The sequence below is a fragment of the Calypte anna genome, chromosome 20, assembly GCF_003957555.1.
Source record: "Calypte anna isolate BGI_N300 chromosome 20, bCalAnn1_v1.p, whole genome shotgun sequence".
NCBI classification, from domain to species: domain Eukaryota; kingdom Metazoa; phylum Chordata; class Aves; order Apodiformes; family Trochilidae; genus Calypte; species Calypte anna.
The window spans coordinates 525,804-666,657 of NC_044265.1; the positions used below are offsets into that span (position 1 = coordinate 525,804).

General features: G+C 50.9%; 2 protein-coding genes across 4 annotated transcripts in view; one reads left to right on the forward strand and one right to left on the reverse strand.

Annotated features, from left to right (window-relative positions):
- The first annotated feature begins 5,633 nt into the window (after window positions 1–5,633).
- Window positions 5,634–114,694, forward strand: RALY (RALY heterogeneous nuclear ribonucleoprotein). 3 transcript variants are annotated; one of them, XM_030463200.1, is made up of 10 exons: window positions 5,634–5,654; window positions 37,710–37,824; window positions 100,509–100,773; window positions 102,920–102,992; window positions 106,459–106,506; window positions 106,719–106,879; window positions 107,831–107,944; window positions 108,688–108,833; window positions 112,731–112,779; window positions 113,009–114,694. In XM_030463200.1, the coding sequence occupies exons 3-9, from the start codon at window positions 100,518–100,520 to the stop codon at window positions 112,773–112,775; spliced, it is 843 nt and encodes a 280-aa protein (XP_030319060.1). In that variant the 5' UTR covers window positions 5,634–5,654; window positions 37,710–37,824; window positions 100,509–100,517; the 3' UTR covers window positions 112,776–112,779; window positions 113,009–114,694. The 3 variants fall into 3 exon arrangements, with proteins under 3 accessions (XP_030319060.1, XP_030319059.1, XP_008499467.1); XM_030463199.1 differs by having other exon boundaries at window positions 112,731–112,775; window positions 112,997–114,694; XM_008501245.2 differs by having other exon boundaries at window positions 5,635–5,654; window positions 113,000–114,694.
- A 19,549-nt stretch (window positions 114,695–134,243) lies between these two features.
- EIF2S2 (eukaryotic translation initiation factor 2 subunit beta) overlaps window positions 134,244–140,854 on the reverse strand; it is a 12,215-nt gene continuing 5,604 nt past the window's right edge. The window contains exons 3-9 of the mRNA XM_030463064.1: window positions 139,988–140,091; window positions 138,869–139,004; window positions 138,478–138,578; window positions 137,676–137,824; window positions 136,838–136,894; window positions 135,794–135,879; window positions 134,244–134,717 (exon numbers count right to left, since the gene is read on the reverse strand). Of these exons, the coding sequence (XP_030318924.1) occupies window positions 134,542–134,717; window positions 135,794–135,879; window positions 136,838–136,894; window positions 137,676–137,824; window positions 138,478–138,578; window positions 138,869–139,004; window positions 139,988–140,091 (809 nt within the window). The 3' untranslated portion in view covers window positions 134,244–134,541. The remainder of the gene's footprint in view (window positions 134,718–135,793; window positions 135,880–136,837; window positions 136,895–137,675; window positions 137,825–138,477; window positions 138,579–138,868; window positions 139,005–139,987; window positions 140,092–140,854) is intronic.

The window sequence follows — 140,854 nt, forward strand, 5'->3', positions numbered from 1 at the left end:
GAGCAGTACCAAACCTGTGGTGATGTGAGAGTGATGACAGCAAGGAAGCTTTGGGCAGTGGTGGAAAATGGCCCTTAAATCCACTGAGTTGCTGTTTGAGAAAAGAAAACACCTGAGGAAGTTGGTGCCTTCTGCCCATGCTGGCCAGGTCTGTAGGTTAATAGGCTGCTGGTGAGCTGCTTGTGCCTGATTGCAGAGCACACCAACTTCTGCTTCTGGTTGTTTCTTAAATTCCCAGCTCAGAGCAAACAGTAAGTCTGGATTTTTTTTTTTTTTTTGTCCCCTGAAATTTGTCAGCTTTTTATTTCACCTGCAGAAGTTCACAGTCAAGAGCAAGGGGAATCTCTAGCAAGCAGGCTAAAGACTATCTGATGAAATAGATGTAAACAGATGAATTTGCTTTATTCTTGTTTCTTCTTTGAAGTTTCACAGTAAGAATACAGATGAGCAGGAAGTATTGATAAGGCTTCCCACCCTCTAGGGTCACCACCATCCTGGTTCTTGTCCCCTCCCTGGAAAAAAATGATCCCTTTTTTAACAAATATGAACAATATGGAGGACTTGCTAGTGAACCTTTGCTGTCTTTCCTTACAGTCCACTAGTGTCTGAAGCTCTGTGTGTCTGGCTAGTGAGAAGTGGTGGTGGCTCTGGAATTTATGCTCTAAATAGATAAGAGGTAGGCGGGCATGTGACTTGGGCTGACCTTGGGTGGTAGCAGAGCTGGGAATAAAGCCAGGTCTCCATGCTCCCAGTTTGCACCCTTTGACATTAGTCCTGCTGCTCTTGTCTCTCCTCCCCCAAAACTCACCTGCAGACATCTGCCTTGCAGCTGGTGTGCTGGAACCCAGCTCTCCCCATCCTGTCCTCCCTCCCCACCATCCCCTTTCCCATTATCCTGGCAGAGCTGATGCTCCCACAGAGAGGACAGGGCTCTGGAGATGCACAGCTCAGTGCAGGAGCACAGCACACATTTTTTGCAAGGCTTAAGGAAGAAACCCTATGCTCAGCACCATCCTTGCCAGGGGCTCAGCAGGTCTGGCTGGAGTGCCTTCATTTGGTTTGATATTGCTGCATTCACTTATTTTCCTATTTTTTTTAAATCTCAATCTTGAGTTCTGGGATTCTCTTAGGACAGCAGACACCTCGTGGACTTCAGATCTGGATGCTGCAGAGGTGTGCAGCTGGTTTAAAATAAAAAGGGTGTTTGCAGTGGTGCTGGAGGTGATGCAGCTCTTACCTCATTCAGCAGATCCAGCCCTGTTCCTGCCCTCCTCCCATTAACCATGGAGAACTGCCCAGGGCCCTGGGGAACTGGTACGGATCCTTCAGACTCCTGCCCAAAATTACCAGTGCTTGGGGTCTTGGTAACAAAAGGTAGAGCTTGAAAATGATCTGTTGGAAAGCATAATTAAAAACCAGATGGACACAGTGATGCCGGGTTGGAGGCTGCAGTCTGGTGCAGCACTGCTGTGTACAGCTGGGTTTGGTCCCTGCACCTTTCCAGGCAAAGCAGGTGGTGGGTTTGGGTTTTTTTTTCATTAAAAAAACCAAAGATAATCTATGGAGTGTTGTGTGAGGCCACCCACATCTGTGTGCTCTATGTAGGTCAGACGTGTGCTCACTTCTTTATGAAGACTGAACTTGACAGCGTTTCCTTTCTGCAACCAGGGAGGGAGAATCTCAGCATTCGTGTGCTGGCTCCATAAGGAATGTCCTGAAGGAAGGAGCCCAGAAGGGCTGCATGTGCAGGTGAAGTGTGTTGGCTTCACCCCCTGCTTCAGGTTTGTGACAATGAGCTTTATTGATGACAGATTTATCTAAGCTGCGTATCCAGGGCTGATGGAGTGTCATATCGGATTAGCCTTCCAGTTCAGCAGAGTTAATGCTCTGCACCATGCTTCCAGCAGATGCCTCTTGCTCTGCTCTGACGAAAAACCCTGCTTCCTAATCTCTGAAGCTTCTGTTTCTGTTGCTGTATTTCTTAAAATGCAAATCTCTGCCACCTCCTTCTTCCTCCACCCCGCCGATCGTGTTCTGGTTATTTCTTGGCCTGTTCTGACTTTGATTGTGGTGGAGGATAGAATGAGTTGGGAACAGACCTCCTGTTTTACCCAGAACCACGTCAGGAACCTGATCTGACACCCCTGGAAATGCTTGAGTCTCCCTTTGCTTGCTGGAGTGGCCTCAGATCCAGATGTGTTTGGTCTTGTGGATGAAGCTCTGCCTAGGGTGAAACTGGTGGGGATCAAAAATGCAGATTTGCTGATCTCTTTCAGTAGGGTCCTCTCATCTCCTCAGTTTGTCCCTGGTCCATGGAGTAAGGGACCTAAACCAATCTAGTTGGTTTCTAAATGTCAGGGAGTTTCTTTGTCTTCAGTCTTGAAGTTATGTGATGATGTGAGAACTTTGGTGCTCACAGAAGGAAGCTGCCTAGCTTTGTGGAGGAAAAACTTCACCCCATGGGGCCCTGAGATCCTGAGCATCCATTGAAACCAGATAACTAGAGGGTCTGGGGTTTGTGTTAAAGCTGCAGAGGGAACTGGCTCTGCTACCCCAATTATTTTTCTTCAGTTGAGATGACTTTGCAAGCAACCATGGCTGAAGCAGTTGCAGAGGAACATCAGAGCAGATGGATATATGGAGGTCTTTCTGCAGTCCAGTGTAGTGGGGAAGATATTTCTAGGATTGAAGCTGATCTTCCTGCTCTACAAGGCAATCAGGACACATTTGAAATGAAAGAAGGGCTGTGCTGTCACCTCCTCTTCAGGAAATGCCTGATGTCTGCAATGTTACCCATGGTGCTTCCTTCAGCAAATGGAGTAAGAACCTCTACCAACCTCCTGAGAGAGCCAAAAGTGGATGAGAAGTTCTGTACTCTGGAGCAGCTGATGAGCAGCCAGCACTGCAAGACCTGTCTGGGAGCAGATCCCAGTGACCTGAATGGGAAACTGCAGTAAGTGATCCACCCAAAGCTGACTTGGCTGGGATCTATGGATTTAGAAGCACCAATCAGTCTTGGAAGCTGGGGATGGATTGTAGCAGATTTGCAGCATGGGGAAGTGGACTCTGAACTTCATGGAATTACTGGAAGTTGCCTGAGAAAGAGCACTACTGGACTGCATGAAGGGAAATAGTAGAAGTTCTGTCCTATTCTGCAAGAACTCCAGCTGGAATCCTTCCTGTGAAGTATGTGAAGTGTATGAGGACATCTCAGGATCTCAGGACAGGTATCTGTGCTGGAGAGACCACCTTGCTGCCTGCTCTCTTGCTGTGTCCTGCAGGAGCTGAGGGATGGGATGTTCCCATGACTGCTCTTCCTCACCAAGATGAGTGGTGCCATGGGAGGGAACCTCCTGGGTGATCCAATCTCCAGGTCCCTGCTGGCTGGAACTGAGAGGAAACGAATGAAATCCCCATTGTCACAACACATTGGGGGTTTTGACCTTCAAAAGACAAATGTGCTGGTGAGGCAGCTGGGAAATGTGTTCAGCTGCTTGTGGGCAGGAGGGGAGCTGGGTGAGAGGTGGTGGGGACAGGGGTGCTTCGCAGTCAGCAAAGCTCAGAGGGTGCCCAGGGCTGCTGTGTCTTTAGGTTAAGCATCAGCACAGAAGTGGAGTCCCCAGAGCTATCCATGGCTCTCAGCTGTTGTGGTTAGGAAGCAAACAGAGAAGCTGAAGCATTATGCAGTTTTCTTCTGACTTGATTTTAAACCCAGGGTGTAAACTCTGTATTTTTAGAGAATAAAAAAGGGAGGGAAGAAGAATGCTGTTTCCTGCCCTGCTTTTGCATAAGAAATTAAATTACTGTTTTGGTCCAAACAAGTAAACTTTAAGTATTTTCCAACCACTGACAAAGTCTTTATTACTTGTACGTAAATTCGGAGTTAGATGGGAGATTATGGGACAAGGCTGAGTTCCTAAAGGTTCAGAGGAGAGGTGGTTGTTGGTAGGCTTGAGCATTCATTAGACCCTTGAGGAACAAGTAAGTGACCCTTCCCTTACCTGCTTTGTAAAGAATTGAGTCATTTTTCAAGTGTTGCAGCTGATTTTCTCCTGGCAAAGACCTTTGGCTTGAAGGTCTCGGCTGCCAGATGTACTCAAGCTCAGGTTTTGGGCAACACAGCCTTTGGTGTGCAGACACTTTGAAGCCATCTGTTGGCTCTGATCTGAATTCAGAGGAGGGCATCCCAGCCCCATGCTGCTCCCAGGCCTCTGCTGGGGGTGCACAAGGGCTGTGGTGACCTTGGGGCTAGGGACATCATCTCTCTCTGAGGAACCCAGTAACCAGAGAGCCTTTCCCAGCCCAGGTCTGGGCATGACTGGTGAAGCAGCCAGTTCTGCAGTGCCCTGGGGCAGGTAGCTCTGCATCAAGTGTTTTTGTAACTGCTGGGGGTCTGACCTTCAGGACCAGGCTGCTTCAGAAGCACCCCAATCTTTTGGCTCCCTGTAATGAGAAGGAAGTCACAGCCCTGCACTGGAGCTGGTGGAGTCATTTATCTGACAGCTGAGCATGACATCTCAGGGAGAGCAGCAAGAAGTCCTTGGACCATCCAAAGTCTGCCAAGCTCTGCTCCTGATCTTTGGGCTAACTCTGATGCCACCAGCCCTTCCCTGGGAGGAATTTATTAAACTTTGGCACTTGTTTTCTGCCTAGCTGTTCCTTGTCCAGAGCAGCCAAGGCAATGCAAGGCTGTGTAGGATTGGGGATGATATTGCCCCTGCCCTTGAGGCTGACCTTGGGACTGGGCTCAACACCCTGCCTGGGACTCTGCATCCATCACCTCTCTGCTGGAGCTGAACACATCCCTGTTGCTGATTCAGGAGCAGATGGTTATGGTCAGAGCTCAGGAGGCACTTTTGTGACTCCAGCCCTTCACTGAGGTTGTCCCCATTAGCTTCTGTGATTTAAAGCAAGCTGGAGTTGAAATCCAGTGCTGGGCTGGGGGTTCCTGCTGCCAGCCCTGTCCTGCTGCAGCACCAAGGGGTGGTGACCACACGTGTGCTTTGATTTGCCTCTGTGTGCACATGGCTTATTTTGATTTTAAATCACCTGGGAATGCTGCAAGAGCTGGGAATCCTGTGTCCCTGCTTGCTCCAGTTTATTAAAAGAACACATCCATAAGCAGCAGCTCTTCAAAGGACTTTGCTTCAGAAGCTGCAGTGCTGGATCATGTATAAAACATGACCCTGCAAAAACCAGCCTGGTTCTCTGTGGGCAGCTTGGAGTTTTGGCTGTCCTTCAAATCACGTTGAAACCCAAGTGTTCCCTGGCTGTTTAGCAGAGCCTGAGACTCCTTTAGGTAAGAGAATGACTCTGGGTGGTGTCAGTGAGATCTCATTTGTCCCGGGGAATGGGGCTGATTTCCTTTCTGATGTCGGTGGTGCCTCCTGTGCCACAGGACTGAGCTGCAGGTCAGCACCAGTGAGCTGCTGTAAAAGAAAGAAAACAAAATATGCCAGACCAAGCAATCTGACAAAACTCTTTTTGTCTGTGTTGCAGTATGAGCAAGGAGCTTGCCCAGCCTAGGCTGGAGCTTCATGTGTGCCACCCTGTCCTCCTTGGAAAGGGACTGAGGAGATGGGAGAAGTACCTGTTCATGTCTTGTAAAGGGGAAGAAATGCCGTTTCCCTGGGGTGGAGTTTCACACATTTAAGGTAACAATTGTGTACAGGCAGCTAAAAAGTGGAATCAAAAAACATTCTGCCTTCTTGTGTTATTCCCTGAGTGAAATATCTTTCATTAACCTTTTCTTCACTACAGACATATCTTAGGTTCTTGAGGATTTTGCTGCCCTTCTTGTGTTCTAAGAAAAATTCTTCCCAAATAAGAAGTGGTCTCATGATTTCAAGTTCTGTATTTTGTAATAAGTGTTGCACTTTTCTTTTTTCTCTACTTCTCACTACCCAAACTTCTCCAGGGACCTTTTTTTTTGCACGACTTATTCTTGCAGCCATTTTCTCAGGGTGCCTAGAGTAGACTTAGGGGAAAAAAAAAAAAAGTCCTCAGAATTGCACACCACAGGAGCCCTGAGTGTCACAATGCCAATAAACAGTGGCAAATCTCCAAACGTGGTGGGAGGTGGTGACCCTTGTGTTTGGAGACACTTGTGGTACACGTCAGGTCCCTGCTGAGGAGGTGCCTGCTGGTCTCCTTAAAATGCTGTGCTACACCTTTGGTATGAGGGAAGCAAGGGGGTTTAGAGTTCTTTTTCTGTTTTTTTTTTTTTTAAAAAGACCTCTGTTTTGGGCCCCAAAAGCTAGTGAAGTCCTTAAGGATTCTTATGGTTCCTCCATTCCCAGTGGATTTTGGTGTCTGTGTACTCACTGGCTGTTACACCAGTTGTAAAGCAGGTAACTGTGGGTTGGGGGTCACCTGCTGGCGAGCAGCTCTGAGGAAAAGGACCCTGGATTCCTCCTGGCCCTTGTGGCACCTTGGGATGCACTGAGCAGAGGGTGGGCAGGCTGAGGGAGGTTCTCCTCACCCTCTGCTCTGCTGTCCTGGTACAGCTGGAGATCTGCATCCACTTCTGGGCTCCCAGAACCTATTGGGAGAGTCCAGTGCAGAGCCAGGAAGGTGGCCTCTGTCTGAGGCATCTGTCACCCAAGGAAGGGCTGGGGGAGCTGGGTCTCTTCAGCCTGGAGGAGACTGAGGAGGGAATCTCACTGATGCTCACAGGTATCTAAGGTGCCAGGTGTCAGCAGGATGAGGCTGCCGGGCTCTTTCCAGTGGTGTCCAGTGACAGAACAAGGGGCAGTGGTCACAAACCAGGATAGAGGAGGTGTAGGACCAACGTGTGCCTGTGCTGAGGTATGAAGTGTCATTTCAGATTGCATGGGCACTCCTTCTGTCCCTGCATCTCATTCCCTTGGGCTTTGTGCTCTCTGTGAGAGAACTGATGACCTGTGCTGGAGCTCTGCCATGTTGTGAGGCTGAGATGGAGTCTGATGGTTCAGCTTCCCAGCTCCTCTGCTGCTGGGGTGCAAGGTTGCTCCTCCAGTGTGGTTTCCTGATTCCATGACCCTGCTGGTCTGGGTAGAACAGATGATTTCAGGAGAGTGACAAAATTGCTGTAGTCTTGATTGAAATGTGATGCAAACCTGAATCTGCTGTAGGCCTGAAAAAGGTGTGGGCTTCCCCCAGTGTCTTTATGTGGGGCTTCAGGTGACAGTGCAGGAGCATTGCAGGGGGAAATGGGTGTAGCTTGGCCTTCCAGACAGCTCCTAGGTCAGGAGGAGGTTTGCACAGAGCAGAGTGCTGGAGGACTCAGCCCCCCACTTGCTGTACCCACTCTGGTAACACAGTTCCCCATCTTCCCAGCAAGGTGGACGAGATGGCACACAGCAGAGGTGACTCTGCTTGGTGGCTTTATGGCTGTCACAAGGTCCCCTTTCAGGAAACGTGCCCATGAATGCAGTCTGATGTTCAACTTGCTCCACATTTTAGCTTGAGGGAGTTGGATGACTTTGAGGGGTTTTTGTACAGATGTGTGCTTTTGGCTGTGGTGGTACCTCCTGACCCACACCAGAGATCTGCAGGACTAGGGCCCTGTCCAATGGATGTCAGCACAAAAATGACAGAGAAAGTTTGAAGATGTTCAGAGTTGTTGCCTTTATCTCTGACAATCCAATTTGTCCTCAAAACCTGCCAAATTCTTGATCCTCATGGTGGCAGCCTGCTCTGGAAGATAGGTTTCCAGGTCAAACTGGTCACTGATCTCTCCCTGGCATGCTGGAAGGGGGTGGCATGCTGGGCAAGCCCTGTTAGGATTCCAGGAAGAATCTCAGCCTCCTCCATCACTGCTAGTGGGCAGGCTGTGATAATCTGTGCTGCTATTCCATTTGTCCTTGGAATGTGTTAGATGTCGGACATCTAACCAGGAGGCCCAGCACTTGTCCCCAGAGGACTGGGACCTGCAGGGGTGTCCAGGCTGGCCAAAATCCAGCTGGTTTCAGGCTACCTGCAACAGCCCCATTGAGGTGGGGAGCTGAGTGGATCATACGTAAAAAGATCCTTTTTTCATCAGGGAGGCTTTATTCATGGTGTAGCTTTCATGCCAAGAAACTTACACAGCTGAGGAGCCAGACTTAGCTCACTGATACTCTGGTATGAATTGGGAATAATTCTTCTGATTTCACTACAGCTTTGCAATATGATAATGTCATAGAGTGGATCTCTGTGATGAATAGGGCCTTGCAGTGGGACAAGAAGAGCAGCAGACACTAGATCTGGACCACATAGCTCAAAAGAAACTTTCAGTCCTCATGAGGCAGCCTTACTACTTAATTATTCTTGCAAAAAAATAGGGCATCTCCTATTCCTTTTTTCTCCAGAGTCTTTTCCAAAGGTTTCCTTACCCTTTGTTGTATGCAGGGTACACCTTGTATTTCAGGGGCTGGGAAAGCTGCAAGCTTTTGGGGTGCCCTGTGTGTTCCAGCTTTGTTTGTCACCTCCCTGAATTGGGAGAGGCTGATCTCAGCTTGGTAACAGGGTAAGTGAGCTCAAGGAGCTGGTCCAACAAGGTGGGCATCCAAACCTGGAGGGCAGGGCTCCTTCGCCAGGACTCCTGCATCCCAGCCCAGCAGGATCTGTGGCACTACAGGAGCTGTATTTGTTGTCCTGCTGCTTGCTCTCTGATCAGATGGACTCAACCTGCCTGATGTTGTACCAGCAAAGGCAATGGTGCTTTCAAGCCTTTATTTCCCAGTATTCCTTAATTCCTTGAATTGAGTGCTCTGAGAGTGTGTGAGTCTCTCTGATCCAAAGCTATTGAAGCCTTTGGAAAGTCTCTCACTGTTTTACTGGCTCTTGGATGTGATTCTAGCTCTACAATCTGAGAGTAGCTGCCAAGCTGGTGCAGGTTGGCCCCAGTCCCTATGTCCTCCCTTTCCTCTCCCCAGCATCCATGGAAAAGACAGGATGAATCAAACCCATGGGGTTGGAAATGTGCAGTGCTCTCCAGGTGCTTCCTCTTTCCTTTGGCATCTTGGATGCTTTCCGTGGCAAAGAGGCTCTGCCCTTAGTGCCAGCAGCTTTCTGGTGAGCAGAGTCTCTGGAATGTGAAATTCTAGCATTAAATCCCTTCACAGTCACAGAAGCTCCTGCTGTCCATCCAGGCCAGCTCTGCTCACAGCTGTGATGCTTCTGCTCTTCCTAATGTGTAATGCTGAAAATCCTCAGCTATTTTTTGCAGCTATAATTAATCAAGGAAGAAGACTCACTTATTTTCTTTTTTTTTAATACACTATTCACCCACGTCTTCAGGGAGGAGAAGGGTTAACGAAACTCTATTTCCCTGGATGCCTTTGTCCTGTGGTTGAGAATTATTTTTAAACTGCCCATGATGTTGTGAGTTGGGTTGTTGGAGGTTTGGGTTTTTGGGTTTTTTTTCTTTTTTCAGTTGTCAAAATGTCAGTTCTAATGAAAGTCTCCACAGGCATGCTGTACCTAAGTGATTTAAGCCTTTAGGCTAAGCAGGCTGCTGATAGCATTTTCAGATGAGTCAGAAAGGTTTGTGTGTGTCTTTTTTTTTAAAATATATTTGTGTTTTGTTTGAATGTCTTCATCAAAATTGATTGTTGAAGTGTTTTTTTTTTTTTCCTTTGCTAAGCTGCTGCCTGTCAGCTCACCAGAGAGCTGCTTGGAATTCAGCATCTCACCCAGCAGTTACATTGGGGGAAAAGGAAGTGCCTGTGTAATAACAATAATTGAAAATTAATAGTAGATTAAATTAATACATAATTAGAAAACACTAATGCTCCCTGTGAACAAAGGCTGATTCCTATAGGAGCTTTATGAATTGAAAAGTGTACGAGGCTTTCCCTGGGCCTTGTCTATTCCAGCCTGCAGATCATTAAAGCAATTATAATTTCACAGAGGTTTGATCTGGAATTGATTTCTTTGTGATAATTCAATTTAGAGGCTTGCTTCCTCCAGGGTAGAAAATGACAGAAGATGAAGTGTATAAATCCTTGGCAGTGTCTGCAGGCAGGAGTGAGGACTGGCACCCAGCCAGGCAGGATGTGCTCCCAGGAGCTGGGGATGTGTGCTGGGACCTCCTGATCCTTTCCTCATTAAACTCTGGGAGCTGCTTTGTGCCAAACCATGTTGGAACCAGAGCTGGGTTGAGGGGTGCAGGGGATGTACAGGGGATTTGGGTCATCTTGGCACTTCTTGCTTGGGGGTGTATGGGAAAAATCCTTGTTCCCCAGCCCTTAGTGAAACTTAGGCAGGTCATTCCTCAGGGTGTCCTGCCACTCAGCCAAACTTGGTGTTTCACAACTCAAGTTGTGAGCTGCTTTGGGCTCCTACTGATGAGCAGAAGCCAAAGCAAGCCTGTCTGGAGCTGAGAGGAGCCTGGAAACTGCCCTGATGATGCAGGGTGAGCTTCAGCCATGGATCTTCAGCTGCTCCAGAACCAGGACCCCTCCTTCAGCCTGGCTCTCTCCCTCTCCTCGGTGTGTTTTTGGGACTGGCAGTAGCTGTGTTCAGCTGTGCCCAGGCTGGGACAGGCAATGCTGTGCTGACCTCTCTGGAGCAGGGAGTCAGGGTAGCTCTGTGCCAGGACTTCTTGCTGGAGGCTGTGGCCAAAAGTCATTTTAGTTGTGCCCTTGGCTCTGAGGAGAGGCCGATGGTCTCCTGCTTCTTGGTGGCTCCATACCTGACTGCCAAGGTGCAGGCATCTTCAGGAGCAGGAGTCCTGTCTGTGAGCAGGTCTGCTCCAGGCCAGGCTGAGTGTCCCGAGCAGCTGGGGACAGGGATGGAACCAGAGGGGCCATGTATGCAGTGAGGCTGTGCTGTCCCTGCTGCCAGCTGTGTCACCTGCAGGCTGCTGTGCCTGGCGTGCAAGGCTGTTCAGATAAACACTGCCTGTGTCCTATGGCTTTGTCTTCATGTTTCCCTCTTTACCTCCACCATCTTAACCCTATGAAGTTCAACAAGACCAAGTTCAGTGACCTGCACATAGGATGAGGCAGCACTGAGCACAAATCCAGTCTGCTTGGAGAAAGGATTGAGAGCAGCCCTGAGGAGCAGGACTTGGGTTGTTGGGTGATGAGAAGCTCCCCATGAGCTGGCAATGGGTGCTGACAGCCCAGAAACCATCAGTGTCCTGGGCTGCATCCCCAGCAGGGAGGGGATTGTGCCCTTCTGATCCACTCATGGGAGACCCCCTGCAGTGCTGGGTCCAGTTCTGGGGCCCTCAACACCAGAAGGACACGGAGCTGTTGGAGTGAGGCCAGAGGAGGCCCTGGAGCTGCTGGGAGGGCTGGAGCAGCTCTGGAGCCAGGCTGAGAGTTAGGGGTGTTCAGCCTGGAGAAGAGAAGGCTGCAATGGGGAGACCTTAGAGCACCTTCCAGTGCCTGAAGGGGCTCCAGGAAAGCTGGGGAGGGTCTTGGGACAAGGGCAGGGAGGGATGGGATGAGGGGGAATAGTCTCAAGCTGAAGGAGGGGAGATTGAGATGAGATCTTAGGAAGCAATTGTTTGTTGTGAGGGTGCTGAGCCCCTGTCCCAGGGTGCCCAGAGAAGCTGTGGCTGCCCCATCCCTGGCAGTGTTCCAGCCCAGGTTGGATGGGGCTTGGAGCACCCTGGGCTGTGGGAGGTGTCCCTGAGCATGGCAGGGGTGGCACTGGGGGAGCTTTAAGGTCCCTCCAACCCAAACCAGTCTGGGGTTCTGTCATTCTTAAATCATCTGCTTTTGCTGTAGAACAAAGGCACGGGTAGGATGCCTCTCCCAACATGTGCCAAGTCAGCTGCTCTGTGTCTCTGTGTCCCAGCGGGGTGCAGCAGAGCTGGGTGCTGCCTCTGTCACCTCTGTGTCCCCTCCTGGTGACAGCCCTGCTGGGTGCAGCAGCACAGCCTGTGGCTGCCTTGCTTGGGGCAGAGTCATGGACTTGATGGGCTTGTGGAGGCTTTTGTTTGGTAGCCCCACCTGGGTGTTATCCTGGAACAAGCAGAGAGAAGAGGAAGGGAGGAAAGAAAATTAAGTAGAAGACAACAAAATACCACGAATCCAGTGCAGCAGAGCAGATAGGGACCTCGTGAAAAATAGTGATAAAAGTTTGCAAAGCAACTGCCGTGCAGCATCCCTCCCCTCCCAGCCAGGCTGCTGGGATGAAACACAGCCAGCTGAAACCAGGACAGGCAGAAAGAAATATCCCTTTGTTAATTTGTTTTATCCTTGGCCCAACACGATATTTAATTTTTTTTCTTTTGTAGCTGTGTACAAACAACCTGCCTTTCCCTGAGCTCGGGGGCTGCCTGCCTGGGAGTGCTGGGGGAGCAGCTGGTGAGGCTGGGCTTCTCTTCCTGAGGATCAAATTGGGTTTGTTCAAGGTGTGACTTCAGTCACTGTTCCTTTTCAGGGCTTTTTTTTTTAATTGTTATTTTTTAATTTCTAAACATAATGGAACTTGTTCAGAAGATGGACAAGACAAGGAGACTTTCAGCTGTAATTACATTTGTCAGGCTTGGTGGTGATGATAAGGGAATGTCAGGGAAAGGTGATTAACAAAATCCATTGTTTCAATCAGAGGTAGGCAAGAGGGACTCAGGGTTGGGGTGCATGAGGCCACTTCACAGTAGTGAGCATTTATTCACTGAGTGGGTCTGTTTGGAGCACTTTCATCTCTGTATTTAGTGAGGGGAAAAGGCCCTCTCAGCCCTGCAAGAGTTGTACCCTCCAGAGTTCTCCCAGGTGGGTTCTCCCCTTCTGGAGGGGTCCCCAGTGGTGGGTGCTGTAGGGAGCTGGGGGCTGCCCTGCTCTGCAGGAGGTTACCCCGGGGTGGTCTTCAGGAGGACCCCGTGATCAGAGGGTGTTGCTGACCATGGGCAGGTGAAGTGACACCCCCCATCATGTCACACCTCCTTGTCATGACCCAGCAACAAACAGGACTTGGGGCTGCTTTTTCCTGAGGTGGAGAAGTGCAGTGTATTTCAGTGCCTTTGTGTTTCAGACCTGTTCCCCTTTTTTCTGGATCCCTTTGAAGGAGTCTCCCTCCACGCCATAACCTGTAGCTGAGAGCTCTGAGGAGCAGCAGCCAGCACCCCACTCCCATCTGCAGCAGCTTTGGGAGATGGGAATGGGAATGTGTCTGTAAAGCTTCTGGTGAAGCACCTGACACAAGAACATCTGACACCCTGAAAGTCGTGGTCACAGAATAAAACCAGATTGGGAGAACGTGGTGTTTCCCACATGAGTGTTGGGTTTTGCAGCACCACTCTGAAATGTGTTGTTGGGAATGTCAGTAAAGTGACACATCGAAATGGGGCTATTTTGGTGTTTTGAAAGACTGGTTGACAGAAAATCAAACCTTTTATTTTTCCTTTCACATTTCTCATTGGGAAAAACATAACTGCACATTTTCTTTCAGGAAAATGGAAGCTGTTTTGTTGAGGATTCTTTAATGTTTGTGAAGACCCCACATGTTGGAGGCTGCTGCAGGCCTTGGGGTGTCACTTGCTCTTTCCCTGACCTGTGTCCCTCAGCTGCCATGGGGACTCCTTGCTGGCCAGAGCTGCAGCAGCACTCACTGAGTTCTGTGTCTGCTGCTCTATCCCAGGAAGGAGCTTTACTGTTTCTGCAGCTTCCTCCTCACCTGATAATATATATATATATATTGTTATTATTATTTCTGGGATCTGCTTAGTTCTGTAAGAGCTTCTTCCTTTTAAAGAGAAAAGGTTAGGATGCTGCAGATAACATCTGTACCTTACATGGCTGCATGAGTGGTGTGTTCCTGGTGACTGACATGAAATCTGTTGAGATCCAAAGGAGTGGGGTGAGGTGTGCTGCCCCTTGCTGGATGTGTTCCTCCCTTTCCGAGCAGTGATAATGCTTGGTAATGAGAAACTGTTTTGGCTTTACTGGAGTTTCTATATACTTTTGACCATAGCTTTTTGTCTTTCTCCTTCCTTCTGGTCTTTCAGTGGAAATGGACAGAGCTGGACCATTTCTTTCTGCAGGTGAAATGAGTCCAGAAAAGGAATTTTGGTCTTTTCCAGCTGCACTGCTGGCTTTAATGTGCTGTGACATCTGGGCTAACTTGCTTTAAAATCTGGGCAGTGGTGGCTTGGTGGCTGCCCCTGCTTGGGTCAGATCTGGGTGTGCAAAGGACATTATTAAACTCAGGCTGTGTCTTCACCAAGTTACACTTGGAGTAGGTGGGATAGAAGGAAGTGGTGACTGTCTGTAGATGTTTTTATCACCAAATAGTGGAGATGTGGAGGTTGTTCCTGGCTGGAGGATCTCCTGAGTCCAGACACAAGGCTGATTGTCACATCTGTGCATGTTGTCACCCACCTGAAGGATGTAAATACATCCCAAGGGGTGAGTGAGGCAGGCCTGGAAAAGCAGCTCTCAGGTCGTTTTTCACTCGGTGTCAAGATGAACGTGTGTGATAACAAGCTCCAATATGTAAGAAAAATGGTGCTTAAAGCATCTGGGTCACATGGAGCTAATTGTGTCTAAGCTCACTGATTCTATACCCCAATTAATCCCCTGTGCTCCGAGGAAGCTGCGGGAGGGCTGAGCTTTGCTGGTCCCTGGTGGAGGGCACAGCACAGCATTTGGTTGTAGAAAAGCAGCCAGATGTTCAGAAAAGATTTTGGGACCAATATGAGCGATGCCCTTATCTGAAAGCTGCCCAGGGCTGTGAAGCAGCAGCATCAAACATGCTGTTTCATGAAAAGCCACGTGTTGGTGGCTGTTTTTATATAAAATTCAGAGATGCTGTTTGCTCTGGGGGTTGGATCTTGGTGCTCTCATGGGAACTCAGGCTGGACCCTCCCTGTCTGGGGGTGGGAGAAGCACAGCACTGCTCCAAATATTTTTCTTGAGCTGTTCTAAATTTTTTCCCTTTTTTTTTTTTTTTTTTTTCCAAGTTGCTACAAAAAGCAGCTGTGGTTGTGCAGAGGGAGGGTTCAGCCTCTGCAGAGGGGTTGGTGCGTGTCAGGGCTGATGTGAGAAGTGGGAGTCCCCAGACTGCTCTTGAAAATTGAGGTGCTTGGGTGCAGCCCCTGGCTTTGGGGCACTTTGTGTGCTTTCAGTGGTGCAGCTGAGCCCCAGCTGAGCCCCATGCCCACAGATTTCCTGTGGCTCCCTCCCAGCCCTGTGCTTCACACCCCTCCTCCTGTGCCTGAGCAGGTTGGAATATGCCCAATATGCCCCTTGCTGTTTGTGTCCTGCTCAGTGTGCATTTGGGTGTCTGTGTTGGATCAAAACAAACCCTTCTGCTGCAGGAGACAAGGTCTGAATTTGATGCCTTTGCCTTTTGGTGAGGTTGGAGAGCAATGTGTTTAATGGGAGGTCTCCAGGTCAGTGGGGGTGGTGTTCCCACCTTTCCTCATGTGCTTGCCTTGCTTTCACCCCTTGCTAAGGCACAGGGTGGTGACATTTGAGTCATCTGAAGTGCTGAGATGCTTTTAAAAACTGTTTAAGGACCAGGAGAATTGAGATATTCGGCCCATTGGGATATGGGCTGAATCCTGCCTGTAGCTGGGTGTAAGGCAGCTGAGCTTATGGAGTTTGGGGTGGATTCAGGGCAGAAGCTCGAGGACCTCACAAAGATGCTCAGGTCTCTTCTTGTCAATGAGCTGGGAGAAGAGCAGGGTACAGCCTGTGGATTCAAGAGCTGAGTTCTCAGCTGCTGCCTGTGCTCTGGTGAGGGGAAAGTCTCAACCTCTTCCCTTCCACATGCAGATCCATCCTCTTGGGCCAGCCTGGATCCCTCAGATGAAATCTGCCATCACAATTCCCAGTGACCTGTAAGGTGGTTGTGTGGGGGGTTGCTGATCAAAGGGGCAGCTCCGTGGGGTGCTGCGTGGGCTCTGCCCCTGCAGGGCAAGGACCAGAGATGGCTGCAGGGGATGAGCACGAGGCTTGGCTGCTCCATCATCAATTCTGCCCACGCTGCTCCATCACCTCTGCCAGGCCTTTCTGTCCCCTGAAATCTCCTGTTCCTTTCACGTTCTCTTCTTCCTTTCCAGTGGGCATCTTTATGTTTGCAGCCAGGGCAGTGGCTTTGCCAGTCCCAGGGATCTCTGACTCAAAAGGTGGGTGTGAAGTCACCCATGGTTCAACAAAGCACTGCCCTGCCATCCTGCAGTGATCAGTCTGAGCCCCATCAAAGCCTTTTCCTGGTGTCACAGGGGACTTGCAGGATCCTGGTGGAAGGGAATTGCTCATCTGCACAACTGGATTTCTGACACGGTGGGAAAAGACACATTGGAGGCTGCTGAGCTAATAGACTGGAGTGAGGATGATACAGACATGTCTGGCATCACTGCAGCCTTTCTGCATCACTGATGAGAGAGGCTGAAGATCACAGGAAGGTTTGAATTAGATTGGCACGAAAATCCCCAGGAAGTTCTCTGCGCTGCTGCAGATTTTAAGGAGATGTTACAGCCACAGTCTGGGTGAAAAGAAAGCTTAGTATTGGCTTATCTTTAGGCCCTGAGTACATTCAGCAACATCTTCACTATTGCAGAGAGGCAAGGTGGAGAGCAGCTTTTCTGTGAAGGGGAAGAAGGAAAATAATTTCCAGGTGTAAGGTAAGGTCAGTGGGGACCTCTGGATTGCAGAGGAGACGTGGTGGAGCAGGCAGAGAGCATGTCCAGCCTTTGTCTGATCTGTCCTGCTTCTCTGAGCCCTGGACTTTTCCTGTCATCATCTTTGCTCTCTTTCCATATCTACACTTTCCAATATACACACCAGCCCAGCACAGAAGAGTATCTAATGCATTTTGATTTGTTGGTCAGATTTTAAACTGGCACCATAGTTTATGAAGATTAAAAGCTTTTTTTTTTTTTTTTTGAGAAAAAATCTTGAAGGTCCATGTGCAAGCCTGGATGCTGATGCTAAAGAACCATCACATTTTAAGCTGTATGACTTGACTAATGACTTAATGGGCTGCCCAGGGAAGTAGTGGATTCTCCATCCCTGGAGATATTTCAAAAGAGCCTGGATGTGGCACTCAGTGCCATGGTCTAGCAACCGCAACGGTGGTTCAAGGGTTGGACTCGATGATCTCTGAGGTCCCTTCCAACCCAGCCAATTCTATGATTCTATGATTGTCACCAATAACGTGGCATTTAAACCAGAAAGAGGGAAGCAGCTTTAGTGATCTTAAATATTCCCGTTGTCCCAGTGCTTCATCTTGAAACTAAATGAAACTTACACCCACATGCACTAGGAACACTGCAGGGTTTGTATTTTCTTTGGATTGGTTTTGCTAGACCAGGAAATACCTGGATGCCCATAATTATTCTTCCTCCTGCCCAAACAGCCAGGAAGGATCCAGCCTTGAGCTGCAGTGGTGGTTGGATGTAGGAGAGACTTTGTGCCTGGCAAACAGATGGGTTGACAACCTTGGCTTGAGCATAATGTCTCATGGAAACTTTTTCTCACTGGAAGAGGAAGCTGTTTCTCAGGGGGAGGTGCAGCAGGACACCAGGGGTGTGTGGGTGCTGTTGTGATGGCACCTCTGGTGTGACTGGGCAAGGTCAGTGCTGAACCGGTGTAGGGGTTGCTGAGGAGCAGCTGCTTCCTCCTCAGTCCAGATCTGACTCTGTGGGTGAGGAAAGGGCAGCACGTGTCAGGCTTGCAAAGTGTTTTGGGCTCCCTTGGGATGAGAGGGGGAATATGAAGGAAGTTTGCATTTAATATACCACTTGTAATGGCAGGACTTTCAGGGGAGCCCAGCTATCTTACTGACTTGCATCTTACTGAATTCCAAGGGTATTTGATCACCTGCCTGCCCTGGATGTTTTTGAAAAGCAGGAGGGAATGCACAGACTTAGCCATGTGGAGTGCCCCCAGTAAAGAGAGGTGCTGAGCCCTACAGGGAGAAATTTATTACACAAAGAGGAATGGCTCTGTCTCTCCTGTGATGTGCTCAGCAGTGTGTTTCTTATGATCTACCTTTAGTTACCAGCAAAATTTGTTTTAAATTGGATTCTTGGAGAAGAGGCAGCAAGACAAACGTAGCAAGAAGCTGCCCTTTGGTGAGCTGGGCTGTGCTGTCCTGGCTGGCAGCAGGAACCTTAGCTGATGCTTAAGAGGTCTGTGCTCTTGCCTTCCCAGGAGCAGAAATCCCAAGCTGATATTTCTCCCTCCACAAGACTTTTATGTTTTCTAAGTGGCATGGATCTGCTTAGCTATGTGAACAAAATACTTTTCCTTTCTGTTTTCCTTTTAGCTTAAGCCAATGATAATGAGAAATCAATGTAGGAGTTGTGCTGAGTCAGACCAGGGATGATGGTCTTTGAGATGAGGAAGATGCTTATTGAAACCAGGATGCTGAGGACTCTGGTAAAATGGCCAGGACTGGCATGTGCCAGGGGTCAGGACTGGGTGTTCTGGGGATGCTGCTTTGTGGGAGGGTGCTCTGGAGCTGCCACTGCTTGGGTGTGTTCATCCTCCTGTAGGCATCTCCAGCAGTATACAGGTGGCATCTGCTGTGTTTTTCTAGGTACAGCCATGCTCCCAAGCCAGACACAAGCTGGAATGGTTTCCAGGGCACTGAGCAAGAGCTAAGGAGCCCTTGGGACAGACTGCACATCCCTCCATGTCCCCTGCCTCTGCCTCTCACACAGACAAGGTTGCTCAAAGCCTCATCCAAGGCCTTGGAAACCTCTGGAGTGAGTCTCACCACCCTTGTACTGAAGAACTTCTTGTCTAATCCTCTTCTCCTTCAGTTTAAAACCATTTCCCCTTGTCCTGTCACTGGGCATTCTTATGAAAGGTTGGTTCCCTTCAGGTACTGGAAGGCAGCTCTGAGGTCCCCCTGGAGCCTTCTCCAGGCTGAACAATCCCAGATGTTCCAGCCCCTGGATCATCTTTGTGGCCCTTTCTGGGTTCTTGCTGAGGACTTTCCCATGCTTTGGGCTTCCCCCATAGGGCTGAGGGCTTCTGGTTCCCACATCTCCAGGGCATGCAGGGATGTAGAGAAGGGAGAGAGCTGTTGTGGTGGCACTGCCATCCTCTGTCTGATGGGATTGCTGTTGGGAATGTGCCCCAGAGGATGGAAAAAGCCATTCCCTGCTAGTGACCCTCTGCTTCTCACTTGTAGGTAAATCACTACCTACTCATCACTGGCAGGTAGTTTCATCCAGTTGGTCAAGAGGAGGTCCTGTATTAGGTCTTTTTTTGTAAGATAACTTTTTTTTTTTCATGAAATTTTAAGTGTCTGGGAAAATACAGATGTGCCAGGGAAAATGTTGAAGAGAAAGAGATGTTGCACTGAACAGTCTGTTTCAAAAACTCAACTTCTTCGTTTCAAATTCAACCTCTTCATCTGGAATTTCAGCTTGTAATGAAGTCTTTTTTTCTAATGTTTGTTTCTATTAATAGGACCTCATGGTAAATCCAAGCAATTTGTGGAAGTCACCCTTTATTGCAGTGCTGGTCAGATAAAACCCAGACTTTACAGCAAAGGAAAAGCAGAAGTTTAGCTGAGCACCAGGGAGTTTTGAAAGCTTGAGTGTTTGGATCTTCAGTATCCTGGGTGTAACAGATACGTATGTTCAGGTCTCTCAGCTGTGCAGATCAGATTTCTGCTGGGACCCATTACTCAGCAGGGGTTTGGGGTTTTTCCAGGCTCATTTCCCTTGTCCTCCTTTCAAACCCAGCCACCTCACCTTTGGTAGGACTGTTCTGATGAGTAGTTTTGGACTACAGCTGAAATATTTCTGCTTTTAAATGAAGGTCAACTTGTGTTGTGGGTCAGTTCACTCCACTCCTGTATTTCCTTCCTCACCTTATTTGTGTTGGGTGCCCCATTCCCTGGTCTCAGCACAGGGGTGTGAGGACTGTCCCGCTTGGAGGGGACATGTTCCTACTCACATCTGCAACTCAAGCTGCTGCTGCTCACCACCCAATCTCCAAAGTTTGCCACTCCCATCCTGTCCACCCAAGGAGATGGAGTCTTCTCCCAGAAGCTGGTACCAGGGAGGAGCTCTCTGTCCCAAGGGTATCTGGGGCACCTGGGGATGTAGAAACCAACATTTCCCATTGCCCACTGGGAGATTTGCTTTGTGAAATACCCCGACAGGATGTAGGCAGTGTTGTTTAGAAGAAGCCAAACTTTGTAGAATCCCAGACTGGTTTGGGTTGGAAGGGACCCTAAAGCTCATCCGTGGTCAGGGACACCTCCCACAGCCCAGGGTGCTCCAAGCCCCATCCAACCTGGGCTGGAACACTGCCAGGGATGGGGCAGCCACAGCTTCTCTGGGCACCCTGGGACAGGGGCTCAGCACCCTCACAACAAAGAATTGCTTCCCAATATCTCATCTCAATCTCCCCTCTTCCAGTTTAAAACCAATTCCTCTTGTCCTATCATTGTATGTTCTTGTCAAGTCCCTCCCCAGCTTTCCTGGAGCCCCTTCAGGCACTGGAAGGTGCTCTAAGGTCTCCCCATTGCTCCCTTCTCTTCTCCAGGCTGAACACCCCCAACTCTCAGCCTGGCTCCAGAGCTGCTCCAGCCCTCCCAGCAGCTCCAGGGCCTCCTCTGGACTCACTCCAACAGCTCCGTGTCCTTCTGCTGTTGGGGACCCCAGAGATTTGGAACAGCTCATCTGATGGATGGCTGCCTGGGTTCTTGGTACTGCCCTAAAGCAGAGTGAGCTCTGGTTTTCAGGAGGAGGCCAGGACAGACTGTGAGCAGCTGCCCCAGCTGTGGCTCCTGTGGGATGGGGCTTCCTCTGCTGCATCACCCACTGCTCCAGACACCAGGTTTCATCAAGTGGTTTTGATGAAGAGCTCTCAGAGTCGTTCAGCTTCAAAAAATGCTCGAAATTCACACTGTGCTGCTTATTAGTGATTGGCCTGAGAAGTTAGAGGGTTTCTAAGAGTGATTGCAATGAGGAAATGAGCACATCCAGCTTGCAGCTGGGAAGAGAAGTTTCATTCCCACCAACAGACTTGGAGAAATTTGAGTAGCAGGGGAATGTGTACCTAAGGGAAAGCTGTGGAAGAGGAAGAGAACAGGACTTTGCTGCTTAATTTGACTCTCATCTGGTTGTGCAAATAAATATTTTGTTTAAATTGGCCCCAGACATGACTGCAAACATCTATTACAGTTCCTTCAGATGTTTGTTAAGGATTTTCTTTAAAGTGCTCCTTAATCAAATGCTCTTATTTTATCATGACTGAGTTGTTTGTGTAATTGCTTCCTCCTTTTCCCACACACCAGCACTTGAGAAGCAGTTTACTGGAAAAACCCTTGAGGAGAAGGCTGTGATCTTAGGAGCTTCATCTTCTCCCTGGTGAGAGCTCTTCTCTCTCCCAGCTCTCTTCAGTGTCTGGAGCCAACCCCAAGTGGAGATGTTGCCTCTCAGAAGCTCTGGGCCATTTGGCCACCCAGAGCCAAACAAGAGAAGGCCCGGGCCACCCCATCACCAAGCAAACCCTCATCCCCTTGGCTGTGCTACCCTCTCCCTGCCCAAGTGGGAGAAGTTACTCAAGGTGCAAATACAGCTCTGAGTAGTAAGGCAGCCATGTGTAAGGGTGGCTCTTCTCCTGCCAATAGCTGCTCCATGGCTGGAGGCCATTTCTTGGCTCTGCTTCATTTCCCTAGCTGTAAAAATAACCTAATGGGCAAACCTCAGGCTCCAGTTTCACTGGGGAAAATTTTCTTGTTGCTTTCCCAAATGCTTTGTGCTCCTGGTGCCACTCAGCCCCTGGTGCAGTGATGTGCCAGGAACTGCCATGGAGGGAAGAGCTGAGGGAGTTTTTCTGCACCTCCATGTGGGGGGCAGTTCAGATCCTGCTGCCAGCTCTGCCACCAGATGCTTTTCTACCTTGAGATGAATTAAAATGAGTTTGGGTTTCAGTGTCCCCACGAGGCTGGAGTGCTCAAAGTGTCTGTGGAACAGTGTGTGGAAATGTCTCAGAGGACCTGAGAAAAAAGGACTTGGGTTGTGGCACTGGACCCAGAGGTGTCCCACCTGCTGGAGGTGCCAGGTTTGCAGGGGCAGGGCTGCCACCTGGACCACCTGGCATGTCCCAGTCGTGTCCCCTCTGTATGGACAAGGTGCATGCTCAGAACTGGGTATTCCCCACCTGCCTGGGGTGGAGGAGGTGACACTCAGGTGGGCAGAAGACCTGTGGCTCTTTTGGGATGAGCTCCTGGCTCAGAAATGTCACTGATTTCAGAGGTCAGGGAGTTGTGACAATGAAGGCAGACAGGGTCTGTGTGGACATGGGGTCAGACCCTTTCCAGACAGGTCTGGAGATGGATGAGGCTGCTGTTGGTCACTGCCGTACTGTTACATGATGCACTTTAAAATAAGGGAAAAAAATGATGAATTTATGTTTTCCTGGGTCTTCCAACTGTTGCTTTCCCTGCTGCTCCCTCCATTCTTTGCTCCTGGAGCTTGTGCAGTGTACCAGTGGTGCCCAGTGAAACCTGTCTGAGAGCTGATGGGGTGATTTTAGTGGGTGGGTGAAGGTGCAAAGGATGTGTCTGCCAGACACAGTTGCTCATCAGAGATGAAGGGGCTCAAGCAAAGCAGCTGCTGAGACCCCTTGGACTTCCCTCCCTTGGTTTAACCAAGCCCAGTGGATGCTTGCAGGGAAACACCATTTCTTTGGTGGCAGCAGACTGAGGCTCTGCATGGTCATTCCAAGGGTGATTTGTAGCATTACCCTGCAGGGACACTCCATCCACCTCTGGGTGTGAGAAGATGTGGAGGGAAAATATTCTGGAGTTAAGCAGCATTGCTGTGGGTACAAGGCTGTGTGAAGGCTACCAAATTGTTAAATACTCCTTCCAGAAAGAGGGGCTTAGGGAAAAGCTCTGTATTCTGATGTGTCCAAAGAAGCCCAATCAGATAGATAATGATATTATATGATATTCATTATGTTATAATGGGTTTATGCTAACAGTTTCTTTGGGGGGCAGGGGAGGCATCTTGGAATGAATAAACTCCTCTCCTACAAAGCGTGTGGTACCTGAGGATCCACGGGAGAAAGAGAGGAGGATACTGCTCTGGAGAAGGGGCTGTTTCTGAGAGGGTGAAGTGTAATAAGATGTTTCTGACAGGAGGCCACAAGGGAGCTCTGTGTGCATGTGTACACATGGGCTCCAGGATATATTTATATATATATAAAGAAATATAACTCTCCACTCTGGAGCTGGATCCTGAGCAAATGCCACAATTATTGGAAAAGATGTCCTCTTCCTTCCATCTTGGAGATAGGACTTGAAGGAAGTACAAAAGTGTTTATGTGCCAATGACCTTGGATAAATTTGTTCTTCTCTTTTCTGGTCATTATTTCCATAAGGAAATAACCCTCCCTCCCCAAATTCCTATATTTTTTCCATCTGTGTCAAACCTCTGGCTGGCAGAGGTAACTTACTTGTGTGTCAGTAGTAATGCCAGTGGCTGCTTGTTTTCAGCTTGATCCATTCCAGGACAGCTGGATGTTCCTCTCCCTCTCCTAAGGCCAAACCTAACGAAGTCAAACCTCAGGCCAGGTTGGATGGGGCTTGGAGCACCCTGGTCTGTTGGGAGATGTCCCTGACCATGCAGGGCTTTGGAACTGGATGATGTCAGGGTCCCCTCCAACCCAACCCATTCTCTGGTTCTGTGATGAAGGAAACTGGTGAGATAATTTCTTCTTATATGGCAGCCTCATGGCTGTTGCATCCCAACTTGATCATACCAAGTGTGTTGATGCTTCAGCTCCAAAAGGTGTTTCTTCCAGTTTGATGTTCCTCATGAGAGTCAGGAGGAGCCGGGAATCTCTGAAGAGCAAAGCAACAAACCAAGGCTGCACCAGCCCCTTGCACTGGTGTGTGCTGGACTCTGGCCTGAAGGGAGCACCCAGCTTGGGTGTTTCTGTCTCGTAACTGCTTATGAAAAACCCCAAATGTAACCAAAGGGGGTGTTTGGGATTTTTTCTTCTCTTATGCTCACCTTTGGGAGCAGAGCTGGGGAGCAGTGCAGCCCCTCTGTGCTGGCAGCTTGTGGCATTGCTCCCAGGGCTGGCTCTGCTGTGCCTCAGGTGATTTTCCACCTGGCCTGGTGCTTGTCCCTGTGGAAAGCAGCTGGATCATCTCTCAGCTTTTGTGTGATCATCTCTCAGCTTTCGTGTGCTAGGATAAACAAACCAAAACTGGGCAACCAGCTTCCCATGGATGCTTCCCATCTGGTGCAGCAGTGGAGCTGGAGCTGTGTGATTCTGCACCCCATCTGCCCATCTCATCATCTGCAAAAGCCTTCCAAGCCATTAGGCTTTCTCCAAATGTCTCCCTCTGCATTTGGTGTGTGAATATCCCATTCCTGTGTCCAAGCTGCAGGGGTGACTTGGGGACATTCCCTCCTCCTGGCCTGCTCTGTTGCAGTGAGCCCAGCTGGGGACTGGGGCTGGTGCCTCCCAAAGCACCAACCTCCTGCTCACCCTGACTGGGTGGGTGAGCATCTTAGCAGGAGAAAGTACCAGTAGGAAGGGACTGTGATATATTCCACTTGCTCTTGCCTGATTTCTACCTCTTAGCCAAGCAAAATGTGCCAGAATTGAGCATTATGCACACCTTGTCTGTGCATCAACATTGAATATGTCATTTGTTTCAGATTATTGTCAGCTCTGGGAGCCACAGACAAATGTGGCTGTCGATGTCTCCTATAACCCCAGCCAAGCAATATTTCCTCCCCTGTGTGAGATAACTTGGTGAATCTCTAATTACACAAATCTAATTAAAGGCTGCATGTAACGACTATGCCTAATCATACTGATACACCCATTTCATTAAAAAAAAAAGAAAGAAAAAAGAAAAAAAAAAGAGAATTTGCTTGTATACAACAAACCACCCAATTTAGTAGAGAATTAATGTCTGGCTCTGCCTGGAGCTGTGCAAGCACTGACACCTCTGGGCACCCCTGAGAGATCCCTCTGAGCATCCCTGGATGGTCCCTGAGTTAATCCCCCTGGGAGGTCCCTGAGGCCAAGCTCAGTGTCCTGTGGCTGTTAGAAGCAGTCTCTGTTGTTAGTAGGTTCTCAGGAGGTGTCTGAGTGAGATGGGGGTGAGAAAGGACCCTCCCAGGGCCCCAGGGATGGGCTGGGGTCTGTGCACCATGACCAAGCATCCAGGTGGCCACTGGGCTGGGGTTTGCTGGGGTTTGTGTCTGAAGCTCCGTGGTGGGGGGGCAGCAGAGGTTCCTTTGCTTCGTGGTCAGGTCAGCTCTGCTTGGGGCTCTGGTCAGCTCTCAGAGGACAAGTAGCACCAAGATTCTTTTTCCCACACTGGAGGTTTTTCCTCTTGTGACTTGTGCTCTGCTCCAAACCCAGGATGAATGGTTCCTGCCTGGCAAACTCCTGCTCTGTAAAACTGCCCAGATCGGCTTTCCCCCCATGTGCCTGTCCTCAGAAATGAGCTAAAAGCAGAAGCATTCCCAGCCCTGGGAGCTGGATCCTTACAGCATGGCACAGACCTTAATCCAAGCAATCCAGAGCAAGTGACAGAGGGGACAACAGCACATAAAGCTCTGGAGTTTTCTATGAATATTTTTGTAGTTTATTGCTGAAATCACTCTTGGAAAAGCAACTGAGGCTTAGTCATTTCCTTAGCATGGTGAAGGCAGGAGGAGGCTTTTCCTGCAGCCTGATGGCTGTACCCAAACATCTGTCAGGCCTGCAAGCACCCAGGGATCAGAGGGAGCCAAATGTGGGGCAGAGGGAATAATATCAGGGCAGCGAGGTTAAAGAGGTGGATAATTGATTTTTTTCAGTGCTGGTCTCGAGTGTAAATCCATTGAGGTTAATGAAGGAAAGCAAATTGAATAGAGGAGCCCTGGATGGAAAGCTCAGCCTGGCAGCCTGCCAGTCCCTGAGTCTCCTCTGGGAGCTCCCGATGGGATTTTAGTGGCAACATTTTGGTGTCAGCACTGTGCTCATTCACACTGCCTGGCAGAACCTGAGCTCTGACAGCCCCAGCTATTTTCACTTGCAACCAAGAAATAAACCTCCTGTCTTGTTTCTTTCCTTGGAGTGTGTGTTGGTTGGGTTTGTTTGTGCTCTGCCTGCAGTTATTCCATGGGGCTCTGGCCCCTGTGCTTGGGTGCTGCAGAACCCCAGGGGCTGGAGGCTGAGTCCTGAGCTTGCTGCATCTCAGCTCTGAGCCCTTCATCCCTGGTAGCTCTGTCTGGTGGGTGGGATGTCAGATATTTGTCACAGAAGCACTGGTGACACTTTGGCAAGTGTTAGCTGTGGAAGCTGCATTATATTATAGTCTGGAACTGTGGAGAGATGTTTGACTTCTCAGCCTGAGCAGGTGGGGTGTGGATGTGTCCCAGTGGACACAGCTCAAGTGGGACAGGAGAAGGGAGGCCTGGCAGCCTCTGGATGAAAGAGCCCACTGGGGTTTGGGCGGGGAGGGTGATGCACAGGGGGGTACAAGGTGGGTTTGCTAGAAATGCTTTTCCAGTAGAGGTGGCTCAAGATCAGATGTTGAGCTGATGTCTTCTCAGGTTGCTTCAGTGGTTTCTCTCCTGCTGGCACCAAAGCTGTGGGCAGAGACATGTGAGATGTGGGAAGGACACCACCTCTCTCTGCAGGAATGTGTCCAAGGGCTCAGGAAGCAGCAGCAGCAGGTTACCTGTCCTGAGCATCCCCTCTGCTTGGCTCCTGGGTAGCATGGGCACCTCCAGTCCCTGGCTGCTGATGCATTCCTCCATACAGCTAATTCAGCAGGACCTTTTGCTTCTCACAGCCAGACTTCTGAAAGCTTCTGGAGTCCACTTAGCTCCAGATTTGCTGTTGTAAGTGATGCTGACAGCCAGCAGGATGCCTCCTCCTCCCTGCTGCCCCCCAGCAGCTGCTTCCTGGCCCCTGCCGGGCTCTGCTTGCACTGTTTAACCTTGGTAGATGAAACTTTGCAGGTGTTAATTGGAGAAAAGGACTCTGCCAAGCAGCTCTCCCCTGGGCCTCGTCTGTACTTCTGCTCTTGATGTTCCCTGTGATTTCCCAGACTCCTGTAAGAGCCAGGTGGCAGCAAAATCAGGCTGAGTAAACCTTCATCCTATCACAGCCTTTTGCAAGGTTTGTCTCAAGCTTGGAGATCTCTGGGAAGAGAAGCTGAGAAGAAGGAAGCTTTACAGACCACAACTTCCATCCCAGTTAAGCTTCAAGTCAGGTCAGTCCTGGTACCCCTGATGTGCACTGGGACGTACTGGTGTACTGGTGTACAGTCACACATGCAGCAGAGGTGTTGGTTGGGACAGATGCTGTCCCAAATGCAGCAAAATATTCCTTCAGGCATGTTTGTATCTTCCTTCTCTTTTGTAGTGAAGGGCTTTTGGTGAAGACAGAATTCTCATGGTAAGGAAGGCATCTGCTCAGGGCAAGGCTCATGTCCAAATAGCCTGACTCTTCCCCTTGCCCAAATCTTCCCATCTGTGTGGCTGATGTTTGACACCCATGGCCATCTGCAGGCTGGTTGAGCTACCTGAGATGTGGCTACTTGAGAGCTGGCTCCAGGACAATCCCTGTCCCCTAGAGCTCCAGACTGGTTTGGGTTGGAAGGGACCCTAAAGCTCCCCCAGTGCCACCCCTGCCATGCTCAGGGACACCTCCCACAGCCCAGGCTGCTCCAAGCCCCATCCAACCTGGGCTGGAACACTGCCAGGGATGGGGCAGCCACAGCTTCTCTGGGCACCCTGGGACAGGGGCTCAGCACCCTCACAACTAAGAATTGCTTCCTAAGATCTCATCTCAATCTCCCCTCCTTCAGCTTGAGACTATTCCCCCTCATCCCATTCCTCCCTGCCCTTGTCCCAAGTCCCTCCCCAGCTTTCCTGGAGCCCCTTCAGGCACTGGAAGGTGCTCTAAGGTCTCCCCATTGCTCCCTTCTCTTCTCCAGGCTGAACACCCCCAACTCTCAGCCTGGCTCCAGAGCTGCTCCAGCCCTCGCAGCAGCTCCAGGGCCTCCTCTGGACTCACTCCAACAGCTCCGTGTCCTTCTGCTGTTGGGGACCCCAGAATATGACACTCCAGATGGGTCTCATGAGAGTGATGGGGTCTCAGAAGAGCCAGACTGGACCTAGGGCTGTCACATGCCAGCTCTGCCACCTTGCAATTGTATCCTGCTTCTTTTGCTCGAGGAACTTTTCCCAAGAGGATTCTTTTGAGCTGGTGAAGAACCAAACCCCAGGTGCAGCAGATGTCCAGGTCTGGTGCAGGGCAGGAGCCCTGAGGAAGGGGCAGTGGCAGCACTTTGGGCAGCCCAGAGCAGCCCAGTTCTGCAGCAGGCACAGCACTTCTCCCACCCAGCTCAGGTTGTTGGTGGAACCCTGGGGATTGGTTTTCATCTTGGGTTCCACAAACTCTGGTCAGGTCTGGGCATGATCCTGCTGAGGCCTGGATCCTGAGTCTCTTCCAGCAGAGTCTCTGCCATCCCTTGCTGTTTCCCTCTGCCCTGCATGTTGTGGCAGCTGAAAATAATGAAAAGAAAGAGGTGAGGCTGCAAGAGGGGCAGGAGAGAGGCAACCCCTGTGTCTGTGTGAGAAATTGGAGTCCTGCAGCTGGCAGGAGCCTGTCCATCAGGCAGGCAGCATCTGTGCAGGGGGTCAGTCTCTTGCTGGATGGGCTCTGGCTACATAAATAAACAGGTTCTGTTTTTGTCTTCAGTCACTCTATCAATGCCTCTTGTTAGCCTTAACTGTTTGGCTTGTCTCTGTATTTTTAGCTGCAGGACACCCTGTCCCCACACCCGGAGGGGACCTGAGTTTTCTCACACCTCTAGCATGTGAAGCCAGCTCTCACCCTTCTCCCTGCCCCCAGGTAGAGAAGGGCAGGGCAGCAGCACAGGTTCATCCCACTCGGAGTTGGTGTAGCTACGCTGAGCACCTGGGATGTGAGCAGCTCTTTGTGCCAGGGAGTTTTTTGGTGTTTGTGCTGACCTAGAGAGGATGAGGATGAGGAAGGCACCTCTGTGAGAGGCAGAGATGTTAGGGGAGAGGAGCCCCTGTGTGCAGATGGATCCATGGTTACAAGGCAGGGACCTAGGGGAAGGTGCAGCCTGCTCAGGGCTTCTGTACCAAGGCAGCTGCTGGCAGAACATCTCTGGGGGGCTGGACCCACACAGGGTGTGCATGTCCAGGGCTGCACCAGGAGGCCTCTGGCATGGGGGGAACTGGACTTATCTCGGTGAGCCTAGAACTGAGGGGGGGCAGTAGGATTTTCCTTTCTATCCATGATCTTGTTCATACCCAAAGTGGAGAAAAAACCCTCAGACTTGATTCCATCCAGCAAAATGCAGCTTTTCTTTGCATCGTACTGAGAGGAGGAAGAGTTTGGGTGTTTATTCCTGGCTACATAAAAGTACAAAATGATTCAGCACAATGCAAAATGGAATGTCACTTTGAATAAACAATCAAATGTTTTTCTGTTTGGCAGGTGCTGAAACAAGCACGTGTTTTGCCGTGTGGCACTTGGAGTTGTGCTCAATCCTCCTCCTTCTCAGCAGAATCCACCTCTCCAGCTCGATGGGCATTTCCCTGGTCCTGCTTTTTTCAGCTCAGCCTGCCCCATCCCTGCATCTCCACCCTGGTCCTTGTCACCAGCTCAGTCCTCTCCATCCCCTTTCTTCTGCTCTGAAGTCCCAACCCAGCTGCTCACTGAGGTCTGGGCTTCAGTTTCAGTGCCTGAATGGCTCCCTGGGTGGAATTAATGCTCTTTGTGTGCTGGGGGTGCAGGATGTGCTGAAGCACTTTGCTGGATGGAGGTCTAAAAGCACACAGGCTCCAGCAGAGCAGTAAAATGGGTTTTACAAGGCCCTGGTGGCTGCTGGTGTGAGCTGAGCTGGGGATGTGAGGGCTGTGTTGGTGCCAGGCTGACGTGTGTCCCTCTGAGGCTGTGTGACCACCTTGTCCCCCCCAGGAGAGCCCCTCAAGGTCCCAGGCAGCTGTACCCCTCATGTGCTGGGGAGATGCAGCCAGGAGAGGCTGGGGCAGCTCTGCTCTGAGCCAGGCTGAGGGACTTGGGGCTCTGCAGCAGGGAGAAGGGAAGGCTGCAAGGAGACTTGATTTTCAGTACTTCAAGGGGCCGTATGAGAAAGATGGGGATGGACTTCTTAGCAGGGCCTGTAGTGACAGTACAGGGAGTGATGGTTGTAAACTGAAAGAGGGGAGATTTACACTCAATAAAAGGAAGAAATCTTCTGCAGTGAGGGTAGTGAGACACTGGCCCAGGCTGCCCAGGGGGGTGGTAGATGCTCCATCCTGGAAACATTCCAGGTCAGGTTGGACAGGGCTCTGTCCCTGCTCACTGCAGGGGGCTTGGACTGGGTGACCTTTAAAGGTCCCTTCCAACCCAAACTATTCCATGATTCAGAGCTGCTTCAGTCCCAAGGTAGGAGGGGTGGGATTGCTGAGTCCCATCCACGGTGTCCCAGCACCCCCATGCCCACAGCAGAGGTGCCATGGGAGGGAGCAGCACACTGGGGTGCCAGGGGGGACTTCCTTGGTCAGAGAGATAAAAAGTGAGAGTGGGCAGATGCAGGTGTGGGTTTACCTGGGTGGGAGCAGGCTTAGACCGGGGAAGATGGATCAGCACCACCCTGTGCTTCACTTGGGGTGGATTTGGTGAGGATGGCTTGAGCTTGTCCTTGTCCTCTGCCAAGAGAGGGTGGTGTGGGATTCTGCTGCATCCCACTGCAACCCAGGCTGGGAGACAAGGTGCTGGACAAGGCTCAGGTGCTTTTCAGTGAGAGCAGGAACATGGAGGTCTCAGGGGCATCCACACAGTTCCCAACAAGAAGCTGCTGCTGGATTTGCATGGGCAATATCACCTCAGCCCCCCGTGCCAGCCCTGCTGCCCAAGCTAATGATTTCCTATCCAGCTGTCAATCTAAATGGCTGAGATACTTTGCATTTTTTAATGGCTCTCTACTGTGCCTGAATTAATGGAAAAAAAGAAGTGAAGCTCAGATGAGACTATCAAAGGGGGGGAATGACAAATTGGCTTTGGAGCAGGGCAGCAACAAGCACTGTCAGGGGTTCATGCACTGACCTTTAAGCAGAACTGTATGTAACAGATAAGAATATTTAACAATAAGTAATGTCACATCAGTGCAGAGCACAAAACGACAACATCAAACAGGCAAGAAATCCACTGCAAATTACTCAAAAGAGAAATGTCAGCCTCTTTGTACCCTCAGCCAGCCTTGTGCTGGTGTTGCTGGAGTTAGACAGGAGGGCACACGAGTGAAGAAGCTATTAAAAATGGTGTAGGGACTGGATAATATATACATAAATGAGTGAGAGAGGCAGAATCAAGCAGAACAAGGGCAGATCTGCTGGACCAGAGTTGTGTAAAATCAAACACTGAACTGAGATGATAGTGGAGTATGGGATTAAACCCCTTGTCTCCACGGCTGAAATTTTGGCAGGTGACTTTGGGCATCCCTGCCCTTCCCTTCCATCTCTGGGGGCCATGATTCCTCTTGCACTTGTAGCTGAGACCCTCTCTGTGGTTTAGAGATGGGAGAAACCATTGCTGGCTGGAGACACTGAGGTGTTTTTCATTCTGTTTCCAAGTTGAAGCAGTCCCAACTTCCCAGGAGCTGTTTGGAGAGTGGCTGAGGTGTGTGCTGTGGGGATGCCCAGGGGTTGGTGTGTGCCACAGGCACTGCCAGTGCTGGACAAGGGGTGAAAAGCTGAGTGGTTTGAGCTCTGAGGGGCTGCTGGGTCCACAGCCCAGGCTGGGGGGTAGCCTGTGAGCCCTCATTTAATTTTAGGATGAAGGTGGTTTGTGGTTATGAATTTTATCAGTCCAGGTGACAACAAAAGCTGAGTGAGGAGTTAACCCCCACCAGACCTGCTGCCTGCTGTGGAAACAAACCCTGCAGCATCAGCCCCAGGGTTGTTGGGTTGGTTTGAATCCCTCTGCCTTGGAGCAGTTAGCTCCTTGTGCAATAGTGCAAAGCCCACGGGGGCTTGGGAAATCAGAATCAGTCTGGTTGGAAAAGACCTTTGAGACCATCAAGTCTAGCCATTAACCTAACTCTACTGACTGTACCAAAATGCCTCTGCCTGGTGCTGTTCTCAGTCCAGACTTGTAGATGCAGAGTGCTGGCCTGAAGGCTTTTCATCAAGCAGTTTGGGTCAGATCCTGGCAGAATCCAGGAGAAGGGAGATGATGCTGGAGCTGTGTCTGGGGAACTCTCTTTGTCCCCAGTGCGAGCCCTGTGGACTCAGCCCTTCTGCCTGGAACATCTCCTTTTGGGGAGGGTGCTGGGCAGCTGCTATTCCTGTGAAATATTTAATGCCCCAAACTGGTAGGAGATGATGGGAGATGGTCCCAGAAGCAGGGAACTGGCACCTTGCTGCAGTTTTTGGGTTGTTGGGAGCAGGTGCTGAGCCCCATGGGGTGTGTGAGCTGTCTGGGACAGGTCATGATGCTGCCACCATCCCCTCCCATCCATTGACCCCTCCTGAAATGCACAACAAACACCTCTGTAATTCACTCACCTCAGACTTGGGAGGATTATTTTAGAAAGACCCAAATCTTGTAAAAAGCCCAGTCCTGGCCACTGCAGGTTACAGTCATTCTTGGTTCCATTCCCCAAAAGCCAGTGGAAAAAAAATATCTAATTTTATTCTCAAAGGGCCCTTGTGCCCATCCTAATAGTTTGTTTCCTTAGCAGAGATGAATTGATCCCCATGCCCATCTGTGGGAAATGTGATCAGCCTCAGTGAGGAGAGGTGAGGTGGAGGCACAGAGCTGGAGCCCAAGGTCAGGAAGGGAAAGAGCCAGGAACTTGCTGGTGAATCTCCTGAATTTCTGGCTGGTCCCTGAGGGCCCATCCTCTCTGTCATGCCTTGCCCCCCCTGGGGCCCTCCTGCCCTCTGATTAGTTTTGTTGTCAGCATTTTCCTGGTGGGAGGAGGCAGCAAAGTGTCCCCAGATGAGCAAGGTGGGGAAGCAGAGCTTCCAACTGGCTGCTGACCTTTGCCAGCAGGAGAGAATTTATAGGCAGAAGATAGAGATGTGAGTTAAAAGGAGAGATGATGGGGAGCTGCATCTTTGTCCCTTGATGTAAAACAGGAAAATAGACCTCTCCCTGACCCCACTGGGATGTTCCTGGGCTGGGACATAGTTTGGGGTTTCATTTCTCCATTACAAAAGATGCTCCAGGCTGCCTGCCCTGGGCTTCACAGAGGGGCTGTTCCCTCCCTGCCATTTCAGAAGGAATTTTTTCCTGAAAGGTTCGGAGGAACAAGGGAAGAAAGGAGTTTTCAAGTTGCAACATCTAATTCTCACTGCTGAGATGCTCACTGAGATGCTGCTGGTGTCAACGTTTTTATGAGCATCCAGAGCTGGTGCCATTTCACACCTGCTCCACACTTGTTTTCAAATGACACATAATTACAATAGGCAGTGTAAAGTTGGAGCTTCATCCCCAATTAAATTGCATTCTCTGTCATCTCATTTCCTGCCCCAGTTGAGGAGGAAACCCCTGGAGAGCCTGATCTTTACGTTTAATGAAGTAGGAGGGGCTTGCTAAATTAAAAAAAAAAATTAACTAAAAAAAAATTGTTCAAGTATAGATCTTATTTATATCAGAAGAAAATTGGTGTTGTTGTATAGCAGCTCCAAAAGATTGTCCTGCTGTGTGATGCTCTGGGGAGCATCTCAGGTTCCTGTAATGTCAGTGTAAGACTATCAGGTGGCATCCAGGGGGGTCCCTGCTGTGAGACATCCGTGCATCTCCCTGCTGCACCACCAGGATGCTCCCTCTGCCTTTCCTCTGGAGTCCCCCATGGATCCCGGTGTTGGACACTTGGCACATGGATCTGGAGAAGGGCACAGGTCCTGGGTGGGACAAAGTGTGTTGGAAGCTTCCAGAACAGAGTTTCTGCTGGCAGGTCTGGGCTGTCAGCAGCCAGGAGGGAATTGTGGCTTGAGGGAACAGTGTGAGTTTGTCCCCACAAAGATGTGGGGGTGAGCATGGTGCTGGGTGACTGTGTCACTATGTCACTGTGCTTGGGGCTCTGTGGGACTGTGGGCACCATGTCCTCACCCCAAAGCTTCAGTGGGAGAAGAACCTCTGTGGCTTCATCAGAATTCAGCCCATTGGGTGAGTCCCCAGCCCTGGGGATGAGTCTGGGGTTTTTAAGGGCCTGTGATATATCTTTGTCAGTATCTACACTATTTCATCCTTTCTTCCATCCCCCAACTTCCTCTGAATGCCTTCCAGACCCTGTGATTTATTACCCTTCAGTGCTTTTTGCTTTTTGTTAGAGAATTTATATTTAATTTTTATGCCTGTTGTCATTCAGGCAGGGAAGGAAAATGCTTTGGGAGTCCAGAGTGCAAACAAACCACACATTTTAGTGCAGTTACTTTGTCTGAAAAATGTTACTGTATTTTGGCAGGGTACTTACCTCCTTCTTCACTTTTGCATCAGGGGTTGAAGTGGTTCTAGAAATATCCCAGGACTGTTCACTGCATCCAGTGAATCCACCCTTGGAAGTGCTGGAGTCTGCTGCTCCTGCTGCCTGGATTTGTCAGGACTCACTGGGAGCTTGGTATGGAGAGGGGCAATTTGGTCTTTCATTTAGATGTTCATGAAGCCAGGAAGGCCACCAGGATCCTGTCTGGGATCATTGCTGGTGTGGGCAGAGGAGCAGGGCAGGGATTGTCCCCTGTGCTGGGCACTGCTGAGCTCACACCTCAAACCCTGGGCTCAGTTCTGGGCCCCTCAGGACAAGAAGGACATTGAGGGGATGGAGAGTGTCCAGAGGAGGGAAATGGAGCTGGGGAAGGGTCTGGAGCACAAAGTCTGCCCAGGAGGGGCTGAGGGCCCTGGGGGTGTTGATCCTGGAGCAGAGGAGGCTGAGGGGAGACCTTCTGGATCTCTGCAACCCCCTGAGAGGAGGTTGGAGCCAGGGGGGGGTCGGGCTCTACTCCCAAGGAACAAGGGATGGGATGAGAGGAACGGCCTCAAGTTGTGCCAAGGGAGATTTAGGTTGGATATTAGGAGAAACTTCTTCCCTAAAAGGGTTGTCAGGGCCTGGCCGAGGGTGCCCTGGGAGATGTTTGAGTCCCCATCCCGAGAAGAGTCTCAAAGCTGTGTGGATTTGGTGCTGGGGGATGTGCTTTAGCATCAGACTTGGTGGAGTTATGTTAATGGTTGGACCTGGTCTTAAAGGTCTTTCCAAACCAAAACAATTCTGTGATTTGTGGGTCTGGGAAATGAGAGATTATGCAGCAGCAGATGTGGACTTTCTTTACTTAGTTCCCTCGATCTTCCAAGTGGTGAGGTTTTTCTGTCACCTCCTGTCCAGCTTCCACTTGACATTGAAAGGGACACAGATGCAGTCACTCTGCCCTGGGTCTCAAAGAGGTGCTCAGTGGAGCCAAGAGCAGAGCTCAGAGGTTCTGATGGTCTCAGCTGCACTGTGTCCCTCTGCCCCTCCTGCTTTCCCTTCCTTTGCACACTTTGCATTGTTCTTAGCAGCAGGAGAAAGCTTTAGGAGCAAGATAAGCACTTGTGATTCAATCGGGGTGTCTTGGGGAGATTAGGAGGAGGATGGGAAAAGTATTCAGAACTTCTCAGGTGAAATCTCTGTTCTTCCTTCCCTTCAGGGATTTGTTTCTGTAATTGTCCAGCTGCCCTGTTCTGTCCCAGTGGAACAGGGACCTTCAGGGCTTGGGCAGGTGTATCAGAGCAGGCCATGAGCCATTTGCTTTTTATTTTCCACCTCTCCAGTGTCTCTGAGACTTTGGTGTTCAGGGCTCTGCTCAGACCTGGGCTGGCCTCAAGTTTCCTTTAATCTCTTCCCTCTTCTTCATCTCTCCTGCCCAAAGGCCCCTTCTGTGGTGCTGCACCCATCACTGAGTCTGACAACTGACATCTTTGTTTGAACTGCTGAGAGATGAGACCTCTGCAGAGGTTCAGTAAACTTGAGTGATGGGAACACTGAAAGGGGGGAGGAGCTGGTAAATGGGACTGGGGAGTTCATCAGCTTGAGTGCTTTGTTGGGACCCTGGATGATGGGAGGGGAAACATGGCCATGTGGCAGTGTCCCTGCTTTTGGCCTTTGTCACTGGTGGCTTTTTCATGCAGAACTTTGACCTCCTGTGCAGGAAGGATTATCCATCAGGGCACTGCTGGAGTGTACAGCCTTCTGCTGGGAAAGCCAGGCTGGCACCTCTGATCAGGTCTGGGTCACCTCGTTGTGGGATGAAGCCCAGAGCTTCATTTCTCTGCTCTTTAGAGAAAGAGACAGAGGTTTCTTTAGGGTTTCCTCTGCTTTAATGAAAAGCTTCATTCCAGTTTGACCTTGGACAGTGCTGTGGCACGACTGAGACTGCAGTGAGACTCTGAGCAGGGAGAGAGTCTCCTGGGAGGCTGGGTGGGTAACTACAACCACTCACCCCAAGGCTTAGGATGAGTGGAGGAGCCCTGAGAGCCCCTCCATGGGATCAGGCACCCTGTCTGCCTGAGTGTTTGCAAAGCAGGGTGGAAAAAGTGTTGTTCTTTCAGGAAGAGTCATGGTTACTCAGGAAACACTGCTTGGAAGGCAGGAGGTGGGAACCATCAGTGGTTTGAGGAGGGTAGAGAAAGCAGAGCAGGAATCCCAGAGTGATTTATTGCCCAAGAAGGGTGATGTGAAAGAAGGGGTTTAAATCACTGCATCTGGGTGATGGCTTGGGCTCTGGAGTGGGAGTGTGGAGCCTTGGATCCTGTTCCCATCAGCTCTGGCTGGTGCAGTCTGTGTGCTCAGAGGGACCATCCTTGTCCTGCAGCCCTGGGGAGCATGAAGCATGGAGAAGGTCTCACCACCTTGCCATGCATTCACCCACAGCTTCCAGTGTCTGGGGAAGGAGTCTGTGGCTTTGGCTGCAGGGGAGGGAGGATTTGGTGAGGCCAGGATGTCAGCTCTGGAGCAGTTAGCTTTTGGGATGAGCAGCCAAGCCCTGCAGCCTCCTCTGAGAGCAGCACTGCTGCCTAGGCTGTGCTGATGCTGCTGAGCCACCTGGGTCAGTGGGCATAAAAATGCCCTGAAAAGCTCATCAGCTCCCAGCTCCAAACAGTAATGTTCTGGCTGTGTTTCTGCCCAGCAGGGCTCTCTCTGTGTCAGTCCTGCCAGGCATCTCGGCCCACGGCAGGGAAGGGGAAGCTCCGTAATTTAAAGTCCCAGGAGGTGTCCTGAGAGCTCAGGGGATCCAGAGGAACTGATTTAATGCAGAACATTTCAATTCCATCAGCAAAATGTTTCAATTCAAGTTTGCCTGAGCCAAAGCAAAACCTCCAGTTTCAAAATACATTTTCAAAAGATGAAAAAAAGGCTCAATGAAACCATGAAAAAAATACTGCTTTCCTGTGGGATCTTTCAGTTTGAAGAGACTGTTTTCTCTGAACAAATCCCAGCCATCAGGACCAAAACTTCTTGCCTGCATCTCTCTGCCACTTCCCTCACTGGCATCACAACCATGCAGCAGTCCCAGGGGGGTTCCCCATGCCCCCCCCAACCACTCTGAGCCACCTCCCCAGCAGCTTCCCCAGTGCTCAGCTCTGGCTCTGAGCTCCTTGCTAAGCTGCTCAGAGTCTTAGCTGGGGCAGTCCTGGGGCTGATCCTTGCAGACACCCAGGCAGTGACTTGGCTTTCCCAGCCCAGCAAACCTGTCTCTGCTGAGGGTTAGAAAGTAGGGGATTATCTGCTCACCACAGCTGGCAACAAAACCCTCCCTGTCCTGATTCTTGCAGGGTGAAGCTGAGACCATAGAGGGGTGCTGCACCTACCTGCTCCCAGACCAGGGACCAGGACCAGGGACCAGGGACGGGAAGGAGCAACAAAGCCCAAGTGCCTGCGCCAGTCCCAGTAAGTAATTGGACCTTGAACCATAGAACCATAGAACCATAGCCTTGAGGTGGCTTTAGACTTGAGGAGTGATGGAGAGAGCCCTGCAGTTCCCAGCTGCAGCTCCTCTGCTGTGCCAGGAGGGGCTCAGCATGAGATTTGGGCAGCAAGGACACCTTGCTCGAGATGCTGAGCTCTGTGAGTGGCTTGGTTCTGGATTCAGGCTGAAGGTTTTCTCTCTCTGAGCCTGCTGAACATTTACACCTCTTGGCCTGGTGTAGGTGTGCAGGTAGTCAACATCCTGTTGATGGATGTGCTGGGAATCCTCTGCTATTGACTGTAGAATTGGGACTGTTGTGATCACACCTTGATGGGCAGGTTCTGATTGCTGTAGACACAGTGGGGCTCAGCCTGTTTTCATTTCTGATTCATTGCATAGATTTCTTCTGGAAGTTACATTTGCAGTTGGTTGGGAATACTGTTGGGATTTGGGGATGATGTGGCCTCTGCTCTAGATTGTCGTGGTGCCTACCCCAGAGCCAGGCACCTTGTGGAGCTCCTGGTGTGGTGGAGGGTGATGAAAACCCTAGGACAGCCTCTGTGCAGGGTGAGCAGAGCATCCTCTTGGAAATGGGCTGGGAGAAAGCATGCTCTTGGTTTGTCCTTGAACACCAGCAAACTGGGGCTGGGTTCCTTAGTGCTTTGCTCAGGACAGAGGAGTCCACCCAAGCCCATAAGGTCCAGCAGCATCCTCAGGCCATGGTTTAGGAAGATGAGCAACCCCAAAGTGCCACCAAGACATGGCATGAGCTTTACCATCCCCCAGAATGGTCTTGGTCTGGAGGGCTGGGCCTCCTCTTTGAAGGAAAGGTTCTGTGGAGGGATGGGAGAGGATTTAGGCATCAGGTCCAGTCACAGTCTGACCTAAATGCTGGGAACACTTCCTGGGCTTTCTGAGCAATGTGGTCAATGAAGACTTGAGCCAGGAGATCTGATCCTGGTTTTGGGGGAGTTTTGTTTTGGTAAGAACAGAGTAACAGGACTCCATGTGAATAAAACCTGGACTTCAGCAGAGGTTGGATGGAAATTTCAGGGCACAGCCACAGTATGCACAAATCAGGACATGAAGATGGAGCAGTGTCATGTTTTAAACTGGGGACTTTCCAGCTCCCAGACAGATGGATAAAAGCAGGTCCTCAGTTTCCAGTTCCTCAGGGTTTACAGTCATGGGGTAAAGTATTTGTTTTAGTGGGGATTGTGACTGGGTTTTCCTTCTGGGAACTCATGTAGGAGGGAGGAAAAAATCAATGTGACCTGGTAAAACTTCTCACCATAGGGGTAAAAGCTCTGCTTTTGCTAGGTGGACCCTGAGAGATACAACATAAAGTAAAGAAGGATCCAGGAGTTTTACACTTCTTAACCTCATGTGGAAATCCAATCCAGGAAACTCCAAATAACAGAGGGGTAAAGATTCACCTGAACTTTTTCAAACCATAATTGAGCAGTTGAAGGAAAAAGGGAATTGAGGTTTACTTATGATTTGTCTAAAACTGTTTTCTGCTTCTAGCTTAATATACCAGCCCCTGGTAGTCGTGACACTTAACACAAAGCAGGACTAAAACACTCAGACATACAGATACGTTAAATAAATGGGCTGGCTAAAAACCCTTTTCTGCATGAATAAGAGAACTGCTGTGCCCTTATTCCACAGACTGGGACTTAACTCAGCAAATAAGATCACAGGATTCAGCAGTGTTGAAAAAATAGCTTACTTTTTTAATATTCCAAACATTTTAAACCAGAACACTGCTACAAGTTTGTGAAAGTTTTGTTTTGGCTGGTGGGATATTAAACAGTGCTTTAAACTATGGAGCCTTCTTCTTGTACAGGGGATTTAGTGGGCATGGAGGAAAATGTCTTTTATCCTGTGTGTAGACTGCAGGGCTTGAACTGCAGCCCCAAAGTGCTTCATTTCCACAGGACCTCTGAACTCTTGGACACTGCTGGTTGGTTGTTTGGTTTTTCATTTTTCATTTTTCAGTTATTGGAAGGGTTCAGGACAAAGGGTGATTCCAGAGGGAGCTGTGAAACTGCCTATTTCTTGGGGGACTCAGAAAAGGCTGTGAAAATATCTGTCATTCAGGCAATCAGAGAATAGCACTGAGGGTAAGCAGAGGGCTGGGGAGGATGCTGAAAGTACCCAGGAGCAGGAAGGTCACAGAAATATCTATTACTGAGTCCACCCACGGAGGGTCGGATGTGTCCCCTAGGGAGGGGACACAGAGCATCCCGAGGGAGCTCAGGAAAAACTGAATGGATGAAATTTCCCATCTGTGTTCCCAGAAGCAGCAGGGGCTGGGAGGGAGCTGTCAGCCCTGTAATCACCTGCTCAGGTCCTTATCAGCCCTGGCAGTTCCTGTCCTCCCAGGATTAGGATGGCACTGGGTACCCCTTTAAGCTACGATCTGGTAGTGACCTTCTTAGTAGCCCGGGGGCCAAGGAAGGAAGGGATGTAACAAGTTTCTTAATTTAGAAAAGGCCATTTAGAAAAGGCCTCGTGGGTCAGGAGGAGATCACAGGTTGTGGTGCCTGGTACAGGCTCTGGTCTGGGGCTGCGGTGCCTGGGGTGGGGGAGGCTGTGGGACGTGGTCAGTGCATCCCCAGGGGTCATGGTCAGGTCTCAAAAAGCCGGATGGTGGGACAGAGTTACCCTCTGTGCCTAGAGACCTTTGTCAAGGGCATAAACGGGCATGGGATAGCTCAGCTGTGAATCACTGTGAAGATGTGACTGTTCCTAGAGGCTCTGCAGGGGTCAGGAACCATCAGGAAACAATCTCAGCCCTTGGCAAGGAGCAACAGTGTGTGAAGCAGGGAGATCAGGGTGATCTGGGAGATCAGGGGGAGGTGGGAGATCCGGGAGCTCCAGGACATCCTCCCGCCAGCTCCTGGCTCTGATGTTTGCAGCCCTGACTTTGCAGCTCCAGCATTTCAATAAGTCCTTGGTGCCTGGCACAGACTGGCTTTACCCTTTGCCTTTGGGGCTTGTTTTCTCTTTTTTTTTTTTTTTTTTTTTTTTTTTTTTTTTTTTTTTTCTTTTTAATAAGTGACCCCTCTGTATGCAGTTAGGCAGCAAGGTGTCTGCAGGGTGGATGCTGATGTGAGCAGGTGTCAGGTCTTTGTTTCTCTTCCTACTTCTGGAAGAATCCAGCATGAGCTGGATGGAGTGCAGTGATCCCCCCAGCAGCAGCATTCCTGCCCAGCACAGGGATTGCTGGGGAAGATGCAGTTCAGCAGCTCAGACCCTGTGAGCATCCCCAGGTGCTCCTGACCCCACACAGATTTGTGAAATGCCAACTTTTTCAGGAGTGCAGTAAAACTCAGTTGCCTTCAGTGGCTTCTGTGTTTTTGAAAACCCCAAAGAACAGGAGAAAAACCCCAAATAATTGGAGCTACCCTGACTTCCCAGTAGGTAGAACAAAGTATGTGGGTTTGTGTAATGAAAAAAGGAGGAAGAGGCTTCAGAGTCAGCACCAGTGCCTGCTGCAGAGCCTGGAGCCTGCGCTGAGCAGGTCGAGTGATGCCAGTGGCTGACCTGGAGGTCAAAGAATCACAGACTGGTTTGGGTTGGAAGGGGCCTTAAAGATCATGAAGAACTAAGCCCCTGCCATGGTCAGGGACACCTCCCACCAGCCCAGGGTGCTCCAAGCCTCATCCAACCTGGGCTGGAACACTGCCAGGGATGGGGCAGCCACAGCTTCTCTGGGCACCCTAGGCCAGCATCTCACCACTCTCAAATGAAAGAATTTCCTCCTCATCTCCAACCTCAATCTCCCCTCTTCAAGTTTTAACCCATTTCCCTTCTCCTCTCCCTACCCCCCCGTGTCCAAAGCCCTCCCCCAGCTTTCTTGTAGCCCCTTCAGATATTGGAATGTAGCCGGAAAGGAGTCTCTTGTCCGGAGTCGATGCGTTGATACGGTGATATAGACTCGGATGTGATCTGAATCTATTGCCCACAGTGCGGAACTAGCAAAGATGGTCTGCTGCTAAGGAAGCAACCAGTCACTCTCTCAGCTAGCTCTAGAATGAGCTGCCTCAGTGGGTGTGAGCCTCACTATTTATTGGCCCCATGGTCTTGCACATGCTCCAGAGGGGCCCTGCCCTGACTGGGCACAGGTGGGGTTGATAGCGGCTCACACCCACTTCCTGATGATCAGAGGCACCTGGTCGCTCTGTTCCACTACATTGGAAGGTTGCTCTGAGCTCACCTGGGAGCCTCCTCTTCTCCAGGCTGAACAACCCCAATCACTCAGCCTGGCTTCCCAGGGAGGAGCAGAATCATAGAATGGTTTGGGTTTCATTCAGTCAAAACTCTCCTGCTCAGGAAAGCTGTGGGTTAATGGTACCTTCCTGTGTGATTTCTAGAGCTGAGCTTGTTTGCTGCACTCAACTAAAATGTTTGATTCTTTAAACAGCTGAGCCAGTAATTCAGAATGAAGCCTGTATCTGAGGATGAAGTTTTCTGCAAATTTTGATCTTGTCAAAATAAAGTGAGAATTTAAATTGCTTGATTTGGGGATTTTGGTTGGGTTTTTTTCTTCCTTTATTTCTGGATTTGCTGTTTGAAATGATCTGTTTCTCAGAGCTTCTCAAGACTTGAAGGTTAATTCAGATTAAGGCAATGCATGAGTGGAATATGTAAAATCTTTTCCCAGATAACTGCTTGTGTAAGCATGGGCTGACATGATCACACAGGTCATTTCTTCTGCTATGGCTGAGGATAATGCCTGTGCTCAAACTTGAGGTGAAAACGTTTGCAGAACGAATACTTAAAAAGTTCTGAGTTGCTCCAGAGGGAAGGTTTAAGCCCCCCCAGGTGTTAGAGGTCTAGCACAGGCTCTGTGTTCATGGAATGGAAACTCAGCTGGAATGAGTCTGAAGAAGTCCAGGGAATGCCTACAGGCTTGGAGTGGGGTGTGTTGTATCTACTGACACCTGAAACCCTTAGAGAACCAAACTGGTAGCCAGAAGGACTGAGGATGGGTTCTGAATGACCAGGTCCTCACCACGTTCCCTGGGTGTCCCCAGCACCCACAAGTTGTTTTCTGCCCATCCTGCCCACAGCCCCCTTACCAGTCTGGTGCCTGCTGGAGGGAGAGGCCAGGAGAGGATTTAGTGCTGGCTGGGAATGGGTTTGAAGTCTCTGCCTCAGGGTTTGAGTTCTCCTCCAGAATTCTCCCAGGTTCCCTGGGAACTGGCTGGGATTCAGCCATCCAAGGTGTCTACAGTCAGCATGGAGGAGCTGGGCCTGAACTTCCCAGTTCTCAGCCTCCAAAAGGGAAAAGTCTGTCTGCTCCAGCTCCAGCTGGTGTGATGACCACGAGAGCTCCATGAGGTCCCAGACACTGGGGACAAGACACAATCTGAGGTACCCCAGTGCTCCTCATTCAGCTCTGTCTTCTAACCAGATGCACGTTTCTGGCTGCATTGCTGAGTACTGGAGCTGGAAAGGGAGTCAGAAAGCAGAAAGTCAAGGGATGCCTTAACATGAAAAGACAAAAATAGATCTCTCTTTGCACATCTTTTCTCAGCTTCCCTTTGCAAGGCTGCATCAGCGTGTGCTTGATGGGATGTGATGGCTCTAACCTTGTCAGATGCATCAAGAATGACATCTGAACAGAAGGACAGAAATAAGGGTTAGCAAGAAGTGTAGAAAAGGCAAAGAGACAGATGGCCACATTCCTTCATCAATAGAAATCCAGGCCTGAGATTTGCTTGCAGCTTGGTTGGAATTGGAGATTTCAGAAAAGGAGCCCAAAAGTTGCTTATTTTCCTGTCCCCCTTCTGTAGCATTTCATCATAACACGTGTTTCTTCCATGAGAGGACCTGACCTTTCACAGGACTAACCTGAGGGATCTGGTGCTGCCTGGAGAGGAGAGGCTGTGGTGTCCTTTCCCTGGGATGCTCAGACATCCAGAGGACACTGGGTGATGCCCCCCACCCTGTGTTTATGGTAAGATGGGTGGGGTAGACTGCTGAATTTTTTATTCTAAACCCTTTTTTTTTTGTTTTCTTCCCGAGGACAGAGGTTCAACTGAAAGTGCAGGGTCAGTGGATCAGTGAAATGTGACCTTGGGATGTGCTGGGGGACCCTGGAGGTCTGCTCTGGTTCCCCAGGTTTCCCCTGGTAGACAAGCTCTATAGAGAGATGCTCTTGGTCATGGGCTGTTCCTACCCCGTTCCCAGGAGAGGGACACACAGGGGTGATGGTCTCTTGAACATTCTCTCCTGTAGGCTACAGGAGGGCCTTACAATCAACTCTTGTTTCATCCCTCTGCATCTTTCTCTAAAAGCTTGGCTTTGCCATCTCTCTGGGAACCCCAACAAGGCACCAGCACCCTGCTCACCTCTCCTGGGTCATCTTCTGCTCTGCATTCCCCTCAAGCTTCTGCTTTGTTAGATCCTGTGGGCTGGGACTGCAGATGGGAGATGTGCCTGGGCTGCATCCAGCACAAAACCCAATGCAGGTTGACTCTGGGCTTCCCCAAGCCTCAGCAGAAGAGCTTGGAGCAAAGCTGACACGAGGGAATCTGTCTGGAAAAGGGAGAGCAGTGGCAGTGGGCTCTGCACCTCCCACTGCATCCCTGTCCATGGGGGATGTCTGCAATGTACTCCAATTTAATACAGAATCCCAGACTGGTTTGGGTCGGGAGGGACCTTAAAGCTCCCCCAGTGCCCCCCCTGCCATGCTCAGGGACACCTCCCACAGCCCAGGGTGCTCCAAGCCCCATCCAACCTGGGCTGGAACACTGCCAGGGATGGGGCAGCCACAGCTTCTCTGGGCACCCTGGGACAGGGGCTCAGCACCCTCACAACAAATGATTTCTTCCTAATATCTCATCGAGTCTCTTCCCATTTAAAGCCATTCCCCCTCATCCCATCCCTCCAGGCTCTTGTCCCAAGTCCCTCCCCAGCTTTCCTGGAGCCCCTTCAGGCACTGGAAGGTGCTCTAAGGTCTCCCCATTGCTCCCTTCTCTTCTCCAGGCTGAACACCCCCAACTCTCAGCCTGGCTCCAGAGCTGCTCCAGCCCTCCCAGCAGCTCCAGGGCCTCCTCTGGACTCACTCCAACAGCTCCGTGTCCTTCTGGTGTTGAGGGCCCCAGAACTGGACCCAGCACTGCAGGGGGTCTCACCTGAGTGGATCAGAAGGGGACAATCCCCTCCCTGGCACTGCTGGGGATGCAGCCCAGGACACTGATGGTTTCTGGGCTGTCAGCACCCATTGCCAGCTCATGGGGAGCTTCTCATCACCCAACAACCCAAGTCCTGCTCCTCAGGGCTGCTCTCAATCCTTTCTCCACCCAGACTGGATTTGTGCTTTCTTCTGACACATAAAACTAAGGAATACCAAATATTTTGTTTGAATCCTCTCGTGGGGCACTGTAAAGCCTCTCTCATACTGGGTGAGTTCAGGGTGTTGTCAAAGCCATACCCTTGTTAAATGACCCTTTGTTGTTAGAAGGGTTACTAGTGATAGGAATTAATGCTTTAAAGGGCAATAGCTTCAAATGGGGTTGTATTTGGGGACATAACTTGGGATGGGAGCATTGTCCTGCTCAGCAGATTGGGGAGAAACATGGAGAGCAGAGCCCACACACACAGGGTGAAGAGTCCATCAAGAAGGAGTTCCCAGTTACCTGGTGGGCTGCCCTGGGTGTCTGTGTGCCACCCCCAGCCCACCACCACTCTGGGTAATGCAGACCCCTGGGAAGCTGGTGGGTACCCAAGTGATGCCCTGGTGAGTGGGAACCATCACCTCCCAGTGCCCCAGGGGCTGCCCCTCACTTGTCCCTGTGTGTAGCTCAGGGCAGCTTTTGGTTCTGCTGTGCACCCAAGTTCCTGCTGAATCTCAGAAGCAACACTAACAGGAGAGCTACAGGAGGTGGGAGATGACTCCGTGGGCTGTGTTTGCAGACTGAATGTGTTCATGTTAAGAAATGCACACAAAATAAGGACAGGTGGTGAGGAGGTGGAGATGGTCTGGGGAGTGGGATGCTCTGCTCTGGATCCAGCACAGGCTCCCTGTGGGACCCAGCTCTGTGCCATGCTGAGCTCAGACTGGGCTTTGGTTGGACTGAGTCCTAATACCCTGTGTGTCTCTGCTCTGATCTGGTAAAAAGAAATGGAAATATTCCCTTTTTCTCCTGTATTTACATTGCAGCTTCCCTGGGACCTTCCCTGCTTCTTGTTTGGTACAGTGAGCTATCACTTAATGATCTAAGGTCTGGCTCAAACAGGAGCCAAAGAGAAAGTGGTTGGGGCAGAGAGAGGTCAGGGAGCCCATTTCCCTGATGTTGTTATTTATCCATCACTTTTTCTCCTGCTTCCCTTACAAACATTCAGTGCAGGCCTGCTCAGTGGGATCCAACACTGTGTGACAGCCTTGGGCTGTCCCCTGGCTGGGGGGGCTCAGTGGTGCTGGTGTCATGGCAGGGGTTGGGATTGGACCATCTGTAAGGGCCCCTCCAACCCACACCATCCTGGGATTCTATGACTGCCAGGCTCATTCTTTCTCCACCCACCCACCTCCATCTCTGGTTGTCCCAGTGTCTGTCATGGCTTTGTTCACAGTGGAACAGCTTTGGTGTGGAAGGGTGCAGGGGGTTACCCCAGGGCAGGAGGGTGCCCTCCTGTGCACTCTGAGATGTGGCATCCAAGTTCCCAATGGCAAATGGATCCACAGGGACTTGGGTGTAGGTCTGGGCTGGCCTCATAAATCCCCTTGAGGACCTTTAGCATCCTCTTGCCCATCACCCACAGTGTGCCTCTCCCTTGGGGCTGAGGAAGGAAACGTGGGGATCCACACCAGGCTGCAGGGGACTGCAGAGGCTGAGGATTTCCCCAGGAGCTGGGGGATCCCTTCAGGGGCAGCTGCAGGGGGCAAGTCCTGGAGGCAGCCAGCTTGGGTCAGAGCAGTTCACCCATTCCCTGTCTCAGCATTTGAGGTCCCCAGGTGAAGTGTCCCACACCAGTGCCCTCTCCCTGTGGAGGGGTTGATGCAAGGAGTGATTTGCAGGCAGCCAGGGGGTCACTACCCTGCAGCACGTTGGTGGCAAAAGCCAAGGAGTGGAGCTTGGTGTACCAGCACCTCCACACTGCCAGCACCACCTCCTCTTCTGGGATGCTTCCTTTCCTCTTCAATAGTTTTCTGCTTCTCATACTCTTGCAAATGCATCTGCACTGTTTATCTGACCCTCACACACTCTCACAGCCTTTGCAGCCTCTGCCTTGGCTCTTACTACAGCTCCCAAAGCCTCTTCATTGTCTGGGTCCTCTAATCTTTCTGGCAGCACCCATATTTTATGCCTTGGTTATGCCTCCCTTCCTTTAAATTAATTTTTCACACTACCTTGCTCGTCCCTGTTGCCCTCTTTTATTTAATTTATTGCTCAGTAGCCATCATAACCCCTGGGCAAGCCTTTAATTTATCTCTTCCTGCATCCCGTTGCCCCCCTCTGTCCTTTCCCTTTATTGATTTCTCCAGTTTGATTTCACCCTGTGCTTGCCAGCATCATCTCCTGCTCTTCCCTCCCCCTCTAAAATTGCTGGGATGAATTTCTTCCCCCGTTGCTGACCTTGCTGCCTTGTAATTCCTGGCCCAACAGGGCTGAGATTGCTGCTCCATGGGCTGTCCCCTTGTTTGGGCTTAGTTTCCACTCCAGCTTCCAAGTCTCTCAAAATTAATTCTGGGTCATTCCCATCCAAGTTGCCATGAGAAGGAAATAGCTCTCCAAGGAGTCTTCTCCAAACTGCAGAGGCTCAGTGGCCGTCACCTCCTGTGTGTGTCCCTCATGGAATTCCTGCAGGCAGGGTCATTCCCAGGGGCAGGAATGGGCTCCTTGGGTTGCACTCCATGAGGTTTCAGCACTGACCAATAAGTTTGTGCTTCAGCAGCTCTGGGTCCATCCCATTCTCCTGGAGATGGGAATGTGCAGCTGCACCAGCCCTGGAAAGACCTTGGCTGCTCCCACCCCTGCTCTCCTCCTGTGCTGAACCTTTTTCCTGGTCTACTCTTAAATTGTGAGGGTAATGTGGAAGGGGAGAGGAATAATGGCTTTTCTTTTGTCTTTTGACTGTCCCCTGCCTTTCCCAGCCCAGCTCACAGGAGCTGGGTGTCCACAGGCTTGGACAAAGGTGAAACCTTCAGCTTTGCTCTGTGATTATGAAGAACTGACTGGTCTTCTTTCCTACCCCCAAATAAACAGTCCATTTATTTACAGGCGAGTTCCTGCCATCATCACAATGGGTTTGGAATCCCCATTACTGCAGATACAGGGGTTATTTTGTCACCTTTATCAGTGTGATTTGCAAGTGAGCCCAAAAGTGGGAGAGGGTCAGAGGTGGGGACACAAAAGACAAGATCTGGAGCTGTTCCCTGCTTTCCTGTGGAACAGGGACAGGGCAGCAGCATGCTGTGGCTCAGTATTGTGGTTATCTCCGTAGTTCCCTGAGCTGTCCACAAGGAAAAAATATTGTGGTTAGATCTGTACTCATATCTGTGGTGTCTGTTTTCATGGGACATTGTGTAACTGAACTGGTGACATCTGAGGAAGGACTCAGTCTGTCTGTGTCCAGACAGACATCCCAGGCTGGATGGGGCTTGGAGCAACCTGGTCTGAAGGGCAGTGTCCCTGCTCATGGCAGGGAGAGTTGGGATTAGAGGAGCTGTAAGGTCCCTTCCAACCCAAACCAGCCTGAGATTCTGGGGGTTCTAGCACTGGAGATGTTTGGGTGTATCCCCTCCTGTCCTCCAGGCCATCATACTGGGTAAGCCCTTGAGTACATCAGTCATGGGGTACTGAGGAGAGGGGGAACCCCCCGGGCATTGCATGGCAGAGAGGCAGTGGAGGAGGTAGCCAAGCTCCAGGGCACAGCAGGAGTGGATCAGATGGGTCTGTCCTGCCTGGGAAGGTCCCAGAGGCCTGTCCCCAAGAAAATAATTGAACTTTGTTGGTTTGGTTACAAAGACTTGTGATTCTGCAGTGTATTGGTGTGGTTATATTTGGCTAGAAAATAAAAAATGGGATTTATCCCACTGAAACAGTGAGTGCTGCAGGTGGGGCTGGCTGCAGTGTTCAGTGGAGGTGGGTGGGATGGGCCCCAAAAAGTGGGGATTTCTCTCCAGCCTAAGGCAGAGTTTCCTCCCTCTGCTGTGGTCTCACGTTTAATGCCACAGCTCTTTGTTGAGATGGTTCATTCATAGAATCATAGAATTGGCTGGGTTGGAAGGACCTCAGAGATCATCAAGTCCAACCCTTGATCCACCGTTGTGGTTGCTAGACCATGGCACTGAGTGCCACATCCAGTCTCTTTTTAAATATCTCCAGACACGGAGAATCCACTACTTCCCTGGGCAGCCCATTCCAATGCCTGATCACCCTCTCCAGAAAGAAATTCTTTCTAATATCTAACCTAAATTTCCCCTGGCACAACTTAAGACCCTGCCCTCTTGTCTTGTTAAAAGTCGTCTGGCAAAAGAGACCAACGTCCACCCGGTTACAACCTCCTTTCAGGGAGTTGTAGACAGCGATGAGGTCTCCCCTGAGCCTCCTCTTCTCCAGGCTGAACACCCCCAGCTCTCCATTGCTTCCATCCTATTAATTCTTTTAGTTTTCTCTTTTCAGTTCTTCCTATTTTCCATTCTTCCATCTTCTGAGTTTGGCCTTGTACTGATCAATTATGCTATATCAGTGACATCTTTATAAAGCACAGATCCTGTAAACTCTTAGGGAAGATCATTTTCCTGATGCTTCCAGGGAAATTTGTAGGTGTCTGGGGGGCAAGTGCTGAGCCTTTTTCCAAATGAAAAATCTCTTCTTGTCCTTCTGTGATGATTTTTATTATTGCCCAGGAACAGCAGACCAGCTTCCTTCCACCTCTCCTGCTTTGTATCTACAGACACAGAAATAGCCTTTTTTATATCAGAAGAGCCCCCACCCTGCCCATAGAGCCCTCCACAGCAGTTTGGGCTGGGAGATTATTTTTTTTCCCACCTATAGAAGGCAACTTTAAAAGCTGATGAAGAGCATTTGGGTGATCAGTCAGTGATACAGCCATAGCCATTAGACAGGACTTGAGATTGAAACCTCAGTGTGCCCAGCTACCTAGGGAAATAGGAAGAGAGGCAGCTCCCTTTGTCATTGCAGCTTGGGCAGTGCTTAGAAACTGGAGGAGAGAGCTGTACATTATTGTTAGACTGAGATAAAAGGGGCCTTTGCTTGATTCTTTTTGCAGTTTGTATCAAGATAGTAACTGACAGCCAAGGATGTGTAAGTGTTTGGATGATTTATCTTCTATTGTGAGTTGTGGTTCTTTTGTGAAATCCCCCCAGAGCCCTCTGCCTGGTGATGGATTTGGTACATCTGCTTTCTGCCATGAGTGACATCCCTTCTCCTCTCCATGGGCTCCCTGTGGACCAGGAGCTATAAATAAGCAACAGTCCCTCTGTTTGCCAGGGGTGGGAAGCTGCACTGGGGCTTTTCCTTTGTACCTTGTAAACAAAAAAATTACAAGGAAGGGACACTGTAAGTTAAAGCCATACAGACATCAGGAGGGCACCCAGAGGCTGCTCTGTGGCACGTGGAGTGGAGTAAAAGCAAGTGGAGTTATTTTCTAGTTCAAGGAAAAAGCATAGGAGGGCACGGAGAGTTTGTGGTGAGGAACAGGCAAGAATTTCAGGGAGCTTTTTTCTTTCTCATGCCCCCAAGCAGTGATTCAGCATCCGTGGCCCTGGAGGTTGAAGCCTGGATGGGCTGACAGAAGGGATGCAGTAGGAGGGGTGAAGCCTCTGGCCTGGGGCTGGAGGAAGCTGCAGTTGCCTTTTCCAGCTCTGGAAGGTTTATTGATGCCCTTTGCACAGAGTCACAGAACTGTTGTGGTTGGAAAAGACCTTTAAGATCATCACATCCAACCATTAACCCAAATCTCCTGAGTCCAGTTCTACCCCATGTCCCTCAGCACCACATCTCCAGGGCTCTGAAACCCCTCCAGGAATGGGGACTCCATCACTTCCCTGGGCAGCCTGGGCCAGGGCCTGGCAACCTTTTTGGAGAATAGTTTTCTCCTAATATCCCATCTGAGCCTCCTCTGGTGCAACATTTCCTCTTGTGGAGAGACCTGGGGGTTGCTGTAGGGGGTTGGTTCTGGGAGCTGGAGGTGCAGCCTGGGCAGTGCCTCCTGTGTGGGGAGCACAGGGCTTGGGGGACAGGAAGGTTTTGTGTTATTAGCAGCTATATTAGCAGCAATTATAATGATGCTATTATTGGAGATGTTGGAAAGCTTGAGGAGCAGTGTAACATTCAGGTTCTTCTCTGATTTTTGGCTTTAGGGCTCTGTGCTGAGGGGGTTCCTGCAGACACCCCCATCCCGTGGGCTCAGTGCTTGGGCACCCTTGGCCCAGGCAGGTGGCTCAGTGTCTCCTGTCCCTGCTCTTCACGAAGGACATTGAGGCCACACTGGTGTGGCCACTCCCAATGTTTCCAAAAGGAATTCCTGACCAATGGGCTATGAAAAGCTCCTGATTTGGGCAAGAAGAATGTTTTAACATTTAACCCGGAGCTGTTCCTCTAGGATTTTCCAAGCCAGGCTCAGACAACATTACTGTCTCCTTGCAGTGACTAGGGGTGAGGGGTGCCAGTTACTCCTGGGGAGATCCTGGTTGGACACCAGAACAGAATTTTTCACTATCATTAGCAGTCAGACACTGCAATAATCTCCTGTCATGGTTTAACACTGGGCTGGCAGTTAAACTGAATGCCAGATGCTCTCTATTGATCCCCTCCCCTCCCTGATAAAGAAAGAGAGAATAAGGGAGAGAGACTGATGGGTTGGAAACTAAACTACACAGTTTAATGAAACAATAATGATAAAACTGTATATATTAAATCTATACAAATAGACAGGAAAATTGATCCCACCTTCCCCCCCCTTTTCCCCACTAACTCTCACACCAGCACCGAGGCTGCAGGGCAGCCCTGGGACAGCCCAGGTTGGAGTCCTGGGGTCAGCAGCAGCTGGAGGCAGAACACAGAGATCCAGGCTGGAATGGATCAGGAGCACAGGCAGAGGAAGGGATGGAATCCTCCCAGGATGCTGAAGCAAAGAGGGACAGGGGAAGAAGGGTGAAGGGAAGAGCAAAGGGTGAAGGTGAAGGGGTTTGACTCTTGTGATCCCTCAAATTTATACCAGGTATGATGTGTATGGGATGGAATCCTCTGTTTGGTCAATTCTGGTCATTTATCTTGTCTGTTCTTCTCTAAAGGAGGCTGCAGGCGTGACCTCTTTACTCCTTTTCTCTTTCTGGAGCACAAGATGTTCCTCAGAGCTGAGCAGTGTCCCTGGCTCTGCACACCAGTCTCCAGCAGTAGCTATAAACATGGAGTTATCAGTCCCAGGAGCAGACACTGACTGAGAAACTTCTGTTAATTTCAGCAAGTGCAGCTGCTTATGAGAGATTGAGCTGAAAGCAAAACCACAAGACAGAAAATTAGCTCTGTCCTGGCCCAAACCAGGACATCTCCCCAGAAGTGGTGAACTCCCCAGCACTGGGCACTGGAGAAGGTACTGGGCCATCACATCTCTGTGGTGTTTCTTCCTGGAAAGGTTGGAGCAGATGATCCTTGAGGTCCCTCCCAAGCTGACATTCTGTGATTCTGTGACCTGCTTGTCTTTCCAGCAGCTCTGCTCACTTTGCACCACAGTCACAGATGCTCACAGGATGCTTGTGGCAATGGATAAGTCGCTGGTAAATGTTTTAACCAGAGAGAGAGACTGCTCTTCTGTCCATCTCAGTATCTGCATGGGGGTTTTTAGTCAGGAGAGGATTAATTCAAAAGCTGAAGGTCAGAGGCATGCCTGGCTGTTCAAAAGGTCTTGGATTAATTCGTGGTACAAGTCCAAATACTGGGACCATCTGCCTAGTTGTACTGGACCACAGAAATTAAACCACACAGCAGTGTTTTCATTGCTTTGGAGAAGTAGCTGAGAGCAAGTGGTGGTGAAGGTGCTGTGAGCAGGGTCAGGACAGGGTTGGGACAGAAGCCTCACAACAAGTACAACAAAGTTTTCCTGCTCAGAACCAGCTGCCAAGTCCCCGACACTCAGCTGAGTCTTTCTGTGACTTTAGAGGGATGTTTTTTTAAAGGAAATGACCCCAGAAAACAGTTCCCTGAGCTTTTCCTTAAAGCAGTGGCATTTGTTCTTCATGAGCATTTTTCCCCAGAGGTGTCTCCTTGGTGAACTTTAATCCCTACATCAGAAGCTCCATCACTGAGCTGCATGTGGCACAGAAATCCTTCACCATCTCTCCTCAGCATCTCCTTCATCTGCCAGAGAAAAAGCCACAGGAGGGGCTCTGCTGGCCACTTGCTGCTGTCCTGCCTGTCCCTTGCCTGTCATTTCAGTCCTACCTGGTCATCCCCTAACCAGGGCATCCAGAGGGAGATGTCACACCTCTGGTGAGTGGCAAATCTGTGTACAGACTGGGGAGGTGTCTCCTGGAGACTCTGCTGCTTTGGAGCGCAGGACCTCAAAATGAGTGAATCTTGTGTTTGGTTTTGGGCCCCTCAGGACAAGAAGGACATTGAGGGGATGGAGAGTGTCCAGAGGAGGGAAGTGGAGCTGGGGAAGGGTCTGGAGCACAAAGTCTGCCCAGGAGGGGCTGAGGGCCCTGGGGGTGTTGATCCTGGAGCAGAGGAGGCTGAGGGGAGACCTTCTGGATCTCTGCAACCCCCTGAGAGGAGGTTGGAGCCAGGGGGGAGTTAGGGGGGCTGGAGGAGGATGTTCAACAATAGAAAATGGCCTCAAGTTGTGCCAGGGGAGCTTTACATTGGGCATTAGAAAAAATTTCTTTTCCCAAAGGGTTGTCAGGGTCTGGCCCAGGCTGCCCGGGGCAGGGCTGGAGTCCCCATCATCCCTGGAGGGGTTTCAGAGCCCTGGAGATGTGGTGCTGAGGGACATGGGGCAGGGGTGGCCTTGGAAATACTGGGTTAATGGTTGGACCTGATGATCTAAAGTTCTTTTCCCACATGTATGATTCAGTGATTGTGTGTATGGCCAGGGTCGTGGTGTCTGTGCTGAAAACCTTTCCTGAAGGTAAGGCAGGGAGCAGAGATGTAGCTCTCTGGCCCTTCCCATGAGCTGTAGGGAAGCAGGGAATGCCCTGATGGCTTGTCCCAAAGTCCCTCCACCCTCAAAGCCTCTGCTGCAAGTGATGCTGCAGCTCCCCCAGGATGGCAGAGGGGCTGAAGGAGTGCACCAGGTCCATGATGGGACCTGACATCAGGACTCTGCTGGGAGAGCAGGAGGCTTCTGACTCTACTGCAAAACTATGATCTTGCTGCTGAGACCTTCTCACCCTGCCTCTGCTCTTCAGTCCTTGTGGGCTGTCAAACCTCATTTCATTCACAGAAATAGTTCTGCAGCCTCCTCTGCAGAGTGTCCATCCCTAGAGCATGCCTTGGGCTTCTTTGCCTTCATCTTTGTAGCATCTTTGCCCATGACTGCAGTGCCAGAGCTGCCTGGCTGGTGCAGGGAAGCTCATTCTCAGGCAGTGGCACCACCAGGAACATCTGCCTGCATTCAGCTGAATTCTGCTTTCTTCTTAAGCCTTAGCATTGGTATCAAACCTGCAAAATTGCAAGGTGTTAGGTTTTTGTAGAGATGCTGCTCTTTGTGTGAGGAGACTTGATGGAAGTCTTAGTGCCTGCTGATCCAGCTCCAGCTGTATGGAATTAGGGCTCAGGCCTCAGGAATATCCCTTCAACCATGAGCTATGGGAAGCAGTGTGTCTCCTTTTCATCTAGGGATCTGTCTGCAGGCTGCTTTGTTGATGTCTTTCAGTTTGCAAAGAATTTATCCCCTGCTGCCAATTTGGGTGTTAGTGTGAAAAAAAGAACACCAAAAAGAATACCATGGCATTTCTAAAGATGTCAGGTTGCAAGACAGCCCCGGAGGCACGGGGAGGGGACACGGCCAAGGTGTCCCCTTTGGCTGTGTCTGTGGAATGGGGACACACAGTTACAAGCAGCCTCATCTGATCCAAGTGCTGACCTCTTGTTCCTCTTCCACTTCCTCTTCCATACTCATCTTCTCCCTTTCCTGGGTGTCCTGGTTGGAGAGGAGCAGGATAAACACCTGGTGGGGCAGTTCCACTGGGGAGCAGCTGTGCCTATGGGGAGGAGAGGATGGCTCAGGGGACCCAAAGGGATCAATCACAGTGCTCCTGCCCATGGTGCCCACTATAAAATGGCTCCCTAGAGTTTCCTCTTGTGGCTTCTCCAGCTGCTGTGCTGCCTGGGTTGGGCTCTGGTTGTTGGTTTGCTCCTGCTGCTCATTTCCTCACTGGAGAAGAACTTCATCCATTGAGCCAGGTCACCTCCTGCCTTCCCAGGTAGGACCTTGGCTGCTCTGAGCCTGTTGGGGACTCTCAGTGGGACCCTGCCTGGTCCTGTATTTCCACAGTTTATTTACATTTGTGATTCACCAGCAGTGTTACAGCTTCAGTGAACCCACCTGAGCTTTTCTTCCATCCTTTAAGTCTCTCTCCCTTACTCCCTTCTTCATCTTCTCCTGGGAGGGAAGTGGGGGAACTGCAGAATCTGTGCCCTGGTCACTGGCCAAAGCTGTGACACTAAGGTGTGACACAAGACCCTGAGCAGATTTGGCCACAGTCACTCTGGAGTCCAGAGCCACCCCCAGCTTGGGGGCCCTGCCTGTATCCAGCCCCTCTTCCAGGGGGGCAGTGGGAAGGTGTGTGGATGTCTGGAATGATCCCTTTCTTTGTACCAAGAACCTGCTTTCTGCTGGGCCACTTCTATTTTTCAGTTCTAAAAATACCCTAGAACAGTGGGTAGCAAACAAAATGTATGACTGCAGCTGTTCACTTTATAAACACTTACAGCAAATTATTTTCTTCTTTTCTCACTCAAATTCTCCATAGTCACCAGGCTGGGTTTTTCCCATCTTGTTCCAATCAGCAAACCCAGCTTAGTGCAAGGTCAGTCTTGCTCAGCCTTCTGTGATTGCTCATTCCTTCACCCTGTACCAGTCCATCACTGGTTTCAGTGCTGGAAACCAGGAGCAGGGCTGGGATGAGGGGCTGGGGAGGGAGAGATGGCTCTGAAAATCCATCAGTGGTGATGGAACAGGCAGGCCAATGGGTAAATATGCAATGCCTTATATGAACAGCTTGATGATTCTCAATGAATGCCCTAATTTAAAAAAAATTATTGACTCTGAAATTACTGAATTGAGTAGCAAATGCTACAGAAGAGAAGAACTGAAGGACTTCTTTTTGACATCTTGGAATTGCAAATAGTTTGTTGTGAAGAAATGTAATTAGTTGTAGGATGCACTTATGTAAGAAAAATCCAGCTGTCTGGGGGACTGTTAAAGCTCCCTTGCCTTTGTGTCAGCAAAGTTCCAGCCTGGGAAGGAAACATCTCTGTTCTGTAAAACCAACAAATACTCAGTCCAGGGGATTGCTCTTGGCATAGAGAGGGATGCACTGAGTCGGGTGGGTGAGTGGTGGGATGGACAGAGGGAGGAAGGTGGAGCTTTTGGGGGAAAAGCAGAGTATAGAATCACAGAATCTGCTGAGCTGGAAGGGACCCATCAGGGTCATCAAGTCCAACTCCTGTCCCTGTGTAGGGCACCCCCAGAATCGCTCCATGTGCCTGAGAGCATCATCCAAACACTTCTTGAACCCAGGCAGGTTTGGTGCTGTCACCGCTGTCACCAGTATCTCCCAGCTAGGATGGAGCTTTCCTGGGATTGTCTTCTGAACCCCACATGGGGTGGGCCCTGGCCTCAGGAGGCACTTGTAGCTGCAAAGAGTAATTTGGGTTTCCTCTCTCCTGAAAAATAGATGAGGGCTGAAGGTTCTGGAGGAAGAGGAAGGCTCTGGAGCAGAGCTGCCCCAGCACCATGGAGCAAACAGGGCTGTGTCTCAGCAGAGAGCAGGGGCTCTGCTCTCCAAAAGAGCTTCCCCAGCCAGGTAAGCAGTGCAGGTGTCTTTCTGATGATGCTAGTGCATTAACACCTCAGCTAGAAGGGAAGCTTCTGCTCTGGGAAGAAGAAGCCTCTGGAGAGGCTTCAGCATTGAGATGAAGAAGAGGCTCTGCTCTTCCTCACTTAATGAACCACAGTATTTGGCCCAGGTTTTGTTGGAGGAGAAGGAATCCGGGGCTGTCTGGTGTCACTGTTGTCTGTTGGAGAGGAGGAGGAAGGAGATGCTGAAGGGGTGGGTGTAGGAGCAGGGCAGTGAAATGGGGGTGGGGAAGTGAGCAGGAGGAGTCCAGGAAAGAAACTGGGTCTGGGGACTGCATCCCCTGTGCAGGAGGTGGCCTCCTTGTGTCACCATTCGAGTGTCCCCATGTGCTGGGTACAGCCAGGTCCTGCCTGCATCTCCTGCCTGTGCTGCCATGGGGCTGGTTTCTCCTGAAGTGATGCCTGTGGTCTGCTGAATGTCCAGTGTCTGCCAGCTCCACTTTGTCACCAGGCCACCCCCTGTCCTGGTGCAGATCAAGGTGATGCTGAGCTAGAAGGCTCATCTTCAGCTGGGGTCAGATGCTGTAGGTCTTGGAGTGTGAGCAAGACTGATCCACCCAGCTCTCCTGGGGTCTGTGGGGTGGTATCACTTGGTCTCTAAGTCTCCTGCAGTTTTAAGGGCTTCTAATTGCAAAATGAATGGTAAGGTTGGAGGAAGACAGGGAAGGTCAAAGACACATCCCATGGGCAGGCTGTACAGGACCATTCCATGGGCAGTGCTGGGAGAGGCCCCTGGGGATGGAGCAGGTGATGGAGGGGGGATGCTCCAGGATGCTGTTCCCTGCCATCCTTTTGCTGAGTGCCTGGCTTTGTGAGCTGGCAGAGCAGATTCCCCTCTTGGGGCTGCATTTCCATGTTCCTCCTGCAGTGGCTGGATGCTGGGCAGAGCATCACCTGTCTGCCACTGCACCCAACCCAGGTTCCCCAGAAATACTTAACCTCCTTCCCCCTGCAGTCACAGAGGGCTTTGCCACTGATGTCAGAGCTGCTGAATCACAAGAGAACTTAAATCTTTACCATCCCACTGCAGCTGCCTTTGAAACGATGGAATTAACAGCAAAATCTCTTGCCCCAGGCTGAGATTTCATTGAGGAGCAATTGTTAGTTCCTCCTGTGGCTTTTTTTTCCCCTTTCTTATTTGTTTTAACCAGATCTAATCAATGCTGGGCAGGGTGAAGCAGCAGCAGTATTTATGTACTGGGGGAGCAGCAAGCACACAGTCTGTCACTTGGCACTTTGCTGACCAACACTACAGATAATCAGTGTTTTTCACTCCCTTTGCAGGGAAGTCCTGTGGAGTGTGGCACATCAATAGTGCAGTGATCATGGGGTTTGATGGGAAATCCACCTTCCATAGATTCCTTGGCTCTCCGTAGTGGTCACACTGAGGTTTTTGTTCTACAGAGTGAAAATTTAAAGGGTCTAGCTTTAATTTTTGAAGTTAAAAATTACTTCTTCCATGCAGATTGTCATAGGAAGTACTTTGGTTCGATGCTGTAGTGGTTTAAATGAGGAGAATGAAGGAAGCAGTGGTAACTGAGGAGCAGTGAGGTGAAGTCTGGGGTTTTAATCTACAAAACAGGACACGACGGGTGTATTTTTCTACAAGCTTTGTGATTTCATTCCACATATTTCATGGAAAACCCTTTCCTTTTCCTGACCACCCACTCTCAGGCCCTGTAAGCTGGGGCTGGGAGGTCTCCTTTGCAGGGCCATAGGTCCCGAGCAGCTGTCCCACTCCCTGCAGAGGGCTGCAGCCTCCCCTCCTGCAGCTCCTGGGGAAGGATTTCTCTTCCCAGCCCCTGCTGACTTCTCAAGGTCAATATTTGACTTCCAAGCCCTGCCCAAGGAGTGTGGGCTGCTGCAGAGTTACAAACTGGCAAGCAAGGAGTAAGCTTGGGTCCTTGTAGACTGTAGCCATGCCCAACCTTTCCCCAGCTGAGACACCAGTGGGGCAAAGAGCTTTTCCAGGTGGGAGCTGAGATGCCCCATGCTGAGCAGGAAGGACTCCTTTGCCCCTTCCTCCTCCTGCATCCTACCTCACACACAAAGATTTGACTTTGCTCACCCTGCATCATAGCTTGGGAGAGAAACTTATCCACCGAGCTGCTGGGAGGGCTGGAGCAGCTCTGGAGCCAGGCTGAGAGTTGGGGGTGTTCAGCCTGGAGAAGAGAAGGGAGCAATGGGGAGACCTTAGAGCACCTTCCAGTGCCTGAAGGGGCTCCAGGAAAGCTGGGGAGGGACTTGGGACAAGGGCCTGGAGGGATGGGATGAGGGGGAATAGTCTCAAGATGAAAGAGGGGAGATTGAGATGAGATACTAGGGAGAAATTCTTTGTTGTGAGGGTGCTGAGCCCCTGTCCCAGGGTGCCCAGAGAAGCTGTGGCTGCCCCATCCCTGGCAGTGTTCCAGCCCAGGTTGGATGGGGCTTGGAGCACCCTGGGCTGTGGGAGGTGTCCCTGACCATGGCAGGGGTGGCACTGGGGAAGCTTTAAGGTCCCTCCAAACCCAGACCTCTCTGGGGGTCTATGATCAAATGCCCTCCTTAGGATACTGAAAATATTTCCCTTGTTCCCCTGACAAGATGCTTCACCCCATTCCCCCTATACTCCTGTGTCCCCACAGCCCTTCTCCTTAACCAGTCCTCTGGCTCCAAGCATGGTTTTTCCTGCCCCCACGGTGCCACCAGGACCCAGGTGTGGGGCAGTTTGTGATGACCAAATCCTGCGTCTCTGGCAGCTCCCAGTGACAGGGATGGGTGGAAGTGGGCAGGAGTTCTCCTGCCTGCTGGGAAAGGGAATGGATCCAGGTACTGCCAGCATTGTGCAGGGCTGGGAACAAGAGCCTTCAGTGGAGCCCTCTCCAAAACCTGTCACCTCCTGGCTCCAGCAGCCAAAAGGAGCCTTGCCCAGAGGTTTCATGGGTTGTCCCTACAGGAAGATTTATTCAATGTGTTGTCACTTTGAGCTGGGCTTTTCCAGAAGGGAGTTATCTGCAGCTGCTTGTGTCCTGTGCTCAGGGCTGGTGTTGGGAAAATCCCAGCATCCAAGACCAACCCTGGATCCCCTCAAGGGGTACCCTGAAGTGTCCCCAGGCATGTCCTCCCTGTCAGCCCTGTGGGAATATTGACCTTCACTGGGGCTCTACTGTTCAGGAGCAGCCTCAGACTTTCATCTACTTATTGATCCATCTCCTGATGATGTTGTTCATGGTTATGGGACAGTTGGGGTGTAACACACAAATATTTGCTCATCAGGCTGTGGGTAAATATTATCAGAGCTCTGAGCAGCAGTGATGCCATTAATGGAGTCCTGGAGATCCAAGTGCATCCTCTGCTAGCAGAGAGCATCCTGTGGGGAGGTCAGGATCCCAGCTCTGCCATGGAGCCACACGTGGTCACCTGAGGGACTGGAGGATATCCTAGAATCATGGACTGGCTTGGGTTGGGAGGAACCTTAAAGCTCCCCCAGTGCCACCCCTGCCATGGTCAGGGACACCTCCCACAGCCCAGGGTGCTCCAAGCCCCATCCAACCTGGGCTGAGACACTGCCAGGGATGGGGCAGCCACAGCTTCTCTGGGCACCCTGGGACAGGGGCTCAGCACCCTCACAACAAAGAATTGCTTCCTCAGGTCTCACCTGAATCTCTTTCTCCCAGTTACAAGCCATTGCCCCTTGTCTGGTTACACAGGCCCTTGTCCCAGGTCCCTCCCCATCTTTCCATAACACTTCTGTATTGCCTCTCCAGCCCTTCCTGGGCCTGCATTGCTGCAAGAGGCCGTGCAGAGGAGACAGCCCCAGAAACAGATACCCCGTGGATTTCAGGTGGGACTCCCAGAGTTTTCCCATGGGACAGAGGGTGGCAGTGTCTGCAGCAGCTTGTCCAGGGCTGGGTGTTGGATGTGCCTGCAGAGAGCTCCTGGCTGGGCAGGACCAGGGGGCTGGGGGTGGTGAAAGAAGTGACAGGGGAAGATCTTGCACACAGGATGCTCTGGAGCAGTCTTCTCAAAGCTTGGGTTGTGGTGAGCAGGTTGCAGGCAGATCAGTGATGTGATGTGCAACAGCTGCTGTTGGTAAAGTGTCTGAGCATCATGAGCATTGGCTTCTGAATGCTGCTGGGTGGCATTGTTCACTGTGCTTCAAAACCAGCACCAGGAGAAATTGCCAGAATGCATCCTTGGGTGTGAAGTGCTGGAAACACTGGAGCTGAGTGGTCGGTGTTAGTGTGTAGAGCAGTGTAAGGAAAGCAGGGCTGTGGTTTAAGAAGGAGGTGAAAACACTTCACCTGGTGCTGCAGTTTTCCACAGCCAGCCCAGTGCCTATGGCTGCTCCTGCAAGATGTGGGGCAGAGCTCTGCAGCAGAGGGGTTGGTCTCTGTCTGGGATGGGGTTCCCAGATCTGGCATCCCAGCTGCATCTCACAGCTCCCACCCTGCAGCCTCTGAGCAATGGGAAGAGGCCTCTCGGGATGGATTTCCTTAGGAAGAATCCTGGAAGGGTGTTGCCCTCAGCCTGCTACCTCCCCATTGCTTCCCTCTCCTGGTGCTCAGCCATGACCTAACCCAGATGTGACCCGGGTTGAGCCTGGGAAGCTGTGTGTGATTATTGCTTGCAGAAAATGTAGTTGAGATGTCAACAGTCACAAAGTCCCCTGCCCTCTTGGTCACTTGTGCCAGTGGTTAATCATCTCCCTGTTAAAATTTGTGCCCTTTATGTCATTTGAATTGGTCAGCTTTTAATTTGCAGCCATTTTTTTTCTGTTCTGTCTTTACCCTTTTGATTAAAGAGCCTTTTTGTGTCTGGTATTGCCTGCAGATGGAAGTTCTTGCACAACATCTTCAATTTTCTCTTTGTTGTATGTTTTCTTAAACCGTTCAGTCATCACCATAGCTGTATTCTGCACTTTCTCCCCTGTTCTTTTAATCTGTAAAGTTTGGATGTTAAATTCAGTGCTCTGAGTTTTTCAGTCAGAAGTGTTTAAGTCCTGCTGAGCCTCAAGCCTGGAGCATGGAGACTCCTCCATCCTGTGGGCTGGATCTGCCCCACGCAGCCCCTGCCCCTGAGTCCCCCAGGATGCTTGTGGGGCAGGAAGCCCCTGAATGCCTGGGAGGTGGTGGGATCCCAAGGGCTGAACCCAGCACAGATCTGAGCCAGGTCCACACCTTCCAACCAGCCTGGCTGGCAGCTCCCCCCAAGTTCAGGGTGTTTGCACTGCACCACCAAACCCATCCTCTTGCTGGGAATCCAGGACACTGAGGAGATCTGGCTGTGGCTTTGCCAGGTGGGCATTCAAATCCCTGCTGCTTTCCAGTCCCCCAGGGAGCAAAGAGAATCCCTGGTCCATCTCTAGAGCCCCAGCAAGCATCATTGAGGCCCATGGTGCTGTCTGTCTGGCTGACATCAGTGTCTGGTGTACTCTGTTATTATCACACCATCACACCCTTTGGTGTGACTTTTGGATCAGGAGTGTGAGACACTGCAGGGATGGAGCAGTTCCTCACCACAAGCAGTCCAAGTCTGGACCAGCAGCTCAGCACTGACTCAGCTCAAGCCATCTACAAATTCCTATTGGTGTTCCTCCTGGTGAAGATGCAGAATGAATTTCAGTTTAAATTAATGTCAACCCTTTTATTTTGTAACTGAGCCTCTGGAGAAGAGTGTGGCTCAGTTTGGGCAATAACAGTTTTGAGATGAGCTCTTAAGCTGAATCAGTGGGAGTTACTCACCAGTTGATGTAAGGTCTCTTCTAATATATCAAAGCCAGGACATCTTTCCCATCAAGCTCCCAAACCATGGCTCTTTAGCCCCTCTTGGAAAGCCCAGGACAAGATCAGGCTGAATGCAAGTGCACACAGGCATTATATTGATCTGAAGTTCATTTCTCCTAAACTTGCTCCCTGGTGCTTTTGTGTCATTACTTCTGTTCCTTCCTTGTCCTGGGGACCTGCTGTGCTCAGATAGGAGATGCTCACCCAAACCCGCAGTATCCATCCCGTAACCATCTCTGGAGGGATTTAAAAGCTGTGGTGCTGAGGGACATGGTTTAGTGGTGAACTTGCCAGTGCTGGATTAACAGTTGAACTTGGTCTTAAAGGTCTTTTCCTACCCAAATAATTCTGTGATTCTGTCAGGCTGGAACCACCAGATTTGGAGCAGAGTGATGCACCCAAGGCCAGCCTCACTGGGGACCTCTCCTTGGGCATTGTGCTGTCTGCTCCTTCCTGCAGAATGTGCAGAGGGGAAAATGTGAGACCCAAAGTGACCCAAGCTTTTCTGAAATTTTCTGGAACTGATTGGTCACTTTGTCTCTTCCAGCCTGGCTCACCCAGGAGGAACCTTTCCTGCTGCTGGAATGGGGCAGGTGAAGCACAGGAGGCAGCTCTGGTGCTGATGGAAGCTGGGGGGGTCCTCTTGAAACCAAAGCAGCTGGGGGGACCCTGCAGCCCCTTGCTACCTGCTCCCATCACCAGCTCACAGCCTCCCCATACTGGTGCCTCCTCAGTTCCTCTCAGCAAACCTTACAGAGGGCCATATGAGGGTTATATTTGTGTAACCTTCACCTTTTTTTTTTTTTTAACACCCTCTCCTGCCTGTTTGCAAGCTGAGCTATCTGGAGCTCTTAGCTCTGTGTTGAGTGGCTCATTAAATTGCAGAACCTTGCTTCCCCTGACTTTGTTAATTAGGCACTTGATTGAAAGTCTGAATCTGAAGGCTTGGGTATTGACTACAGCTTTGCTAACCTAAGGTGATCTGCTCAGTGTAGTTTAATCTTGCCCAGCCAATTTCTTTTCTTAATGTCCTTCACCCTGCTATTAAACAGGAATCACAGATTGCTGGAAAACCCTTGTGTTTCCTCTGTGTTGGCTGGAGAGAGCCTCAGATTTATTTTAGCTCTTGAGCTCCATTGTCACTCGAGTTTTCTGCTGTGGTTCTGGTTATTAAAGACTGCCAGTCTGTTTAGCAGGCAGCAATTAATGACCCAGAATTTTTGTCTTTGTTTAAGTAGCCTTTTGGCTTTTGATTGGTTTTATTTGTGTGGTTTTTTGGTTTGGTTTTTTCTTTTATAGCAATGTAGAGCATTTCATGCATCTTCCTAACAAACAAGGAGCCTGCTGCCAGGCACTGATGTGCTGTTCAGATCTGCAGTTCAGGCTTCAGTATTTTCATCTGGTTGATTTGGAGCTGTTTGGAGCTGTTTTGTCTCCCCAAGGACACACAGGTTCCTAGTTGGGAGTCAGGAATGGTGTGATGACCTGTGGATCCCCCAGGGAACTCACACCAAGCTGCTCCAAGGGGTTGTTGGCCCAGATGAGCCTTCCTTGGTGTGTCCCTTTTATCCTGACAAAGGTGGCAGACAAGGTAGACTGTCATTTAATTGAATTTTCTTCTGAAGCTTTAAGTGGGATAATCCTAAAGCTTAGCCTTGCCTCTGAGTGACAGCTATTGGCCTTGGTCACCTGGAGAAGAGGGGATTTTTATTTCTTGGTCTAATCAGCATCTCTCATTCTTTACTGTCTTTGCTCCTGATAAGTATTTCTGACCTGGTTGTCAGAAAAACAGTATTGCTGGGGATACACAGCTCCCTCCCTGAGCAGCCCTGTGTGTAGGCAGAAAGACCCAAAAAATGGCTTTGGAGGTGAAAAAAGTTACTGCCCCTTGCAAATAAAGCATTTTTCATTTCCTGAGGGCAGCACACATTTCTGTTCCAGATATTAAAGCACATTAAAAGGGACAGCAAGGTGTTGATAGTGCAAGACTGCACAGAATGAGATCCAAAGGGAACAAAAAATGGATAAAAAATCAAGCAGCTCTCAATTAGGGTTTGCTGTTCACTTCGTGACCTTTGTAAAAATCTTCTCAGGGTGGATCCCATCTGCCCACCCAGGGTTGGCAGTGCTGGGCAGTCACAAACAGCTCATGGATTGGCAGTGGGAATGTGAGAGGTGCCATTTATAGATGGGAATGGAGGCCCAGGAAAGGTTAAGTGGCTGCCTGGGGCTGCACATGAGTGAGGAGCTGAGCAGAGATCCCTGTGCTCTCCTCTTACTGTCCCTGAGGGTCTGAGCTGCTGCCAGCCCAGCCTGTGGGCAGCAGGGAGGAGAATCACAGAGCCAGAGAAATGTCAGGGCTTGGAAGGGACCTCTGGACATCATCCAGTCCAACCCCTGCCAGGGCACCTTCACCTGACAGCCTGCACAGGATGGTGCCCAGGCTGTCCTGTCACTGGACACCACTGAGAAGAGTCGCAGGGTCTGGTCCTCTCCTCCTGACCCCTGGCCCTTTGGATATTTGGAAGCATGGATGAGATTCCCCCTCAGCCTCCTCTTCTCCAGGATGAACCCTCAGCCTCTCCTCGTAGGGGCCCCTCTGTCCTGCAGCATCCCAGGGACACTCTCCAGTCCCTTGGGAAGAGACCTGGTGCCTGGAGGTGAAATGATGCAGAAAGTGGCTTGGGATGAATGAGGAGCTGGGAGACATGGATGAGGAGCAGCAGGATGTGGTGAGAGGTGGTGGTGTCCATGAGCAGAGCTTGGCTTCCCATCTAGTGCTGCCCATTCCCAGGGTGTTCCAAGCAGGTGGCAGCACAAACCTCCTGACAAAAACAACCTGTGAAAGAGACACAGGAGGGAGTTGCCATCTTGTGGAGGCTGAAGCTCTGGGAGTTTCCATCCCATCCCTGGAGCCATCAGCCCTGTGCTGGAAGCCCACCACCACCTTGGCTGGCATTTCAGGTGCCTTGGCCTCTACTGCTTTGGGGTGGTTTTGAGTACTGATGCACAGCATGATCTTTGGTTTGGTTCTGACATGGGATTGGTGGTGCTCTCAGTTTCAGGGCTGTGTTACCAGGTTGCTGCCGTAGCTGGAACCTTTGGTACTCTGCAGGCTGAGGAAAGATCAATCATCATTTTGGTCATGACAAGGATGCAGCTGGAAAGGAGGTTGGGTCTGTCTATCCAAGGTTTTAGGGTGTTGATTCACATGGGGAGCTGGGGAGTTGCTGCTCAATTGAGGTCATTCCCCTTGGCATCCTGGCAGATCCCACACCTCCAAACCTTGCAGAAGCCCCATCTTTACACCTGCAGCATCTTTCTCACACGCTTTGCAGAGCTTCAGGTGGGGTTGGAGGCAGATCTGGAGGTGGTTTAGCTCAGTGGGCTGCAGGGACTGCTCCTGGGAGGCAGCAGGTCAAGGAGCAGCTGGCTGCGGGTCCCTCAGGGCAGCCCAAATCCACAGGAAAGCCTCAGCCACACAATCTGGTCCCTCCCTGGAGGAGGCACAATCCTTCACGTTTTTTCTTTTTGACTGCAAAGATGAAACAAGGTTTATTCCTCCTTACACTTGATGTCAAGGAGGTGTGATGTGCAGAGGGACACGGTGGGCAATGCAGAATCTCCTTGTTTAGGTAGGGCTGTAAAATATAGTATATTAAATATTTAAACTTACGTATATAATTTTTGGAACATAAATTGTAAAAAGAAGGCATTAAATAAAGGCTGCATTTGTCCCTCTCTCCTTCTCCATCTGAAGAATTCAATCAAAATCCCTCTGTATTCTGCACAGAACCCCTGGCTTTATGCTTTCCATCAGGCAGCCTGTCCAGCAAAACACTTAAGCTGGAGGGGTGTCCTGTTGCATGTAATTAGGCTGCTTGTGTGTGGATTGCAGCAAGTAATCAATGATTCCCTGGATCAGCACCAGGGCACTGAGCACTTCACAAAGTTCCCCTCTGTGCAGTGGAGCCCAGGGATTGCATTGGACCTCTGCATACAAGAAGAAGGCACCTCTGGCAGAAGGTGATGGCTCCTTCCCTGGTGAACACCCTTTTAAAAGCCTTAATCCAGAAGAAATCAGAATATGTAGATGTGCATTAACTCTACTGTGTGATTAGTGACCAAAATCACCAGAAACAGAGCAGATGCTCAGCCCTGGGTGTGCAAGAGCACCATGGCCTCTGACTGCTGGTTTGCTTTCTGCAGCCCTGCTTGCTCAAGGAGGAGAATGAACTGAGGAGGTAGTAGTCATATTCAGAAGACATGTTTAAATGTTTTCCTTTGCTCAGCCAGCTCCCTTCTCAGTCCTTGCTGTTGGGCTGCAAAATTCAGTCTCAGAGAACCCAGCACCACCCTGCAATGGGAGGTGCCCAGGGCTTGGGTCTCCCTGGAGTGCATGGGCAGGGACCTGTGTCAAGTGAATGCCACCCATGCAATAAAACTGTGCATGGGTGGTCATCTCTGGTTATAAAACAGTTTGTTAATTTACCTTTGGGGCTTGAGATTTTCTTCTTTTAGAAGGCAGGCAAAGTGCAGTCCATGGAGCCTCTCTTGGTTTTAGTGGAGACTTTATGGAAATGTTTTCCAAAAAGCCTGCCCTGTGTGCAGTCAGCCAGGTGAACAGAGTGTTTCCTGAGTTCAGAGCCCTGGAGAAAATCTGCTAGTCTGAGAAATTATATATGAAGTGAGGATGTGTGGGGCACAGGGGAGCTTTGGAAGGGGCTGCTGAGGGGCGTGGATACGAGGCACATCATCTGTCAGGATTTGGAAGGACCACAAGGATTATCCTGTGGGTAGCAGGGGTCAAGTCATAGCCAAGACCTAGAGCTGAGATCCCATTCTGTGTCCCCTGGAGGAGCCAAGGGGAGTAGCAGTTTCTGGAGCTGGGAAGATGCTTAATCACAGAATCTTTTGAGACCAGAATTCAGATGCAGTGTGAGCTGGTGGCAGTACCCAGCCTGCTGCCCCAAAGGCTGTGGAAGTGGATGGCAATTTAATGGGATACTCCAGGCTGGAGCAGGAGCTGGGAAGGTGTTGGCCACTTTTTTCCTCCACTGTGGAGATTTCAGCCTTCAGACAGAAGGCAGAGCCCTGGTGGAGTGGGAAGAAGATAAAGCTGCCCTAGGTGGAAAATGGGAAATCTGGGAATTCACTCCCTCAAGGAGAGGCTTGGGCTGAGCAGTGCTGAGCCCACATCTTAGTTACTGCTGAGTTTTGCTGCTGTGTTTTATTGCAGAAGTTGCAGAACCTGACATGCTAGGAACTTTTTGAAGAATGGATGTCCTTTTTTTTTTTTAATGGATCCTACTGAGCAAGGAATAGATCAGCAGCAGTGATGCTGTGTTGTTTTGGATCTCCTGGGAGTGCCAGAAGGACACCTGGACCTGCAAGATGGCTAAATCAGAGACAAAGTCCATGGTCTAGAGACTGAGCAGTCTGATGTCCCTCAGAATCCTTAGTGCCATCAGGTTTCCCTGCCTCTGAGGTGACAGTCTCAGCTGTGCTCCAGAACAGCAGAGAGCTCAGAACCTGTGTGAGACAGTGGTAGATGAGATGGTGGTAGATAAAGTGTCAAGAAACTTTGCTGCTGCTGAGGACAGGAGGGAGGCTGGAGTCCTGCCCAGGAGGGAACAGTGCAATAGTTCTGCTTTCCCAGGAGCTTCTCAGGGAATGGGAGTGTTATTGCCATGCCAGGGCTGAGCTGGCTACTGCTGTGCCCAGGACTGAAGGGATGAACTAATGGGATTTCAGCTGACTGGGGCCCTGCTGCTGTGGGACCTGGCAGCCATGGGCCAGGGCAGCCCAGGCACAGGAGGGGGGGTAGGGGTTGATTTCTTACTAAATCAATGCAGATACTCAGAGTTCCCCTGCACCTCTGGAGAGGCAGGTTGGATGGATCTCGGATGGTTGGACCTGGTCCTGCAGTTTGGATGCTGCTGTGGATGTTGGCAGGATGTCCCATGTTTCTGGAAGTGGTTCTGAGGGTGGCTGAAGACTTTCTGCTGGGACTTTGTTGAACTGAAGTCTATCTGACAGCCCAGAGCAGCTTTGAGTTCCCATTGTAACCCAATGAGATGGAGGGACACATGGATCTTGTCACTGGTGCCACCTTCTCTGCTCATCCTTCCTCTGAATATGTGGTTTAGGGACTGTGTCTGGGACTAAAACCTGGACGTGCTTTCTTCATGCAGTGCCACACCAAAAGGCACATTCTGTGACCTGCACTGGTCCTGGTAGGTATTTTTCTGTAGGTATTCCAGCAAAAATCCCATATTTTCATTCTCTGAGGCATGAATTCTCTTTTTACTCCCACCACACTGAATGTGTCTGTCTACAGAACGTGCCTGCAGAAATCCCTGCAGAGCTCTGGAAATTGGTAGGAAGCCTTCATTGGGCATTGCAGGTAATCACACCACAATATGGATTAGAAACCAAGGAAAGAAAGCTGCTCCCCAGAGCTTCTTGCTGGGACACTCAGCATCTTCTCTGAGTAAGTGAAATTGCAGCTGAGCAAACAGGGACGGGTCAGGCAGCATCCAGAGCAGCTGGGACCTGCAGAACAAAAACCTCCCCTGCACTCCCAGTAAATTGGTCCCGTAGGAATTTTGCTTTGAAATTATAATTGACCCAGGGAAGAAAATTATTTCATGGACTTTGAACTCATTAAAAAACTCCATCGTTCATCTTACGGTTTATTGGTGACACTTAATCAAAAGGAATGTAATGATCTTTCTAACGAATGTAATTCAGTGGTGCTGGGGATGTATCTGCTCCAAAGGATGTGGCACTGGCTGTAGGAGTGGAAGGTGTTTGTTGGCTTCTTGTGGCTGCTTAGCACCTCACAGGAGTTTCACAAGTTTCCACATTTAGGAACGAGCATTTTGGCATCTTCTTTTAATCACAGATTTTTGTGAATTTGTGGAATTCTGCCCATTGTGCTATTTCATGTCTTTAAACCCTTATTCTATACCAATGAGACCTAACAGCACAGCAGATTAAGAAATATTTGGAAGACACTTTTAAAATCAAACTTGGAGTGACACTTTTAAATCAGACTTTGAGTGCCCATGCTTTAAATTCCGGGATGTCCACAGCACAGCAGGATTTGCCTGCAGCCAACAACCCCTCCAGTGTGGCCTTGGGGTAGGAATGTTTCCCTAGTCAAGCCATCCCAGAGGGAGTGATGAGTTTTTCTTAAAGGAATTCTGCAGTTTCAGTGACTTCAAGTCATGAATCTGTAGTGTCCTGCCCCCTCCAAGTCTGTTTCTCACTGAATTTTCCTGGTGTTTAGCTCAAGACATTTCAGTATGAGAGAAGATGCTTTCACTCAGCAGGATTGTCAAGGAGATACAATTTGGGAGGGGAAAAAAATCCCACTTCCTACTCAAACTTGAAAGACTTACAAGACCTTGTTTGTAAATGCTTTCTGGCTTCCTGAAGTAGTGATGTGAGACTCAGTCTGTGTCAGCCAGGATGTTTGCTGAGTGCTGAGATATCCTGGACTTTGGAGAACTGTTTTTTTGCCTCTTTAGTTTATCTGTACATCACAAGGTGGAATGTTTCACCCAAAATCATGTGTAGTGAGACAGGACCAGGTGCCCTGAGTTATTGATGAGTGGGTGTGGGTTCACCTGTGTCTGGCCTCCCTCCTGCACATGCTCAGGAGGTGAACCCACACCCACTCATCAATAACTCAGGGCACCTGGTCCTGTCTCACTACAATCATGCCCCTGAGGTTACAGGGTACTTCAGAGAAGTTGGCTCTAATACTTACCTGCTCTTTTCCCTTATCCAGACAATAGAAAGGCTTTTAAATCCTTTGGAAATACTTCTCTTAACCTTTTTTTTTTTTTTTTTTACTTGAGCATTGTCACCTGGCAGTGTTTTCCAGAGGGTGAATAACCTCAGAGAAAGTCATCCTGGTGTTTTGTTAGGGACTGACCCTGCTCCACTGAAGGGACTGGAATGGTTACTTGAGTTCTCTGAGTGCATGGCAGGACCTGGAGCTTCATGAGCCACTGAGGCTCCTGCAGAGCAGCTTTTGGATTCAGTTCATGGACTTTTTGACTTAATTGTGCCAAGGTTTCAGCCTGAGGTGAGTTCTCCCCAGGTGCTGGTGGTTCTGGATGAGTATGAAAGCTCCAACAGGAGGAAGAGATTCAGACCCAGACACTGCCAGGCACCAGAGATTGTGCAGGAGATGTCTGACAAGATGTGGATTTTCTCATGTGCAATAAGCTCAGTCTGAAAGGTTTCCTTTAACTGGTTTATTACCTCCCACTTCTCCCTGTAACTTCTCTGATGTCTAAAAAAGGTTGTGCTCGTGTTAGTGTCTTGGAGATCTTGGAGATCTTCTCTTCCCAGCCACTGATTTTTTTTAATGAAACTTGTAGGAATTTATATCTAAAATGCAGCAGCATGAGCAGCTGTCAGGTTAGCCAGAAGCAGGTTCAGAATACACAAACTGTCCTAGATTTCATCCTTGATGTGAAGTTTCTCCCCATGTCCATCCTCAAGCCATGGTCCTGGGAACCACATGCTACATACAGTAGAGATGAGGAGACAAGAAGTGGTCCAGGGACCTCCACCCATGGCCTGGCCTTGCTCCAGCACAGGGTGTGTTAATGCCCAGATCTCCCTGGGCACAGCTCTGTGTCACCCCAGGGGTCCCCAGCCTCCCATGTCCCCCCCTGTGATGCTTCAGTCCATCCATTGGGTTCCTGTGTGGCTGCTCCTGGTGCCCTGTCCTGTAGGATGCCACCAGCACCTTCATGTGTCACCATGATGGGTCTGGTCCCAGAGACCCTGACAGACTCTGTTTCACTGCTTTACTCCTGATACCTTTAAAATAAACTATAATTCACACTGCCTGCTTGCTGTTAATCCTCAAGCTGGGAGCCTGTGAGTCCACGTGCAGATGTGAGGCTGGAAACCAGGGCAATAAATAGAAAATTACACTTTTAAAAGAAAAATATATATAAATGCATAAATTTCTTAAAGTTTCCTGCCCCTGCCTGTAAATCCTGCCTGCACTGGGAAGCAGCAGGGCTCCCCTTCTATTTCTAAGCTTCTCAAAATAGCAAAAATCCTTCAGTGGCCAGTCCTAAAATTACAGGGGCGAGGGGAGTGCCTGTGGCTGATGGGATCCATGTTGTGTGCAGAGTCAGGAGGCACAGGGGATTTATTCTGTCTGGTGAGGGGAACAGTAGATAGCTGGACATACCTGCTCTGAGCTGAGAAGAAAATTCAGTAGCCAGTGTTTGCCTTAATGCCCATCACCCAAAATGTCCTGCAGGTCCCCAAGCCCAGAGGAGCACTGCTGGGGACAGGAGATGCCTTGTGGGCTACTTGTGGGCTACTTGTTCTGCTGGGCTGGTTTGCCACAAGGCCTAAGGCTCCATCCCCTGCCCCTGCTGCCACAGGAGGGTTGGCAGATGCTGTGTTAAGGTTTAAACCTGAATATCACAGCATGGAGATGGACACTGGTGTGTGGGGAAGGGCAGAGCCTCTCCTGGGCCATCCCAGAATGAAGAAGATATTTCTTCCTGAACATGGATGAGATAGGACTGACCTGAGGAATGTTTCTGGGGGAGTCATTTGCCCTGCCTTGGAGCAGTGGTTTTGATTTTGGTCTGTTTTCTTGTCTGGGTGTCTTTACCCAGACAAGTTTTGGTTTTGTGAGAGTGTGACTGATGGATCAGAGCACAGCTGAGCATCAGCTGAGGGTCAGGCTGGGGGGCAGTGCCTGGTACCCCTCTGGGCTCTTCCAGCCTGTTTCACTGCAGTGAGATTCTCCCCAGACACTCAGCCTGGACCCCCTCACAAATCCCTTCATCCTGGGGAAACCCCAACCCACTTATCTTTTCTCTGAACAGAGGGGTTTGTCATCCACACTCATCCCACATTATCTACCCCCACCTTCTGCACAAACCCCTCAGACCTGTTTTGAACATCTCAGGGTTTTTCCAAGAGTAAACCATACCATAGTTGTGAAGTGTTTGCAGACTTTTCCTTCCCACTTGCTAACCTCCAGGGAGCAAGCAGAAAATACTCAGTGCATTCAAATATTAATGAGATGTTGTATTTTGAAAGAATAGAAAAGAAAAAAAGCACCAAAAACCCCCCCCCGAATAATGCTGTCCCTTTGTTCTGCCATCTCTGGTCACTTTGTTCTCTTTATCTTGTTGAGGACCTTGTCCTTTTGCCATGTGTTAGTGTTTGTGCTGCTGGATGGAGTATCTGAATTGCTTTAATCAGAAGGTGATAAATTTACTCTGGTCTTTGCAGGGCACTCAGTCCCAGTGGGTCAGGGAAACTTTCTCACTCCCTGCAACTCCCTGAGATGGGGTTGGAACCAGGGGGTCTCTTCTCTCAAGGAAGAAGTTATGGGATAAGATGAAAGGTTATGCCTGGGGAGGTTTGAATTTGGATATTGAGAACTATTTCTTCCCTGAAAGTGTTGTCAAGCCCTGGCCCAGGCTGCCCAGGGTGTTTATGGAGTCCCCATCATCCCTGGAGGGGTTTAGAAGCTCTGGAGATGTGGTGCTGAGGGAGATGGGGTGATGGTGGTCGTGGCAGTGCTGGGGGAATGGTTGGATTTGGTGTTCTTAAAGGTCTTTTCCAACTAAAATGATTGTGTTGTTCTGTGGAGATGCCTGAGTGAGGGGTGGCACAGGGTAAGGTCTGTGTTGGACTGGGGAGCACTCAGCCCTCTGAGACAGGACCTGCCTTCTGCTCCTCCATTGTTTGCCCTCACATCCCTTATTCTGGCTCCCCAGAGCAAATGCACCATAAACAATAACCAACAACAGGCTGGAATGTGGCCTTTTTAATTTAGAAATTAAAACCCCAGCAGCACAGGATGCATCCATCTGCCTCCTCATGTTTGAGGAGGAAAGAAATTGGTGTTCCCATAACCAGACTTACACCTGCTCCTGTTCTCTGATGAGAGAGAGTCCCTTCTGCCACAGTCTGTACTGGAAAAAATTTTTGCTTTTGCTTTTTCCTGATGTATTTTCCCTGCTGGGTTTGGGGTCAGAACAATGGTCCCATCCTGCCCGTCCTGCTGGAAGGAGGCAGCATCCTGAGCCCTGGGAGGTACCTGCAGCCCCCACCTCTGGGAGATGTGGGCTGGGACCTCTTCTGTCTTTGTGAAATCCAGGCAGGCTCCTGGTGGCACTGGAGCACATCCTGACCTCTTCTGGCCCAGGCTGTTGCTGTGGTTTCAGCACTAAAGCCATCAGCTCTGGGAGGTAAAGAAACCCCTATGAGAGCTAAACCAGGGCTGCTTTGGGAAAGGATTATTAAATATTATTTTGTTGTTATTAGTGCTGCAATTCTGTGTGTCTGCAGGGCTGGTAACTCATAGCAGCCCCAGGCATGTTGGGGAAGAGAGGGGAGTTAAGAGAGAGACTTTTGGTTAATTGCCAGCCCATCATTAAACCCTGACACCCCGGTAACCTCTCATGGGGAGAGCATAGGACTGGCTGATAACAGTGCCAAAATCCCAGCCACAACCCCACTCCTGTCCAGCTGCCTGAGGTGGATGTCTCTGGGGATGTTCTCAGGTCTTCAGCCCATTGCACTGGTGGGAAAACCAGAGCATGGAGCTGCAGAGGGACTCACTGGAGTCCCAGGGGGACAGGAGAGCAGAAGTCAGCTCCTGTGAGTCTGGAGCCAGGGCTGTGTTGAGGTTTGGTTTGGTTTGGTTTGGTTTGGTTTGGTTTGGTTTGGTTTGGTTTGGTTTGGTTTGGTTTTGAATGTCTGGTTGGAAGGGACCTCAAGGATCCTCTGGTCCAACCCTTCTAATATTGTTTACATGAGATGTCTCAGCACCCCCTTGAGCTGAGACTTCAAACTTTCCAAAGTGGGAGAATCCACCCTTCTCCTGGGAAACCATTCCCATGTCTGACTGTCCTCATGGGGGAAAATTTTTCCACTTGTGTTCACATGGAATCTCCCAAGAGCAACTTGTGCCCATTGCCCCTTGTCTTGTCCATGGGACTCCTTGTACACAGGAAATCTCCACCTGCTTTGTAGCTGTCTTTTAGGTACTGGAGCATGGGCATAAGGTCTCCTCTAAGCCTTGCCTTCTCTTTTCACTCTTCTCTTTTCTTCCCTCTCCCTCTCCCCTCCTTTCCATGTGTTCATTTCATCCAACTCTCTCCTGGGCCAGCTGCTGCCCTTGGTGGCACTCAAAGCTTCAGGCTATCTTGGCCTTGGAAAAGTCTTGTCCCAGATGATTGCATCTTCTGTCCTTGGCTGGGATCTCGGGCTGATCTGGGCTGGTGTTTCAGGCTGCATCCCAGCTGTGAGGAGCACACCCGCTCCCTGCTTATTTACCACTGAGTGCACTTAGGAAAGAAAAATAAATGCTAAGAAATTACTTCCCTAATGAATAGAGCTGTGTGTGCATGGGTGTAGAGCAGCATCTTACAAGTCCATGGAGGTAGTTTTTAGGTCGGGGAATGAAAGTTATAATGAGTAAAATATTGATTTCCCATAAAAGGGTTTTAATCAAATGCCCTGACACCCCTAGGGGGACAGATCTCTGCTACAGCACCAAATTGCACTTCATACACCATCTATTTTTTCAAGAAGTGTATAAATGAGCCTGCCCACTGGATGGATGGGAATTCCCAGATCTTCATCCCCAGGAGAGCTGTGCCCAGAGGGAGCCCAAGCCTGGGCTGGGGCTGGGACCAGGGCTCCTCATTCCCTTCAGCCCAAACACAGGTCTGGCACTGAGGTGTTCCTGGAAAGCCCTGGTGGCCATGGTTCTCCTGCAGGCTTGTGCTGTGCAGGGAGCTCCCTGGGGGCCTGGGTGCTGGGACAGCTGAAGTTCAAGGGGCTTCAAACAGGGATAAATTTCAGCATTTGGTCTCATTTAGGCTCAGGTGGTGCCTGGGTCTTTCTTGTATGATCTGAATGGAGATCTGGATCTCTAGTTAGTCATTTCTTGATATTGGATCTTCTCTGAACCTCTTTCCCCAGTCAAGTTTTTACCAGGGGCTATAACTGGTATTCAAGCTACAGATGACTGCCCAGCTCAGTCTCTCCTTCTACCACAAGATGTAAACCCCTCCAGGTCTGGGGTTTGATCTCTGCCAACACAGTGGCAGAAAGGAGCTTGTTGCTGCTTAGGAGTCAGCTGAGAGGAGCATCAAGGTGATGCTGGTCACATTTCCCTTGAGCCAAATTGTGTTTTGGTGACCCAGGGAAAGACTTTGCCTTCGGGAGCCATTTCAAGCATTTTTGGGAGCCAGACCTTCCAGTGACTTGTGTTAGTACCTTTTTGTTTTCATTGCTTCCATATTTCCTCCTCACCCTCTTCTTCTGTCTCACCTCACCCAGCCTTTGGCAAATTCTCGTTTATTTGTTATGCTTTGGCTTAAATCAAACCTCCCTGGCTTTGTAGCAGGGAGCCAGAAATTACTAGCCCTGGGGAATCAGTGTTCTGGAGGTGCATTGCTTGGGTTTGAGTCCTTATTTATCCACAGGGAGGAGATGAGGGTGAGCAGTGCTTGGGGCTCCTTGTCCTGCCAGGAGCATCCTCCTGGCCCAGCATCACCTTCCCAATGGAGTGGGCAGGATCCTGCCTGGAGTTCTCTGAGCTGCTGTTGGTTTGATCAGAGCAGTTTGTCCTTCCCTGTCACACATCAGTTCTGTGGCATTGGCTCATTTTTCTTGGCTGTGAGTGGGACTGCAGCAAACAGATAACTTGTCCTGCTCTTCCCTGCTGATGAATTACACAGCTTCCCTCCTGCTCTCTCCAGGTTCCCTTTCTCCTCTGCTCCCCAATAAATTCTGCCACTGCCCCGTGCTCTCTAAATCTCACCCCAAACACACAAAGTTTTCCAAGCACTCCATCAGGTGACATTGCTGTCCCTGTCAGAGCCAGGGGGAAGGGTGCCCCAAGCAGGAGAATTTCTCTGCTGGGGCTGGACTGGGGACAAGCAGGGTCCATGCACACTCCAAGGGGACACGGAGAATGGGAGAGACACAGGGGACACCTCTGGGATCCCACTGGGGAGAAGGGGTTCCTCTGTGCTCTGATAGTGGTGGCCAGGGCCACCTGGAACTTGGAATATGTTGGAGTGAGTCCAGAGGAGGCCCTGGAGCTGCTGGGAGGGCTGGAGCAGCTCTGGAGCCAGGCTGAGAGTTGGGGGTGTTCAGCAATGGGGAGACCTTAGAGCACCTTCCAGTGCCTGAAGGGGCTCCAGGAAAGCTGGGGAGGGACTTGGGACAAGGGCCTGGAGGGATGGGATGAGGGGGAATAGTCTCAAGATGAAAGAGGGGAGATTGAGATGAGATACTAGGGAGAAATTCTTTGTTGTGAGGGTGCTGAGCCCCTGTCCCAGGGTGCCCAGAGAAGCTGTGGCTGCCCCATCCCTGGCAGTGTTCCAGCCCAGGTTGGATGGGGCTTGGAGCACCCTGGGCTGTGGGAGGTGTCCCTGAGCATGGCAGGGGTGGCACTGGGGGAGCTTTAAGGTCCCTCCCAACCCAAACCTGTCTCTGATCTCATGATGAAGGAGGAGGGTACTGCTCCTCTGACCCCATAGTGCCCATCTCCTTGTGGGGACACCACTGCCCTCACACCCCTGATCTCTCCAGGAGCCACCAGCAAGTCCCCTGTGGCAGCCAGAGGCTGTTTGGAGATGGATGATCACCACCCTAGAAATAAATCAGGAGCAAGTGACAGAGAGCAGCAAGGTTTCCCCACCTCCAAAACAAGGATAACAAGAGCCAGAGCAGGAGGACTGCAGGGGCTGGTGATGGGGGTGGTGGATTTTTCTTCAGGACACAACCACAGCCCAGATTAGCAAACAGCCCTTGTCTGCAAGGCACAGTGCAGGTACATCTGGGGACAGTCTGACTCCAGAGACCTTATGCCCATGGTCAGACTGCTGAGGACTGCAGGCAGACCCCAGGGGAGCAGCATCCCTGCTGCCCAGCTTCAGGCTTTACTGCTGGGATTTTGTCATTTAACCAAACACCTGAAAGCTCTGAATTCCATTAACAGTCCTAATCTGTCTTAATTTCTCTTAACTTCGCATAGGGTGTTTTTTTTGCAGTATAAGTAGATTAAGAGGTTTAATACTGCAGTTCATACCCTCTGGCATGGCCCTGTTTCCAGGATGGTTTATGACACAGCAGGGGAGGCTGAGCTACATAAAAAATGTGTCACAATTTGTACCTCCCTGCACCCCTGTAGCTGCTTCAAAACAAGATGGAAATGAGCTGTTTGCAGTGGGTTGGTTGTGCTGGCATAGCATGGCCCTTGGGTGCAGCAGGGTGGGCACCAGCACCCACTGGGTGCTCCTGGGTGGGTGCACGTGCCCCCCAGCTGTGAGTGGCATCAGGAAGAGCTTTCACCCAGCCATGGAAGTGGCTGATCCCACAGAAGGGGAGATCAGCTCAACCAGGCTGAGGAGGTAGAGTTTGGCTGGTGAGCGTCTGCATGAAAGCAAAACTCCTGAATCAATGTGAAACCTCTCCCATGCCCCTCACAGGCTGGCAGCAGTTCAGAAGTGTCACAAGGTTAATTAGAGACAGACAAATCCTTCTCATTTGCTGCTTCCCTTCTGATGTCACCTTTAGTGCTTACTCTGCACCCAAGTATCTGGACTTTGGGTGGATTTTAGCAGAAGTAAGGTGTGACTCCAGTTCTGCTCTGCTAGGCAAGGGGTAAGTTGGTGCTAGATGCATCAAAGTTCATTTCAGAAGGATTTTTTGCTGGCACACACTGCCTCTCCTCCTCCTGATCCAGCCCTTGGAGAACTCAGAGGAGCTCCAGGGCTTGTAGATGATCTCCCTTCCACCACAGCCCCCATCTGCCCATGACACAGACACCAGCATGGACCAGATTCAGTTGCATCAATGTTCTGTGGCTCAGGGAAATGCCTTCACCAGCCAAGCCTGGTTTCCATCTTATCCACCTTGCATCTCACAGGGGTGGACTCTGTGATGTACATCAGCATCATGCAGCTGCTCTGCCTGGAGAGGGGCAGCAATGAGGCAGCTGCAGGAAAGTCCCTTTAGCCCTGTGTGGATGCAGCTCCCTCTTACCCTCCTGGGTACCTGAGTGCTCCTTGGTGGTGGGCACACAAACTCAGAGCACCTCTGCTGCACCAGGGGCTGCATCCTCTGGCCCCCAGGCCCCAGGTACCTGCAGGGGTTGGGGCCTTTTCAGACAGTGGTGCTGAGGGGTCTTCTGTGAGTTCCTTTTGGTGTTGGGCTCTGAAGGTCTGGGGGTGTTTCTGGGAGTGCTGTAGCTGTACACAGGCTTGGTGGGTGTTTGGAGACAGCCCCTACAAACCCATGTGAGGAGGCTGGAGGCACACAGTGCTTCCCTGGTGTTACCTGGGGTGCAAAAGCCAAGAGGGACCGAGGATGAAGGAAACCATGCCTGAAAGCACCAGCATGGAAAGACACCTGCACTGGGAATCGCTTCTTCACCTGTGGGAGCTGCATTCAGAGCCAAAGAGAAACCTGCAGGAGCAGAAGAGGAGATCTTCTGGGAACCTGTACCCAAGGCAGGATCCTCCAGCTGTGCCCTTGCCCTTTCAGCTGAATCTCTGCCTGGGGAGAATGGAGAAGGAAGAATGTATTCTTGACTTGTAAATCCTGCTCTGGAAAACCTTCAAGAGCTCTTTCCACCCCTGCTTTCCACAGGCTCAGTTTGGTTTTGGTTTAACCAGGGTTGGATACTAAACCTTCCTAAGCAACCAGTTAGCATGAGAAATGGCACAGCCCTCCCAGGACAGGGGGGGTTAAAAAAGGAGAGAGCTGAGCAGGGTGATGCTGCTGCTGAACCAAAACACTGCCCCTGTGTCTGTGGACAATAAGGGATCTGCACTTCCATCCTTCTGCAAGTGCTCCAGTGGGAATTCTGTGTGTTTGGGGAGTAGTGTTCAGCCTAACCTAAAATATAATTCTTAGTCAATGAACTAATTATCTGGAAACCTGCTTCCCAGCCTTGCTCTGGCAGGGCTTTATTCACCCTGTTCATAAACCCATCGTGTTCTCCACCATCCTCTAGCCCCATCCAGTCTCCTCACTTAATCTGCAGAGGATCAGATGAGAGCAGCTTCTGGCTCTGCACCATGTAAAATATACATGAGTAGTTCCACACAGGATGAGCCAGCCATTTTACTGCTCAAATAACCTTGCTTCAGAATAATTTTTCCCACTTTCCTGTGGGACAGAATCCTCCCTCCATTCATTTTTAAACGTCCCTTGTAAATTAAGACCTTGGTGTTTCTAAAGCCCTTCACTTCCCTGCCTCATCATTTGTAAGCTTTAAATCCCCTTAATCTTTCTAGTCAGGAGAGAGCCAGGCAGCAGGGAGCTTTGTAAAGGTGTGGGGAACCTCACCCAGCTCCTGCCTGATGCCCTCCTGCTCCCTGCTGTGGTAGCTCTGCTGTGACACCTCTGCTGGAGGCAGAATTAGGAAGGGCAAGACCAAATGGTTTCAGGAGTCAAAAGCCAGAAGAAAGAGATCTCTTTCTAAACCCCCTGTAAGTCCCTTTCCTCTCCCAGCTTCTTGGAGTTGTACCCGTCAGACTCTGACTACTCAGTCAGAGCAGGTTCCAGATGGACCATCCTGGACCATCCATCTCCTTGCAGTGTGGAGCAGCAGCAGGGGACAGGGACAGGAGCTCTGTGCTGCCCTTTGTAGGCAGCAAATGCCATGGGATGAGCTCAAGTCACAGTCCATGCAGAGTGTCAGGGTGGCAAAATGGGAGCTCAGCTGTAATTTTGACATCTGTACCCATCTGATGGTTCTGTTTGCCCAGCTCCTCCTCATTCAGCTGCTCTGTGTTTCCCAGAGGCTTACACTGGAGGATTAAATCAAGTGAATCGTGGAATTTGCAGAGGCTTTTGTTGCTCAGATGAACAATGAACTCAAAAGGGTTGACTTGAAACGTGGGGAGGGCAGGAATTGCCTAGTCCATGCTTTACTCCTGTAGCTTCTCCAGAAGCCCACCCAGCCCTTTGGTTTGGCAACAGTAGATTTTTGTTTTAGCACAACTCAGTCCCAAATTCTGGGGGATTTTTTCTGAACAAAAATGACAGATTTGGCAGCCCCAATTTTCCAGCAGCACTGTCAAGAGTTTGGCAGTCAGGTTGGCTGTGCCTGGCAGGTACACATGGCACACCAACAAAGCAAAAGTGTGACAGGGAAGCACAAGGATGACCCTGGAGGCAGTGGCTGCCTGGATGGGGACATTGCCATCTCTCAGCAACCTGTGGGCAGCTCACAAACTCCCACCTGCCTTTCCTGTCTCCTTCAGCTGGGAGCCAGACTCTGTGTCCTGTCAGCTCTGAGGTCCCATTATCCCGTAGGAGCTTTCCTAACATCTCATCTACATCTCCCCCTTCCAGATAAAAGCCATTCCCCCTTTTCCTGTCATTCCAGGCCCTTCTCCCAAGTCTCTCCCCAGCTTTCCTGGAGTCCCTTCAAGCACTGGAGGGGGCTCTGAGGTCTCCCTGGAGCCTTCTCCAGGCTGAACACCCCCAACTCTCAGCCTGGATCTTGTTCCCAGAGCATAAGGAAAGGAGCAGTTCAGAGCTCCCATCCTCAGCTGCCAGCCTGGAGTATCAGCTAACAGGGTTTTCCTGACACGGAGTGAGAACTGGGCTGAACAGAACACCCAAGTGCCTCTTCCTGCAGACTTTGAGTTTGAGTGATGCCAACAGCATCACTGGTGCTGGGCTGAAATCAGGGTTCACCTGGTAACAGTGACTGACAAAAAATGAAAGAAAATGTGGATTTAACTTCAAAAAGAGCTGAAAGGAGAACCTGAACATCCTTTAAATGGGGGAACTTTAACAGCCAAGGGCACATTCTTACAGATTTTAAAGGTCTAGATTAAGTATTACAACTAACACTAGCTTTAGCAAGGGAACCAGATCCCCTCCTGCTTCCAACACTGTGTCCTGGTGGAGGTGAAGGGAGGAGAGCTCCTCTGGCAGTGAAACTGGAGCAAAACAAATGCAGTATGTGCATGAGCAGTCATGTGGATGATAAGGTGCTGAATAAATTTATTAAGTCAAATTACCCTTAATCTGACCACCTTTATAAATCAGGCTGTGGGATTGCCTGAATTCTGTACCAGCCTAGCATGGGAATGGTGCAGGGGTTTTAGGAAATGCTTTAAAAGCCACAGAGAATCTGTCAAAACAAGCAGTGTCTCTGGTGATTACCCACTGAGCTGAGCACTGGTACCTTGCTCAGAACCTGAGTTTGTCTGGCTTGACCTTCCTGTTACTGGAGCTGCCATGGCTTGGTCCAGCAGATGGATAAATTCTCTTTTCTGTTTGCACTTGGAGGCCCTGGACAAGTCATTGGGTAACTTCTTTGTCAACCAAGATTTTGTAAAAAAGTTATGCTTGCTGATCCTTGAATAGTTCTTACAACTGAGTTGTCTCCAAACTGTCTCTGTTTTCCTTGGGGTGTGACCAGATATAGTTCTGCCAGATCCAAAGGCAGGATTGTTAATGCTTCTTCAAGCTGTTACCTGCTCGGATCCCCCCAGGATTCAGAAGCCTTCTCTCCCTGTTCCATCCCAGGCTGCGTGGGGCTTGGAGTGACCCTGGTGTAGTGGGAAGTGTCCCTGCAGGGATCACTTTAAAGTGATCTTTAAAGTCCCTTCCGACCCAAACCTTCCCAGGATTCTATGATTTTGGGTCCAGTTAGTTTTCCACAGTCAGCTCAAGGACTTTCCAGAGTTTCTTCTTCCCAAAAGTGGGTTGGTTCCTGGCCTGGTGCTCTGCTCCAGCACCCTGCCTTTGGTACCAGGTACCCTGCTCCCCCCCTGCCTCCTGCAGACAGCACAGGGATGGGTGAAGCCTTTTCCCCAGGACATGGGTGAAGGCAGAAATCAGGGTGGGTGCAAGCATCTGATGTTGTGGGGCCCTGGGACCCACCATGGGTTTTCCAGGTCTTAATCCAAGTGGCTGTTTCACTGCTCAGATTTCTTAGTTAAAACCTGTGCTCCAGACATCAGAGTTTATTGATACTCTTATTGCCTCCATAAACCCAGCGTAGGATCATACTGTAAAGTGCTCTGGCTTCCCTCTGACAGGTTGCATATTCCATCTGTGTGAGTTGATTGGCATTTATGATCTTAGAGACATTATATACAGCAGCTGTCATCAGTTCACTTAGGGGCTGCTTTTCATCAAGGTGACTTCCAGCCATGAACCAACCCTCACCACTTTATACTGAACCCCAAATCCCCCCTTTTTTCTGACATGGCACATGTTGTGGGCTTCAAGGGGTGAGGGTTTCACCCCCTGACACGAGGGATGATCAGCAGAGCCCTGAAATTAAGTAACTTTGGAGGAAGTAAATGGTATTTACTCCTCTCTGCTCAGGAGTTGAGGGGTCAGCAGGCCAGGCAGAGCTGTGGAAAAATGCCTCTATAATGCCAGAAAGAGAAACACAACTGCTTATTTCTGCCTTTGTAAAAAGGAAAAAAAAGTTTTAAATACCATGAAGTGATAAAAACTGACTTGATGCCTATCATGGTTTGACCCAGCAGACAGCAAAATAACACAGAGTAAAATAACATCATTCACTGCCCCCCACCCCTGAGGGAATGGGGCAGAGAATCAGAAAGGGGGTTGGGGGTTAAGATAAAAATCATTTAACAACTGAAATACAATATAATCATCGTGGTTGTCATAATCACAGATTCATGGATGGGTTTGGGTTGGAAGGGACCTTAAAGTTCCACTCCAGCCATGGTCAGGGACACCTCCCACAGCCCAGGGTGCTCCAAGCCCCATCCAACCTGGGCTGGAACACTGCCAGGGATGGGGCAGCCACAGCTTCTCTGGGCACCCTGGGACAGGGGCTCAGCACCCTCACAACAAAGAATTGCTTCCCTAAATCTTCCCTTTTCCACTTTGAAACCATCCCCCTCATCCCATCCCTCCAGGCCCTTGTCCCAAGTCCCTCCCCAGCTTTCCTGGAGCCCCTTCAGGCACTGGAAGGTGCTCTAAGGTCTCCCCATTGCTCCCTTCTCTTCTCCAGGCTGAACACCCCCAACTCTCAGCCTGGCTCCAGAGCTGCTCCAGCCCTCCCAGCAGCTCCAGGGCCTCCAGTGGATTTCATTTCAATAACAGCAGTGCTCACAGTGACAACAGAACACACAAAGAAAGGGTGCACAGAGCCACTGCTCTCCACCCGATGAGCTGATCATGGAATTGTTGTGGTTGGAAACAACCAAGCCCAACTGCTAATCCAGCAATGCCAAGGCCACCATTAACTATCCCTGAGCATCACATCCACACACCTTTAAACCCCTCCAGGGCAGTGACCCCGTTTTGGGCCGTTGCTGTCTCAGCAGTTTGGCTTTCCCCTCCCTCACCCTCTTCCCTAAGTTGGTTTAAACCAATGATATTTTTTACAGCAAACACTCTTTCCTCTCTTGCTGCCAAAGTGTGTAGGGTACTTGCTGCTCTTTTCCACTGCAAAGGTGAGGTGGGAGTTGTGTTTTGCAAAATCAAAGCAGGTTTCATGTTATCACCTGGTGCCAGGAGAAAATGCTGCTTACTGGTGGGTTCCCAGCAGAGTTATTAAATGTGAATGCCAAGTGCTGCCCCTTTGGCATTTTCTCCTCCTCCTGCAAAGAATAAAACCACTGTCACTTTGACCTAACAAAATTAAAGTCTTGTGGATGGACAGGGGCTAGGAAAATACTTGAAAATATAATTTTCTTGATTTCTCTGCCTCTCGTGTCAGTGTTGAGCAGTAATGAGTTCCTAAGCAATAACTGTATGTTGGGAAAGGTGTTGGTGTGGTTCAGGCTCCTCTATAAAACATGAATGCATAACATGATCCAACCTCCTCCTCACCTTTTCCAGAATCAGACTCTGACAAGACAATTAAAAGTGTTTAGTCTGGAGAAAAGGAGGCTGAGGGGAGACCTTGCTTTCAAAGAGAAGGTGTAGTCAGATGGGGGTTGGTGTCTTCTCCTAAGTTACAAGCAATAGGACAAGTGGAAATGCCCTCAAGTTGTGCTTGGGGAGGTTTGGATTGCAGATTAGGAGAAATTTTTTACCTAGAAGGGTTTTTCAGGGCCTGGCCCAGGCTGCCCAGGGCAGGGCTGGAGTCCCCATCATCCCTGGAGGGATTTAGAAGCCCTGGAGATGTGGTGCTGAGGGACATGGGGCAGTGGTGGCCTTGGAAATCCTGGGTTAATGGTTGGATTCAATGATCTTAAAGGTCTTTTCCAATCAAACCCATTCAGTGATTTGGTGTATGTCAGGGGTTTATCAGTGTCATCGCTCTGGGTCCATCACCAGCACCCTTGGGTAGTGGAAGCTGAGGGAATGGTGAAATGCCACCAGAGCAAACCATGAAGATTTCACAAACCAGACTGAATTCCCCATTGAACTTCTTCAGCTTCAGTTCATCAAAGAGCCAGGGCTCAGCCCTGGGCTGCCAGCACAGCAGTGCCATCAATTCCCTCCTTAGTTATTAGGAGGTGCCTGGTGGAACAGAGCAGCACAATTTGCACCCAGCTCATTTAGCAGATGAGCACTAACAAGAGGCAGCCTGTGAGGGTTGGTTGCTCAGGGTTTATCTTTTCAGGTCAATAGAGGGTTCCCTGGGGAGTTCATCATCCAGCAGATTGGAACAAGCCCTGGGCATCCGAGAGCTGAGCCCAGGGCTCCAGGATGTGTGTGCTGCAGCAGGAGCAGTGTGGTGTCTGAGTTCCTGGGGATGAAAAGGATGCAGACAAACTCATCCAGGCAGGACAGGAGGAACTCAAGGTTATGAAAATTAAATCATTCTTCTTCTTTTGCTTTTCCAGTGACTGCTACTGTTAAAATGAGTAATTGTGGAGTAGCCGTGTCCAGACTGCTCCGTTGCTGCTCACGGTTCTTGGTGATTGTCAAAGATGCTCTGTGCAGCAAGGAAAGCAAGCAGCAGCTGGAAGTCATGCTGGCTGGGGGGGTCTCCAAAGACCTGTGGGTCAGTGGTGGTCGTCACAGTCCCAAGCAGCCATTTTTGTTGAGAAAAGCTGAGATTTGATAGGGTAAAACAGGATAAAATCGGGTTAAGAGGAGGAACTCCTGCCTGCTTCTCTGCAGGGAAGATGAAGGAGAGCTTGGCAGGTTTGGTAGGGGGGGTGGCAGCCAGGGCACCCCGAGGCAGGGCTTGTCACCCAGAAGGCACCTTGTTCCTGTCTGCTGGGGTTGCAGGCAGTGGTTGGGTGTTGGCAGTGACATGGGGCACAGTGTTCTGCTCCGTGGTGACAGCCCCACTGCTGCAGTGCCTCATCCCTGCTCTGCTGTGGCTCCTCCAGGACACCCCCAGTGGGCTCTGAGGGAGAAAAGCCTGGGCAGAGGCTCCTTCTGCAGATTTTTAGTGGTAGATTCTGGTGCCTGGGAAAGCAAGGTTTGCCACTGTGCATGCTCCCTGCACCATGCCCCAGGAATAAAGCCAAGCAGCAGTAACTTCCACGAGCCATTACCCACCTCACAGAGGAGGTTAAGTTGCCATTTAATGGGATCTAATTGATTTTATAAGCTGTTTGTTGTGTTAACAAGAAGCTCTGCAGTGTTCCCCAGACAGGTTGGTGACATCTGGTGCCTGCCCTTCCCCAGGGGTGAGCAGGCACTGGAGTTACCTTTGGGCTGATCCTGAGGATGAGGAAGGATGCTGCAGAGACCTGGAAAGCTTCTGCCACCCTGCCACGACCCAGGGGCCAGCAGCTTGGTCCTGACTTTTCCTGGAGTGTCTGGAAGAATGGGAGGGGGGTGGGATTCATGCAGGAGTATCCATCTGGTGCATGGAAGCTGTTCAGCATCCCATGGGAAGGGCAGAGGTGGTGAGGGGCTGCAGGGTCCCCAGGGAGTACTTGGTGCCAGTTCTGTCCCCTGCCCTGACAGGAAGACTTGACATTAACTGGATGCCTCCATCAGGGTGATCGTGGGGAACGACCTCCCCAATCCCAAAGCAGAGACACTGGGGCCATGCCAGGTTCTGCTGGCTGGGATGAGAGGTGTCCCAGTGTCCTGCACATCTCTGGTACTATGCACAGCTCTGGTTGCTCTCCCAGAAGCACAGGTTCTTTCTCCATGGTTCATGTTTCTCCTCCCAGTGCCATGAGGATGAGCTGTCCTGAGCAGAGATGAGGTGCAGGGAGTGAGCCAGGTTCTGATCCCTGAGTTCTTCTGTGCCTTCAGGGCTTTGTGGCTGCCTCAGTCTCCATTGGAAGAGGCAGACAAGGCAGCACAATGCTTGGCACTAACTGCATCCTTCACCACTGTGCTGCAAGCAAGAAAAATGCTCAAGCTGGTTCTTTTCTTTGAGTTTTTGACGAGGCTACAGAGATGTCCTGGCCCTGACGTGCCACCCTACTCCAGTCACATCCTGGTGGCCCCAACCTCAGCTCCTGCATCCCTGAGCCCTGTGTCCTGCTGGGGAAGCCAGGAGCTGTGCCACCTCCCCAGAGGGGGGTCTGAGGTGTAACCAGCCCTGGGGAAGGCTCAGGGGGTGGCAGCAGTGGCCTTCACACCTCCATGGGATCGTTCAGCCCAGCTCCTGCCCAGCTCAGCTCTGAGTGATGGTCCCACAGCTGTGTGGGACATCTGAGCTGCTTTTTGTCTGCAGATTCAGTGGGTTCCTGGTAATTGGAACATGGCAGCTCCCAACACATAACAGATGATAACAGCAGCGGAGGGAATTTGTCATTGCTTCACACTCCTACGGCAAGAAGGGCTCATAAGTCACAGCTGACAAATCTTTTAATGACTTTTAAACTTCATTTATGGAAAAGAATGGCCGTAATCAACAAACAATGATGGGTTACTAATCTTCCTGTATTATTAAAAAAGGCATCTCTGTCTTTAGCCTCCTCTGTGGGAGCGTGGCAGTGCCAAGGGAAGGGTGATGCTGGAGCAGGGCTGGCAGGAAACAGGGATGGAAACAGCATCTAGGGACAGCCCCATGAGTCCACGTGGTCCTGAGGCATCACTCAGCATCATGGTGTGCAAGGTGCCATGGCCATACTGATGGAGGGGGAGAGCAGCAAAGGTGCTTTCATCTGTGGCTTTGGTCCAAAGCCCCATGGGGTCAGTGGAAGGGTCACCAAACTATCAGTCACCTTGGGGGTTCAGGCAAGCCAGTGCTGGGCTCAGCTGCTTTTCAGGTCTCCCCCTCTCTGAGATCCTCTCCTTGGGCTGAGGGTATCTGCCCAGGCTCTGGGGAGCCCCAGAGGTGCCATTTAGTCACCCAAACCTCAGAAAATCCCACTGCAAGTCAGGGCCCACATCCCAGCGACTTTACAGACATTCATCTGAATAATTTATAGCATTTATAGCGCAGAGGAGAGGAGAGGAGAGGAGAGGAGAGGAGAGGAGAGGAGAGGAGAGGAGAGGAGAGGAGAGGACCTGGCTTCAGTGACACCCATGAAATTGAGTCCCATAGCAGGTGGGGGGACACTCAGGTGGTTTTCTCTGCAGGAAAACAAAGAGAAGCATTTAGGAGGAAGAGTCTGGTCTGGGTCCCAGAGGGATTCCTTTGATCTGCAGGTGGTGGCTGCTCCCAAAGTGTCCTCCTCAGCTCTGGATTTGGCCAAGTCTCCTGGGGGCTGAGGCTTTGCTAAAATCCCAGCAGCAGGAAGCACAGGGTGATGTGGAAATATCAAAGCACATCCGTAGCCCTCAAGGCTTGGAAGAGGCAGGGACAGCCCCAGAAACACATCTCTGGTTTGCTGGGAACAGAGCAGGATTTGTGTGTGGGGCAGGTGGCAGTGAGGTGGACATTGGGCTCTTCTCCCTTGGAAAAAGAGATGGAACAAGAGGAAGTGGCCCCAAGTTGTACCAGGGGAGGTTTAGATTGGATCTGAGGAACAATTTATTCCCCAGAAGGGTTGTCAGGGCCTGGGCCATGGTGGTGGTGGAGTCCCCATCATCCCTGGAGGGATTTCAGAGCTGTGGAGATGGTGCTGGGGGACATGGGGCAGTGGTGGCCTGGGCAGTGCTGGGGTAATGGTTGGATTTGATCTTAAAGCCTTTTCCAACCAAAACAATTCTGTGATTATGCTTAAAAGACACCAGACAAGCTAAATAACAAGGATTGCCTCAGTGAAGCTCCATCTGCAGCAGCTCCTCCTTGGGACCTGCTTGGCCCTGGCTGAGGTGTCCCTTGGTGAGCTGGCAGCATGAGATGAGGTCCCTCCTGGAACCCAGGTTTTCCATCAATGCAGTCACCATACAGAAAGGGGTCCACGTGTCCTTCTCCCAGGAACCTGCATCTTGCCCTAGGTAGGATGGGACATGGCCCAACACTGGAGCTTGGGATTGGTCCCAGGCCACACATGGGACATGGGGTTTGTAGGGGGTGAGCAGACTGGCCTGGGAACCCCCATCTTCCACCACCCCAGTTCCTCTCTGCCACGTGTAGGAGATGCAGACAGCGGCAGCAAAGATGCCAGTTCATTAAGAGCTAAGAAAGTTCTAGGAAAGTTCACTTGCTTTTCCTCAGAAATAAATCATTTGCTGTTAAAACAACATTTGGGCTGGTGGGGGGGTGTTCATTAAGGAACATCAAGTCCATAGGCAGCTGATGAGAACCTGTCTGAGTGGGAGAGTGGGGGATGGAAACATTGTGTTTTCCTATTAGGCTGTGAATGATAAAGAATTAAAGAATAATTCTCAAGAAATTAGTCATGGCCAACCATTAATGAGCATCTCGGTAACACACTAATGAGCTGGCTTCATATGCCTGTAAAAAAGGACTTTAATTAGATTAATACATGTAGCATTGTCCATAGCCCAGTAGGCAATCATCAGGTTTTGCACCAGTGGGATTACTGATGACATTCTATTTAATTGCTCTCTCCCTTTCATTTTCTTCTCCCTTTTTTTTTTTTTCTTCTTTTAAATATTCTTTCCTCCAAAGAGTTTTGTTTCTGTTCTCAAACATAACCTAAATGTTATCCATGGAATTCTGCATCTGAAAGTGCTGCCAGACCAGGCTTATCTGATTCAATTGACCTTTAAAATTTATTTTGCTGCTGTCAAAAAGAATGTTGGTCTGTTCACCAGAGATTTCCGGGATGATTAGAAGCAGAGACTCCTGAGGGGTCAACTTGTTGCACATTCTGCAATCAAAGGTTGATCCTGGGTTTTTGGGGGTTTTTTTTGGGGGGGGGTTTGGTTGGGTTTTGTTGGTTTGGGTTTTTTTTAAGAAAAATGCCTTAATTAAAAAAATATTTTCATGGAAAAGCAGAGTCCAGAAAAGTTCCACGTTGACATAGGCAGCCAAAGAACTGCTGAGGAGCTCCTTCTCCTGGGGTGAAACCCAGGGAGCTGCTCTGTGCCCTAATTCTTGCTTCCAGCACAGTGCTGGTGGTGGGATTGGGTTTTTGGCCCTTTGTGCTGTCAGGACTCTGATGTTTAAGTGCAATGTTGTCAGCATGGGAGTGGGAACCCAGATTGGACTCAGAGAGGCTGACACCTGCCTGGAAATCCTGGTCAGTGCCTGACAGACATCCCTGTTGTCACAGGCTCCTGGGGTGGGATGGAGGTCAGGGTGCTCCTTGCTGCTGGGACACCTTTGGTCTCTCTTGGCACAGGGAGGGACTTGGGCTGGATCAAGCAGGTGGGAGAAAACAGACTCCAAAGCTGGTGTAGGATCAGCAGCTTGGGTGTAAAGGTAGAGCATGGCCCCATGGTGGGCATGATGACCCCATGGTGAGGATCATGACCCCATAGTGAGGATCATGACCCTGTGGTGAGGATCATGACCCCATGGTGAGGACCATGACCCTGTGGTGAGGATCATGACCCCATGGTGAGGACCATGACCCTACAGTGGGGATCATGACCCTATGGTAAGGATCATGACCCCATGGTGGGGATCATGACCCTGTGGTGGGGATGATGATCCCATGGTGAGGATCCTGACCCTATAGTGGGGATGATGACCCTGTAGTGGGGATGATGACCCTATGGTGAGGATTATGACCCTATGGTGAGGATCATGACCCCATGGTGGGGATCACTCATCCATACCTTGGGTGCCTGCCCTGTGCTGCCCCACAGGGAGCCCTGGGGGGGTCTCCAGTGATCCCTGGGGGTCAGCCACACCTTGGGGGGCAGGCAGGGTGAGGAGCAGTGCTGGGGCAGCTTCAGTGTCCCCACCTGTCCAACCAGAGGTCATCCCCTTCTCGCACTCGCTAGGGAGGATTTAAGGCTCTAATAAATGGATTTTTAAGCTTTCTACAGGCAGGAGTAATATGTAGGATTGATGGTTGTGAGCTGCAGCTGTGAGCTATGTGCTGACCTGGCAGACTTGTAACCACTGTGCCTTTAACAACTGATCAAACAGTTATTGAAACAGTTATTGATTATTTATTGCTCCTTGATGAAGGATTTACCAGTTGTGCTGAGATTTAAATCAGAGCCAGGTTTGCCAAGGCCTGGCAGGGATGCTGCAGTTCAAGGGGACTTGTTGTTTTAATGAAAAATTTAAAAAAGGAGGCAGTTTGCATGGCAAGATGGATAAGTGCAGGAAGATGGTGAGGGAGGCAGTTCTGTTCAGGCTGCTCAGCATCCACGTGTCTGGGCAGCAGCACCCTCTGTCAGACAGGAGTGAGTCCCAGATTTGGGGAGACAGCACCCAAAAGCAGAGGGGTTAAGGAAGCTCCTCCTGCACCAGCATCCCCAGGCTTGCAGGTCCCAGTGCTTCATCAGGAGGTGACAAAAGCCATCATGTGGGGGACAGCAGGGCTGCAGCTGCACCCAGCAGCTCGGGGAGAGGATGCACCAGGGTGAAACCCAGCAGGGTGTCAGAGGTGTCCTGGGGTGAGATGGATGGAGGGTTGGCAGGAAGCCCCTCCTGACAGAGCCCTGTGGGACACAGCACGTGGCATCTGCCACAAGCTCCTGGTGTCAGCCAGGATTATTTGCTCACATCCTGCAGCAAATGTCCCTTCATGAGCCAGCCCAGGCTGGCAGTTTTGTTCCCTCCCTCTTTGCTCCTTCCTCACTTCATCCCTGGTGTGCAGGATCATCAACATCTCAACAGAGGGAAGGAGACCAGGACTGGGCAGCAGCTCCCCTGGCTTCCCCAACCCCATAGATCAAGCCCTGGATGTTTGGTGGGGAGCAGGCAGCAGGGTCAGGGTGTCCATAGAGCTCCCCAAGATTCCCAGCATCTTGGCCAAGGCAGCTCTGGGTGGGTGCTGAGCTCTCCATCCAGGTCTTAACACCTTTCCTTTCTTCCAAGGAAAAGATGACGTGCAGGGTAGAAACTGGACTGAAACTGGGCTCATCACCAAAGTGGGCTCATCACCCAAACCCTGCATGCTTGAGAGGTGGGAAATGTCCCCCCTAGCAGCAAGCAGAGTCCTGGGGGACTGCAATGAGCTGGGGACAGCATCAGTGTCTCCTCCATCAACACAACCCTGGGGGATGGCCCTGGGTATGGAGAGGGGTTAGGGGTGGGGGACAGGGAATGTCTGGGCTGGGGTTGGTGCTGATGTGAACAAGAAATGAGCACCTGAGAGGTGGCCAGAAGCCAGGTTAGTGGTTGCCACCCACAAAGCCTGAGCCTGGGTTGCTCTGGGCTAATCCATGGGAGCCAGGAGGAGCAGGGCAGGGATTGTCCCCTGTGCTGGGCACTGCTGAGCTCACACCTCAAACCCTGGGCTCAGTTCTGGGCCCCTCAGGACAAGAAGGACATTGAGGGGATGGAGAGTGTCCAGAGGAGGGAAATGGAGCTGGGGAAGGGTCTGGAGCACAAAGTCTGCCCAGGAGGGGCTGAGGGCCCTGGGGGTGTTGATCCTGGAGCAGAGGAGGCTGAGGGGAGACCTTCTGGATCTCTGCAACCTCCTGAGAGGAGGTTGGAGCCAGGGGGGTTTGGGCTCTGCTCCCAAGGAACAAGGGATGGGACAAGAGGAACTTTTGGCCTCAAGTTGTGCCAGGGGAGGTTTAGATTGGATATTAGGAGAAATTTCTTTTCCCAAAGGGTTGTCAGGGCCTGGCCCAGGCTGCCCAGGGCAGAGTTGAATCCCCATCATCCCTGGAGAGGTTTCCAGTCCCTGGAGATGTGGTGCTGAGGGACAGGGTTGAAGCCGTGGATGTGGTAGAGTTGGGTTTCTGGTTGGACTTGATGATCTTAAAGGTCTTTTCCAAGCAGAACAATTCTGTGGTCCTGTCTGCAAGGTGGAGTCCCAGAAAGTGAACAGAATTTTCCTTCCCTGTAGAAGGAGCCCCTTGCTCCGTGGGAGATGTGGCACTGCAGAGACCCAAGGAGCTGCTGTCTCTGCAGCAGAAGCCTCTCCTCCCTGGATCCTTACAGGGGTAAAGGATTTTCCAAGGAATCTGGAGCTCCACAGCCAGCTGGCTCCTGCTGAGCTGGGATCCAGCTCCTGCCCCTTCCAGCTCAGCAGGGTGGAGATTCCCCCAGGAGAATCACTGCTCCTGTAGGACAACTCTGATAATGGTGACAGCTTTATCTTTAGTAACTTTCCATCCCTTAACCATCACGTTTGGTTCCCCCAGAAGACCTGAGGCCTGGGTCTGGTTCCTTTCCAGTTCTTCAACCACACAGAGGGATGGGGGCTCTGTGCTCCAGGGGGGGTCTGCAGGGGACTTGGTGGGGACTCAGAAGTTATTAAAAATGATTGCAGGGTTTGTGCTGGTTATTAAATCAATGCTTTGGAGCTGGGCTCTGCTGTCTGGGGACTCGCTAGCAAATTACTTGCAGCTCTCAGGGGGACAATGATTGGCACAGGGGTGGTGGGGACTTGGCCTCCAGATGCATTTCTGGGCTGCTGCTGGTGCTGTGGCATTGCAGTTTCTGGGGTCCCTCTGCCTTGTAGCTGGTCCAGTTTTGTTTGGATTTTTTGGTTGGTTGTTATTGTTTTGGTTTTTTTGTGTGTGGGGGGGTTTGTTGTTGTTTTGTTTTGTTTTGTTTTGTTTGGGGTTTTTGGTTTTTTGGTTGGTTGGTTTTGGATTTTTGGTTGGGCTGGTTTTGTTTGGGTTTTATTGTGTTTTTTTTGTTGTGTTTGGTTTTTTTATATAAAGAAACTGCTTTTCTTGGCTAAAAGGACTGTTGTTGGGGTCAGGAAGGCCTCAGAGCCCAGTGTCAGGGCTGCTCTCTGCCCAGGGCACTCACTCACTCTGTGCCACCCATCCCTATCTCCTTCTGCCAAGGCATGGCAGCTGCTCCCCTGCCTCCTGAAAAAACAAGAAAGATGTGCAGATGTTAAAGGTTTGGGTTGGAAGCAGAGGAGCAGCCTCCAGCAAGCAGTGAGGTGGTGCAGAGTGGGGTTTTCTCCATGGCTGATGGAAGACACAGGTTTGCTGGGGCTTTTCTCAGCCAAATGCCAATTTTTCCCCAGTCTTGGCAGGATTTGTCCCTTTGCCCTGCACCAGAGCTTCCTGCATGAGGTCTTCAGCTGGCATTCAGCAGACTTCAGGAGGAAATGCTTTGTTGTGAGGGTGCCCCCAGAAGCTGTGGCTGCCCCATCCCTGGCAGTGTTCCAGCCCAGGTTGGATGGGGCTTGGAGCACCCTGGGCTGTGGGAGGTGTCCCTGAGCATGGCAGGGGTGGCACTGGGGAAGCTTTAAGGTCCCTCCCAACCCAAACCAGTCTGGGGTTCTTGGATCTGGATCCCAGTGGAAAGCCACCAATTAGGAAAACTTGTTACTGGGCTGAGATGGGGGACAGGATGAAAAACATCTTCCCTTTGGTGAGCAAGGATGAGAGAAGGACAAGAAGAGCCCAGCTGTGTGTTGCTGTCAGGCTGAAATAAGGAGTTGTCTGCAGGAGAGAGTGCTGGGGCTCAGTGGTTTTTCTTTGCCATCTTCTTTGTCAATTCACCCCTGAGCTTGAGCCCCCGGGGTGTTCAGGCACCTGGCTCTCAATTAAACACCTGATCTGTGAAGTAAGGCACTTAAAGCAGGGAGGAAAAACAGCTTATCAAGGAAAGCAGCTCTGGCCTTGGGCTGTTACTGGATTGCCTATCAGTATTTTGAAGGGGTTCCTGGGTGGCAGCAGGGACTGTGATGTTGTTTCCATCTGTGCTGTCCTAGGGAGAGAGGAGAAGAGATGGTGGGGAGAGGACTCTGTTGTTGGGTGTCCAGGCAGACAGGAGCTCTGTGGGACCTCCTCCCCACCTCTGGGAAATGGCACGGGGCATCCTTGGCTTTCTGGGGGATAAAGGTTGGTTAAGTGTTGTGTTTCCTTCTCTGCCTGGTGGCAGCAGGAATGTTTCCTTGTGCCATGCATGGTGGGGTGGTCAGTCTGTGGAGAGCAGTGGTACTGGGACCTGGGGTAGGGTCAGGTTGCAGGGATGATGGTGAAAGGATAACTGAAGAGCCTCGGGGTGCAGGTGATGTTTTTCTGGGGTCACCATGGTGTGACTCAACTCCTGTCCCCTGCAGAGCTTGTGAGGTCCCTGCCCAGGTAGTGGGAGATAGGAAGGAACTCATGAGCATCCCATCCTTGAGTCTCCAGAAATCTCCTTTGTCTTTGGGGGTGCTTGGGAGTGGGAGGTGTCATTATGACCTTTGGTGAGGCTGGTGGCACACACCCCTCCACCTCCTACCTCTCTTGTTTGGGCCTCAGTTTCCCTTGCAGAAACCAGTGACATTCAAACTAATCTGTCCTTGGTGTTCTCTGGGGCCCTGCAGGTGAAGGTTATTTCTCTGTGCCCAGGGATCACTACTAGCTGCATTTTGTCTCGTTCCCATTTCCAACTCAAGTCTGTCTTGTTGCTGTTGTGGGAGCTGAAAGGTAAAATAATAGCTGTGAAAATGCATCTGCTGAAGGCAGTGATATTTATTAATCTGTAACCAGTAATTGGTGTCTCTGCTGTGTCTGTTTTTCTAAGCAGAGTCTCTCCAAGATAACTCTGCTCTGACTCATGCCCACTGTTTGTCACCTGGTGTTTCCAAGGGATGGTGGCTGGAGAAGTCCCTGTGCTTCCCAGGTTTCATCTGGAAGGGCCACCAAGCTGATGCTGTGCTGGATTTCATCTGGGCACAACACAGAGTGTTCTGCTGGAATGCAGTGAGGCAGAGCATGAAATAGGAATATGAGGTGATTCAGATGTCCTCTTCCAGCTGTTACAATAAGGGGGCTGATAAGTGATGTGAAATGTGTAAGAAACACTGAATGGATGGGACAGAGAGGCCCAGGGGGCTGTTTTCTCCAGGGGCTGCAGCAGAGGAACTCTTTGTACAGAGGTTTTGAGCACTCAGTGCCAAATGTTTTATAAGCTGCAGAATGAGCTGTGCATGTTGCCTGTTAAATGGAGGCATCACTGATGGTGCCCAAACCCCAGAGCAAAGCTGTGTGAGGGTCTCAGCTCAGTCCTGGACACTCCCTGCTGGGGCAGGGACAGCTGTCAGGGGGCAGATGGCACTTGGAGAGCATCCCATCTGCAGACCTTGGGTCCTCCTTGGCTTCCTCCCAGGTCTTTCCCAATGGCCTGCACATCACCTTGCCTGACCCTGGGTTTGCCATCTGGTGGCTCTGTCTCATCTCTCATTAGCACAGCTCCCACACAGACCTGGGATGTCCTGAGATGGCCCTGAAGCCACCAGGACTTCCACCCAGGAGCCAAGAGAAAGGTTTTATGGAGGGAGGTGGATGCTGAGCTCCCCATTCCACACCAGTCCCCACAATGGGTGGGGAATGGGACTTCTCCCATCTCCACCTTCTACAGCCACAGGATTTATTGGACCCCCCAGTCCAACAAGCCAGCATCCCAGGTGGGGTGGAGAGGGGAGCACAGGGGACAAGCAGATGCTGGTCCAAGCATGGGGGAAGGTCCCAGGAACCAGACAAGAAGAGTGCAAAGTGGAGAGGGGTGAGCAGGGACCTGGGAGAGGCCCTCCCTTCCTCCACCTCCATGGCAGCTAAGGTCATGTCTTAAGAGATGCCTTAGGAGGTGCCCTTCTCCAAGTGAAGTTCCTTCTGGCACCTTAGTGTCCACTTGAGAAACTCCTCACCTTCATCCACCTTTTATTTTTAAAGCACAGCCACAGAGTGGAAGGTCCATTGGCAGCAGCAGAGCTGGCTCATGTTGCACCTGCAGCCCACTAGATTTGGGGGAAAACACATGGTTTATGCCCCTTTATCCCCCCATCCCACCCAAATCCTCCAGCCATTTTTTTTCTTCTCCCCTGCCCAGCTGAACCCCCATCCCTTCTGCATGGGCTTAGGGAGCTCAGCACCCTGATGGCACTGCTGGGCTGGGCAGAGATCCAGGCTGGGGAAATTCCAGGAGAGTGAGGCTTTGGGAAGATTCTTCTTCCATGGGGTATGAAACCAGAGTTGTGCTTCATTTGGGTGCTGGGTTTTATTTTGAGGAGGAGAGCATTCCTCCTGCCTGCCTGCACCTGGGCTGGACCTGGAAATGGCACATCCAGAGGTGCCACCTCCTCATTGCTGTGGCAAAGTGTGTGGCCAAGCACATGACATGGGTGATGTCCACCTTGACTTCAGGAAGGCTTTGGGCAGGGTCTCCTGCAGCATCCTGGCATCCAGACTGGGACATGGCAGTCCAGAGCAGGTCAGGCTGGGTGGGGAGGTCCCAGGGCTCATCCTCTGCCCAGTGACAAGAGGAGGGACTGGGGCTGGGGCAGAAGAGGTCCATGGGCAGGTAGTGAAATGGTTTGGAGACTCGGATAAACTCTGGCAGATAAGCAAGGCTGGAAAAGTGGGAGTGGAAAGGGCCAGGGATGTGCATGTGACAGCTTAATGTGTGTGGAAGAGGTGCCAGGGCAGATTTGCTCTTAAGCAAAACACAAGGGCCTCAGGACTGGCAACTCCAGGAGTCACCAAGTGCAAGGCCACATCCTGAGCTCCCTATCCTGCAACACCCCAGGCAGGGAGAGCCACGGGTGACAACAGGTTGGACATGTCCTTGGGCAGCAAGACCATCCAAGGCCACCTGGCTACAGATACCCAACAGGAGACCTCTCTGAAGGTCCCACACAGCTGATCCCAGTGGGTTTAGGATGGAGATTCCTGGGGATTTGCCATCCAGGAGCAGCCTCCAGGCTTTGTGCAGATACTTAGGGTTTCTTCTAAAGGAGTCCTTGAGGCTCAAGCTTGGTACCCTAAGTGACCAAAGAGGTAAAACCAGCCTTGGCTCTTCCTCCATTTCATCACTTCTCCACTAGGAATGGGGACAGTTTCCCTTCTGAACCCCTTCCAGGCTGCATAACAAAAACATATTAAAATAAAAGTCATTAAACAAGTGTTACTGTGGAGACTGGAACCTGGAGCAACCTAAAGAGGTTTGGGACCCCTTGCCAAAGATGTGAGAATTTAATTCACTTAGATGCCTTTACAAGTCCTGTCCTTTGGTTATTTTTTTCCAGTGTTTTTAGGAAGACTGTGTCTGCCACAAATTGTTTTTAAAGTAATAAAACCAAAATTTGTGGCTCTTTTAATCTGTAAAGGTGAAAGGGAAAATACAACAAGCCAGACTCAGACAAAGCCCAACTATTTCTGGATTGGATTTAGCAGGGAGATCATTTCCAGCCTCAGGGGTAGGTTATTAGAGTCACAGGGTTAGAGCCAGATGAGATTTCGTGTGCCATTGCCTCCTCCCCCTGCTCCCCCAGCCCTGCCAGGTATCCCCAAGAGTGATGAAAGGAATTGAGTGCCCAGACCTTACCCCCATGCTGGGCTGAAGTTTCAAGTCCTGGTGATGCAGAGCCAGTGGCAGCAAGGGGTGGGAGAAGCCTCAGACTGGATGGGAGTGTGGGCAGGGTGACAGCTCTGTCACCCCAGGAGCCAAAATGGGGCTCAGCAGGCAGAGGGAGGGGGGGTAATGCAGTTGTTCCCCAAACAGGGTTAAGAGGAGATGGAAGCAGCCAGAGATTTGATGTCCCATGAGGAAGCTCTGGAAGAAGGAGGATTTTGGCATCTTGAAAGCTTGGGTGCAGCCCCAAAAAGCCCACCAGGAAATGTTGTGGCTTTTTTCCCAAGCTGTGCCAGCCTGGGGAGGGCTGTCAGGAAGATTGCCAGGGTGATGTGGGGCTGGTGTCAGTGCCTGGGCTGTGGGCACAGAGCCTGCCAGGTCCTGGGGACCAGGGTGACCACAGGAGGGGCACCCATCAGCCAGGCAGCTGCCACTGTCCCCACCTTGCACCAAACTGCTCAGACCAGCCTGGGCTTTGAGCCCACAGAGGCAAAGTCCCCAAGCCTGGCAGTGCTTTAGCTTTGCCCCATGCCTGGGTGCTGGGGACTGCTGGAGAGGGGACACCATGGCCCTGTGGTAGCAGTGTGTCCCCTGTTGCAGGCTGCCTGGGGTTGTGGACACCCTGGTGGCATAGCCCTGGCTGCTGGAATACCTGTGGGTGCTGCTGGAATACCCATGGGTGCTGCTGGAAGGGGATGGGGAGGAGCGGCACCTCAAGATGCATCTTGAAACACCTACCCCAGCCCTGAGCTGCCTTCCCAAGGTTAAAAACCACTCAGCAGTGAGCCCAGAGCATCTTCCCCCCCTTGTTTCTGGGAGGTGAAAATCAAACTGATGTCTTTGGACAGCTGTGATTGTTGCTGCAGAAACCTGAGCAGGCAGCTTGACTTTAATGTCACCATTTCCAGCCCCATCTCTTGCTCCTCTTTGCCGTCCTGTGCCTGTTCCCAGGGACTGCCCATGGGATAACCCAGGCAAGAAAGTTGGAGCATCCTGCCTTGCAGGCCTGGGAACTGATGTGGCTGTTCTCAGTGATTCCCAAGCAGACAGTGACCCCTCCTGTCTGCAGGAGATTCAGCTCCAAACCCAGCTGGGAAATGCACAAGTGGGCAGCGGGGCGCAGGGACCAGATAGGAGCCCAGGGGCTGCTTCACCTCCTTGGGCTCTCCCTTTGCATCCAGAAATCTCACATCCCCTCCCAGCTGGATGTGGGGGTCAGGGGGGTGATGCTGCCCAGGAGTCTTGTGGGAGCTGGTCCAGGCCAGGAGCTGCTCAGAGGGGGAAATCCCAGGAAGGTGGGAATGAGCTGAATGCAAACTGCTTTGGGAAGAGCAGTCCTTTGACCTGTAATGCTGTGTGGGGAGGTTAAAACTTGGGGCCCATCATGACAAGAAAGAAATTAAGGGGCTGGAGCATGTTCAGAGAAGGGCAACAGAGCTGGGGAGGGGCTGAGAGCCCTGGGGTTGTTGATCCTGGAGCAGAGGAGGCTGGGGGGAGACCTTCTGGATCTCTGCAACCCCCTGAGAGGAGGTTGGAGTGAATGAGGAGAGGTTTTATTCTCCCAAGTAAAAGTGATGGGACAAGGGGAGATGGCCTCAAGTTGCACCAGGGGAGATTTAGCTTGGATATTAGGAGAAATTTCTTCCCCAAAAGGGTTGTCAGGGCCTGGCCCCGGGGTGCCCAGGGCAGGGTTGAATCCCCATCCCTGGAGTCATTTAAAAGCTGTGTAGATGTGGTGCTGAGGGACTTGGCTAAGCACCAGACTCAGTAGAGCTGGGTTAATGGTTGGACTGGATGACTTTAAAGTTTTTTCAAACAAAACAATTGAATAAAAAGCTTTCTTATAGCAGCATTAAAGCTTTTATTTAGATGTAAAACATATTTAAATCTTCTGTCCCCTAAAAGCAACCAACTCACCCAGTGCCAGCCTCAGAAATAGGCTTCCAGCAGGAGTGTTTTGTGGGCTGTGAGAATCACCCCCCCAGCACACGGGGGCTCTACAGAGATGGATCCCTGCCCTTGGGACCTCGCTGAAGTTGAGGAGCTGGTTCCCTCACTCCGGACTTTCTGGGAGATCTGTCCCCCAGTCTCCCACCCCTTTGTGTCCCTCTCACTGACTCCCGGTTCCTCCATCCAGGTGGCCAAGATGTCATTGAAGGTGCAGACGAGCAACATCACCAACAAGAACGACCCCAAGTCCATCAACTCCAGAGTCTTCATTGGCAACCTCAACACGGCCGTGGTGAAGAAGTCAGATGTGGAGAGCATCTTCTCCAAGTACGGGCGGGTGGTGGGCTGCTCCGTGCACAAGGGCTATGCCTTCGTCCAGTACTCCAACGAGCGCCACGCACGGGCTGCTGTCCTGGGGGAGAATGGCCGTGTGCTGGCAGGACAGACCCTGGGTAAGTGACTCCTCTGACTGGGGTGTCCATGGGAAACACGGGGGGGATGCTCCTGGCAGCAGTGGGAGAGGGAGGGCCGGCCCAAAGTGTGAAGGGGGACGTAGAGCTGCAGAGCGGGGTCGGGTCTGAGGATGGTGAGCAGGGCAGAGACCATCAGGTGATGGCTGAGGAGGTGGGTGGTGATGGGGAGGGTCTGAGTCCAGGCTGGGAAGTCAGGCAGGAGGTGTGGGGCCAAGCTGGGAAGTCAGGCAGGGGGTCAGGATCAGTGTGGTTCAGGGCCAGGCACAGACAGAGCTATGGCAGAGCAGGAGAGCAGCACAGCTCAGGTAGGAGCTGCAGGCTCCTGGGTCCCACGAGGGCAGGAGATAGAAGTGAGACTGGTCGTGATCATTTGGGCATTTCAGTACCGTGCTGTGTGCCCCAAACACTCACATTATGGGCTGGGATTGTAGAAGGTAAAACAATTCTGAACCATCCCAGGTCCTTGATCTGGTGTGAAGGAACAAGTGTGGGTAAGGACCTGGTTCCCCTTCTGAACCAGACATTACCCTCTGTCTGTCAGGAGATGGGGCAGCCTAACTCAGACCAGCTCAGACTTCAAAGCCAGCTGATGGTGAATGAGATAACATCAGTGTCTCATCTGCATTTCTGTGTGATAAGAAATGATCAACAAACCCTCCCAGCTGCATCCTTGGTCTGCAGATTGCACTGAAGCTTCACACACTGAGAAGCTCTTGTCACCAGCTCAAAGCTGAGAATTGGATCTGGAGGCAATATTTTTAATGAAAAATTGTTACATCCAAGTCTGTTTTGGTCAGGCAGTGGTCATTGGGCATCTGGCAAAGCACCTTGGAGCTGCACCTTGCCCTGCTCCTGGTATAGCAGTCTGAAATAAGAAGTTCCACAGTGGATCTGGTCTCCAGGCTTTATTCCAATATCCTGAGCCTCAGATGGACACCTCCAAATCCACCTGCAGCTCAGGAGCTGTAACTTGTGCCACCAGCTCAGCACAAGGACCTGTCCCAGTGCTGTGGGGCAGCCCACATCCAGCCCCATGTTAATGATGCTTTGGCTCTGCAGAAAGAAATCCTGGGGTGCTTGGCTCAGAGCTGCTGTGCCCTGTGGTCTGGCACGTATCTAAGACAGGAAGGACCTAAAGAACAGAAAAAGTTTAGGGCTGATTGGAGAAGCCAGCAGGGAATTTGCTGGGACAAGAAGTAAAGAGGAGGTGAAGCCTCGTGCTCCCCATAGCTCATCCCACACTCCACCTGAGCTGTCCAGGCTCTCAGCAGCCTCCATGGAATTGGCTGTGTTCTCATAAACAACAACACATTTAGCACTGAGAGGAGAAATTTCCTTGGTGGATTGGACTATCTGAGTCCCACCTCCTCTGGCAGAAGATGTTCCCTTGAGGTCAGCTGGGGTGGCTGCAGCCATGTGCCTGCACCTTCTGTAGCTTTGTAGCACTGCCACAGGGATTCCTGGCTGTTCCTGCCTCACCTTCAGTTCTGTTCCAGAAGGAGCAAGAGCTAAGCTGGAAGCAGTTATATTTATATACATTATCCATGCTTTGTCATAACAGCACTGAGTTCTCCTGGGAAGCCCATCCTGAATTTCTGGGGGAGTCAGACCCTGTGTGGGGCCCTTGACTTCAAAACCAAACAGTCAGGAACTTTGTAAGGGAAAAGGAAGGGACTTGAGGAGTGCAAGGACGTATTTACCTTCTTGTTGAGGTGCAGCAGGGCCCAAACACACTGAAAGAAGGAGGAAAGGTGGTGGGAGGAGTTAGTTTCTGCTGCAGGCAGGGCTGTGCACAGCTCGCCTTGCTCCATGGCTGCCAGTGAGCATGGACCTACTGAGTCACACAAATATAGAATCATTTTGGTTGGAAAAGACCTTTAAGATCATCAAGTCCATCACTTATCCATGTCCCTCAGCCCCACATCTCCAGAGCTTTTAAATCCCTCCAGTGATGGTGACCCCACCACTGCCCTGGGCAGCCTGGGCCAGGGCCTGACAACACTTTCTGGGGAAGAAATTTTTCCTAATCCCCCCAAACTAAATCTCTCCTGGCACAATTTGAGGTCGTTTCCTCTTGTTCTGTCACTTGTTACTTGTGTCACAGCTGTGTGTCTGTTCATTGCAGATATCAACATGGCTGGGGAACCTAAACCCAACAGACCTAAAGGGCTGAAGAGAGCAGCCTCCACGTTGTACAGGTAGGACTCCACCATGGCACCTTCCTGCTCCAAGGTCTCTGGGCTGGTGTTTGCTTTCTGGCTGGGCCATGAGCTCCCTGGCCCCTGCCCCAGGCAGTTCTGGGCTGCTCCACGTTCAGATCTTCTCCTCCCATGGGCTTCTTGGTCTTTGCAACACCCCCCAGTGCTAGGGACAAGAGCCACCAAGAGGTCTCAGCAGCAGATCCAAGGTTGGCCAACACACTGTGGGACCCTACCTGGACATGGTCCAACCTGTGAGCTATGTGGGTCCTGGAGACCACAGGAGAAGGGTGGGCAGTACCTGCTTTAACCACATCAGAGGTCTTGGAAGAGCTGTACCAAGAGGAGCATTTCCACCAGCTCCAGCTCCTTCAGCTGGGGAGAAGGAATGGGGCACAGTGGCAAATGTTGGGAGCTGGGGAAGAGCAGGGATAATTTAGGGAAAGATGCTGGAGAAAAGGGCAAGAGAAAGATGACAGAGAAAGGCTGAGAAGACAGTGGGAAGCCCTTGGAGGAGCAAGTGGAGGTGGACCAAGGAAGTGGCCAGGAAAGCCCCAAAGGAACCTGTGCTGTGGACCAAGGGGTCGAGAGAACAGGAGGGACATGGAATAGGTCTGTAGGAGATGTGGGGTGTTCCAGATGTCAGTGAGCCTTGAGTGCCACTGTTGCCACCTCTAGAGACTTTAAAGATATTCACAAGTGAAGGTTTTTACTGAAAACCTCCAGACCCTGAGTCTGGAGCCATGGCAGTATAGGGGAAACTCATTAAGTTCTTGAGCCTGAAGTTGCAGAATGGAAAACTTGGGCTTACTGTGCAGGTTCAAGAACACAAAACCAAGCAACAGGATCCCAAAATGTGATTTACTTAAAAATTATTATAATTTTTATGCCAATATGTGATTTATTTAAAAATTATTATTATTTTTATGCCAGTCTCATGGTGTGGGGATGGGGGCAGTGAGTCAGGATTTGGAAGTAAATACTAAAATCAGTATTAGGGTTTTAGGTGGGTGTAAAAAAAAAAAAAAAAGGGAAATCATGAGAGAACTGTAGATTTTTCTACAAAAGGAAAAAAATTGAGAGGGAAGAGAAGTGAAAAGCTTGTGGTTTGAAAAGCATGCTACAAATGGGAAACCTCAGAGGTGGCAACACTTCTGGCACAGGAAAACCCTGCAGAGCTTCAGCAACCCTCCCACCACCACCCCAAGGTGCCTATTGAGACCTTCCCCAAATCTCTGGGCTGGGCCATGGCAGCTTTCACCAGGCTGATTGTTCCTCCCCCCTCTGGCCCTTCACCAGGTTTTGGCCCCCTGGCTTCCCTGGGAACACCAGTGAGGGGTCACAGGCTCTGCACATCTCCCATGCTGATGTGTGGAAATGGGGATGACCCAGATCTTCCTGTTTAGCTGCATATACTCTGCTTACAGGGTGCTTACAGGGTGCTGGTGGCCATAATGCAAACCAGTTCATTCCATACATGGTGCAGTAAGGAGCATTTGATTTACTCCTCATCCATTTCTCTTGGAAAGATCAGGATTTCACACCTCCAGGCTGCCACATAGATGCAAAAAGAGAGGGAACAAGACATGTTTGCTTCCTCCCACAGATATGGAGATGCTTAAATATGGGCCAGAGAACTGCACTTCTCTGAGCTTCAGCAATATTTCCTCCCAGACTGGTGACAGGTTTAAACTTTGCCATCTGGACCAGCAGAACTTATGATATGATCATGGAAAACACATAGTCCAGGTTTGCAGCCAACTGTGGTTATAGCTTCCCCAACCACCATCCATTTTTCTAAATGTTAGACTTCAAAAATCACAGCACCATAATTCCTAGAAATGCTGTGTTAAACACATACCATGTTTTTTTGTAAAGGTTGGGTTTGGCTTTGCCTTGCTGCAAATCCAATGAGAAGGTCAAGGGGGAGGGAAAGGGAATCTCATTTTGGACATAGAAGCAGCAGCCTGGAGTTCCAGCAGCAAGCCTGGAATTTCTGCTCTAAGCCACGCTTCCCACCTCCCACCCTGGCTGGCCAAACTCTCTTCTTGCCCCTTCTTCCCTAGGAGGCAGCTCACCAGATTTAACCCCAGCTACATCCTTGAGCTCTCATCCTTCCCGTGCCCCACCTTCTCCTGGCCCAGCCTCTTTCCCTTTCCCCATCACTCTCTTCTGTTGTCTTAGTTTTAATTTTTTCTTTCCACCTGGATTGCGTTGCCCCATGAGGGCCCAGCTGCAGGCAGAGGTGTTGCTGGGTCTGCAGGGAGTGAGAAACCCATTGCTCCCACTGTGGGTTCATTTGCAGTTCAAACCTAAGAATAAAGGACGTGAGCAGGGGCTTGCTGGGGGGAGAGGGATTTGAACAACTTGGAATCACAGAATCACAGAATGTCTTTGGTTGGAAGAAACTTTCAAGGTCATCCAGTCCAACCTTTGATCAGACCTGTAAGTTTACCACTAAAGGACCAGGTTCCTGTGCTGTTTAAATACCCCCAGGGATGGTGGTGGGTAGCAAAGATGCTAAATTAATAAACAATCAATTTCTCCAACTTCTCCTCAACAGTTACATAGGGTATGAGGATAAAAACCATACCAGGGTGGCAGCAGGCCATGGTCCCCATCCTGATGTACGAGTGGCAGGAGGGAGTGATATGGGCAGTGTCATGGCAGCTGTCCCACCACCAATGGCACAACCTGGTAGCCACCATTTCAGCTCCTCAGCAGGTTGGGTGGGTCAGAAGGTTGATCCCTGCTCCCCAGATTCTAGGTTTTAATTCTGCTTGGGATAAGCACAAGTCCTGTGAGGAAGGGCTGAGGGAGCTGGGGGTGTTGAGGCTGGAGAAGAGGAGGCTCAGGGGAGACCTCATCACTCTCTACAACTCCCTGAAAGGAGGTTGGAGCCAGGGGGGGGTCAGGCTCTGCTCCCAGGCAGAGACAAGACAAGAGGCCATGGGCATAAGAATTTCTTCCTAATATCTAAGGAAGCTTCATCTTCAGCTCTGCCAGGGGAGGTTTAGGTTGGATATTAGGAGAAATTCTTTGCAGAGAGGGTGATGAGGCATTGGGATGGGCTGCCCAGGGAGGGGGGGGATTCTCCATCCCTGGAGGTTTTTAAGCAGAGACTGAATGTGGCACTGAGTGCCATGGGCTGGGAACCACGGGGGGAGTGGATCAAGGGTTGGACTTGAGGGTCTCAGAGGTCCTTTCCAGCCCAGATGGTTCTGTGATTCTGTGATTACCAACATCCCCTGTGCTCAGACCTTTCCCAGGCTCAGCCCCCTCCCTGCAGACCCTCATGGCCACACGTGGGTCTGCACATCCTGCCAGCTGGAAGGTTCTGCAGGGGGGGGATAAATAAAGCACCTGGGAGGCTCAGAAGCCAGTGAGGGAATAATAATAACAATAATAATATTAATAATAAATTGCCAGCAGTGATTAACCCGTGCCACCCTGACTGTCTCTGCAGTGGCTATGACTTCGACTATGACTATTACAGGGACGACTTCTACGACAGGTGAGCAGGCATCAGCCAAAGGGATTTTCTGTGGGACAGGATCTTCCCTCTGGGATGTGGGGGATCCTTCAGTCCCAGTGATGGGGTGGGAGGCCCAGGCCATGTCGCAGCTCATGGCGGGGCCGTTCAGGTGCCGCCGAGGCCAGCGTGGCGGGGCCGGGGATGCTGCAGGACTGCTTCACCCCCTCCTCTCCTTCTCCACCGTGCTCCAGGCTCTTCGATTACCGGGGCCGGGTCTCCCCGGTGCCCAGGGTGGTCCCAGTGAAGAGGCCCCGGGTCACCATCCCCCTGGTCCGGCGCGTGAAGGCTGCGCTGCCCGTGAAGCTCTTTGCCCGCTCGGCCGCCATCGCCGGCAGCTCGGCCCGGCTGAAGTGTGAGTGTCTGTGGAGGGGATGGGGGTGCCCAGGGACCTCCTGTCCACAGCCCTGCACCCACAGAAACAGGAGCTCCCAAGGGGAAAAATTAAAAAAAAACCCAACCCAAAACTCATGGAACAACAGCCCAAGCGTGGGTTTTTCAGACACCTTGCAGCAGGGAAATGCAACCTGAGTGTGCCAGAGCCTGGTGCCAGCACCCGGCACCTGGGGGCTTTTGGGGACCCATGACAGCACCCAGAGCACAGTCACAGAAAGGCAGGGGCTGGAAGGGACCTGGAGAGATCCTGGAGCCCAACCCCTGCCAGAGCAGGGTCCCCTCCAGCAGGCCCACAGAACACATCCAGGTGGGATTTGAATGTCTCCAGGGAAGGAGACTCCACACCCTCCCTGGGCAGCTGTGCTGTGCTCTGTCACCCTCACAGGGAAAAAGCTTTTCCTTATGTTTGTGTGGAACCTCCTATGCTCCAGCCTGCTCCCATTACCCCTTGTCCTGTCATTGGGCATCCCTGAGCAGAGCCTGGCTCCATCCTCCTGACACCTTTACATGTCTATAAACATCACTGAGCTCACCCCTCCTCCTCTCCAAGCTGCAGAGCCCCTCAGCTCCCTCAGCCTTTCCTCACCAGGAGATGTTCCACTCCATCATCTCTGTGCCTCTGCTCTGGGCTCTCATCAGTTCCCTGTCCTTCTGGAACTGAGGGGCCCAGAACTGGACACAATATTCCAGGTGGAATGGTGTTACAGTGGCCTCAGCTTTCCTCACACAGGTTGCTGCCTCTCCTACCCCCCCTGAGCCCAGTGGCTGAGCAGGGTGCCCTGTGCACCTCTCCCACCACTCCTTCCATAGGCAACAAACATCAGCATCACCCTGGGGGACCTGGGCCAGGCTCTTCAGCCACTCTGCCCAGCACTAAACAGCTTTTCTTGCTTCCTTTCTTCCTCCCAAGTGAAGTGCAGCGAGCTGCAGACAATCAAAACTGAGCTGACACAGATCAAATCCAACATTGATGCTCTCCTGGGCCGACTGGAGCAGATTGCTGAAGAGCAGAAGCTGTCTGCAGGTCAGTTGGATGAGTGCAGATGCCTCGAGGTTGGTCCAAGCCCAGGCCAATAACAGAGCTGACCTTGAAACCATCACAGCTCAGAACATCCCTCAGGCTCCAACAGGGTAGTGTCAGCCCTCAGCATGGAATCACAGGCCAAAATTCCATGCCAAAATTGACTGAATTATGGCATTGGGTTTTAAATTTATAAGGGTGGTGGTTTTTTTTTCCTTTGGTCACAGAGTTTGCATTTCTTCAGTTGACTTTTTTTTTCTCTATTACTCTGTTCCTATGCTGTTCTCTCTTCTCTCTTCTCTTCTCTTTCTCTTCTCTTCTCTTCTCTTCTCTTCTCTTCTCTTCTCTTCTCTTCTCTTCTCTTCTCTTCTCTTCTCTTCTCTTCTCTTCTCTTCTCTTCTCTTCTCTTCTCTTCTCTCCTCTCCTCTCCTCTCCTCTCCTCTCCTCTCCTCTCCTCTCCTCTCCTCTCCTCTCCTCTCCTCTCCTCTCCTCTCCTCTCCTCTCTTTTCTCCTTTGCTCTCCTCTCCCTCCCAGACTCACTCCAGAGGGCTGCAGAACCAGGACCTGTTCTGCTCTGCTCTTTCCCGGGTTCCTTTTGTCAAAAATCAGCAAAACTTCCCATTGCAGACAAATACCCAGATCCATTCCTTCCCTTCCAACTGGGTTTGGGGGCTGGGGGATGATCATGGTCAGGCTGTGGGCTCCCCCAGCCCCTGATCCCTGTGCCTTGGCTCTTGCTCTCCCAGAGGTACGGAAGAAGGCAGAGGGCAGCAAAAGTGAAGTGTCCCCAGAGGACACAGCATCAGAAGCAGAAGCCAACACAGAGGAGCCACTGAATGGGGAGGAGGGGGAGGAGGAAGGTCTGGCACGGGATGAGTGTGAAGATGAACTGGTAAGAGTTTGGGTAATGAAACCTTCCAGCCAGAGGAGTTCAGTAAGAGACCACAGTTTTACTGGAACTAACCAAAACCCCCCAGAAAAATAGTTTTTCCTTTCTCAAAAGAAATTTGTTGTCTTTAAACCCCATGACTGTTCACAGCTTGTTCTTACAAACCCTGGGGCAGAAGGGCAGCACTGGTTGCCCCCTCTCCTGTGGAACCCCAGCCCCAGAGAGCTGCCAGGCTGGCTCAGCTCCCATGGAGAGTTTTTGGGGCACCCTCTGAGCCTGCACTGAGTGTCCCCAGCAGCACCTCTGCTCCTCCATACCCTGGCACTGGGGGCAGCAGATGTGGGGATGCATCTTAGCATCAGAGTCTCCTCTGGAGACATTCAGAAGCCCCCTGGGCACCATCCTGTGCTGCCTGCTCCTCCTGAACCTGCTGTAGCAGGGAGGTTTGGACTGGCTGATCTCCAGAGGGCCCTTCCAACCCCTCCTTCTGTAATTCTTTGATCCCCTTCCTCCTCACCCCTCCTGACTGGGGTTGTCACACCACATAGCACCTGCATGGCACTTTTCCTATGGCCAAAAAGCACTTTCCAGATTGTTTGCAGTCTCCTGCTCTGCTCCCCCTTAGCCATGCTGGGTCAGGGGGCTGAACAGGGTCTTCCAACTGGTTCTGTTTCTGGGGCCTCCTAACTGAGGTCCATGGCTCTTGCTGAATCTAAGAGGAGATGATTTAGGGGAGACATCATAACAGGCTGTAAATAAGAAAGGGAAGAGCTGGTCTCCATCTCTGTGTCATTTAGGATAAGGGAGGCCAGGTTTGAATTACATCAGGGGAAACAGATGGTAGAAATTAGGGGGAAACTTGATGCTAATGATTATAAAGCAGCACACAGCTTGTCAACAAAAAAAAATTTTGGTTTTTCTGCTGTTAGTGGGATAAGAAAACAGAGTGGGCAGACATCTGCTGGCAGTGACTGTTCTTCATTAAGCCTAGAGGAACAAGAGGACTATTTCAGCTCCCTTCCCTCTCTATTTTCTGTAACTCCCTGGTCCTAAAGTGGCACTGAGATCAGAAATATTTTCCTGCCAACATCAGAGACTCCTCCGTGCCCAGCATGGGGCAGGTCAGTGTGCAGTCTGTCTGCTGGGGAGTTCCCTTGCACACTGCAAGGCAATTCACAGGAATCACATCCTTTAGATTTTGTTCCTGACCTTACAGCACTGAACAGCTTTTTAGTCTTCCCAGTTCCTGGGGAGTGATTCCTTTATCCCACATCTCTTTGCCTGGCAGACTTCACCCTCTGCTGCCCATGGACATGGTGCCCACACCAGTCCCTAAGAGCATCTCTCCCTTGGGCTCTGGGGCAGTGGAGTGGCAGGAGAAAAGGTCACTCAGGTCTTATCTCACAGGGTATTAAGTTCTAATCAAGAAATTTAGGTGTGTAACAAGCACAGATGGCTTGGCAGTCAATAGTATTTACTACACAATGTGAGATACAAAGACCAGCATGTAACCTTACTACGTGTATCTGAAATGTTACATACATGCAAAAACTGTCACTTCCCAACTCCCTGAAGCCTGGAGTCAGGTAGGGGATCTTGCAGCCTGGAGGGGTGACCTTGGGAGGTGTCTGTTCCAGGGAAGCTCCCTGACACACAGCCAGCAGGGATGGAGGGATGGATGGGGCTCTGTGCCCCAATGGTGCAGATCTGTATAGCATGAAGTGGTGGATTTGCAGTCAGATTTTCTGTTGTGTTGAGCAGTTCTGGTCTCAGATCAGCTCAGTCCCCAGCCAGATATTTTTGTTTGTTTGTTTTGGTGCTGGGTTCTCACTGATAGCTTCACACAACACTGTTAACTCTGTTTGGGCTGAGCACCTGCCTGGCCCAGAGTCTGCTCAGTTCAAGCAGGAGGAGTCCATCTGTCTCAGGTTGGAAAGACATGATTTATGTCTTGCCATGTGCTGGCACCAGCCCTGCCAATGCTTGGGCAGAACCCAGCACAGAGGCTTCCCTGCTGTGAACACCATGGTGACAAGTGGGGGAGATCCAGCTGGATCCTCCAGCTCCAACTGGAGTTTGGTCTGGATCCTACCTGTACCCTTCAGACAGCTCTGAGATGGCTCCTGGGAGCTGAGTGAACCAGAGCTCCTGTGAACATTCCATGGATAAGCCAAGGGATGCCTCAGGGTGGAGTTTTAGAAAAAAGCTCAGCCCTGACCTCCTGGGACACCTCCCTGACCCAGCAGAGCAGGCTCTGCTTGTGCTTCCAGACAGATGAACCATCTCCCAGGAGATTTTGCCAAGAAAATCCCTAAACAACCCCAAAATCTGCTTGTTTAATTTCAGGGACTTTATTCTTCTCTTTGTCTGGGTCACTTCTTGGTCACTTCTCTCCTGGTATTCAGCTTCACAGTCTCATGGTCACTGCAGCCAAGACTTCTCTCCAGCTTCACATCCTTGAACAATTCTTCTTTGGCCATCAGCAGCAGCTCAGAACAATGCTTCCCCTGGTCAGATTCTCACTTGGATGTGTCAAGAAATGCTTCTTGACACTCTGAGATTTCCTGGGTTGGTTGCACCCAGCCCTGCTGCCCTCCCAGCAGTGTCAGGGGGGTTGAAGTCCCCAGGGGTACAAATGCCTTCAATCAAGGGGCTTCCTCCACCCACCCCAAGGATGGGGAGTCCATCAGGTGCCTGCCATGGTGTCACTCACCTTGGTCTCTCCCCTGATCCTCACCACAAGCTCTCAGCTGACTCGTCACAGGTTCCGAGGCAACCCCCTGTGCATCTCAGCTCTTTCTTTGCCACCTCTCCTGCCTTTCCTGAAGAGCCTGTTCCCAGGGGACTGCCTGCTTGGTAACTGCAGAGAAGGAACCTTTGTTCTCTTGCCAGAAGTCACAAGCCTCCAGACTTCCCTCTCCTGGGAGTCCCCATCCACAGCTCCCTGGATCATAGTCTCCAGCTCTCCCTTCTTCATGCATTCCAAGTCCTGAGGCTTTTCCCCTGCTGGGTCTCTGCAAAGACCCTGTTGGTCTCCTTGACTGTAAAAATCTCTTTATCTCCTCCAGTGCCCTGTACACCACCCTGCTGCTAGTGAGGTTGGAGCTGGGCTCCTTTTCCTTTCCCATCTCCTCACATCTGCAGACATCACCCAGATCCATTTCCATCTTCAAAATATTCACCACAAAATTGGGTCTGTGCAGGAGGAGAGATGCTGCCCCTGAGCAGCTGATTCCATTGATGTTTCTGCTGTGCAGAAGGGCTCTGGGAGGGGACTTTCACTTGCCTGAAGTTATTCTGGATACCACAGAATCATCAAAGTGTGGGGTTGGAAGGCACCTCTGGAGATCCCAAATTAACCTCTCCCTGTGCTGCAGCAAGGCATGAGCTGTGCAGACACACACAGGGGACCTTGTGGCAGTGCTGGGCTTAACCTGGTTGTGCAGAAATGAGGCTTCCAGCCCAAGTGTGGTGGCCCAGGGGCTTCCTTGGGACATGCCCACCAGAGGTGCTGTCTCTGGGGCAGCCCAGATCAGACACCTGATATTTACCTGAGGGAAGGTGGCCCCGAGTTCCTCCCAGTCCTTCTGAGGTTCAGCAGGAGCCAGACTTCAAAATCCCAGAGGGACTCACACATCCCAGGCCTGCTGGGCAGAGCCCTTCCAGCATCAGGACCCAGAGAGCAACGTTTGGTTTTTCCTGGGGCTGTGTCTGCCAGAACCCACAGCACCTGGTGTCCACTTCAGCTGTGTTCCATCCCTCCTGCCCCATGCTGAGCAGCCTGACACTGCTCTGCCACCCCATGGTACCATCAGGTCACCACACCTGGAGTGCAGCATCCCAGGCAGGGCAGGAGGGACACTTGGTGATTGCCTGTTTCTGGTTCCCTTTTCCCCCCAGGAGAACAGCCATTACACAGACATGGAGGATGCCAGACTACAGTAACCAGGTACAGCTCACTCTCCTATTTTGGGGCTGATGCTGAGCAGAAGCTTTCATTCATGTTGGGGTTGAGGCTGGGGGGAGGAGTTGCTGCTCCAGAAGATGCTCTTTCCCACTGATGTTTTCCTAGCACTGAACAGCCCCTCACTCCCTTTCCTAAACGACAAATCTCTGAGGTCCAATCATGAACCTTTTTACCCTCTCCCCATTCTCTCCTTTCCTTGCAGCCCCTTCAGATGAGCAGTGAGCACCAGTGTGAGGAAAGCATGAGGCTAAACCCTGTCCTGGCACGTTGAGCAAGACAAGCTGAATCCCAGTGCTGCTGTCATCTCTACCTGGCATTCAAAGGAGAAACATGGCCCGACATCTCGCTCCCATCTGTAAAGCAAAGACAAAGAGAACTCTGTAAAGCAAAGACAAAGAAACTCATAATCCCAGTGGCTTCCCACTCCCCCGTGCAGTGGGGTCGGAGCTCTGCAGGCAGCAGAGGCAGAACTGACCCTGCCCGACCCAACCCCAGCGCTGAGCGGCGAGCGGGGAGCGTTTGTGTCCCCCCCGTGTGTCAGAGGAGTTATGGAGCCACCTGCAGCAGGGGAGGGAGAACTCAGCCTGACCCAAAACAGACCTTTTTTTGCCCACACAGGGTGAGAGGCAGAGTGTTTGCTAACTGGGGGAAAAGTACTGTCTCAGTTTGGACAATGGGTGTTCTCCCACGGAAGAGGCTGTGGTGTAAGCTGTGTGGTCACCTCCTCCCAGGTCTCTGTTGCCCCACAAGCTGCTGCAGGTACAAAGTCACCTCCTGGTGGAAAGGAGAGGCTGCTGCTGCATCTGCCCTGCTCCTTGCAGCTGCCTAAAGAGAGGGGAAGGGACACTGCCTGAAGAGGAGCAAGTGACCCCAAGCAGGAACAAACAAAGCCTGCATCATCTTCAGTCATTTGGTCTCCACTGTGAAAGCCGAGCACATCTCTGCAGGATGAGGGGGTGCAACCATGTCTGGAGGAGACCCTTTTCTTGGACCAGCTGCTCCCTGGGAAGGATGTAACCACCTCCTTCTCCAGGCCCTTCCCCAGGGTGCTCAGGTCTCCTCATACCCCACCTCTCTGGTTCTCCCCCTGACCCAGCAGGACAGGGCTGTGCTGTGGGTCCTGTTTCTGGCTGCAGGGCTGAGCTCCAGCCTGGGGCTGGCAGGGGTGCCCAGCACCACCCTGGGTGCAACGAGACTGTACCAGTGGGTACCCCCAGAGCGCCCCTGCCTACCCAGAGTCTGCTTTTGATCCAGGTCCTGTGAGCAGAGGTCTCTCAGCCTTTCTCTTCTTCATTCTCCTTTCTGGGCTTACCCAGAGTTTCTGCATTCAGGGGCAGATGGGACTGAAGCTCAGGCAGCACTTTATTGGGGTCAGATGTGTCCTGCCCACCTCCCCTCTGCCCCTCCAAAACACACCCACCCCCATCAGTGCTTTGGATCCAGAACAGTGTCCACACCTTCTCCTTGGCCAAACCCACCAGCTCTGCTCCCCAGGTGTCTGGAGGCTCTGAAGGGGACTCCTGCTTTCTGCTCAGTCAGACCTCATCTCTCTTTGAAGGGTGAAGGGGAAAACAGGTCCTGGGGGCAATGCTTCCTTCCCCCCCTCTGAGGGCCATCCTGGAGAAGCATGGCTCTCAAGCACAACTTTTTCTTTGCATTTCTTAGTTTCAGCTGATTGCTGAGGGGCTGAAGGGATTTCAGCCTCTCCCTGTGCTTTCCCCTTCCTTTTTCTGGTTCCTGTACAATTTCTCCATTGTGTTGTACTGAGCCACTGTAGAGCTGTTTTCTAGGCTGAGATGAGCTGCAGTTTTTGCTATGAACTGACTGTGATGCTGATGTTTGGGAGAAAGGTGACCTTGTACATACAATCCTGTATAATAAAAGAAAGAAAATCTAATTTCCTTTTGTTCCCTTCTCTGTCTGGCACACACATTTGTTTTTCTTGTTTCAGACAAGTAATTCTTTCTCTTCCTAAGCTTCAGCTCTGCCTGCAGGATTTGCTTTCCCTTACACTGGGCTGAGCAAAGCTCCTGGGTTCACAGGGGCCCAGGGACTTTTTCTCTCTGGAGATTGGGAACTCCTTTGGTACAGAGAACAGAATCTCTGGACTTTGCACTGGTCTTGCTCATAACAGACTGGAAAAATGCAGCTGCTGTTCCAGTTTGCCCATGCCAACATCACTAATAAATAAATGCTCCTGAAGCAGAAATAAATAAATGCTCCTGAAGCAGAATGCCTTCTGGCTGTCTCCTCAGTGCCTTCCTCAGCAGAGCTGTGCTCATGGGCACTGCAGTCATCACCCAAACCCTGGCACGTTTGGCACCTCTGCTGCGCTGCCACTCTGCTTCCCAGGCTTGCTTAACCTGCCAGTTCTAGAAAGTTCTCCACTGAGCCTGGGCTGAGCTGTCCTCCTGCACCAGAAGGCAAAGCTGCCCCTTGGTTCTGTTCAACTTCATGGTGAGTCTGGGGATGCTTGAATATCCATCCATCCCTCCATCGCTCCATCCGTCCCTCATCCATCCATCCATCCATCCCTCCATCCCTCAGCAGTCCCTTCAGGATGAGGGGTGCAGCATGGTCAGACTGACAGCTGGACATCTTTGCAGCTGGGATGTGGGAGGAAGGGGGGTGAAATAAAAAGCAAATCACAACATTCAATCATCAAGAGGATGCAAATCAGGTCAAGCTTCCAGGTTTGCAGAGCCTGGTGGGAGGACAGAGCTCCCCAGCTCCATCCCTGAGCCTTGCTGGCCATGCAGCTCATCAGCTCTGGGCCAGCAGCTCATGGGCCATGTCTGCCAGCAAATAACTGGTTTGGTATTGTTAATTGTTTGGGGGAAGAGTGAGGAACTTCCAGAACTCCCAGGCAGGTCCTGTGTGCAAAGAAAATTCTCCTGGCTGTAGGTGGGGTCTGGGTTTTTCATGCTGATGGAGGTCTGGATGTGACCATCCAAAAAATCCTTGTGTGAAGAGGGGAGGGGGCAGCAGTGGGACTCACACCACCCCCTCCCCAGTTAAGGCCATAAAGCAGCTGCAAAACTTCCTGGTGACTTCCCTGGGTCCACCAAAAGAGGAGCAGAGGGAGCAGAGGTGTCCCTGGCTCCCCCTGAGCTTTCCCGGGGATAGAGAGGGGGGGCAGGGGAGGGCAGATGCACACAGGGTGCAGACAAAGCCATTGATGTGCCAGGTCACAGCCAGCTCCTCTTCCCTGACTCCATCCCATCTTTCCAAGCATGGACACAGAAGATGCAGTGAGAGGTTCTGTGTGCCTGGAGCACAGCACAGCCCTTCCAGCACAGCCCACCCATCCCCATCCCCATCCCCTCTGCTACCCCATGATGGGCCTGTCCAGATCAAGAGAAAGATACAAAGCCCTCCCCAAGGCATTTTTAACACCCGTGACACAAAAAGATCCATCCTGTGGTTGAGCACAAAGAGGTCCCACCCTACGTGCATCCTGCATCCTTTTCCCTGATCCCCACGGAGTCTCTCCCTGCTCTGCTGGGGTGTGAGTTGTTCCACTCCATTCTCCCTGACAGCTCCTCCAGGGCAAGAGTCTGCATATTCTGAAGACAAACAACCACCATAAGCAGAGCTGCTCAAGAGAATGTGCAGGCACTTTCCATCTTGTGAACTGGAAGAAAAATGCTTTTGGTAAAGGTTTTCCCCACCCCTGGACCTCACTTGGCTCCTCAGAGCTCTGCTGGTCCCCATCCCACCTCCCTCTGGTGGCAACAACCCCGGGGGCTTCGCTGGGAACAAAGCAGAATCCTCACTCCCTGGGTCACCTCTGCAAAGGGAACCCCAGGTCTGAGGTTCCTGACACACTTCAGGGTCCTGCCCAGCGTGACAACAGCAGAGGGGGAGGAAGCTGTGGGGACCCAGAAGGCATCAGAACCCCAACCCCTCCCTTGATCCACGGAAAGAATCTGCTGGGCCAAACCTCAGTAATCAGCAAAAGCCCCCCCTCACTTTATAGTCTGACACTTCCTAAAGTTAATGGGATTTGGTTGATCCAGGCAGTGCTTTGGCAACACTTCAGGAACTGCAGCTGTCCCAGGCCCTGCTCTTTGGTGAATCTGTAAAAGCCTCTGGTGAGAGCTGCCATGGCCCCTGCATCCCCTCCATCAGCTGCAGGAGATTCTTCCTCTTCTCCAGGAAATTATAGGAACATACGGAGATGTGAGCAAGAACCCCAAGGGCTCCTGGGGGAGCCACAGAATCCCAGGATGTTTAGTTTGGCAGAGACCTCCAAGCTCACCCAGTCCAACCTCTGACCAACACCATCATCTCACTACTAACCCATGTCCTTAAGGACCAGCTCCAAATGCCTTTTAAATGCCTCCAGGGATGGGGACTCCACCACTGTCCTGGGCCATTCCAATGCCTGACAACCCTCTCAGGGAAAAAATGTTTCCTGACATCAGCCTAACCCTCCCCTGGCACAGCTTCCATCCATTCCCTCTGCTCCTATCCCATCCCTCAGGAGCTCTTTCCCTCCATCCTCCACCAGTAAACCAAACCCAAACCTTGGCTGGGGATGGTCTGATGCCAAAAGGACTCAGCCATACCCCAAATCCTCTGCCCCAGCAGCCCCATCCCAGTGCCCAGGGATGTGCCCATACAGATTGTTGGACCAGGTGAGTGAGAAACCCCTCAAGCCCATCACCTTTTCACAGCCCAAATTTGGTTCCTAGCAGGTGGATTGTTGTCTCTGACAGCTCTGAGAGTTCTTCAAACACAACTGCCCAGGAACCCAACTTTCACCCCCTCCCTGGGCTCACAGCCCAAAGCAATGGCAAAGGAGAGCCAGAGAAAGGGGGATTGAGATGGGCAAAGATGCAAGAGGGAGAGAAGGGCAGGAGAGAGGTGAGAGATGGAGGCAGGAGCAGGAACCTGAGGTTCCAGCCCTGCAGCAGAGGAACCTCCATGCTGACACCTCCTGCTCCCCTTCACAAGGAGATGGGGCTGGGGGACCAAAGCTGCAGCCTCCCCTGTCTGCTCACCAACACCTTCACCCCCTGCCCCACTGGGGACCAAAACTCTGGAGTCTCAGCACCAAAACTGAACTCACCCCAGGGGGAGCCTGGGAGGTTCCCACGTGGCTGCTGGGTTGGCTGCAAGATGGGGACAATTCCATCTTGTCAGCAACTCTGGAGCACAGACTGTCACAGACTGTCACAGAGTGTCACAGAGTGTCACACTCTGGGCACAGGGGGAGCAGCTCCTGGGGGCCAAGGTATTGATTCCTTGCATTAGGACCATGAATGAAAACTTGGAAGCTTTGGGAACTTTCATCTCCTTTGGGTGTGACAGTGACAACAGTGCCATGGAGCCAGGCTGAGAGTTGGGGTGTTCAGCCTGGAGAAGAGAAGGGAGCAATGGGGAGACCTTAGAGCACCTTCCAGTGCCTGAAGGGGCTCCAGGAAAGCTGGGGAGGGACTTGGGACAAGGGCCTGGAGGGATGGGATGAGGGGGAATAGTCTCAAGATGAAAGAGGGGAGATTGAGATGAGATATTAGGGAGCAATTCTTTGTTGTGAGGGTGCTGAGCCCCTGTCCCAGGGTGCCCAGAGAAGCTGTGGCTGCCCCATCCCTGGCAGTGTTCCAGCCCAGGCTGGATGGGGCTTGGAGCACCCTGGACACTGCAGCTCATCCTCAGCATCAGCTCCTACCCAACCATGGGTCCCACAGCTCAGGATCAGCCCCCAGCAGCACCACATTCCCAGAGGCAAACCCAATGACACCTGAGTGGCACCTGAGCTGTCCCCATCCCTGTGTCCTGGGGGCAGAGCCAGGACCCCCCCTGTTCCCACAGCCATGAAGAGGTTCAGGTGAAGGCAGCTGGGGCTGGGCAGGAAGCAGGCAGCCAGCAGGAGGAACAGGGATAGAAGTGGAATAATCTTAGAATTACCATCATGAACTATTTGTGTATGTAAAAGCCCTTCTGAAGTAATTCAGATCCCCCTGGGCTGGCTGGGTGTGAAGGAGGCACCACAAACCATGGTGAGGTCCTAAGCCACCTCTGTGGTTGCTTTCAAAAGTCAAACACACAGAGAGGGGACATGAGAGAGATCCAAGGAAAGACAAAGCTGTGGTACAGCCCCATGGGAAGGGGGATTGGAACTCAAAGGGCAGTGAGAAGGACAAGAACAGCAACAGCACGGGCACCCAACCTGCCAGGACACCCACAGCTCAGCCCCAGCACAGAAATTTCCCAGGAAATCCTGGGGACATCTCCTGGCTCAGACACCTGGGACATCCTAGGAAGCTCCCTGGAGGCATTTAAAAGGCATTTGGAGCTGGTCCTTAAGGACATGGGTTAGTAGTGAGATGATGGTGTTGGTCAGAGGTTGGACTGGATGAGCTTGGAGGTCTCAGCCAACCTAAACATCCTGAGATTCTGTGACTCCCCAAGGAGCCCTTGGGGTTCTGGATCACATCTCCATCCTCTTCTGTTTGTTCTCATCCATCCTCAGGCTGTTCCCAAGGAGCCACTGGCTCTGAACCAGACACAGCTGGGGAACTATGGAATGGTTTGGGATGGAAGGGCCTTTACAGACCATCTCATTCCCACCTGCACTGGGGGGAAGGGAAGTGGCCTGGACCCAACAACCTCTCCTTGCAGTGCAAACCCTGAGGAGGTGGCAGGGGGAGCTCCCCAGGGCCATTCCCACTGTGCCTGCAGGAAATTCCCACAGATCAACAGAGCAGATCAATTCCCACAGAAATTCCCAACACGAGCTGAATCTCTGGGGCACACCAGGTGTGGGGCTGTCATCTGATGTTCCCCTGTCCCAGAAAGCAGCAATTCCGTGAGCAACGCCAGATACCTGCACCCCTGACAGAACTTTCCCAACAAGGTCAGCATCAATATTTCTCTTCCCTCCTGGGGACCCCAGGAGCATTCCCCAGGTGGGGAGCTCACACCAGGATGCAGGCAGGAGCAGGGATCCCTGTGGTGACCCCCACACTGCTGGGGAAGTGTCCCCAGCCATGGCTGAGATGGACAGCACTGATGCCACAAAACCAACATCAGAGGTCAACTTAGTAGCAAAAATGAGGAAAAAAGGTGTCTTTGGCTCTCTAATTCACTGCAGGTCCAGCCCTGAAACCCACCCAATGCTTTGGTTGTTGAGTTCTTTTGAAAAACCAACCCCAGCTGCAGATGTTGACACTTGGAGCTGCTGAGAAATGAGGCCCCAAATGACTCCAACACAACAGCCAGCTGGGAATTGCTCCCATCTGCAGAAAACCCTATTAATACATCTGAGGAGCCTTTTCAGGGGGCAAACCCACACTTGCCCATCCATCCCAGCTGCTTATCCCACCCTGCATCCCACAGCATTGGGAAGAGGGAATCCAGGGAAGATCAGAGGGGTTTGTGGTGGGGTAGCAACCAGGGGCAGGACCAACATGTGCCTCTCATCAGGCCAGATGATCACAATCCATCACTGCCTCCATTTAAAACACAGACATAAAACAATCAAGCAGTTGCTTTTGCTTTTGCAACTGCTCCTCATTAACTTTCAGCTCATGCCTTAATGGCTCTGCTAAATTCTTGCCCCAGCAGGAAAACCAGTTCCCAGAAGCAAAGCAGAGGAAACCTGCACTAGATCTGGGAGGAGGTGCTGACACTGGCTGGAAACCGCAGACCCAGCCAGCCAGGACAGAGACCTTAGCACTCACCTGCAGGAGGTGTGTATAACCTGGCAGGGCTTTTAGGCTATTTCTCATACCACTGCAGTGTCAGGAACAAAAATCTGGTTTTATTGCCATTGTTTCAGCTGTTTTTTCTGGTAGGAGGCAGCTATTTCAGTGAATTATAAATATGTATGTGGAAAATAGTCAGTCTGATACAGTCTGTAATGTGACAGTAGAGGCACTTCCCCAAATTATAGTTTTTGCTGTGGGATCACTTACCAATCCAAGACAGATCTTCACTCTTTTCTTATCAAAGCCAAGATAATTGCACTGGGAAATGAGCAGCAAAACTCCTGCTGCCACCAAGCCCAGATGTAGAGCAGGGTCCTGAGTCCTCCCAAACCCCAGCCAGGATCTATCCAGCAAGGCTGAGACCTGCACTGGGATCTCCACCTCAACAGATGGGATGTCCATCACCTGTGGGGTGGATGGGGAATGTCTCCCATGGAAAACTGCCACGGACACAGTGGGGATCAGCTCAGAGTCTGCTGAGCTTGAGCCAGTTCAGCAATGAACACTGGGGGGTTCTCTCACAGGGGGTGAGAGAGCAACCCAGCTGAGAGATGGAAAATCCCTGCTCAGCTGTGTGGAGATACAGAACAGACAGCACCAGGGGGAAAAAAAGTCAAATCCTTTCAGTAGTTCAGAAGACAAGGAGTGACAGAGCAGATGATGGGAAGGGTCTGGTTCTTGCTGTGTTAGTTCCTACCTGTCTCAGCCCACCAGCTCAGCACCTCTCAGCACTCCTCTCTTCCTTTCCTCTTGGTTCCCATTAAGCATCACTTAACTCTGGGGATGTCTACCTGGACTTCAGCAAGGCCTTTGACACCATCTCCCACAGCATTCACCTGAAAAAGCTGAGTCCTGTGTCCAGTTCTGGGCCCCTCAGCTCAGGAAGGAGATTGAGGTGCTGGAGCAGGTCCAGAGAAGAGCAAGGAGGCTGTGAAGGGATCCAGCAGAATTCCTGTGAGGAAGGGCTGAGGGAGCTGGGGGTGTTGAGGCTGGAGAAGAGGAGGCTCAGGGGAGACCTCATCACTCTCTACAACTCCCTGAAAGGAGGTTGGAGCCAGGGGGGGGTTGGGCTCTTTTCCCAGGCAACTCTCAGCAAGACAAGAGGGCAGGGTCTCAAGTTGTGCCAGGGGAGGTTTAGGTTGGAGATGAGAAAGAATTTCTTTCTGGAGAGGGTGATCAGGCATTGGAATGGGCTGCCCAGGGCAGTAGTGGATTCTCCGTGTCTGGAGATCTTTCCAAAGAGCCTGGATGTGGCACTCAGTGCCATGGGCTGGGAACCACGGGGGGAGTGGATCAAGGGTCGGACTCGAGGATCTCAGAGGTCCCTTCCAACCCAGCCAATTCTGTGATTCTATGATTCTATGAATGGAGAGAGGCACAAACAAGCATTTGGCAACAAGCTCTTTATTCTCAAAAGTCAGGATCCTACTGCCTGTGAAAGCTGACCAGGAGCTCTACACCTCTATTACTTTATCTTAAAAATAAACTATACTTATTATTACTGTTACACCTCTATGACTACTTAGGCAGTGAGCCAAACCCTCCCAGCTCACAGGTTCTATTCTGATGGGGGATCCTGGCTCTTGCCTTGCATAAGCTTCCTGCTGAGCCTTCTCTGCCGCACTCCTGCCTGGGCAGGAGGCTTCAGAGCCACAGGAGGGGTGGGCAGTCTGAAAACCTGAGTGCTCAGGGAGGAGACGGTGTCCTTGGAGACACAGCTCTCTTTGCGTGTGTTGGGTGGTGTTAGGAGAGGGATTGAAGGTTTCAGTTCAGTGGGGAGTGCAGGCCCAGGCTGAGAGGTCCGTTTCAATACGGACTCAACAATCTGTTTTGCCACGGACCTGATGGCCAAGGAGCTGCTTGAGGCTGTTGGCTTTGGCTTCAGCTGCCCTTCACTCTCCAACAACTTCTTCCTCACTGCTTCAAGCACCTCAGGAACAGTGAGTCTGGCACTCTCGGTGGGTTCTGCACGCTGCTGCTGAACGCCAGAGATGGCACCTGGGATGCTCCCTCTGGCATTCCTGTGCTTCCATGGTGAGCTGCTGGCAGTGCTTGTATCTGGCAGGGGTGGTAAGAGGGGAAACTTTGTTCCCTTGCCTGAGTCCCGGCTCTGCTGCTCAGGTGCTCTGGGGAACCCATCTCCTTCTTCTGCAGCCTGTCGTGAGAAAGGTGCCTGGGATGGCTGGGCCTGTCTGTTGGAGACATTTCCCCTTGGAAGCTCCAGGATTTCAGAATATGTGCAGCTTGGGTCTTCTTCAATATCCGAGGCAACCAAGGATTCCAGGGTGGAGCAGACATGGTCAACAGCTTCTCTGGTGAGCTGGTGAAGGGAAGCCTGTGAAGACGCCTGGTCAAAAGCTGACATTTCAGTTTGCTCCGATTTGTCTTCCTTGGGTTTGCCCGCTCGGATGGCTCCTCCAGAAACCCGCTGCTCCTTCTGCCTGGCTCCTGGCCCCACCTCAGATGCTGTGGACATGCTGGAAGCCAAACCCTTCCTCTTCAGGCTCTCCAGCGTGGTGGCAACAAGCTCTTTAGCCACCAGTTCCACTGCCAGCTTCTCATCTGGAGGAGCAGTCTGCAGCAGCCTTGCTTGCCCGGTGCTGCCAGAGCGTCGCCTTCTGATCACCCGGACAGCCCTCCACAGAACAAAGCTGAGCTGGTTCTGAGGATCCATCACCCTCTCCAACACTTGCTTCACCACAGCCTTAGCCACCTCTTCAACCCGGGCCTCCGCTGCAGGTTCCTCTTCACATGCAGCCTCAGGTGTGCTCTCTGCAGTGAGCTCTGGCTGCTGCTGGGACTCAGCATCATGACTGACCCTGATGGTCAGCTCAGCATCATCCTGTCCCAGCTCTGCTGCAGGTTCCTCTTCAGATGCAGCCTTGGGTGTGCTCTCTGCAGCGAGCTCTGGCTGCTGCTGGGACTCAGCATCATGACTGACCCTGATGGTCAGCTCAGCATCATCCTGTCCCAGCTCTGCTGCAGGTTGCTCTTCAGATGCAGCCTTGGGTGTGCTCTCTGCAGCGAGCTCTGGCTGCTTCTCCGAGTCAGCAGCGTGACTGAGCCCGATGGGCAGCTCAGCACCTTCCTGGCCCGACTCAGGCTGGGCGTAGGTTTGTCCCTTTTCCAGAGCTGTTCTCCTTCTCCTGGTTCGGCTGGATTTTGAGGAGGGCTTTTTGCTGCTGGGTGCAGGTCGTTTTGGAGGGTAGAGCAGCTGCTCCACCAGGTGAGAAGCACTCCTGGTGCCCAGTGCTTTGCGGACATCCTTCCACTGGGCCAGGCGTTGCCGAATCCTTTCCTGCAAGGTGACCCCAGGTCGTGGCTCGGCCAAGCGCTCAGGGCCCTGGGTGCTGAGGCTCCAGGAGGGTCCCGCCCAGCGGACCCCGGGCTCCCGCCGGGCCAGCGGGGCAGAGGAGAAGGGCTCCCCGCCGGAGCCAGGCCCTTCCGCCCGCTTTGCCCAGCCCAGCCCCCATCTGCCGGTGCTCAGCTCCCGCCGGTTGCTCCTTTCCGCGCCACAAGGCCCGGCCCACCCCCTCAGCCCTGCCCCCTGCCCTGACCGCCTCCCCGGCCTGCAGCGGGGAAGCCGCAGCCCTGGGCAGCGTGCGGCGGGCAGGGGCCGCCAACACCCGCTCTGCCCACCTCTTCCTGCCGGGACATCTGCTCTGCCTCCTGCCTGAGCGTGGTCAGGTACTGCCTGTACTCGTTGAACTCCTTCAGAGTGCAGACCACCTGTGGAGGGAGAGACGAGGGGAGGATCAGCCCAGCCCTGTCACCCCCGCCACACAGACAGACGCCTTCCCGAAGCAGCCCCAGGGAGGGGCAGGCAGGGAGCTGCTCCTCCCTCTGCGCCCGGGGATGGATGGATGGATGGATGGATGGATCGATGGATGGAGGGATGGATGGAGGGATGGATCCCTTTGGATCAGACCCACGGCGTCCGAACCTACTTTGCCATCCCTGGTGACACGGCCCTCTCTCTTCAGCTTCTGCAGGTTGTCCTTGCGGTGGTAGTACTCCTGCAGATGGGGGTCATGCAGGCTGTTGTACTGCATGCCCATGAGGTGACAGTACGGGTCTGTGAGGTTGAAGTAACCAGAGGGCCGGTGAAGCTGGGAGAGATGTTCAGAGAATGTTCCAGAACAGCAGAGACAAAGGCACTGCTGAGCTCCTCACACAAGCAGGGGCCGCTTCCAACCTCCCAGCCACAGCCCAGTTCCTGCCTTACTTCCCACCCACCCCCAGGGAGCATCTCTGAGCTTCACGGCCCCTCCAACAGAGAAGAAACCCTGAGCCTGCATCCCCCCTCTGGTGGCTCCAACTCCTGTGGCACCAGCTGGGAGCACCAGGAGCTGTTTTCTGTAGAAGGGGGTGAGAGGGTTGAGCCCAGCACAACACCTGCACAGAGCTAAGCTGGGATGTTGCCTACAGCCTTGTCTTTTCCTCTGGCAATTCCCTGGGACTGCAGAAGGGATCTGCAATGCCCAGAGGTGCCAAGCTGTCCTGCTTGGGAAGGTCAAGGTCGTTGGAAGACTTGACAGCAACCCTCTTCTCCAGCCTGGCTCTGGCCATCCTGGAGCACTGCTATGGGCAGCATGTCCTCCGAAATGACCCTCGGAACAATGAACCCAGGAGCTTCCCTGGACTCCCCAGCCCTGTCCATCTGAAGGGCTGCGGCTCCCGCTGTAGTGCAGGTGGCCACGGGGCTTCTCTGAGTGACAGGGAGCCCATTAACAGAGGAAAGCTTTTCCACCCCTTTCTGCTTCCTTTACCTTTTCCCCCAGCTTTGCCCTGGTGAAGAGGGGCTTGGAGTTGGGTGGCACGGGGAACTTGACCCCCAGTGGGAGCTTCAGCAGCTCAGGGGTCACCGACACTGTAATTCCTCTTCCTGCCTTCTGTCCTCTGGGCCCGAGCTAGGAAGAGACAGACACAGACAACCACTTGTCAGCCTCCTGCGTGGCAGTGTCAGGACAGGGTCTGTCCTCTGGCCCCGCAGGAGCAGCCCCCGCCGTGTCCCGGGCTCCCCGGCTGAGCCCTCTCCATCCATCCCCCCATTGCTCACCTCTCTCCTCCTTCCTGCTGTGCTCAGCAGTGGCTCAGCCTTTCGCAGGCTCGCAGGGACACAACGCTCCATGGCTTGGCTCCTTCTAGAAGTTCTCCTAGAGCTGTGATCCTGTGCTGACACCTCTTGCTCCAGAGGCACCTGGCTGTGGAACACGCAGTTGGGCTCCAGCCAGGGGCTCTATCTGACCCCTGCCCAGGGTCACATCACTGCGTTGCCAGGTAGCTGCACTGTGACGTCACCGCCTTGCTCTGACATCACCCGGTGCTGTCCAGCAGCCCGTTCCGGGGGGTTCTGTCTGGAGCCCCCTTTGGATAGGCCTGTGGGCACCCACTCTTGCTCAGCTGGCTTGGAGAGGTCATCTCCAGAGGCCCCTTCCCGGCTCCACCACGCTGTGATTCTGTGAAGCCAAGCAGTGTCGGTGAAGAGCATGGGAAGGGTCTCAGGGCTGCACGGCACCTGGGAGAGGCTGTGGTGTTACCAGCACGGTGCCATCCCTGCCAGGAAAGCCACTGAGGCTGACAGAGAACTTCAGGAGCTCAGTGAGGGTGGAGGAAGGAGGTGTCTGCAGGGGCAGATGTGCAGAGGGGACAGAATCACAGAATCACAGAACCATCTGGGCTGGAAAGGACCTCTGAGACCCTCAAGTCCAACCCTTGATCCACTCCCCCCGTGGTTCCCAGCCCATGGCACTCAGTGCCACATTCAGTCTCTGCTTAAAAACCTCCAGGGATGGAGAATCCCCCCCCTCCCTGGGCAGCCCATCCCAATGCCTGATACCCTCTCTGCAAAGAATTTCTCCTAATATCCAACCTAAACCTCCCCTGGCAGAGCTGAAGCCCTTTCCCTCTTGTCTGACTGATATCTGCCTGGGAGAAGAGACTGAAGAAAGAGACTTGTAGAAGGTGACAAAAATCTAAACAGCCCACCTGTAATCCAGAAGGAAACAGTCAGTGACCTCCTGAGCTGCTTGGATCCCCACAAGTCTCTGGGACCAGATGGGATCCACCCAAGGGTAATGAAGGAGCTGGCAGAAGAGCTCGCCAAGCCTCTCTCTATCATCTACCAACAGTCCTGGCTCACTGGGGACATCCCAGATGATTGGAAGCTGGGGAATGTCACACCAATCCACAAAAAGAGCCAGAAGGAGAACTCGGGAAACTCCAGGCCTGTCAGCCTGACCTCAGTGCCTGGCAGGGTTATGGAGCAGCTCATCCTGGGGGCAATCACACAGCTCCTGCAGGATGGACAAGGGATCAGACCCAGCCAGCAGGGGTTAGGAAGGGCAGGTCCTGTCTGACCAACCTGAGCTCCTTTTATCATCAGGGGACTGCCTGGGGGATGAGGGGAAGGCTGTGGATGTGGTCTGCCTGGACTTCAGCAAGGCCTTTGACACCATCTCCCCCAGGATTCTCCTGAAAAAGCTGTCAGCCCGTGGCTTGGACAGGAGCACCCTGTGCTGGGTTAGGAACTGGCTGGAGGGCCGGGCCCAGAGAGTGGTGCTGAACGGGACTGATCCAGTTGGTGGCCGGTCACTAGTGGTGTCCCCCAGGGATCAGTGTTGGGCCCAGTTCTGTTCAATATCTTTAGTGATGATTTAGATGAGGGGATTGAGTCCATCATCAGCAAATTCGCAGATGACACCAAGCTGGGGGGGAGTGTGGATCAGGAGTGTGGAAGGCAGGAGGGCTCTGCAGAGGGACCTGGACAGACTGGAGAGTTGGGCTGATCCCAAGGGGATGAGGTTCAACATTCCAAGTGCCAGGTCCTGCACTTTGGCCACAACAACCCCATGGGGAGCTCCAGGCTGGGCACAGAGTGGCAGAAAGGGACCTGGGAGTCTGGATTGACAGGAAGCTGAACATGAGCCAGCAGTGTGCCCAGGTGGCCAAGAAGGCCAATGGCATCCTGGGCTGGCTCAGGAACAGCGTGGCCAGCAGGTCCAGGGAAGGGATTCTGCCCCTGTACTCAGCCCTGGTGAGGTCACAGCTTGAGTCCTGTGTCCAGTTCTGGGCCCCTCAGCTCAGGAAGGAGATTGAGGTGCTGGAGCAGGTCCAGAGAAGAGCAAGGAGGCTGTGAAGGGATCCAGCAGAATTGCTGTGAGGAAGGGCTGAGGGAGCTGGGGGTGTTGAGGCTGGAGAAGAGGAGGCTCAGGGGAGACCTCATCACTCTCTACAACTCCCTGAAAGGAGGTTGGAGCCAGGGGGGGGTTGGGCTCTTTTCCCAGGCAACTCTCAGCAAGACAAGAGGGCAGGGTCTCAAGTTGTGCCAGGGGAGGTTTAGGTTGGAGATGAGAAAGAATTTCTTTCTGGAGAGGGTGATCAGGCATTGGAATGGGCTGCCCAGGGAAGGAGTGGATTCTCCGTGTCTGGAGATCTTTCCAAAGAGCCTGGATGTGGCACTGAGTGCCATGGGCTGGGAACCACGGGGGGAGTGGATCAAGGGTCGGACTTGAGGATCTCAGAGGTCCCTTCCAACCCAGCCAATTCTGTGATTCTATGATTCTATGTTGGAGATGACTGCAAAGAGCACTCCTCTGGAAACCATCCCGTTCCTAACAGCAGCTGGCATCACACTCCAAATCAGAAAGGCAAAGCTGGCACACAGAGTCATCTTTTTAACAGCAGAACTCTGACACCAGGATTTCTCCCCAGCAGAACACAGACCCAGCCTCTGCACACACAGGTTGCTGCCTTTCTGATTGCATTGCTTTGGGGTTTTTTTCTCTACAGCATTCCCATCCCTGCCCAATCCTCACTTTTTGGTATTTCTGTATACTTAAATTTAAGCTTATTTTTTTGTTAACTACATATTTCCCTTCCATCTTCAGCCTTGACAGCAAAGCCTCTCCCTGCTGCACAGGGATGAGAGCAGCTCCATCCCTGGCAAGGTGGCAGGGACAGAACTGCTGAGAGGTACAGGACCTAAAAGATGCTGGTCCAGGAGGGGCTCAGAGCCACAGCACTGCCAACAGAAATTGCCTGGAATTTCCCTCTGCTGGCTCATCCTGAGCCCCATTCAGGAAGAGGAAGAGAGGACAACCAGGACACCCACTCCTCACCTTCCCCCTGTGCTCCAGCTTGGGAGCCTCCTTGTTGCTCAGATCCTCTTCATATCCACACATCCCACAGCATCCTGGCTCCTGGTTTTGGGACAGGCTCAGGGACACCTCTGGATCTCCAGGAGGTGCAGGTTGGCTCCAGCCCCAGCACACCTCTCACTCCTCAAACCCAAGCAGGATTTAATGGCCACATTAATGGATTGAATGGCCACATCCCTCATCCAGAGCAAAGTGTAGAAGGAAACAACGTGCTTCAAGCACACAGCTTAAGTGAATCTTAGAAAGGGGAGTAGGTCTGGAATTAAAGCTGCCATGTGCAAAAATATTTGAGGCCACAGGGCCAGCCCCAAGCAGCCTCTTGCTAACAGGGAACCTCAAACCTAAGGAACAACTTCAAGAGATCCTGAGAGATCCCTGCACAGCTCCTTCAGAATGAAAAAGAAATGCATCCCTCTCTGCTGGGGGAATCAGCCCAGGGTCTGGGGGTGTCAGGTTGGAAACTGTGGGAAGAAAAGTATTTGGAGCTTCCTTTCAGATAAGCTCAGGGCTCCCACAACTTATTTTTTTCACATTCATGGTGGAAAAAAGGCTATTTTGGTGCTGCAAAACCCCACAGCATAAGACCTGCAGCAGGCCTGAAGGACCATAAGCAGTACAGAAAGGTATTTCAGTCTGCAAAACTAAAGAGAACCCAAACCTCTTTTTTTTTTACTTGCCTTTTGTGTCTTGTTTTCCAAATGAATCACATCCAGCTTTCCCCTCTGTAACAGAGGCCATAAAACTCCCTTTTCCTTTTTTATTGAAAATTAATATTATCAGGACTACAAAGCCACATCAGAAGCATGAATCTCAAGCTGTGTGACCAAGCACAGGTGACAATAAGGGCACAAGTGCTTTGCCATCCCAGCCACAGTCCTGCTCCACTCCAAGTGAAACGTTCCCAGACTGAAGACAGAAACACACAAATCCTATGGGATATTTACCCAAAGCAGGAGGAGAGGCTGGGGGAAGAAACAAAGGTTTGAAAACTAATTTAATATAGAATGCAGAATTAAGGAAGCTGCTCCTGTGTTAGAAACCCAAAGCCTCTGAGCAGAGGGAGCCAATGCAGATGTGATGGATGGAGGGGAAGTGTCCACACAGGAATTGTCCCCAACCAGGACAGCAGCACAGATGTGATGTGGGGACTGCTCCCTTTCAGACATGTGCAGCTGCTTGCAAGGCACAAAAAGGAAAAGGGACAAAGTGCCAGCTGCCCCTGGCACTGCCAGCCAAGCAGAAGGGAAGCAGGGAAGTTCTCTGTCTCCCTGCAAGGAACAGCCAGTTCCTCCTGGCAGCAGGGAGCTCAGGATCGGCTTCTTTCTGCCTCTGTGCACAGGGAGAGAGACCAAGAGGTCAGGTTCAGCCACATCCTCATCTACAGAGCACAGAGGAATGTGCAGGGTTCTGCAGGGGCTCAGGTGGGGGTGTTTGGTTCATCCACAGTAGGGGCAGAATCTCCCCAGGCTCTACCTGAAAACCACAACTGGCTGAGGCACCTCTGGAGGCAATTCCTTCAGTATTGGCTTCATTACTGGCTACAGAAAGCTGAAGAACTGGATTCCTCAGCCAAGGGACTGGAGTTGGGGAGGTCCCCAGAAGCCAAAGGCTTTTTACAGGTGAGATGGCCCAAGTTAAACACCCTCAAGCTTGTTTCTCTTTAGGGTTCCACAGTAACATCTTCCTCAAAAAGCTTTTTTCTTTCTCCCATCACAAGATCATCTCAGCATCTGATCAGGATCAGAGCAACCTCTCCTCTCCATCAGTTCTCCACCTTTGAATGTGTATGGAGGGAAAGGACATGTCAAACTGCACTTCTCTGCCATAGGATTTTACTGTTTATCCCAAAGCCTTTCAGCTTTTAGCCCAAATTAGAGCTGTCAGAGTCTTCCCAGGGCTGGCAGGTACCTTCCTAGAGCAACCAGGGACTCAGGTTTAATGCCCCTTTGCATTGCAAGGCAGAGCCATGTGGCTCCAACTCAACCCTGGCAGATCCTCACAAATATTGTGGGAATGGAAACCCCTGCAGGCCCCTTTGCTCTGCTGGAAAAGCCCAAGAGAGGATTTCACCAGGCCAGGCTTGTTCTGATACCTCACCACCATCTCTGCACCACCTGGGTGCTTTTGCCCATTTTCCTCCAGGGGTATTGAACTGCCCACATTCCCATCATTTGAGTCTTTTACATTTACAGGGAAAATTGAGTTTATTGGCTGGAAAAACACAACAGTTAAGAGGACAGCTCAGAAGCACAAGAAGTGAATCCAGATTTACCATCCTGGGTGACAGCAATCTGTCCTGATCCATGTCCTGCCCCTGGCAGGAGCTCAGAGAAGAGCCCACCCTGGAGCAGCCAGGGTGCCAACCCAGGCACTGCAAAGGCAGCCACTTGCCAGGGGAAAAGCTTCAGAAAATTATATTCTCCTACTCAAGCAACACTGGAAACCTTTACTATGGAAAAAAGGCAATATTAAAAACAGAAAAGCAAGCAATTATTTTGGAAGCTGGTGTGGCTTTCCAGTTTGCTGTTCATACAGGCTGGAGCTGAACTGGTAATTCTGGTGCTTCTGTTCCCTGTACAACATCTCATCTCAATTCTTTCTCAAAGCTTGGCCTCTCCCTCACTTGGATACTCTGCCATTCGTCTGGTAATCAGAAATAAACCTCTAGCAAAAGACTGAGCAGAGGGAAAAAAAAAATATATCTGGGGAAACAGTATTTAAAACATTAACAGAAAAGACTTCAAAAAGACTTCAAAAAAGATTAATTAGAAAAGACTTCTAATAAATCTTGGCTGTCAGAATCACACCCAATTTCATCCCCTCTTGAGTTCCAGAGCTTCCCTGGTTTCTGTACATCCTCCATTCGATACCATCCCATGTGCTTTCACCAGGCTACAGCCAAACATCCCATGCAGCTTGTGACAAGCCTTGTCCTGTTTTCAGTAGCAGCTTTGACTCTGCTTTTTCTTCTTGCTTACAACCCTAGATGGCCAAGATTCTGTGTCAAGCAGACCCAGAGCAGACAGACAGCAGAGATTTCAGGCTGTGGTGTACACATCCACCACGACAACCCAGCCACAGGAACAACCAGAAATCCCCCCGTCTCACTGGAAGCTTTTTCTAAATGCATCTCATTTTTCACACCATGTCTGGCTTTAAAAAGATTATTGCTGGGACTAAATCCTTGCTCTAGGCAGAAGCTTCCATGAAGTTTCCTGTTTCCATCACAGAGTTCTTGCAGCAGAACAGACTTGCAGCACCTGGGAGGTTCCTGACCCCATCACCACTTACACTGAACAGGGAACTCCATCTGCTTTCACTTCTTCCCTGGTGACCTGAGGAAGGCCACCTAACCCTCTGACTTCCAACCTGACTGTACAGTGGAGAGAGAAAAGCATTCACCTGGCTGAAGTAGGTTAGAAAGAGGTTCTTATGTCAGTGAATTTCCCACTGACTGAGCACAACACAACTTCTGCTGGGAAGCTCTCCCTGTGCCTCCAGTGACAACTTTCAGAACATCCTTTTACATGTCCTGGGCTGAAAGATTTGAACATCTTTACTACTGGAAAGGAACAGACCTGCAGACAGCACAGATCCTCAAGAGACTTCATCTAAGTGCCTGGGCAGGAGTCCTGGAGAGGAGCAGCTCAGCTCTGCCCTTCCTTAGCTCCTCCCCAGCCCACCTGAACTGGGATTCCATTCTGCTCTTCCACATCTAAAATTGGCTCCATCAGCCTCACACAGCAAATCTTCAGCTCACAGAGGAAAAAAAAAAGCAGAGAAACAAACCCAGTTCTGCCTCCCAACACAAGCAGCCCCAAGCCACACAAAGCCATCACCTCCATCCTTCAGCTGCTCCCTCAGATACAGCTCAAGGACCCAAATCCACTTTTTTGCTTCTGAACACAACTGCACTTCCATTTCCATCAGCCTGACAAGGAGCAAGAGGCACTTAGAGCCACACACTTGCAGACCAGCCCTCCTTTTTGAAGGTGTTTATCTGGGAGGTATTTTCTCAGGTAAATCAGAGCCTGCAGCCTGAGATGTTTCACTCAAATATTCCTCATCCAAACCAATGCCTCCAGGACATCATGCAGACTCAAAATACATCTATAAAACACACCTATAAAGCCCTCTTGTGATCCAGGAGAGCTCACAAACGATGGGTTTAAACAATTTATTCCTTTCTTAACCTGCTCTTTTGGATCAAAATACACTGAGGTCAAGCTTTGTGTTCAATGCATTAAAATCTACCACAAGCTCAAGGCCATACACTATTTTTAAAGTGCATTAAAGGGATCTGTCCCAGGAAAAAACAAGCATTTAAAAATATTGTTGTTGAGCTATTTGAATGTGTCCCTGTAGTAAGACACCAAAATGGAAAAAGGCAACGAGCACTTCTCCAAAAAGCTTAACTTTAGGAGACTGCCTGTTGGCTAAAAAACCACAAGAATACACCAGCATTCCAAGAGGCACTGATCCTGGCTTTATTCACTTACAGTTACATCCAACATCTGTTATGGCTCACTTGAAATTCAAAATGCTGTTAAGAAACCATCCATAAAACTGTGATTTTTCAACCTTATAGTGCTGTCAAGTTTTCCAATAGCAAATCACTTCCCAGCAAGCCTGTGCCCTGAAGCAACACACACACGAAGAGTAAAACTTGGGAGAAACCCTGCAAGTTCCTGTGTTCCATGAGCTGCATTCAGCATGACCCCCATTCCCTCTGCTCACCTCCAGGGATGGGTGCCCAGGGTCCTGAGCTGCTGCACCTTCTCCCCACCCTCTGCCAATTCAGCAATTAAGTGAAATCTGTCCCCCTGCCTTGTGCTACCCAGGAGGGGCTGATTCTACAGCACTTAAAAAAAAAAAAGACAAAAAACCCAACCCTAGTTAGGACAGCATGGTGCCTGTTCCCTAGGGATTACTCATCCTGACTGCTGGAGGAGAGAAATTCATGTTCTGAGCAAGAGGCATAATGTGATAATTCAACTACTTGGCAGTACCTTCTGTGAACCCCAGCTTCCAACAAGACAAGTGTGTTGCAGTCACCATGTTACATATATGCTTTCTTTTTTGCTGCATTTAGTTAGATCCTTTTTTTAAAGTGGTGAAGAGTGCAGGAATTAAAGAATAGAAACATTTCCCTATTAGGAATTGGGAAACCTATCACTGTGCCACTACAAAAGCTTACAGTACAGTTTATCAGTTGTATGTCAGGAGCCAGCATCAGCAGTGTCCAAACTAAATCAGGGCTCCATTCTGCCTAATTAAGCAGTAGCAGCATATCCTGATGTCACTTTCTGTGCCAAATGCTTTCCATATTAACGTGGCTGTAAAATCCTGAGCAGTTCTCCTGTTGGTGTGCTGTCCTCATGGCTTTCTGGGACTGGCTTCTCTGTTTAGTGACAGCCTGACTAATAATAAGCTTACTACATAAAAGCATAACCTTTATGTTACAACTTTATTCTGGGTCTTGGACACAGTTTAGTGACATAAACTGCAGGACACCATACCAGCCATTCCCATGAGCCATCTAAAATGAAGGAAAAATCCAAATGGAAGACACTCACTGTTATAGTATCTTTAATTTATCTCATGTTTTACAGAAGTCTGAAGGGATTAAAAAGCACCTCCTTCCCCATCACGTTCCTTACAGTTGGTAAAATATATTCAATGAGCAAATGTATGTGAACAGCTTCAGGATCTGCATCTTGCAAGGATTTCACAGACCAACCAATCAAAAGCCAAATTTCTCGTGGTTTTTACACTCTTGTTTTAATACAATGGCAAATCCAATCCGATGGTAAACCTGTGCAGTCAGATCTCCCCAGAACACTTTGCAGACTCCAGTGTTGGTTAGCAAACTAGTTAGCTTTGGCACGGAGCTGTGCTCTCTTGCCTGTGACAGCCTGGAACCCAGTTTTGATGCTGGCGACGGAGCAGCGTGAGTGGCAGGTCTCACACTGCAAGAAATACAACCTGGTGTCCTTCTGTAGGATTGTGTCCCGTGAGCGACACGTGTGACAGGTGACATACTCCTCTGCAGGGAAGGAATTGAGATGCAGTTAAGAGATAACATCTTATCAAGTGGACACGTTCACTTCTTCAGCCTTTACAGAATCACAGAACATCAGGGGGCGGGGATGGGAACTCTGAAGATTGGGTCCAAACCCCCCCCCTGCCAGAGCAGGACCAAAGCTGGGGCAGAACACTCAGAAATGCACCCAGATGGGCCCTGAAAGTCTCCAGAGCAAAAGAGACTCCACAGCCTCTCTGGGGAGCCTGTTCCAGGCCTCTGTAACCCTTACAGTAAAGAAATTCTCCCTCGTGTTGAGGTGGAACTTCCTGTGCTTTACCTTGAACCCACTGCCCCTCATCCTCTCACAGTGCACAAATAAGAAGAGTTTGTCCCTTCCTTCTTGACACCCAGCCCTGATATATTTATATTATTATTCCTATTCATCAGACCCCCTTTCAGTCTTCTCCCCACCAGACTAAAGAACCCCAGGTCTCTCAGCCTTGCTTCATAAGGGAGGTGTTGAGTCCCTTACCCATCCCTGGGGCCCTCCACTCTCCTCTCCCTACTCTTTAGGGCAACAGTTGCCTTGGCTGCTCAGATGCACAGAGGTTGAAGCAACACCCAAATTCCTCCCAGCTGCCAGGTTAATAAAGACTGGGTTTTCATATGGGACTTCATGCACTGACACTGGTGCTTTAAAGTAATAACAACCACTGAAGCCTTCCCACTGGTGTTCCATAATTTCCTCTGCTGAAACAGCATTCCCAGATGGCAGCAACTCCTGCACAGACACAGCACTAAACAGACTTTAAAATTAAGTTAGTTGTTATTTTCCATAGTCCTCACCAAAGGCAAGAAATCAGAGACTAAAAAAAGCAATTCTCAAATGCTCCTACTGTTTTCCTCTGTACATTTCAGTGCCAGGACAGAGCACAACCCATGTGTTTATCAGACCCATGGCACAACCAGCTGTATGGGCATCACTCCTTTATGAAGCAGCAGTAAAGTTGTAGCTTCTCAGAAAAGACTCTGCACACACAGGACCACTGCTCCCAAAAAGGGGTCTGGGAGAAGTAGAAAAGGGAGTTTGTACTTACTGATATATCTTCTCAAGACATTTTCTATCTGTTTTTGTTGGAATCTTCCTTTGATTACAAGCTGGTTGTTACCATCTATTGAGCCACTAATTAAAAAAAAAAAAAAGAAAAAAAAGTTTTGATTTTCAGAAGACATCAAGCACTAAAATAAGTCAGGAACATGAAGCAAGGTAACAACACATTCTTCAAGACAGAATTACTTTGTGGAAAAAACTACCAAATTCTGAAGGTACTTAAAAAAACCTACAGGAAGTTTTGCCCTCACTGTAATAAAGGCAAACTCCAGCAGAGAGCAGAGGCATAACCTAGTAAGACAAACTGAGGATTAACACCTGCTTAACTCACAGAAGCTCCCTAGTAAAGCACAACACAACTAACAAGATCCTCTTCTAGCCATTCTGATCCAGCAAATTGAAGGATTTTTCACATTATGTTTTCCTAGGTTTTGTTTCATTTGCCTGGAGCTGAAGAGACTCCAAACCCCAATGAAATGCACATTTGTTACATACACATGACAACTCAGACTCCTCAGTTTTCTGTGCCTACAGCATTGTAGTCTACAAAGAGAAATGAACAACCAGAAAGTGCACCACAACAGCATGAGATCTTCAACAAGAGGCATATAAAATTAGCACTGGTCTGATGCCAAGACAGATGGATTTAACTGCAGCACTAGACAGAATAACTAGCCCTAGAGTTGCCAGGAGGCAGTCAGGCTCTCCCTCTATCCATCATCTGCCTGATGGCAGCCACAGAGCCACCCCCTGACTGGGACTAACAACAGCTCTGCCATCAGAGCAGCTTTGAGAGAGGTCCCACACAGGGAGCTCACACCCTTATCCCAAGGGTTCCCTGGGCAGTTCCCTGCTGTTCCTCTTCCCTGGGCTGCTGGCTCTTCCATCACCCAGCACAGCACTCGTGCTCAGGGAGGAACAGCCTGATGTTCAAACACCCAGACACAGACCTAAACCCAAGCATTTTAGTTTTGATCAGTGTCACCTGTGGTGGCCTTGCTTCCTCCAGCACACACAGCCCAGTGCTTACCTTGTACCCAACTCTGCCAACAAAAACGCCAGGAGATGTTTTGGCTGACGATGTAATCTAAAAATAAAGTCAGGATACATTTAACATTCCCCCTTCACAGAAATCTGATATTTATACAGGCCTGGCAGGCTAAAACAATATTAAATTACCAGGTTTAAAAGAGGGGATTGCAAAAGGGCCAACAAATACAGACCACAAAAATCCCCACAATCCCCCCCACACCAAATTCACAGTAACTAATGAGAATAAGTTTTCTATTTGAGATTTTTCCTTTCTTATTCTCCCACCCTTCTTCCACTCCCTGAAAAGAAGTGGTACTACCTGCCACAAGAAATTCACTTCAGTACACTACCCAGATCCTCAGTATGACATCAGGACAGTTTTCTGGCATACTTGTGAAACAAGTCAGATACACAGTACCAGAAGTGCCATGAGGAACAGAAATGCCTTCACAAGAAATAATTAAGACAGAAAATAGCAGGAAAAAAAATGCTGAGCTCCCTAGCATTTACCAAGAGAATAGTTTTGATAACAACTTTTCCCAGCTGATAATAAATATCCCAGCTAAAGACTTGAATCAAGCCAGTGAACTCACAAAAGTCTACTGGAGGCCAGGCAGCCCATGGAGCAAACCTACCAGTTTAACAATTTAGGTATGAAATAAGAAATTCTCTCAGTAAACCATCTTTACAAATAGCTTCCCACAGAGAAATACAGAGGACATGAGCAGTGTGATGGACACAGCTTCCAGATGACACCTGGCTGAGTCTTTTGCCAGAGCACAGCACAGAGAAGTGAATTCACTGCTGCCCCTGGGGAACCTAAAGAGGAAACTTACGATTTGCAGATATCTGTAAAGTTGACAAAAGATGTTTTCTTGGTCCCTACTCGTACAACTTGTGGAGGCTTCATGACAAATTTTCGTTTTTCTCCAGCTACCATGTCAGGGTTCTTTTCCCTCATGATGTTAAATACTCTGTTGAGCAACTGCAAAAACATAAAGAAATGATTGACATCAACATAGCTTCCATTGCTCAGATGAGGTGCATCACTTCTAGGAAGCACTGCATTCACAAAGAATACTTGACAACCTCTGCCCATCACCATCTCCCCAAATGATTTTGAACACACAGACACAGGCACACAGGCACAGACAGGCACAGGCACACAGGCACACACAGACAGGCGCACACACAGACAGGCGCACACACAGACAGGCGCACACACAGACAGGCGCACACACAGACAGGCGCACACACAGACAGGCGCACACACAGACACACACACACACACAGACACACACACACACACAGACACACACACACACACAGACACACACACACACACACACACAGACACACACAATGTTCTGATAAATGCAATATGAAAAGTTCTTTCCCCAAGGCTTCACTTCACCATCTACAAGTACCTCAGCTTTCCTGCAGAGGTGCTTTCACTATCACTAATATTGCTCTACATGAAAATTAACTATTACAAAAGATGTGCTTTGTTATTTTTCTGCTCACAAGCTTCAGACTCCAAGTCCTGTAAGTCAGAAACAGGACCTATGAGCCAAAGGCCCTGCTCTGGTGATGCACATAAACATGTGAAGTATTTTTTAAAAGTCTTTTGAACATTACCTCATCATATGTGTAGTCCCTTTCTGAGCCCGCCCACGCAGGTCCTGACTGAAGGCTAAAAGAAATTCCATCATCTTTTTTGCTATCTTCATCCTCAAAAGCTGTAAGGGAAGTTATCTGGGATTCATTAAGAGGAAAAGCATTCATGCTTACACCATTTCTAAAAGGTACAAAGAAGATTCCAATAGGCTGGACACACCTCCCCTGTCCCTCTGAGGCCTACAAGAGCCACCAGCACTTGTAGCTTCTACAGAACTTATTTCTGATAAATAATATAGTGGTAAAGGTAAAAAAAAAAGAATTCTGAAACAATGACACCTGAACTGAACTTTCCTACAACACAGGCTACACTTCACTTTCAACATCTCACTGAGCTCAGTTATACTCTTACCTTCATCCTTCTCCATTATCTCATCTTCATCTGGAGACTTGAATGTCTTCTTTTTCTTCTTTTTATTGCCCAGCATGATATCAAGGTCATCTTCAGGTTCTACTACCTCTGGCACATCTCCTTCAATTTTCAAGTCCTGCAAAGACAGAGGAAGACTCCAGCTTACAATTTTTAAGAGAAATACAGCAGCACAGTACTAGATGAACAGCAGTAATACCCACCACTTCCCTGAAACAGAGCAGATAGGATCAGAACTAAAGTATGTTGAAGAGAGTGCTGCACTGCTACCATGAAATAGGGCTGGAATTTTATCTTCTGGTCTGATTTTTGGCTTGTCAGGAATAAGGTGACACTAAACTTACCTAAAGGCATCAGCCATTTTAGGGCATAAAGGAACACAGGACCCCAGAGGCCAGACACCAAGGTAAGGCAAAGCTGTGCTACCTGCAGCCAGTGCAGTTTGTTATGATAATTCTGCACACAGAGAGGACACAGAGCAAACAATTCCCCTGTCTGGGGCAGATCAGAGACACTTTCATCCCCAAAAGGCAGAATCTAAAGAGGAGGTGTACACAGAACATAACATTTCTCTGTCCTCTTGCTCTCTGTCTGGGCTTGTCAGTGACACTGACTCATGGTACAAAAACATGACTTGGAATAAATCTTGAGAAGAGTAAAAATATCTCATACACTTCCTGGAACACACAACAGTAGCCAATCATTGCTAAAGAAAACACCAGAGTAAAACCAGACTTCTTAGCAGATACACACCCTCTGTTTGAAGGACTGGCTTTTAAGGGACTATTCTGTGTGTGGCTTCTGATATCCATCTACTTCTCTCACCCCAGAAGACAATTAACCTTGATGTTCATTAACCCTTACTAAGACTGCAGGATTATTTGCTCACTGTGCAGATCACTTCTGGGAAAAAACCCTGCAGGAAGAAGATGTTTAGCAGAACCTACTGTGAATGAAAGCAACAGTGAAATGCAAGTTTCATTATTAGCTGCACTACAAGAGAATGACAGAGGTAGAACAACACCTCCACTCCAGTCCCAAAAAAATGAGAGCAAGAAAGTTTTCAGCCATAGACAAGATGACCCAGTTCTGTGAACAAACCTTTACACCTTCTTCTGCTTCATCTATATCAAATATCTTTTTTGTTTTCTTCTTCTTTTTCTTTTGATTGAAGAAGTTTAAGTCATCCAGGTCATCTGTTGCATCTGAAAAACAAAGGATTCCCAGAAGTATAACTGCAGAAACTCTTTTAGACATCCAGGTTTCTAATTTACACCCAAATCTTAAAAAGATAAGACAAAAGTAATAATTTGTAACACACACACACACAGACACACACAGACACACACAGACACACACAGACACACACAGACACACACAGACACACACAGACACACACACACACACAGACACACACAGACACACACAGACACACACACACACACAGACACACACACACACACAGACACACACACACACACAGACACACACACACACACACAGACACACACAGACACACAGACACACACACACACAGACACACACACACACAGACACACACACACACACACAGACACACACACACACACAGACACACACACACACACACAGACACACACAGACACACAGACACACAGACACACAGACACACAGACACACAGACACACACACACACACACAGACACACACACACACAGACACACACACACACAGACACACACACACACAGACACACACACACACACACAGACACACACACACACACAGACACACACACACACAGACACACACACACACAGACACACACACACACAGACACACACACACACACACACAGACACACACACACACACATACACAGAGCAAACAATTCCCCTGTCTGGGGCAGATCAGAGACACTTTCATCCCCAAAAGGCAGAATCTAAAGAGGAGGTGTACACCCTACAGGTGTCCTTCAGGTTTTAATGA

Bases quoted from the DNA above. Each gene is read 5' to 3' on its own strand.
- RALY (XM_030463200.1), top strand. From the start codon at position 100,518: ATGTCATTGAAGGTGCAGACGAGCAACATCACCAACAAGAACGACCCC. The intron at 106,507-106,718 runs GTGAGCAGGCAT...ACCGTGCTCCAG, and splicing joins AGGGACGACTTCTACGACAG to GCTCTTCGATTACCGGGGCC. The intron at 106,880-107,830 runs GTGAGTGTCTGT...CTTCCTCCCAAG, and splicing joins CAGCTCGGCCCGGCTGAAGT to TGAAGTGCAGCGAGCTGCAG.